The 121,096-nt window shown below is 44.4% G+C and overlaps 4 protein-coding genes across 12 annotated transcripts; 2 read left to right on the top strand and 2 right to left on the bottom strand.

The window, feature by feature from the left end:
- Window positions 1–44,724: 44,724 nt before the first annotated feature.
- Window positions 44,725–91,950, top strand: DET1 (DET1 partner of COP1 E3 ubiquitin ligase). Of its 8 annotated transcripts, none has more exons than XM_074399989.1 (7): window positions 44,730–44,864; window positions 47,199–47,268; window positions 51,834–52,926; window positions 56,029–56,216; window positions 65,646–65,837; window positions 69,913–69,997; window positions 91,611–91,950. In XM_074399989.1, the coding sequence occupies exons 2-6, from the start codon at window positions 47,246–47,248 to the stop codon at window positions 69,992–69,994; spliced, it is 1,578 nt and encodes a 525-aa protein (XP_074256090.1). In that variant the 5' UTR covers window positions 44,730–44,864; window positions 47,199–47,245; the 3' UTR covers window positions 69,995–69,997; window positions 91,611–91,950. The 8 variants fall into 8 exon arrangements, with proteins under 8 accessions (XP_003921692.2, XP_003921691.2, XP_074256090.1 ...); XM_010349923.3 differs by lacking the exons at window positions 69,913–69,997; window positions 91,611–91,950 and adding an exon at window positions 69,207–69,867 and having other exon boundaries at window positions 51,834–51,936; window positions 52,076–52,926; XM_074399990.1 differs by lacking the exons at window positions 44,730–44,864; window positions 69,913–69,997; window positions 91,611–91,950 and adding exons at window positions 45,291–45,890; window positions 69,207–69,867 and having other exon boundaries at window positions 51,834–51,936; window positions 52,076–52,926.
- A 9,719-nt stretch (window positions 91,951–101,669) lies between these two features.
- Window positions 101,670–110,926, bottom strand: LOC101047738 (small ribosomal subunit protein uS11m). 2 transcript variants are annotated; one of them, XM_003921645.4, is made up of 6 exons: window positions 110,805–110,926; window positions 110,569–110,685; window positions 106,397–106,495; window positions 104,064–104,193; window positions 102,870–102,935; window positions 101,670–102,065 (listed from the first exon to the last, which is right to left on the bottom strand). In XM_003921645.4, the coding sequence occupies exons 1-6, from the start codon at window positions 110,861–110,863 to the stop codon at window positions 101,958–101,960; spliced, it is 579 nt and encodes a 192-aa protein (XP_003921694.2). In that variant the 5' UTR covers window positions 110,864–110,926; the 3' UTR covers window positions 101,670–101,957. The 2 variants fall into 2 exon arrangements, with proteins under 2 accessions (XP_003921694.2, XP_074256092.1); XM_074399991.1 differs by having other exon boundaries at window positions 110,764–110,846.
- On the bottom strand, window positions 106,504–110,559 carry MRPS11 (mitochondrial ribosomal protein S11). The gene is given in 2 exon segments (XM_074399992.1): window positions 106,504–106,784; window positions 106,787–110,559. Coding segments are annotated over 2 exon segments (168 nt in total). The 5' UTR covers window positions 106,869–110,559; the 3' UTR covers window positions 106,504–106,698.
- Window positions 110,927–111,154: 228 nt separating the features above from the next.
- Window positions 111,155–119,464, top strand: MRPL46 (mitochondrial ribosomal protein L46). Its single transcript, XM_003921644.4, has 4 exons — window positions 111,155–111,458; window positions 112,828–113,014; window positions 113,731–113,904; window positions 119,068–119,464. Exons 1-4 carry the CDS (start codon window positions 111,174–111,176, stop codon window positions 119,316–119,318), a joined length of 897 nt encoding a protein of 298 aa, XP_003921693.3. The 5' UTR covers window positions 111,155–111,173; the 3' UTR covers window positions 119,319–119,464.
- Window positions 119,465–121,096: the final 1,632 nt, after the last annotated feature.

Raw genomic sequence — 121,096 nt, 5'->3', positions numbered from 1 at the left:
GGACACACACCTGCTGAGTGACACCAATTTGCAGACTTCTCAAGTGTAAATGAGATTTCTAATAGGACTGGCTTCCCACTGGCTTCGGGCGTGGGTAGGGGTAAAGGGAAATGTAAAAGGCTGGAAGTGTAGAATAAGAGAGCCAGTTTGGGGGAGGAGAGGGAGCCACAGAAGCGGAGGCAGCCACTACCTTGGGTAGAAGTGAAGGGCTGACTTGATTTAGAGAGGTCAAGTGCCTTACCAAAGGTCACACAGCTAGCAACCGGAAGAGGTAGAATGAGCTCAGCTAATGGTTGCATTTTTAGCGTTCCCTAAAGGAGTACAGTCCCCAACCAAACTTAAGTTTGTAACGTGCTTTAGTGTCCTCTGCTATATGAACGGAGGAGGTTGGGAATAGACTTAGGAATAGGGAGGGCATTTGGATTTGTTGCTTGACAAATTAATCTCCACTGAAACTGTCAACAATGTGACTCCGTGCTCACCTTAAGGCAAACTACCCGCCCCACCTCGCCCCAGGCAGAGGCATCAAAAAAGGCTGGGAGGCCGGTGGAGGCAGCTAGCTGATGCTTGTAATAATCCCAGCACTTCGGGAGGCCAAGGCGAGGTGGGCAGATTACCTGAGGTGGCGAGTTTGAGACCAGCCTGGCCAACATGGAAAAACCCTGTCTCTACTAAAAATACAAAAAATTAGCTGGGCTGGTGGCGTTCATCTGTAATCCCAGCTAGTCGGGAGGCTGAGGCACAAGAATCACTTGAACCCAGTAGGTGGAGGCTGCAGTGAGCTAAGACTGCCCCACTGCACTCAGCCAGGGACAGAGCGAGACTCTGTCTCAAAAAAAAAAAAAAGGCTGGGAAATGTTTCTTGTGATGACTCACTCTAATTGTATTTCTGCCACAGTCGGGGATGGACCCCCAAACACTGAGCTTTTTTTCCCTTGGTGACACCTATGGATGTAGGAGCAGAGAGGTAATAAACTCCATACATGCAAGTCCACTCCCTCAGCTGTGGGGCAGGGACCAGACACGCTCTGAGCTCAGGTGTGCCCTCTTTGCGGCCAGGTACACCAAGCATCCAGGAACCTCCGTCTCCAGAGCACGCCTCTCGGTGCCCACTTACACTGTGGCTCCGGGGCCAGAGACAATGAGACCCTGAGCCCCGGGGTGTGGGGTCACAAGTTGCCTCCATTATAGGTGCCCCAAACTGGTTGTTGAGGGAATGAGTAATTAAGGAGGATTTTTCTCTCCCTGACCTTCAGGCAGTGGTGTGGAAGCAGCCCACTGCTCCCTGAAGACAGAGACCCTGCCCCACTTCCCTGCTCACACCGGACTTTGTCCATGTTTCTGGAAGAAGCGTGTTCAGGGTTGCTACTTGAGGTGTTTTCTAGGAAACACAAAAGACACACAGAGAAAGAACCAGAAAGGGGGGCTCCCCCCATGTCCCGCTCTCCGATGCGATGGCTGGCACCATTCGGGAGACTAGGATTTGTTGTTGAGCGCAGTAAGACAACAACAAAATCACAAGTCTTCCAGATGGGGCAGCCGGTCCACTCTGTATCCAGGCCAGTTCCGCGAGGCGTTGGGCGCCCACCTCCCCTCCCCTCGACACCCGGTCAGGGTCTGCATGCTGCTGCCGGCCAGCGTTGTCTCTGCTCCCATTACCAAGTTCAGCTTGTCCCAGCACCCCTCCCCACCTCAGAATTCCTGGAGAAATTTCTTTTTCCTTTTCTTTTTTTTTCTGGCGTGTTCCACTTTCTGTAATAAATATAGTTGTTTTGTTTGGCTTTGTTTTGTTGAGAGGGGGGCTTGCTCTGTCACCCAGGCTGTAGTGCAGTGGTGCAATCACGGCTGGCTGCAGCTTTGACCTTCCAGATTCAAGTGATTCTTCCACCTCAGCCTCCCTGGTAGCTGGGACTACAGCTGATTTGTTTTGTTTGTTTTGTTTTAGTAGAGACAAGGTCTCGCTATATCGTCCAGGCTGATCTCGAACTCCTGGGCTCAAGTGATCTTCCTGCCTCAGTCTCTCAAAGTGCTGGGATGATAGGCACCCAATTTGAACATACTTTTTTTAAAAATAGGGAAATTTTATCTTTAAAGGGAAGCAGGCAGGTAGCTCATTTCTCTCTTTACTAATCTTAAAGCGCCGAACTGCCACGGAGAAGGGAAAGAAAAGCTCAGAAACGGCGACCCCTCTCTACCTGTGCCTCTGCTTTCTGGAAGTCTGTGGGCATGGCCCATGGTGAAAATTCTTAGTGTTTATTGAGTGCTGGGAGCACTGGAAGCACAGCTCAGAATGAAGTCAGAGTGGTGGTGCTGGGGAAAGCAGAGCAGAAAGAAAGGAAAAGGGGAAATGGTTGTGGACAGGAGGCTGGTGGAATCCTGGCCCAGTCACCCCCTCCCCACAGGCACAACCTAGGCTCCCTGGTTAATTTCCCTTGCAGCGTGGCACTGGTGGAGGAGAGCCAAGCCCCTGCTGCCTGGACCAGCCTCTAATTGCACTGGCAGGGCACATCCGATCCTTAATTAGCAAAAGCCACAATATCCTGGTGGCTCAGAGAGCTCGGCCCTAATTGTATTTCTGCAGCAACTGAAGGATAATTACTCTTCCCTATTGGCGCTGCTTTTAATTCTCTCTCTTTTTAATTGTGACTGCTGCTTCTTTAGCCCACCCTTCCATCCTTGAATTTATTCCGTGTATCCAGAATAGGAGAGGGCTTGCCTGGTGATGGAGATGCTCAGGAGCAGTGCGGGAGGGCATGGAGAAGACTGGCAGTGCCCAGCTCTGAGTCCCAGCCCCTTCCAACTGCCAGCCTGAGACAGGGCACAGTTCTGCCATGGCGCTGAGGAAACCCAAGATGTTATTTTGTGGAAGATGTAAGAGAGAGGTGTGTCTTCCCCAGAGGCTGTTAAGACCCTCTTCCATCCACCCCCCCAGTCAGGTGATGGCTCTGCAATTCCCAGCTGCAGAAAACTGAGACCTCCCTTCCCCATCCTTTAATCTATCAAGAAACAGAGATGGATTTGTGGTCTTTAATTTCTTTTAAAATAATAATTTAAAAAATAGCCCCGTGTCTCTTTGCCACTGTTGAGAGTTAGTCCTTCATCCTTGTCTTGGTTCAGAGGCAAGGACCTGAGTGTCCCATTAGAGAACAGTGCTAACTAAGGTAACCCATTGGCTGATTGGTTGACGGGAGAGCTTAGCACTCTAGGTGTTTCTAGGAAAAACAGGCCTTTCTTAGGGAGCTGGCTAATAAGCTTCAAGTAGTAATAGACGAGATAAAATGCACCACAAAGAGAGTTTGGAGAGAACCACAGCGTCTCTCTGAACGTCGCCTTGCAGGACTGACTGATGTAGCTTACATGAGCAACCTGGCTGTAAAAAGCCACCACCCAGTCACTCCCCTACTAGAAGCTCACGATCAGAGCAGGGACTCTCGCTCATTTTTCTTCCCAGTGCTCGCATGCAGCCTGGCCCATGATAGATGAAACTGGTTGGCAAACAAGCAAAGTTCAGAGACGGAGTAGGATTGTGAGCTATGAACAGGGTCAATCCATTTTCATTGGCTTTTTCCTTTCAGATCCATTGAAGATGGACTTGAGCTGACTGTGGCCCTAGTTTTCAAAATTCTTTAATTCTGAGCTCTATCTGAATTGGGAGAAGAGGCAAGCAACAAAAGAGACTGCTATAGTCTCAAAGAAATAGATCTTGAAAAAATGACCTGCCCTTGAGCCCACTAACTTCCACTCCCCACTTCTAATTTCTTCTCTGAATTTAGAGCTGTTCCCTTAGCAACGCTTGTTTCCATGGTTTCTTCCATGACAATGATCCCCGAACCCCTCCTCTCTTTTACCTCATGACAGTAATGGGTGATGGGGATCCTCAGTGTGGCCACTCCATGTTACCATGGTAACAATTAACTGAGTCTTAATTTATCTTTTGTGAAGAGGGCTAGGGAATATGAAGCTTTTGATTTGGAGGGGGAGGGTCCAGGTCTAGAGCTACCATTCTCATAAAGAAGTTAAGGGATTTGTCCTAATACAAGCCAGTAGGATTTAGTTCAAACATTTGTTCAGCCCTACTTTAAGCACAACTGAGTTTGAGGGAATCAAAGGGGTACAAGAGATAGCTCCTAATATTGAAGGGCTTATAGTTTAGCCCTAGGGCTTATGGTACCTCTGAACTCTGGCACAGATGGGGCCAATAAAGTGTATGGCTCTTGATAGCACCGTCATGATCAGACACCAATCCACTCCCAGCATCCCCTCCAGCCAAAAGCCAAAAAAAAAGACGGACCGAAGCGGTCTGTACTCACAGTAAGGCTTCTTCCAGGCTGCTGTCAGAGAGTTTCTGTCCTGAAAGGGAAAGAACTTTGACTCCCCCTCTTTTTAGGAAAGTGGGGACCAATGCCAGCATCCCTGAGTAGGACTATTTGGTGCAGGGATAAAGAGAAAAAAAAACCAGACCTGCCCAACACCAATGCTATGGACTGGGATGATCCCCAGTTCCAGGATCACCATCACCTACCTGCAACAAGTCTTCCTGGGAAGCGATGAATCAGCTCTTACACTGAATTAGAGAGTCATTGTCTCCATCCATTCAGCTTTTCTGTTTGTCACTGAAAATTCAGGTGAAAGGCACAGCTCTGAAGAATGAAAGTAGAAAAACAAACAAATAAAACATCAAAGTGGAGAAGAGGACACCAAATATCAAAGCTGAAAGCTGAGCAGAGTGAATCCAAAAGCTGAGCTATCCATTCTGCGTCACAGGCAATGCGGCTTTTCCAAATTCTAGCTTTCCATCTTCATCCCCAAAAGTTTTCACCACATCTCTAATAATGAGGACCAGTTCTCTACTTTTAGGGAAAATAACAACATTTTCTGGACCCTGGTAACAATAACCTGCACTGACTTTGAAAGATAATCACAGTATCTCCCAAAATGAAGGGGAAAAAAGCTATAGGACAGTGTATTAGGCAGGTGTGTTGAAGTAAGCTATGAATAGATAGGTAGAAAAGGTCATCCTTGCAAGTCAGTGCAATCTGGATTAGCCAAAGTCAATTCCAGATCCTGAGTCCGGGACTCTGTCTTCTGTCCTTTGCTACTGGATGGCACTAAGGCAGATTCAATCCTTCTGGGTACCCTGCTCACTCAGCTAGTCAGAAAAGGATAAATGGCATCCTCTTATTGGTTGACAAGGCAATGCACACCAACCAATGAAAGTATGCTTCTTCCTTTGGAGCCAATAAGAGCTCACTTATCTTCTTGAAAGGAAAGTAGACCCTTTGTCCATAAAGAAAATAAGCAGAAAGTGAATAAAAAATTTTTTAAAAAGCAACAACTGTTGCTATGGGACATTCTAGATATGATCAATGATAGCTGCCCCAGAGAATTCATAAAGAAAAGCACTGCTTTGGGAAGAAAAGTACAAAAAGCAGACCAGCTGTCTGGTGTGGTCTGAAGGGAAGTTTCTATAGTAACATGTGAGAGAAAAGCATTTTAATGTGAATACTCCCAAAACTATCAAATCCATTCATTGAGGGAATTTTTGACCTTTTAAACTTATGCTGAAATTATAATGATTAAACATTTTTATATTAAGAATAGATGAAGGAAACGAGAAGAGAATAAGAGGAGAAGAGACATGTATGTTTACTGGTGCAGGCATCACAGATAAAGATATGATAGTTATCTTGAAACATGGAGATTTTCTCCATCCCTGCATTGTCAACTAATATCTCAGTTTAAAACAGAGTTCTTTCAGTTGGTGGTGATTTTTGTTTCTTTTGTTTTGTTTTGGAAAGAGAAAGTTAATGGCTCTTGAACAGACATATTTGAGATAAAATAGTGGACAGAGCACAGACTGTTCTGGTAACTTGCTAGCAATTTCCTCCCAAATCATTCTGAGCATGTTACAGCTTCCTTTGGAAAATTATAAGTAAAATAATTTGCTACCCAGATGTTTCAGGGTAAGGAAAGGAAAGGCAAGGTTGATAGGTGAAAGTGGAGTCAATGTTTCTCAATCAAGGGAAACAGAAAAAAATCAGAAGATTACAAGCTTTAGGTGCTGTATTTGCTAAATTATGAAGGCAAGGCTGGGGAGCAATAAAAGGGAAGAGAATCTTGAGAAATCAAATGAGAGTGATGCTAGTGTCCATTTACTAAGGGAGACGCGTTTTCCTCTATCTGTGCTTTCTGTGTGGTCTGTGGGGAAAGGTGAGAAGTGGGGTTAATCCAAAATTCATCCTCGTCTCCTCTGAAGGGAGTGGTTTAGTTAGTGGAGGAGGGATGACTATCACACCGGGGAGAAAGCTTCTCTGTGCAGTAGACACCCTTGGACAATTTCCTTGTCTTCCTCCTGTTCATGCATGAAGAGCAAATGTGTTTTTCTCATTTTAAGGGGGAAAAAGAGGGGGGATAAGAAATCAGCTCTTCCAGTATAAAGGACTAAATGAAAAATATAAAAGCCAAAATTGTAAATCCTGGAGAAATGAAACCAGGGGGGTGGAGTAGGGGAGGGGAGGACTGTAGTGGTGGAAAGGTAAGTCGCTTTGCTATGCGCCTCGACTTAAAAAAAAAAAAAAATTCCAGGATATCCCTGGACCCGGCCTTATGCAGGATCGGTGTGACTCTCACCTAGCCCGGAAAAGGCAGGGGCTCCCCAGGAGATATTTTAAATAATTAAAGTGCTCACGGATAATCAGTGGCCAAAGCCTCTCCACCCACCGTAACCAAGGCAACAGGAGGCTGGGGCTGCGACTGGTTGCCTGGTAACCATGCTGCTGCCCAAGTCCCGTCGGTTCCCTTCCTCCTCCACCTCCGTTAGCCCTTTTGTGATAGGGTCTCTCCCTCCGTCTTTCCCCTTCCTGGCCAAACAATCATTTTTACTCCTCACACAAAGGCTCCTTTGGGCTCCTTTGGGTAAAAAAATGCGTACCTTGATGTTCTTTTTGGACAAATTTCATCCACGCTCGAGCATTGAGACCTAGATAAAATCTTACCTCGGCTTCAATATATTCCCCCTCCTCCCCACGCTTTCCCTTTCACTCCCTCCTATTAAGGTGTACAGAGAGTGTGGGAAGGAAGGGAAGAAGGAAAGGAGAGAGAGAGGAAGCGCAGGATTTAGATGCGACCATTTTTCACGGAACACCTGGGCTCGCAGTAGATCCTCCGTCCCGCAAGCCCCTTTGCTCACCGCCTGCAAACGTATCTCTGCTCCCCGCACCACCGCCTTCATTTGGCGCCAAGTTTTCCACTGGTCGTGGCCAGGGCAAGATAGAATGCTCTCCCAGAATCCCACACCTAAATCCCTGGAGAAATGAGGAAGGTGAGTCCCGCCTTCTTCCGTGAACCTGTGTCACCTCCTGACCTCCTCCGCGTGGCGTCTGAGGGGCCGCGAGCGCAAGTGGCCTGGGGCTGGGAAGCCGAGCAGGCACCGACCATTGGCACCCTAAGGCCGGGGCGCTGTCCAGCCTCTGGTGCTGAAGCTGGAGGCTCGGATTCGCTGGGGTGGGGGCTCCAGGGACCTTCAGCAGACTGATTCTGAAGCCACTCCAGTCGGGTAGCGACTCGAAGTAGAGGCGCTGGGTCCGCCGAGTCGAAAGGCTACACTGGGAAGTAACCGCATTAGACTCGCTCTTTCAGCAGATAGGGCGCTCCCCCAGGGCGCAATCCCCTGCTCCTCTCATTCCCCTCCCTGGAATTATTTGCGGTAATTGTGGTGGGTAGGGAGAAAGGCCCTTTGCACTGGGGCGATTACCCAGTTGTCTCCTGGTACTTGTCACACTTTTTCCTGTGGCTCTGGGCCCTCTGGGTACTTGCAGACAGAGTCCCCGGACTCCTGGCGCTCAGATCTGGTGGCGGGCAAAGCAGCGAGGAGAGGCTTGGAACGCGGAGCGCAACTGCTGTTCTGCATGCAACAGGTCAGCTGCATCTAGAATCAGGGGAGAGAAGCGCGGGAGGAGCGGCGGCGGATTTGGGACGGCTGGGTTGCGAGAAGCGGCTCTGGCGAGGCTGTGGGGCCGTCTTTTTCCTGCGGGGCACAGGACCCAGCGAAACAAACTGCAAGCTGGGTTTCCGTGTCATCCCGGGCAGGTATTGGAACCAGACGCCCCCACACCTCTAGCCTGCCCAGCACCCCGTAGGAGCGCTCACCTGCTGGGCTCCGGAGTCGCTTTCCCTCCTCTTCATTGCACCTTTGGCAGGTGCCAAGCCAAGCCTGGCCGCCCCGGTCTCCGGCCCTCCAGAGCAGCCTCAGGCTCAGCTTCCCTAATATCAGCTCCAGGCGGCTGCTCCTCCAGGCACGAGCCCTGGACCTGGAGGAGGGAACTGGACGGGGGACCTTAGCTGAGATTTACCTGGCATGGGTCGCCACGGCTGGGGAGGAAGACCACTTGCTCTGCGCTTCTTTCTGGAAGAAAGCCCCTCACCACCCAGCTGCCGGCACTTTGAGTTCCCGAAGAGCCGCAGTGCAAGCTGCAGCGCAGTGGGGCGGGGAGGGTTGGGGTTTGAGGAAGCTGTTTGTAAAGTGCCCCTGGAATACTCGCCTCTCTGGGGCCATCAGTCCTGTCACGGTCCGTAGTCCTGGAGTGGCCCTCCGGGTGCAAAAGGTCGCCGCGTCTGCTGGGCCAGGGAAGAACAGCTGCTTTAAAGCTGAGACCAACCCATGGGTGGCCTGTCAGGGCCACGGATGTTCATGACGTCATCCTGAAGGCTAGCGGAGAAAGCGAGCGAGGGGGGGGCGGCGCGCTTCTCATCAAATGTCCCCTGTGGCCATGGCAACGGCTTGTGGGGAGGGGTTGCTGGTCCGCGGGCCAGCAGCGGGCAGCCTGCTACTCCTGCCGCGATCCGGCGCTCCACTGGGGTAGGGTCGGGCATTAGTGCTGAATCCAGATGTGCCTGGACCAGACGAGGCACCAGAGCCAGTCCCGTCCCCTACCGGGGCTGGTCACAGCGGGCGGGCGGCTGCTTGGTCCCAGGGAAGAGACGGGGGAGACTACAGGCTTCCGGAGGGCAATTAGCAGAAACCTTCATTTTCACAGGGCCATTTCCTATTCTTCCACCACCCCACCTGGGTTGGTCAGACCTGGTTAACCTGGCCGCTCTTAGACGTGTTCTCACCCACTATCGACCCACGCGTGCTGGAGCAGAGCACACCCAGGCAGCGCCCGCGCAGGACCCACCCACCTGCTCTGGTCCTCGCCTGCATACACGACAAACTGAGCTTGAAAACTGACGTTAGAGCTTCAGAAAATGACAAACCCACCACGTATCCAGCGCGCATCTAGGCGGCGCAAACTGGTGACCAGCAAAGCAGACGGAACACAAAAATGTTTGTGAGGCTCCCACACACAGTATTTTAAAACGTTGAAGTATTTGTCAAAAAGACTGGAAGAGTTCACACAGGACTCTGGGTTTTCCATCTCTCCTCTCCTCTCTCTAAAGCAATATCCCTGTCATGGCATTACCATGTCTCTTGAATAGGCGCTTGCTGGCATTCTGCATGTAGGCAGGAGCTCTGACTAGTGTACATGCGGCTGGAGTCCAGGCAAAAGTAGGCCCTCTTCTCCTTTTTGTCAGTATTCACCAAGCCTATTTGTCATCAGTCTTATCCTTTTACTTCTTTTTTTTCCTACAGTGTAAAGTGTGGAAGAGCAGTAGTTCACACCTGTAATCCCAGCACTTTGGGAGGTGGAGGTGGGAGGATCACTTGAGCCCAGGAGTTTGAGACTAGCCTAGGCAACACAGTAAAACCCTGTCTCAGAAACAAAAAAGAAAAGAGGAAAGCAAAATTCTTTTTTGTCGCCACCTGACCTGCTCACTTCATCAGTGTTACCTGTGAGGTCCTGTAAGCATGTGAGTTTGCTGCCCCTTGCTCTGTTGAGTGGAAGCTGGCAATGGCTTCACTCAGCCTGCAATGCTGCTGCTTTTCCGGCTGGTGCCCTGCAGGTCCAACCCTGGAGACTCACAAATATCTGTGCTGCTCACATCCAGTCAACATAGGCAGCAGGGCATTTCCTCCCAGTAAGGCTGGAGGATTGTTGTTTTTGTTTGTTTTTTGTTTTTCATTTTCACATTTCAAAATATGCAGGTATTTGGGAAACAGTTTTAAAAATCATATATTTCATTTATCACTCAGATATTTGATCACAGGAAATATTCTTTACATTGTTTAATGTAAGGAATAATATCTTAATCATAAATACATGGAAAAATAGAAGAAAACATTTTAATTACTCTCATACTTACCCATTGTTATGTAAAGTAACGCTGTTTTACATTTTCTGATTGGCAGTCTGAAAACAGCTGTAAATAGACTGTGGACACCAGGAGCCAATCAACATACAAGTAAAAAGCACCACCAACTGCGTCTAGTTGTATCTTATGCACACTCTCTCACACAGTCACACTTACCAGGACAGTCACTAGACGTGCATTTTGAATATCCTACATGCAACAATATGGAAGGGGGCTTATCTTCTTTCTCCATTACCAGTAGACGTCGCTCTAAGGAAAAACAGGCTCTTGCTCATATACACTTGCTCTCTTAGCCAAATGTCTGAAAAATTTTTATTGAAAGCAAAGGTAACTTTGTACTAGATCAACCTCAAATCTTGGCCAACATGGATTGTTTTTGGCCTATTGAGAAAAATTAGTGCAGAGAAAAGATTCTGCATTTATCTCTTGGTGAAAAAGCTGTTTGGTCTTTGGCCTGACTGGCCCCTTAACACAGGACATTTTTCTTGCAACCACTTCATTTGTGAGTCTTAGAGCTCTAGGCTGTAGAGGGAGTGTAAGTAATACTATTAATGCTCCATTCATTATCTTTGTAAAGCACTTTTAATTTTTCACTGATTTTTTTTTTTTTTTTTTTTTTTGAGACGGAGTTTCGCTCTTGTTACCCAGGCTGGAGTGCAATGGCGCGATCTCGGCTCACCGCAACCTCCGCCTCCTGGGTTCAGGCAATTCTCCTGCCTCAGCTCCTGAGTAGCTGGGATTACAGACACGCGCCACCATGCCCAGCTAATGTTTTGCACCTTTAGTAGAGACGGGGTTTCACCATGTTGACCAGGATGGTCTCGATCTCTCGACCTCGTGATCCACCCGCCTCGGCCTCCCAAAGTGCTGGGATTACAGGCTTGAGCCACCGCGCCCGGCCTTCACTGATTATTTTACGTGATGTATCTTGCTTGATTCTAGAAGCTGCCCATTTTATAGATAAAGAAGCAGAGCTCAGACTGTTTAATTCACCTTGAGTTACCAGTGCTCCTTCTGCTAGAAAGACTCACCGTCTCCCTTATATGAGTCATCAAAATTATGTGTTAAATGGTTAAGAGAGCTAGTTGGATGTGGTAGTACGCACCTGTAGTCTCAGCTCCTCAGGAGGCTGAGGTGGGAGGATCACTTGGGCCCAGAAGTTCAAGGCTGTAGTGAGCTATGATTGCGCCACTGCACTCCAGCATGGGCGACAAAGAACTTCTTTCAAAAAGAAAAAAATTTCACAACAACAAATAAATAAATAAACAGAAAATTTATAAAAGTGAAAAAGCAACATTCACAAACATGCAGAATTTTTCTGTTTTATTTAAAATATAAATGTAAATTACCGAATTCACAAAAAAAATTTAAAAACCTACTTCCTGGCCAGGTGCGGTGGCTCATACCTGTAATCCAGCATTTTGGGAGGCCGAGGCAGGCAGATCATGAGGTCAGGAGTTGGAGACCAGCCTGACCAACATGATAAAACCCTGTCTCTACTAAAAATACAAAATTAGCTGGGCATGGTGGCACATACCTGTACTCCTAGCTACTCAAGAAGCTGAGGCAGGAGAATTGCTTCAACCTGGGAGACAGAGGTTGTGGTGAACTGAGATTGTGCCATTGCACTCCAGCCTGGGCAACAAGTGTGAAACTCCATCACACACACACACACACACACACACACACACACACACACACACAAAGACCTACTTCCCAATGCTGGAGATACAGTGAAATAAGTGCTCATACATGTGGAAGTTGGCTAAATTCATTGGAATTCATTGTTGCAAGTTGGTTAAATTCATTGGAAAGCAATGTTGCCAAGTATATCAAGGGTCATAGTGAGCAGTCTGGGCAATATAGCAAGACCCTGTCTCTACCAAAAAAAAAGTCATAAACACAAACATGTTCACACCCTTTGGACCAGTTCTTCTTTAGGGTATCTTTTTTTGTTTGTTTGTTTTGTTTTGTTTTTGTGATGGAGTTTTGCTCTTGTTACCCAGGCTGGAGTGCAATGGTGCAATCTCGGCTAACTGCAACCTCCACCTCCTGGGTTCAAGCAATTTTCCTGCCTCAACCTCCCGAGTAGCTGAGACTACAGGTGCATGCCGCCATGCCCAGCTAATGTTTTGTATTTTTAGTAGAGACGGGGTTTCACCATGTTGACCAGGATGGTCTCGATCTCTTGACCTCGTGATCCACCCGTCTTAGCCTCCCAAAGTGCTGGGATTATAGGCGTGAGCCACCGCACCCGGCCCTTTAGGGTATCTTAATAAAATAATCTTAAATACAGAAAATGCTAGATGCATTAAAGTGTCTGTTGCCACGTTGTTTAATATTTTTAAAAATGGAGGTATACTCTGGTTTCTCTTCAGATCGCATAAATCTTTCATCTTTTACTAAAAAATGGAAGCAACATAATGTCCAACAATATGAGACTGGCATATCATCTATTGAATGGATAGAATATTCTACCAACTCTAAAATTAATGTTTATGCTGAAACATGCACCAAGAGAATACTCATTCTATATTAAGGAAGGAATTTAGCAGAACATAGAACTGCCTTTACAGATACCATTGAAGCAAGGGCTTTAAAAAGCATACATATTAAAAAAAAAAAAAAAGTACATCAAGTTATGATAAAGTTTCTGTTAAACTTTATGCCAAAATGTTTAAATGTTTTCTTTTTATCATATTTTCCAAATTGTCTGAAATGTGATTACGGTCATTTCTGTAATTAAAATATAGTATGATACAAGTATGGGGGGAGATAGCATTTATTAGGCATCTATCCCTTATCCGGCGCTGCTCTGGATGGGCATAATTGGGGCAGGTGTGGAGCCTGGGTCTCAGACCTGTGCAGATTGCTGCAGATCTTGTCTGGGGTATTCAGTGACCGAGAGAGAGTCTGACCTTGTCAGTAAAGAGCTGATAAGAGGCATTTGGTTTTTACTCAACTCAGATGCATAATCAGCCCAGCCGCCCTTGTCCTCCTCCCCAGTAAGCTTGCTTCTGAGCCTGGAATCTACTTCCGGACCACTTCTTCCACACTTCATTAATAAAGAAAACAATAATAATATAATATTTCTTTTACATTTTTAATAGTACTTCACATTTTTCAATGCTCTCCCACACAATGTTTTACATAACTTTATAGTAACTACTACCAAAACAAAAAAAACAAACAAACAAACAAAAAAACTTAAATTTAATGATCACAACTCTGTGAGGTAGATGTTATTTTCTCCAGGTTTGTTTAATCTCTGTTTAGGTGCTCTGCCAGAAGCCACACAGCTGGCAAATGGTGGATCCATCTGGAATTTCTCTTTTTTTTTTTGAAATGGAATTTCGCTCTTGTTGCCTAAGCTGGAGTGCAATGGCGCAATCTCGACTCTGCCTTCAGGGTTCAAGTGATTCTTCGATTCTTCTGCCTCAGCCTCCAGAGTAGTTGGGATTACAGTTTCAAAATGGAAATTTTAAAATAGTCCAAACTAAAAACAAATGAAAACCCTATTTACCCAGACACATAGAGTATGGCAAAAATAGTACTTTGAGATAAATTTGTATTGTTAAATGTATATATTAGAAAAGAAAAAAGACTTTAAATAAGTACAAAGCTAACCATTCAGTTAATTTCTAAAAAGACAAATTCCAAGAAAGTAGAAAAAAGATGTAATAATGTTAGAATAAAAATTAACAAAATAGAAAACAGAGTCAACAAAGGCCAGAGGTGCAGTGGCTCATGCCTGTAATCCTAGCACTTCGGAAGGCCAAGAAGGGAGGACCACTTGAGGTCAGGAGTTCAAGGCCACAGTGAGAACTCCCCATCTCTGAAAGAAGGAAGGAAGGAAGGAGGAACAGGAAGAGGGGAGGGGAGGGAAGTGAAAGGAGAGAGAGAAAAAAAAAGAGTTGGAGGCCGGGTGTAGTGGCTCACGCCTGTAATCCCAGCACTTTGGGAGGCCGAGGCGGGTGGATCATGAGGTCAAGAGATCGAGACCATCTGGTCAGCATGGTGAAACCCCGTCTCTACTAAAAATGTAAAAATTAGCTGGGCATGGTGGTGCATGCCTGTAGTCCCAGCTACTCGGGAGGCTAAGGCAGGAGAATTGCTTGAACCCAGGAGGTGGAGGTTGCGATGAGCCGAGATCGCGCCATTGCACTCCAGCCTGGGTAACAAGAGCGAAACTCCATCTCAAAAAAAAAGAAAAAAAAAAAAAGTTGGACTGTCTCTGCCAACAGCAACCTCTGCCTCCCCAGGTTCAAGAGATCCTTCTACTTTAGCCTCCCAAGTTGCTGGGACTGCAGGTGTGGGCCACCACACTGGGCTAAATTTTAACAGAGATCGGGTTTCTCCATGTTGTCCAGGCTCATCTTGAAATCCTGGGCTCAAGCAATCTGTCTGCCTCAGCTTTTGACAATATCAGTGTTCAAAAATTAATAGCACAATTGAGAAAAATCAATGAAACCAAAATTAAGTCTTCTAGTTAGATTGATCAGAGAGAGAAAGAGAGAGAGAGAGAGAGAGAGAGAGAGAGAGAGAAGATTCAAATGACTTAAAATCAGGAGTGAAAAAGGAAACATGAATACCAGTCTTACAAAGTAAATAACACTATAGGAGAGTATTAATATGAATAATCATACACTGACAGATAACCTACATAAAATTGGCAGATTCCTTGAAACACAAGAATTACTGAAACTGACTCAAGAAGAAATAGAAAATCTAAACAGACCATAACAAGTAAAAAGACTGAATCAGTAATTAAAAAACTTTCCACAAAGAAAAGCACAGGGCCAGCTGGTTTCGCTGTTGAATTGTACCAAACATGTCAAAAAGAATTAACAACAATCCTTCATAAACCCTTTCAAAAAATAAAAGAATAGGAAATATTTCCAAACTCTTTCTCTGAGTTGAGCATTACCCTGATATCGAAACCAGGCAAAGATATCACAAGAGGAGAATACTACAGACGAACAACCCCTATGGATAGAAATGCAAAAGTCCTTGCTGAAATACTAGAAAACTAAATCCAGAAATATATCAAAAGGATTATACATTACGACAAAAAGCAATTTATCCCAGGAATGAAAGGTTGTTTTAGAATCTGGAAATCAATTCAAATCACACTTCATATTAATAGAACAAATGACAAAACCCAGACAATCAACTCAATAGACAAGAAACGGCTTTTGATAAAATCTAACACCTTTTCATGATTAAAAAAAAAATACTCAATAGGTGGGAACAGGTGACTCATAGCTGTAATCCTAACACTTTGGGAGGGTGAGATGGGAATATTGCTTGAGCCCAGGAGTTAAGGACCAGCCTTAAATTTTTTTTTTTTTTTTTTTTTTTTTTTTTAATTAGGCATGTGTAGTGGCACATACCTCTGGTTCCAGCTACTCTGGAAGCTGAAGCAGGAGGACTTTTTGAGCCCAGGAAGTCCAGGCTGCAATAAACTATGCTTATATCATTGTACTCCAGCCTGGGTGCCAGAGCTAGACTCTGTCTCAAAAAAAAGAAAGAGAGAGAGAAAGAGAAAAAAAAAAAAAAACTCAACAAAGTAGGAATAGAAAGGTATTTCCTCACTTTCTTAACCTGGTAAAAGGCATCTACAAAAATCCATAACTACCAACGTATTTCAAATGGTGAAAGACAGAAAGTTTCGCTTTTTGATCAGGAACAAGGAGAGAATGTACATCCTCATCACTCCTACTCAGTATTGTAGTGGAGGTTCTATCCAGGATTGTTAGTCAAAGAAAAAAAAAAAAAAGGATTTGAAAGGAAGAAGTAAAACTTCTCTACTTGCAGATGACATAGTTTCGAATATAGAAAATACTAAGGAATCCACAAAAGAAACTATTAGAGCTAACAAATTTATCAAGTTTGCAGGACATATAAAATATACAAATCAGTTCTAGTTCTATACATTAGCAATGAATAATATGATCGTGATATGATAAAACAATTCCATTTGTAATAACATCAAAAAGAATACAATATTAGGAATAAATTTAATGAAAGTGCATGCAAGAACTGTACATTGAAAACTACAAAGCATTGCTGAAATCAATGCTTTTTTTCTTTTTAGATGTCATTAGTATCTCAGCAAAAGATCTAAATAAATAGAAAGATATCTCATGTTCGGGCCGGGCGCGGTGGCTCAAGCCTGTAATCCCAGCACTTTGGGAGGCCGAGGCGGGTGGATCACGAGGTCAAGAGATCGAGACCATCCTGGTCAACATGGTGAAACCCCGTCTCTACTAAAAATACAAAAAATTATCTGGGCATGGTGGCACGTGCCTGTAATTCCAGCTACTCAGGAGGCTGAGGCAGGAGAATTGCCTGAGCCCACGAGGCCGAGGTTGCGGTGAGCCGAGATCGCGCCATTGCACTCCAGCCTGGGTAACAAGAGCGAAACTCCGTCTCAAAAAAACAAAAAAAAAAACAAAAAAAAAAAAAAAGAAAGATATCTCATGTTCATGTACTCGAAAACTTATTGTTACGATGACAATACTCCCTAGATTGACCTATAGACTGGATAAAATCCTAAATCCCAACACAATATCAAAATTCCAGCTGCTTCTTGTTTAGTTGTTGCAGAAATTCACACACTGATCCTAAAATTCACATAGAAATGCAAGAGACCCAGAGTAGCCAAAACACTGTCTAAAATGAAAAACAAAGTTGAAGGACTCATACTTCATAATTTCAAAACTACAGTCATCAACACTGTGTGATACTGGCAGGAGGGCAAACATATAGATCAACAGAATAAAACTGAGGGTCCTGAGATAAACTCATACCTCTATAGTCAATTGATTTTTCAACAAAGGTACCAAGACAATCTGGTGGGAGAAGTAGAGCCTCTTCAATAAATAGTGCTGGACAACTGGATATTCATATGCAAAAGAGTAGACTTGGACCCGTAGTTTACAAATATACATATATTTACTGAAAATGGATCGAAGACCTGAATATAAGAGCTAAAACCACAGAATTCTTAGAATAAAACTTATGTGTAAGTCCTTGTAAACTCAGGTTATACCATGGTTTCTTTTTTTTTTGAGACGGAGTTTCGCTCTTGTTACCCAGGCTGGAGTGCAATGGCCCGATCTCAGCTCATCGCAACCTCTGCCTCCTGGGTTCAGGCAATTCTCCTGCCTGAGCCTCCTGAGTAGCTGGGATTATAGGCGTGTGCCACCATGCCCAGCTAATTTTTTGTATTTTTTGTAGAGACAGGGTTTCACCATGTTGACCAGGATGGTCTCGATCTCTTGACCTCGTGATCCACCCGCCTCGGCCTCCCAAAGTGCTAGGATTATAGGCTTGAGCCACCGCGCCCGGCCCCATGGTTTCTTAAATATGACTTTTACAGCTCATGCAACCAAAGAAAATATTGGACTTAATAAGAAGTAAAAACCTTTGTGTTTTGAGGACACTACCAAGAAAAATGAAAAGACAACTTATAGAATGGGGGAAAATATTTGAAAATCATATATCCGATGAAGGTCTAGGATCTAGAACTAACAAAGCACTCTTACCACTCAATAATAAAAAGACAAGCAAATTAAAATGGGCAAAGGATTTGAATATACAGTTCTTCAAATGAGATACGCAAATGGCCAAAAAGCCAAAAAGCGCATAAGAAGATGGTCACCATCACTGTTCATTAGGGAATGCAAATCAAATCTACAATTAGATAAACCCGTTAGAATGGCTGTGATTTTTAAAAGAACAGTAAGAAGAGTGGGTGACGTTGTGGAGAAACTGGAACCCTCAGATATTGCTGGTGAGAATGTAAAACGATGTGGCCACTTTGGAAATGTTAACTGGGGTTGCGCATGACCCAACAATTCCACCCATAGGTACACACCCAAGATAACTGAAAACATATGTTTATACAAAAATTTGTACACAAATGTTCATAGCAATATTATTTATAATAGCCCAAAATGGAAACAATTCAGATGTCCATAAACTAATACATGGACAAGCAACTATTTATCCAGATAATGAAATATTAGCCATGAAAAGGAATGGAGTATTGATACATGTTTCAACATGGATGAACCTTGAAAGCATTATACTAAGTGAAAGAAGCCAGATGCAAAAGGCCATATTCTGTATGGTTTCATTTATGTGAAACTATATCCAGAATGGGCAAATCTATAGGAAGAAGATAAGTGGTTTTCAGGAAGTAGGATGAAGGGGACATGGGGAGTGATGGCTCAAGATTGCAGGATTTCTTTTCAGGATGATAAAAAACATACTGGAATTAGTAGTGGTGGTTGGGCAACCTTGTGAATATATTAAAAAACCACTAAATTGTATACTTTAAAAGGGTGAATTTTATACTATGTGAATTATTTCTCAATTTGAAAAAATTAATATCGTTCCTGAGCAACACCTTATTAAAAAGATAAAAAATAAACTTACCATATCAAGAAAAAGGCCAAGGGTAGTGGCTCACGCCTGTAATTCCAGCTCTTTGGGAGGTGCTGAGGTGGGCAGATTGCTTGACCCCAAGAGTTTACGATTTGCCTAGGAGTTTATGACTAACCTGGGCAACATGGTGAGACATCGTTTCTATGAAAAACAAGCCTGGGAGACTGAGGCAGGAGAATCTCTTGAACCCAGGAGGTAGAGGTTTCAGTGAGCCGAGATCACGCCACTGCACTCCACCCTGGTGACAGAGCAAGACTCCGTCTCAATAAAATCAAGTTTAAGATTGGGAAAAGATATTTACAAGCATATGATCAACAAGGAATTAATATCTAGAATACCTAAAGCACTTATATAAATCAATAAGAAAAATACAAAAAAGAAAATCGAAAATTGAAAGATTGTGACCAAGAAATTCACAGAAAAGGACACCCAAGTGGCCAATAAACAAATGAGAGAAGCTTAATCTGACTAGTTGTGAGGATAATGCAAATTATTATCTTTTGACTTTTTTTCCCCATAGGTGTGGTGTTTGGTTACGTAAGTTCTTTCGTGGTGATTTGTGAGATTTTGGTGGACCTATCAACCAATCAGGATCCACTGCACCCTATTTGTAGTCTTTTATCCCTTACCTTCCTGTCACCCTCCCCCGGCAAGTCCCCAGAGTCCATGTATCATTCTCATGCCTTTGCATGCTCATAGCTTGGCTCCCACATAGCAGCGAGAACATATGATGATTCGGTTTCCATTCCTGAGTTACTTCACTTAGAATAATCGTTTCCAATCTCATTCAGGTCGCTGCAAATGCTGTTAATTCATTCCTTTTTATGGGTGAGTAGTATTCCATCATATATATATATATCTCACAGTTTCTTTATCCATTTGTTGATTGATGGGCCTATTTGGGTGGGTTCCATGATTTTGCAGCTGTGAATTGTGCTGCTATAAACATGTGTGTACAAGTATCTTTTTCGTATAAAGACTTCTTTTCCTCTGAGTAGTGGTATTGCTGGATAAAATGGTAGTTCTACTTCTGCTTCTTTAAGGAATCTCCATGCTGTTTTCCATAGTGGCTGTACTAATTTGCAGTCCCACTAGCAGTGTAGACGTGTTCCCTGATGACCACACTCATGCCAACATCTTCTGTTTTTTTTTTGTTTGTTTGTTTTGTTTTTAATTATGGCGATTCTGGATGATGCAAATTATTATTATTATTATTATTATTTTTTTTTTTTTTTGAGACGGAGTTTCGCTCTTGTTACCCAGGCTGGAGTGCAATGGCGCGATCTCGGCTCACCGCAACCTCCGCCTCCTGGGTTCAGGCAATTCTCCTGCCTCAGCCTCCTGAGTAGCTGGGATTACAGGCACGCGCCACCATGCCCAGCTAATTTTTTGTATTTTTAGTAGAGACGGGGTTTCACCATATTGACCAGGTTGGTCTCGATCTCTCGACCTTGTGATCCACCCACCTCGGCCTCCCAAAGTGCTGGGATTACAGGCTTGAGCCACCGCGCCCGGCTAGATGATGCAAATTATAACAACCAATCACACTCATCAAGTTGAGAAAATTAACAGGACTAATAATTCACCAAATGGTTGACTTTCCACCAAGTATAGCTGAAAAAGGAATTCTTTTTTTTTTTTTTTTTTTTTTTTTTGGTGAGAGAGAGTTTTGCTCTTGTTACCCAGGCTGGAGTGCAATGGTGCAATCTCGGCTCACCGCAACCTCCGCCTCCTAGGTTCAGGCAATTCTCCTGCCTCCGCCTCCTGAGTAGCTGGGACTACAGGCACGAGCCACCATGCCCAGCTAATGTTTTGTATTTTTAGTAGAGACGGGGTTTCACCATGTTGACCAGAATGGTCTCGATCTCTTGACCTCGTAATCCACCCGCCTCGGCCTCCCAAAGTGCTGGGATTACAGGTTTGAGCCTCTGCGCCCGGCTCAAGCGATTCTTCTGTCTCAGCCTCTAGAATAGCTGGGATTACAGGCATTTACCAAAACACCTGGCTAATTTTTGTATTTTTAGTAGAGACAGGGTTTCCCCATGTTGGCCAGGCTGGTCTTGAATTCCTAGCCTCAAGTGATCCGCGCACCTCGGCCTCCCAAAGTGCTGGGATTACAGGTGTGAACTACTGCGCCTGGCCCAACAGCGGTATTTTTATTGTTTTATTTTTTGCTAAAAAGCATCTGAAGCAGGCCGGGTGCGGTGGCTCACGCCTGTAATCCCAGCACTTTGGGAGGCCGAGGCGGGTGGATCACGAGGTCAAGAGATCGAGACCATCCTGGTCAACATGGTGAAACCCCGTCTCTACTAAAAATACAAAAAATTATCTGGGCATGGTGGCACGTGCCTGTAATTCCAGCTACTCAGGAGGCTGAGGCAGGAGAATTGCCTGAGCCCACGAGGCCGAGGTTGCGGTGAGCCGAGATCGCGCCATTGCACTCCAGCCTGGGTAACAAGAGCGAAACTCCGTCTCAAAAAAAAAAAAAAAAAAAAAAAAAAAGCATCTGAAGCAAATACGTTAATCGTGGTTAAAACTGGGAGATAGACATGTGGCTCTCTTTTCATATTTTCTGTATTTTGTTTACCTTTGAAATATTTAATAATTTACTATAAAAAGTAAATACAATCTTTGTTTTGTTTGATGGTAGAAATTGATGTTTGATATGGGAGAGTCCTTTAACCTCTGTCTCATAGGTTCTCTTTGCTCAGAGGGGAATGGTAACCCCTCTTTTTCTATCTGCTAGGGTTTTGGTGAGAATCAAATAAATTAATACACAAGAGAGCACTTTACAAACTATAAATTCTTCTTAATGCGTGATACTTTTGTTATCACATAAAATGAAATGGCATAAAAGAAATAATGAGCTAAGAACAGGTCAATCTGAGATTTACAACTACAGCTCACACTAATTTTGAATTAGGTTATAGATAAAGAGAAGGTACTCAATTTCCCCTTCATATTTCCCCAGGGTGTTCTAAACTCTGCAGATAAAGGCTGCTTGCCCAGGAAGGGGAGCCAGAAGCTCCTGGTTTCACCGTGAACATAAATCACTGTGTTGGCAGTCTACCATGCTATCCATCAGACTAGCCTTTCAGAGAAAAATGCCAGAGGCAGCAATCGAAAGCAGCTTGTAGGAGTCATCCGTTAGTCACTGAGGCAAATCATTTGAGAGACGGTAAAGGCGAGCTCTTAACATTCCTGGGACAGGAAGACCTGCCCTGGGAGATTCCTCTGTGAGCGACTCAGCTTCTCCTACCCTGGGGAAGGTAATTGATGAGTTAATTAATATGCACAGGAGATGCGGCACTGTCAAAAGAAGACGGGCTGCTTCTGGTCGTCACCCACTATCATTACTAAGATGATCTCAGCCTTTCAACTGGATTGGGAGAAACCGGTTTCCTGGGGGAAATCTCAATAAAATGGTTTTCCTATCATCAGGTGGAAATCTTGTTAAGTGCTCCAAGGACCCCTGATTTTATGGGTTTGTTTTTCACAGCCCCTAGCAGTCTTGGCTAGGATTTCATTCTAAAATAACATTTTCTCTCTGTAAAAAATGTCTTGTTGCTCCAGGCTCTGGGGCTCAGTGACCCTCATGAGATTTTGACTGCATGAGACTGAGGGGTGACTGGGGGTTTGCAGCTTATGTCAGATAGGCGCACAGGGACACGCAGTTTGATCTGTCCCCTATGCTTCCTCTTTTTTCCTGTGTTATTCTCTTAGAAGATGAGGTGATGATGCCTGCTGTGACTACCCTGACAGTGCCCCCATTCAACAGTTCAGAATTAGCAGTAGATGTACAGGAAGTTTGTTTTTTTTTTTTTCCTTTTAAATAGATTTTAGGTTTTTTTTTTTTTTAGAACAGTTTTAGGTTCACAGCAAATTTGAGCAGAAAGTAGAGTTACCATATACTCCTTACCCCAACACATGCACAGCCTTCCCCCGTCGTCAACATCCTACACCACAGTGGTACATTTATTACATTGATGAACCTGCACTGACACATCATTATCACCCAAAGTCTGTAGTTTATGTTAGGGTTCACTCTGAACATTGTACGTTCTATGAATTAGGACAAATGTATAATGACATGTGTCCATCATCATAGTGTCCTACAGAGTAGTTTCTTGGCCTTAAAAATCTGTACTCCACCTACTCATCCCTCCCTCCCCTACTAACTCCTGGCCACCACTGATCTTTTTGCTGTCTTCCTATTTTTGCTTTTTCCAGAATGTCATACAGTTAGAATCTTACAATAGGCTACATACAAAGGCTACAGCCTTTCCAGATCGGCTTCTTTCACTTAGTAAAACACATTGAAGGTTCCTCTGTGTCTTTTCACAGCTTGATATCTGACGTCTTAGCACCTGATTATTTTGTGCAAAATAATATATCCTTGTCTGGATCTGCCACCGTTTATTTATCCTTTCACTTTCTGAAGGACATCTTGGTTGCTTCCAAGTTTTGTCAATTATGAATAAAGCTGCTATAAACATCTGTGTGCAGGTTTTTGTCTGGACATTAGTTTTCAACTCCTTTGGGTAAATAGTAAGGAAAATGATTGCTGGATATATGGTGTGAATATGTTTGGTTTTGTGAAAAAACTGCCAAACTGTATTCCAAAGTGGCTGTACCATTTGTTTGTTTGTTTCAGAGACGGAGTCTCTTTCTGTTGCCAGGCTGGAGTGCAATGGTGCGATCTCGGCTCACTGCAACCTCTGCCTCTTGAGTTCAAGCAATTCTCCTGCCTCAGCCTCCCAAGTAGCTGGGACTACACTACAGGCATGTGCTACCATGCCCAGCTAATTTTCTTGTATTTTTAGTAGAGACAAAGTTTCACCATGTTGGCCAGGATGTTCTCAATCGCTTGACGTAGTGATTGGTCCGCCTTGGCCTCCCAAAGTGCTGGGATTATAGTCGTGAGCCACCAAGCCTGGCTGGCTGTACCATGTGTATTACCACCAGCCGGGGGCAGTGGCTCACGCCTATAATCCCATCACTTTGGTAGGCCAAGGCGGGTGACTCACTAGATCAAGCGATTGAGAACATCCTGGCCCACATGGTGAAACCTTGTCTCTCTGGTGCCACGCCATCTTGACTATTGTAACGTTAGAGAAAGTCTTGAAGTTGGGCAGTGTCCGTCCTCCAATTTTGTTCTTCTTTAAGATTGTGTTGGTCATTCTGGTTTTTTTGCCTCTCCATGTAGTGTGACAGGTTCCCTGCTATGGCCAGGTTCCTTAAGGGTGTACGTCTGCTGCCTGAATCCTAAAGACCAGGTGATAAGCCAAGGCCATGGTGCCCAGCTGAGGAGAAGGTATGCCTGAGAACTCAAACATCTTGGAGAGTGTTTAAGAGCCTATCAAGGAAAACAGTCCCATCCCACATACACAGTAGGAAAAGAGGCAGAAAATTCACTTAGAAACAGCTTAGGGATGGGAGCTTGGCACAAATCTCTGAAGCTGCCCTGTTGCTAGCCAGGAGCGTTTCACATGAAAGTCCTAATAAACTCACCTGCTCACCAAGCTGAACTTTCCCAGCCCATTCTTTGTCTCTTGGCTCTCTACCATTTAAGGGAAGCTTTTGAAAAATATGACTTTGAGTTTTTCTTATAATACTTCATATACATATATATTTTTTGAGATGGGATTTTGCTCTTGTCACCCGGGCTGGAGTGAAATGGCACAATCTCGGCTCACTGCAACCTCCATCTCCTGGGTTTAAGCAATGCTGCCTCAGCCTGTTGAGTAGCTGGGATTACAGGTGCCTGCAAACCACGCCCAGCTAATTTTTGTGTTTTTAGTAGAGATGAGATTTCGCCATGTTGGCCAGGCTGGTCTTGAACTCCTGACCTCAATGATCCCCTCGGCCTCCCAAGCTGCTGGGATTACAGGTGCGAGCTTCATATAAATTTTAGAACCAGTTTATCGATATGCACAAAATAACTCGCTGTGATTTTGATTGGTATTGCACTGAATTTATAGATCTACTTGGAAAGAACTAAAATCTTGGTAATACTGAGTCTTCCTATCCATAAATATGGAATATCTTTCCATTAATTTAATCGTTTTGTTCTGTTTTGTCTGTTTGTTTTGAGCCAGGATCTGGCTCTGTTCGTCAGACTGCAGTGCGCTGGTGCAATCTTGGCTCACTGCAACGGTTGCCTCCCAGGCTCAAGCCAACCTCCCACGTCAGCCTTCCAAGTAGATGAGGCTATAGGCATATTGCACCATGCCCGGCAAATTTTAGTATTTTTTGTACAGATGGGGTTTTGTCATTTTGCCCAGGCTGGCCTTGAACTCCTGAGCTCAAGCCTGCCTGCCTCAGCCTACCAGAGTGCTGGGATTAGAGGCATGACCTACTTTGCCTGGCCTCCATTAATTTAGTGTTTAAAAAATTAGTCTTCTCAGAGTTTTGTATTTTTCCTCACGTAGATTATATATCCTTGACATCCTTGCCTTGCTCCTGATGTTAGTGGGAAAGTTTCCGGTTTCTTATCATTAAGTAGAATGTCAGCTGTAGTTTTTTTTTTTTTTTTTTTTTTTTTTTTTTTTTTTTTGTAGGTGTTCTTTACCAGTTGAGTTAGTTTCTCCTCTGTTCCTAGTATTCTGAGAGTTTTTACCAAGTATTTTATTAAAATGTTTTACCAAAATACTTCATTTTGGGGGTGCTAATGCAAATAGTTGTTGGACTTTGCCAAATGTGTTTTCTGTATCTGTTGATATGGTTGTGTGATTTTTCTTCTTTAGCCTGTTAAGTGGATTATATTAATTGATTTTTGAATTGAACTAGCCTGACATACCTGATATAAATCCCATTTGGTCTTGGTATATATATAATTCTTATATACATTGTTGGATTCAATTTGCTAACGATTTGTTGAGGATTTTTGCATCTATGTTTATAAGAGATATTAGCATGTAGTTTTCTTTCTTATAATGTCCGGTTTTGATATTAGCATAATGTTGGCCACATAGATCGAGTTAGAAAGTACTCCTGCTGATTGCATTTTCTGAGAGAGATTTTAGAGAATTTATGTAAGTTCTTCCTTAAATGTCTGGTAGAATTCATCACTGAACCCATCTTGGCTATTAATTTTTTTATTAATTTATTTTTAATTCATTTTGGCCAATATCATTGCTACCAGCTCTGTTTAATAGTAATAGTCCCTTACAACTTTATAAAGTAATAGTTGTTTATAACTCACTGTCAGAGTGGTTATGGGAAAAACAGGCTACATGATTTTTGGGGCCTGGTATAAAATGAAAATGGGGCTCTTTGTTTAAAAATTATTAAGAATTTCAAGATGGCAATATTGGAGCATTATATCAAATGCAGGACCCTTCCAAGCATGGGCCCTGTATAACTAGAAAAGTCAAATGCCTTGAAGACAACCTGACCGTAGGGCCCAGAAAGTGAAGCCTAACAGTTATGGGAAGTCCTTTTGAATTTAGGAAGGAACCAGCATTTATTGAGCGTTGACTGTGCCTGGCACATTGTCATAATAGGCATTTAATGAATGATTACTAAATAAATCCCAGTGAATCCTCACAACCTCTCTATGAGGTGAATACTATTTTCCCACTGTTACTGATCTAGCATCTGAAGCTTGGAGAAGCAAGGAAACATGTCTAAAGCACAAGGCTAGGTATAGCAGCGTGACAATTCAAACCAGAATTTTCTGAGTTTTAAGCTCATACCCAGGCCAATGCCACATGCTGAAGATTTGTGCCTGCCAAAGCTCAGGGGAACTTCTGCCTGTGGAAGATGCACTGAAAGCAGTGCTACGTCCCAAAATTTTGGGACTAATATAGAGGTAGGTGCTGTAGAAGGAGGGAAAGACCAAAGCAGGTCAGTTAAGAGGTGGAGGACAGTGCTTAGAGGTGTAGTGGAGGAAAACAGTAATCAATCTGGAAACCATGGGACATGCTCTGTTACCCACCGTCCCCTTCAATTTCTTCTTGGTAGAGGTGAATTGTATATTCCCTACTCATAAAGCCTCGTACCATTACAGTCTCTATTGGACCAGCCTCCAGACAGCCAGTCTGCCCTGACATCATGTCTGCTCCAACGAGAAAAATTCTTGGATCTAACTCTCCAGAGGAAAGTGCTTCGGGCCTTACATCTCACAAAAATATGGCTTCTTTATTTCTTTCCCAAGCTCCATTCCCTTTTCCCACCCTTGGAATGGAAAACTGTTGAAGCTCAAATGGAAAGGCCTTTGGTGGGATGGTTTTGCCCTCCCTCACCTCTGTGTCCGAGTTCAGTCTTCCTGTCATATATTTCCAAAGCACTGTGGGATTTTCCCTAACATGGGTCACATGGTGCTTCATTTCCCTGTTTACTTGTCTGTGTTCCTAGCTGGCCTGAAGCCACATGACATCAGGGATTTATGTTTTGTTCAATGTCATGTTGTCAGCACATAGTGCCTGGCACACAGGATGCACTGATACATGTTTGCTGGATACCGAATGAATTTATTTTTTATTTTTACTTCTTGAGATGAAGTTGCCCCGGAGGGAGTGCAGTGGATTGATCTTGGCTCACTGCAACCTCTGCCTCCTGGGTTCAAGTGATTCTCCTGTCTCAGTCTCCCTAGTCACTGGGTTTATAGGCACCTGCCACCATGCCTGGCTAGGTTTTGTATTTTTAGTATAAACAGGATTTAACCATGTTGGCCAGACTAGTCTTGAACTCCTGACCTCAGGTGATCTGCCTGCCTTGGCATGCCACAGTGCTGGGATTACAGGTATGAGCTACCATGTCCAATCTCTTTCGCTTTTTATTTTTAAATAATGTTAGACTTACAGAAAAGTTGCAAAAATAGTAGAAAGAATTGTATGTTTCTCAGTTTCCCCTAATGCCAACTCTTTACATAACAACAGGTCAATTTTTTTTTTTTTTTTTTTTTTAGAAGTAGTGGCAGGGTCTCACTATATTGCTCAGGCTGGTCTTGAACTCCTGGGCTCAAGCAATCCTCCCACCTTGGCCTCCTAAAGTGCTGGGATTAATTACAGGCATGAGCCACTGCACTCACTATTTAATTAGTCCCCGGTTGATAGATATTTAATTAGCTTTCCATTGTTTTGTCTCTCAATGACATGGCAATGCATTATGCCATCATAAAGGTGCAAGTATTATTGTAGGGTAAGTTCCTGGAGGTGAAAGTGTGACCAGAGGGTATGTGCCTTAGTAATTTCCACAGATGTTAATGTCTCCTTATAGAGGCTTTATTAATCTGCACTCTCATCAGTAATACATGAAGAAAGCCTTTTCCCCTTATCAACATAATGCACCATCAAATGATTTGCTCTTTGCCAACCTAATCAGTGAAAAATGATATCTCAGTGTAGCATATTCAAGTAATTTTTATTGACATATGACATAAAGAGATATGGACCAATAAGTGTACAGCTCCATTCATTTTCACAAAGTGAATTAATCTGTGTAACAGCACCCAGGTCAAGAAATAGAATTTACCAGAATCCGGAAGTCTTCCGTTATCCTCCCACTGCCTGCCCCTCAAGAAAACCACTCACCTAACCTTTAACTCCTTCAATTAATTTGGATTATTTCCAAACTTTATATGACTATAATCATCCATGTGTCCTCTTCTTTCACTCAATATCTCAGTGAGTTTTATTTTACAATTAATTTTATTATAAGTGCAATAGAATATCATGTCATATGTTTTAAGAGCCATTTCTTTTTTTGAGAGACAGGTTCTTGCTCTGTCCCCCAAGCTGGAGTGCAGTGGTGAGATCACAGCTCACTGTAGTCTCAAACTCCTGAGATCAAGACATTCTCCTGTCTCAGTCTCCTGGGTAGCTGGGACTCCAGGGATGTGCCACTGTGGTTTTGGTTATGGTTGTTTTACAGAGATGGGGTTTCATCATATGGCCCAGATTGTTCTCAGACTCCTGGGCTCAAGGGATCCTCTCATGTTGGCCTCACAGTGTGCTGGGATTATAGGAATAAGCGACCACACTCAGCCAACAGCCATATCCATAAATTCTCTTTTCTGTGTACTCTCTATTCATATCCTTTGGCCATTTATCTCTCGGGCTGGTAGTCGATATTCTTATTGATTTATAGGAGCTGTTATATATTAGGAAGTTAGTCTATTGTCTGTGATACAAGTTGTGAATATTTTTTTCTAGTTTATCTTTTTTTTTGAGATGGAGTCCTGCTCTGTTACCCAGGTTGGAGTGTAGTGACGATATGTCAGCTCACTGCAACCCTCTGCCTCCTGGGTTCAAGCGAGTTTCCTGTCTCAGCCTCCCAAGTAGCTGGGATTACATTTGCCTGCCACCACGCCCAGCTAATTGTTCTGTTTTTAGTAGAGACGGGGTTTCACCATGTTGATCAGGCTGGTCTTGAACTCCTGACCTCAGGTGATCTTCCTGCCTCAACCTCCGAAAGTGCTGGGATTACAGGTGTGAGCCACTGTGCCTCGGCCTTTCCTAGTTTACCATTTGCCTTTACCCATGGTGGTTTTTGCCACATTAAAAAAAAAAAAATTCCTACATGGTTGAATATATTAGTTGTTTGATGTTTTTGAGGTTTGTGTCATATTTAGTAAGGCTTTTCCTATGTCAAGATTATTTTTTAACTACCTATCATTTACCTAGGTTTTGGTTTACATTCAAATCTTCAAACCAATTGATTGTCTTTCATTTCTTTCTTTTTTCCTCCAGGAAAACCAGCAAAGATGACTGTCTTTCATTTCTAAATAATTGTATTTTTATCTTTAAATTTTCTCTTAACCTAATAGTTATTTAGGAGAATATTTTATTTTTCTAAGCAGATAATAATTTGGTTATCCTTTTAAAATAATTACTAATCCTAGATATTATTTCACTGCATTCAGAGATTGGAGCTCTTTATGACTTTTGATTTTTATAATTTTTTTTTTTTTTTTTTTTTTTTTGAGACGGAGTTTCACTCTTGTTACCCAGGCTGGAGTGCAATGGCACGATCTCGGCTCACCGCAACCTCCGCCTCCTGGGTTCAGGCAATTCTCCTGCCTCAGCCTCCTGAGTAGCTGGGATTACAGACACGTGCCACCATGCCCAGCTAATTTTTTGTATTTTTAGTAGAGACGGGGTTTCACCTTGTTGACCAGGATGGTCTCGATCTCTTGACCTCGTGATCCACCCGCCTCGGCCTCCCAAAGTGCTGGGATTACAGGCTTGAGCCACCGTGCCCGGCACTGATTTTTATAATTTATCAAGTTTTTCTTCGTCGCCTATGGCAGAATGAACTTTTTCAGAGTGTTCTGTGTATATTGTTCGTGTGTATTCATGTAGTTTTCATGAATCTCTGTGTGGTTTTGTGTGTTTATGTCTTAGCCCATTTAGGCTGCTATTAATCAAAAATATCATAAACTAGGTAGCTTATAAACAACAGAAATCTATTTCTCATAGTTCTAGAAGCTGAAAGTCCAAAATCAAGGTGCTGACAAAATCAGAGTCTGGTGAAGGCCCTTTTCCTCGTGAATAGATGGTGCCTTCTCACTGTGTCTTCATATGGTGGAAGGAGCAAGGGAGCTTTTGGGGGCCTCTTTTTATGAACACCAGTCCTGGAAATGAGTACTCTACCTTCCAGAAGACTTCACCTCCTAATATCATCACATTGGGGGTTAGTGTTTCAACAATTAAGTTTGGGGCTGATGCAAACATTCACACTATAGCCATATATATGTATATGTGTGTCTATATGTATATGTTGTGTGTGTATACATACATGTATTTATATGTGTGTGTACACATATAATGCAATTGCAATATATAGTTGTATATGATTAGGTTTAATTGTGTTATCCAATGTTTACTTATTTTTGCGTACTTGATTGATGTACATGGTAAAAAAAAGTCTTCTACTATGTGAATTTATTAATTGCACTTTTTCTATTGATTTTCGCTTTACATGTTTCAAAGCCATATTCTTAAGCCATATGGATCCATTATTTTGATATACTTTACTTTTACATAGAAGTTAATACATGAATTCATTCTCATTGTTAAAATGCAAATGATACAGAAATGCATGTGAAAAATTATTGCTCTGTGCTATGTACATTAAAAGAACAATGAGATGCCGTTTCTCACAACAGTTGATTGGCCACATTTTTAAAGATTGAAAATAGTCTGTGGCTGGGCGCGGTGGCTCATGCCTATAATCCCAGCACTTTGGGAGGCCGAGGTGGGCGGATCACGAGGTCAGGAGTTCGAGACCAGCCTGATCAACATGGTGAAACCCCGTCTCCACTAAAAATACAAAAATTAGCTAGGCGTGGTGGTGGATGCCTGTAATCCCAGCAACTCAGGAGGCTGAGGCAGGAGAATTGCTTGAACCCAGGAGGCAGAGGTTGCAGTGAGCCGAGATCCATCCATTGCACTCCAGCCTGGGCAACAGATTTCAGACTCTGTCTCAAAAAAAAAAAAAGAACCAAAAAAAAAAAAAAAATCTGTGATGGTAAGTGTGCAGGAGAAGCAGATATTCTCCTGTGTTGTTAGAGTATAATTTCAAGTTCCTAGGACACTGTGGCACATGGTAAGTGCAATCAATGTTACCTCTTAACACAAATGAAACTATTGGGAGGTGACATTGCAAGTTTGGTAGAGACTAGCAAAGTGTCCACCTAAAAAGCTTAAGTTGCTCTATACCAAAACCACTGTACTCTATGTCCCTGTTTTGCCTCCATGTGAAGGAAGTGCTATCTAAGTCATTGTTCCCTCTCCCAGCCATCAGGGCTGTGCAAAGATTCTGGGTTGTGAAACCACCCATGTGAAAGATGCCAACCTACCGGGCTGGCCCCTCTCTCGCTCCCCAGTTTCACAGGCTTTCCTGGACTGAGCACTCCGCCATCTGCATAGTTCCTTCTCGTCAGGGTACTCTGAGTCACATGTGGGATAAGGAACACTTGGTGAGGTTGGGAGCCTGGGTGCCTAGACCCATCTGACATCTCACCATCCCCTTAGGAGCATTGATGGGCATAGTGCCCAGCTCTTTGAGCAGTGGAGACCCACAGACCTCTGTCTCTTTCCCAGGCCCCAAAAAAACCCTGCTTCTCCAACTTCACAATTCTTTGCTCCACCTTCCGAGACTCCTCACGTAATTCCTTGTTCTGTGGCTTAACATTTTGCAAAAGAGGGGGAGGGCCTTGCCTACTGACTGCTTCTGCTTTCTGTCCTGTTCCAAGGTGAGGAGGGGCAAATTCTGTCCCCAGTGACTAGAATTGAGGGGGCAGGAGGGAAAACTACAGGCGAACAGATAAAATAGAATATTTCAATATATTTTCCAGCCACAGCATGTGTTATTATTATTCTACCAGAAAGAATAACACTACTTTATTCTTTCTCAGCTCCCTTTGAGTATGCTCCTTTAACACATACACACACACACACACACACAGACACACACACACGAATGCACACACACACGAATGCACACACACGCGCACTCTCTTTAAAAGGATGGCTGACTAGAACTTTCTGGCACCTCTCCGCGCAGCAGAGATCATATTCAATAGCTGCTAACTAGGCTCCCTGGCCCTGTCAGTCTCAAGTTTGTCTCTCCTGTAGGATCATCAAGGTTGCCTGGCAACCACCAGCAGGTCAGCCTTTCACATGGTTTCCTTAAAGAAAATGGCAAAGCTCTTGTTCCTGCTACAGTCTAAGCAAGGCCTAATTAGTGTGAACCAGGAATCGATCAGAGAGGGGAGTGGGGATTGGTAAAAGGGTGTGAAGCATACAGAGGAGGGCCTGTTATGGGCACTTGGGAGCCCGTGTGATAAGAGCCATGCTTTCCCAAGGGTCTGTGTCTGAAAATCGCCCACTGACAAAATCGTCATTTCATCTCTTCCTGTCTTCATGATGAAAATGGTGCAGGGCCCACAGCAGGGGGGTGCGGTTTAGGCTGATGTCTGAGCTACTGTTGAAAGAACAGGGGATCTTTCACCTGCATGAATCTCCCTTCAAGGATGAGGGACATGATTATCTTCAAATATTTGGAGTCTGAGAGTACAGAAAAGGGATTAGACTGCTTCTAGTTGGCATGAGAAGGAAGCAAACGTGGGCTCATCAGGGAGTGGTTTTGAAAATACACGTGGTTCATAAAGTAAAGTAAATTCACTGCAGTACAAGCATGTGTGCTGGAAAAGGGTGTGCAGGGGTGAGTCTAATGCCTTTGATGTGTCCACCCAGCACAGACAGGCTCGCCTTGGATTGGTCTGCATTCCTGAGTGGACACAAATGGCACTGGGTCTGCCCCACTGTCTTAGTTTAGGCTGCCATAACAAAATACCGGAAGCTGGGTAGCGTATAAATAACAGAAACTGATTTCTCACAGTTCTGAAGGCTGGAAGTCCAAAGTCAAGGTGTTGGCAAATCCAGTGTCTGGTGAGGGCTCAATTTCTGGTTCATAAATGGCGCCTTCTAGCTGTGTCCTCGAGTGGTGGCTCTCTGAGGCCTCCGTTGTAAGGGCACTAATCTCATTCATGTGGGCTCCACCTCCATGACCTAATCACCCCCTAAAGGCTTTCACCTCCTAATGCCATCACATTGGGAATTACATTTCAGCATATGCGTTTTGAAGAGGACACAAACATTCAGACCATAGCACCCACCCATACCCTGTGCTCCAAGGAACTACCACTCCCTGGCCCTCGTTGGCAAGTTCAGTGTTATTCAATTGTGCATTTTGTTTTTAAAGAATAGATTTTTCTTTTTTCTTCTTTTCTTTTCTTAAAAATAGAAGGATAAAGAAGAGAAAGCGGGCCGGGCGCGGTGGCTCAAGCCTGTAATCCCAGCACTTTGGGAGGCCGAGGCGGGTGGATCACGAGGTCGAGAGATCGAGACCATCCTGGTCAACATGGTGAAACCCCGTCTCTACTAAAAATACAAAAAAATTAGGTGGGCATGGTGGCACGTGCCTGTAATCCCCGCTACTCAGGAGGCTGAGGCAGGAGAATTGCGTGAACCCGGGAGGCAGAGGTTGCGGTGAGCGGAGATCGCGCCATTGCACTCCAGCCTGGGTAACAAGAGCGAAACTCCGTCTCAAAAAAAAAAAAAAAAAAAAAAAGAGAAAGCAAGAGAGCAAGCGAGAGAGAACGTGGACAAAGGGCACTTAAGTGTAGAGCTCGATGCTGTTTTATAAATGCATAACCATCATCCAGGTCAGGATATAGAACATTTCCAGCAGCCCCAACTGTGTTTTTCTTAACACAAATCAGAACTCATTTGGAACAGCTCAACATATACATTAATGGGTCACGTGCTGCTAGATAGCGCCTAACAAGATCTGCTAACATAGGTACTGTGTTGTCTCCTCAAATGCTATGGTTTCCAGAGCCCAGATGAGGGGATGAGGTGATTGTACTGGAGATAAGATTCTGAAGCCCAGCATTTGAGATGATTAATGATCCCTGGGCTGCTGCTCCAATTTAGTCTGATAGGAAGAGAAGGAAAAACTGTGGTTAAACTTTCTCTGTTCCAGCCTCACCACTACGTTGCTCCGTTATCTCAGCCAGGTGAGAATCAAACTCCAGGGAGCCTTAGCGGGGGTCCCCACCCCTGCTACACTGCTGCTAGAGAACCATCTCTCATAAAGTAAAGAAGGATTTCTGAAGTGTTACCTGGGGACCCAGAATGCTGCCTGGAAGACCCGGGGCTTGGGGTCGGGGTGAGGGCGCCACTCATTCTCCCTAGCAGGTGTTCTGGGACCTCTGCAGCCCACTGCCTTTGAGGAGGTGGGCAAAGAGGCCTGGGTGGCCCGGTTAGGAGGATAAAAGTGCCAGATGGCCAGGCAGGTGTTCTGGCTGACTTAACAACCTTATCAGATGCACCGTGGGGCCCGGCCTCCAGCAGACAGTAATGATTTGTGAAGTTGGCAGGGGAAGGCATCCCACTGCTCTTTTCCCTCCTCCCTCCTCTTCAACATGCCCCATGTTGGTGAGAGGGCATCAAGTGGTTCGCAGCAGCTGACTATCCCTCTGCCCCATCATGCCAGCTTTCTGGCAGAGGCCGCTGGCCAGGTCCCTAGCAGGACCTTGGGTGCCTGTCTCCCAAGCTTGCCATACATAGACTGGCAGGGGAATGGACTCTGGCCACCCCACTGGCTGGCCATGTGGACAGATTCCTGGGAGTTGCCGGGTGATTGATCTTACTGCGATCACACTGAATGGCACTGGCATTCCCAGGCACCCGCACTCGGACTGCTCTGGCCTCATGTGCGGGACCCCGGCCTCCGGGATTTTAGTTTTGTCTCATCGGAGATGCTCAGTGGGGCGGAAGAAAGACAAGAGTAAATCTGGGCGGCCTCACCCGTAGGACAGGTGGTCAGACTCCATGCCTAATCCCAGCATAGAGGCTCTCCCAAGAGTCCCACATTTTTCTTTCTAACCTGATTCCCTTCCTCATCCCTATACTCCAGTCAAACTGAAGACAAGGCTCCCCCTGTTCTTGCTTGCATCTCCTCCCCTCACTCCGCAGCTCCAGCACCCAGCCAGGTGACCTTTGCACGGAAGATATTCATATAAAGGACTTGCTGAGCTGGACTGAGTTTAGCAGAACACAATGTCTCTGAGCTGCAGAATGAAGGAAACATAATTTGTCCTCACTGAGACAATGTCCATGAATGACCTTGTTTTGAGGGAGAAATAGCAAGCAGCTTGAAAACATTTTTCTAAACCTACCATTTTTTGCTGTTATTCGTGTTTTAAATTTTACATTAAAATTTTTTTTTTTTTTTTTTGAGACAGAGTCTCGCTATGTCGCCCAGGCTGGAGTGCAATGGTGCAATCTCAGCTTTCTGCAACCTCCGCTTCTTGGGTTCAAGAGATTCTCCTACCTCAGTCTCCTGAGTAGTTGGGATTACAGGCGTGTGCCACCATGCCCAAGTTATTTTATTTATTTATTTATTTATTTTTTGAGACAGAGTTTCGCTCTTGTTACCCAGGCTGGAGTGCAATGGCGCGATCTCGGCTCACCGCAACCTCCACCTCCCGGGTTCAGGCAATTCTCCTGCCTGAGCCACCTGAGTAGCTGGGATTACAGGCACGTGCCACCGTACCCAGCTAATTTTTTGTATTTTTAGCAGAGACGGGGTTTCACCATATTGACCAGGATGGTCTCGATCTCTCGACCTCGTGATCCACCCGCCTCAGCCTCCCAAAGTGCTGGGATTACAGGCTTGAGCCACCGCGCCCGGCCGCCCAAGTTATTTTTGTATTTTTTCAGTAGAGATGGGGTATTACCACGTTGGTCAGGTTGGTCTCAAAACTCCTGACCTCATGATCCACCCACCTCAGCCTCCCAAAATGCTGGGATTATAGGTGTGAGCCACCGTGCCCTGCCACTTTTAACATTTTTAATATTTATTGATTTATTCTGGGGACGGAGTCTCGCTCTGTTGCCCAGGCTGGAGTGCAGTGGCACAGTCTCGGCTCACTGCAACCTCTGCCTCCCGGGTTCAGGCAATTCTCCTGCCTCAGTCTCCTGAGTAGCTGGGACTACAGGTGTGCGCCACCACACCTGGCTAATTTTGCTTGAACCCAGGAGGCAGAGGTTGCAGTGAGACCTTGCCACTGCACTCCAGCCTGGGCGACAGAGTGAGACTGTCTCAAAAAAAAAAAAAAAAAAAAGAAAAAGAAAAAGAAAAAGAAAAAGAAAAAGAAAAAGAAAAAGAAAAGAAAAGAAAGAAAGAACAAAAGAAAGAAAGAAGTAAAGAAAGAAGCAATTTGTTTAAACAAGCTATGAAAGAAACATCAGCCACAGTCCCTTATCCAAGCACGACCATTTTGTACTTTTGGGCATGGCTCTTCCCATATGTTCTTGTTGACACATTTTATTGATTGATTGCTTTTTATTTTTGTTTTAAACTGTTCTTTTGCCAGGCGCAGTGGCTCAAGCCTGTAATCCCAGCACTTTGGGAGGCCGAGGCGGGTGGATCACGAGATCAAGAGATCGAGACCATCCTGGTCAACATGGTGAAACCCCATCTCTACTAAAAATACAAAAAATTAGCTGGCATGGTGGCACGTGCCTGTAATCCCAGCTACTCAGGAGGCTGAAGCAGGAGAATTGCCTGAACCCAGGAGGTGGAGGTTGCAGTGAGCCGAGATCGCGCCATTGCACTCCGTCTCAAAAAAAAAAAAAAAAAAAAAAAAAAAACTGTTCCTTTAGGTTCAGGGATACATGTGCAGGTTTGTTATATAGGTGAACTCGCATCACAGGGGTTTATTGTATAGACTATTCCGTCTCCCAGGCACTAAGCATAGTATCTGATAGTATTTTTCCTGATCCCCTCCCTCCTCCCACTCTGCGCCCTCCAGTAGACCCAAGTGTCTGCTGTTTTCCTCTTTGTGCCCATCGGCTCTCGTTATTTAGCTCCCACTTATAAAAGTAAATGAGAACATGCAGTTGTTTCTCTGTTCCTGCGTCAGTTTGCTGAAGATAACGGCCTCTAGCTCCATCCATGTTCCTGCAAATGACACAGTTCTGTTCTTTTGGTACCTGTCCAGTTTGGGTTCTACTCTGGCACTTATTTCATCATAAACATAAAATAGCACACCTTTGTTTTCGTCACCACTGACTTTGGCTTAATGTCCCCTGAGGGTCTTCGTGGAGATTCTGAGCTATTCCAGGCTGTGGGACATACTGGTTGTGATGGCATTTTGGTATGGATGGTTTTATTCCCATAAGCATTTTCACTAAAATTCCTGTCAGGGTAACAGTCCTTCCCCCACGTTGCTTTTTTTTTTTTTTTTTTTTTTTTTTTTTTGAGATGGAGTTTCAGGCTGGAGTGCAGGGGTGTGATCTTGGCTCACTGCAACCTCCGCCTCCCGAGTTCAAGTGATTCTCCTGCTTCAGCCTCCCGAGTGGCTGGGATTACAGGTGCGTGCCACCATGCCCGGCTAATTTTGTATTTTTTTAGTAGAGATGCGGTTTCACCATGTTGGCCAGGCTGGTCTCATATTCCTGACCTCCAGTGATCCACCCACCTTGGTCCCACAAAGCGCTGGGATTAAAGGCATGAGCCACCGTGCCCGGTCTTTTTTGTTTTCTTCTCCCTCTCTCTTTTATTAGAAAATAAACTTGCTCTTTAATGGGGAACGGGAGGGAGGGCTGTCTGGGTAGGAATGAAGGTAGGATGTTTTCGGGGGTAAGTCAGCTCCAGGCTCCGGTTCTGATTCTGCAGCTCATGTATGGTGTCCTCGCAATCATGCCATGTGGCTATGGCATAGCCCACAGTGCCCAAGACATAGCTGCTGGAGGAAACCAGCAAGTAGGCAGGCAGTGGCCACAGGACCTCCCAGCAGGACAAGGGCAGCTCCAGGCCCAGGGCTCCCCTGGTCAAGGCCAACCAGGTGGAGCCAAGGATCAGGCCCCACCCAAGACCCCTTCTTCTTAAAGACTTCCCCTAACTGAGGAACAGCTGGGCTGTCGCCTGCTGTATGCATCCACGTGGCCCTGTGCTTCCTAACCAGCACTTTCCACAATTCATTCTGTTTCATGGTGAAAGGGAGGACACGGGGGACAGGGAAGGAAGGAATGCCCTAGCTCCTCCCAGGGCCTCTGGTGGCCTGTGGCCTGCAGGTGAAAGGGAGGTCAGTCCTACAGCAGCCACCCCCATTAGCTTCCTTCCCTTACAGCGGGTCCAAGCTTCACCATTCTTGGGCTTCCAGACCCCAGGCGTAGGGTGTCGTCTGCGGGGAAAGCTTAGGTCTTGTTTGTGGTCAGGCTACCCCTACTCCTCTGGCTGCTCCAGCTGCCCCCATTACAGGACAGTGCCATTTGGGGCCAGGAAGGACTGTTTGTTCAATTCCCACAACACAGGGGCTATTACCAGCGGCGCTAGAGGGGAGGACCAGCTGTTCCATCTCCTGAGCCAGTCCCAGCCCCCCTTACCTGATTGCCTCCCTAGGTTTTATCAAATCTCTGTGTCTCACAATTACCTCTAATTTCATTGCCTTCATTGCAAAGAAGAGCGCTTTCCCCTGCAGCTAAGATTTTCTTACGTTCCCTCAGCTCTGCCTCTTCAGTCCCCAGCCTCTTCCTTGCACTCCCAGTGAGCGACATGAGCAGCCATTTCCTGGGACTGGAGCTCTGCCTGCACCCCCACCCTGGCCACTCACACCTCAGCCATGCTCCCCTATCCTGCCCCGGAGAGCAGAAAGCAGAGTGGAAGCCCGAAGGCAACCCAGAGGCCCCCAGTTTAAGGAAGATGCTGCACAGGGCTTTGCTCTATGGTCCAAGCAGCTGCTCCCTCTGGAAAGAAGGTTTTGATGTGCTTTCTCCTTTTTGCTCCTCTCCAAAGACCCTCCTCCAACCCTATATCTCAGGCAGGCTGAGGAGAGGAGGACCAGGCTTCAGGAATGGCTTGTTTCATTCATTCAACAAATACTTATTAGATCTCTAATATGTGCCAGCACTAGACAATCAGAAACTACTTATTGAACACAAGCGTTATGCTCAGCACAGTGTCTGATACTCATCCCCTTCCCTGAGCATGAACAGGTGCCAGAGAGAGTGCAAAGAGAGTATCTGAAAAAGACTGAAGGCTGCGGGGTCACCAAAGATAAAGAAAAGATCCTCCTGGGGCAGTGAGCATTTAGTCCAGGGCATGAGGGAAAGGTATGTCTGCAGACAGTGTGCTATTAGGGTTATAGCTGTAGACATGGTACCTGCCTTTGAGAAGTTTCAAACTAGGGCCAGGTGCAGTGGCTCACTTCTGTAATCCCAGCATTTCAGAGGCCGAGGCAGGTGATTGTCTAAGCTCAGAAGTTTGAGATCAGCCTGGGCAACATGGTGAAATCCCATCTCTACTGAAAAATATCCAAAAATTAGCCAGGCATGGTGGTACACACCTGTGGTCCCAGCTACTCCGGAGGCTAAGGCAGGAGAGTTGCCTGAGCCCAGGAGGCAAAAGCTGCAGTGAGCTAAGGTCACGCCATTGCACTCCAGCTTGGGCAACAGAGTTTCAAAACTACCTGGGCACAGAAGCAATGATGCATTGAATTCAGGTCCAGCACGATGGAGGTAATAGTCATCCTTGATTTAGAGATAAGAAAAATGAGTCTCAGAGGCACTCACCCTTCCTCCCGCTGTGCCCACCTGACCCTCTGTGCTTCAGAATTCCTAACTGTGCTTTGTTCTCCGCAGATACTATGCTGTTTTGCATCTCACTGCCTTTTCCTGTGCGGTTCCTGCTGCCTGGAACACCGTTCCCACCATTCCTTCAGCATCGTCTATAGCTTGCATTCTGGGAGTGCTAGGTGAAGTGTCCATCCAACTGTTGGTGCGTATCTCTCAACTAGACTACAGGCTTCTCTAAGGCAGGAGTCGTGACTTTGTCACACTGGTCCTGCCATACTTGGCAGAGTGCCTGCAGCAGAGTCAGGGTTCTCATATTATTGGCTGAAGAAATAAATATATACAGTCACCTATCTAAAGTAGTATTATGAGCATGAGGCAAAATGGGCTTTCAATCATGGTTGCCCCTCACATAAAGCACCTTTGTGTTCATTAGGGAAAGACTCCCCCTCTGAGTGGGTGCACTGTAAAAAGGCAAGTCTTTCGGGCAGACCAGCTGGGAAAAGGCACTCCCTCCCTGGCTAACGCAGCCCTGGGCCAGTTCTCAGTGCTTGGCTGAACCAGCGAGTAGATTTTAGCCCTGACTCATGCTTCTTGGGCATGGTGACCCAGCTCAAGTACAGCCTGTTTGAACCGAAGTCAGCTTGATACTGAAACCCACACCTTTCTTTGCCAGGTGAACAGAACAACGTGCCCTCAAAACATTTTCAAGCCAAGAGAAAGCTGTGTGTGTTTGGGAGTGGGTGGATGTGTGTGTGTGAGGGAGAGAGAGAGAAGAGAGATTTTTTGGCAAGGAATAGATAAAATAGCAAAAGCCCCAGACAGCTGCTGCCATGTTCCTCTGAGCTCAAATCCACAAGGTATTCTTTCCCCCCAAATCAAGCAGAACAATCCTCATCCCCTTGCCTGAGCACAAACAGGTGCCAGAGGCAGTGGGAAGAGAATATCTGAGAAAGACGGGAGGCTTCAGGGGCACCAAAGATAAAGAAAGGCCCCTCCTGGGGCAGTGAGCATTTAGTCGAGGGCATGAGGGGAAGGTGTCTTCAAGCGGTGGAGTTCAGGGCTGCAGCGTGCTATGGTCATGCCTGTGAAGAGCCACTGCACTCCAGCCCGAGCCCTGCAGTGAGACCATGCCTGACTCTAAAATAATTTAGATCTGAAATCTGAAGGCTGAGGAACTGCAGGCAGAAACTGAGCATGTTTTGCAAACAGCAATAAAGGATTTCGTATGCGGAAGTGAAACAAAAGTAGCGTAGGGGATCTATAAAAGGGTCAAGTGAAACCATCTCAGTTTGTGTATCTGTAAAATGGGGATGATAATACCTACCTCCCAGAGTCCTTGCAGGTGAAATTCATTAATTCCTCACAGATGAAATTCAATCATATAGGTGAAATGAGTAGCATGTGGCACACGGTAAACATTGAGTGAATGGTGATGGCGATTGTTCTGATTAACAGATTAGTGATGACGGATGATGATGGGGGCGGTGGTGGTGGTGGTGTAATATTTAGGCTAATGAATGTCTGCTGCTGAATGTCAAGGTGAGAAGAGCTCTGCTAGCCTCTTCTACAAAGGGAGAAAGAACAAGAGCCTCTCATCCTGCTTTCGTTCCCATCTGCTCCTCTTGTGGCTAATGCAGATAGCAAGCAGAGTTGCTAAAAGCCTTGGCACAAGAACCACAGGACTGAACTGAGTGGAGAGAAAGCTCTCAAGCCCTTCAGGCCGCCCCCCCCCACCCCCCGCCGCCTGTCACTCCATCTTCCTGCTCCCTGAGAAGGACGAAGGAGGAGGAAGCATGGGGATACAGCGGGGAACCTGGTGCTCTTGGTAGGGTGAGAGGACAATGGAAGGGAGTGGAGAGAAATGAGAGGTTGGGACAGCTGAGAGGGGTGCCGAAGGGTGTGGAAATACATTGTGTCCTCTGCTGTGCTTGAAGCCTATGCTACTGACGCCACCCATGTGTACAAGAGACTGTTATTTAGCAATCCACGAATATTTACTGAGTGCCTATGTACCTGGCACTGTGGTCGGTCTTAGGGGTCAGCAGTCACAAAACAGAGATGGTCTCTGGATTTGTGGAGCCGACTTAAATTTTAGCCCAATTTAAATACTTGATTACTTTTTGAGCAAAAGTAGCCACAGTTACATAGGGCCAAATACCTTGGGACATTCTTGTCTCTCGCCTTTCTCTCACACTGCCGCTCTAATCCACTGGCAAGTCCTATTGGCTCCATCTTCAATGTGCACCCCAAGTCTGACCACATCTCACCACCTCCACCTCTATCACCCCAATCCAAGCCACTGCCATCTCTAGCCTAGACAATTGCCTTAGCTACACCTCTGCTCAGTGCCCTGCCTGTGGCTCCTTATCTTACTCAGAATTGAAGGCCAAGTCCTTGCATTGACTCACAACCCAGTCATCATCTTGCCTCTGATTGCCCCCTTAACACCATCGTGCTGTGGTACCGATAAGAGCTGGAAGGGCTGGGCACCGTGGCTCATGTCTGTAATCCCAGCACTTTGGGAGGCCAAGGCAGGAGGATCATGAGGCCAGGAGTTCAAGACCAGCCTGGCCAACATAGTGAAACCAGTCCCTACTCAAAATACAAAAATTAGTCAGGTGCGGTGGCAGGCACCTGTAATCCCGGCTACTTGGGAGGCTGAGTCAGGAGAATCACTTGAACCCAGGAGGCAGAGGTTGCAGTGAGCTGGGACTGCACCATTGAACTCCAGCCTGGGTGACATAGGGAGACTCCACCTCAAAATAATAATAATAATAATAATAATAATAATAAAGAGCTGGAAGAATGAAATGAAATCCACTTTCTGGAACAGGCAAGGAGGCAAGACAAGCTGGGGCCTCCTTTGCCACCAGCAGATTTTTCAGGAAGTCCGGTGTAATGGGCTCTTACACTAGACCCGGCCTTAAATGAACAAGTAGCAAGAACAGTAATGGAAGGTCAGAGCATTTTAAAGATATCACCAGAAATATGGTTAAAAATTAAAGATAAGCCTCACACAGGGAAAAAAATGTTTGCAGTTCCAACAAAAGGTCAATATCCAGAATATATGAATAGCTCCTATAAATCAATAAGAAAAATAATCCCAGTGGAAAAATGGGCAAAGGATATGCAAAGGCAACTCACTTGCCTTTAAAACACAAAAATAAAAAAGGAATAGTCTCTTGGGAAAAACGGATAAGCCAAGGATCATTAGAGAAGAGAAGGCATAGGCTCTATTCTATTATCCTGTTATCACCAAGCTGGGAAAAGGGCAGTGTGGGTCTATATTCCAGGAGAGGGAATTCTTATTCACGTAGGTCAAGCATGAGTGTAAATTTACCTACGAAGATATACACAAGCTGCTTGGGTGCCGGGCAGGCTGGAGGGGAGAGTCCTTTTTGCTGTTTTTATGGAAAGTTTCAAATGTATACAAAGGTAGAAAGAAAAGTCTGATGAACTCAATGTACCAGAATGCTTTTGGCTTAAACCACTACACTTCTCAAGGAAAGGCTCCCCTGCAAGAAATCAGAGGAAAGTCCCACCTTCCCCAAGGTGGGCAGGGGTGGGCAAGGGTGGGCTGTGGGGGGTGAGAGAGTGTTGGGCTGAACCTTGCAGAGAGGCAGCATCTGACAGGCTGAACGGAGAAGTGGGAGGATTGCAGCCCCTCAGGGCTGGCTCCGCAGACCATCGCAGCCACAAAGCTGGGGACAATCTGAAAACTAGGGCTGTTCCTTTTTTTTGTTTTTAATTGAGACGTAATCCACATACTACACAATTCACCATTTAAAAATGTACAATTCAGAAGGTTTAAGTATGTTAACAGACATGTGTAACCATTGCCATGATCTATTTCTGTATGTTTTCATCACCCTAAAAAGAAACCCCATACCCACAAGCAATAACTCTTTATTCCCCTTTTCACTTACCCCCAGCAACTACTCATCTCCTTTCTGTCTCTACAGATTTGCCTATCCTGGATGTTTCATGTAAGTGGAGTAATACAACATGTGACCTCTTGTGCCTGGCTTCTTTCACTTAGCAGAATGTTTTCAAGGTTCATCATGCCGTGACAAGTATCAGTACTTCATCCTCTTTTAATGCTGTATAATATTCTATTATATGAATATACTGCCTTTTGTTTATCCATTCATCTACTGATGGACACTCAGGTTGTCTACATATTTTATCTATTATAAATAATACCGCTATGAACATTTGTATCCAAGTTTTTGTGTGGACACGTTTTAATTTCCCTTGGTTATATACCTAGAGGTATTTCTGTGTCAAATAGTAACTTCATGTTTAACTTTGAGAAACCGCTAAACTGTTTTTTACAGTACCTGCACCCTTCCCAGAAGCAGCATATGAGGCTTTTGATTTCCCTACATCCTTATCAGTATGCGATGTTTTTCTTTTAAAGGTATTCTAGCCATCCTAAGGGGTATGAAGTAGTATCTCACTGTGGTTTTGATTTGCATTTTTCTGATAACTAATGATGTCGAAGATCTATTTGTTATGGAAACAGGAGCCTAGGAGGGCCTGAGTGACACCATTTAAAAATCCACTCCATCTGAAAACTAGCAAGGCACATTCCTTGCTACTCAGAGATGATCAATACAATCTCAGTCTTCAAGGGGTTCACTATCTAGAAGATAACATAGTAGGTAGTTTCTCAGCATCTAATCAAAAGGTGAAAGATTAATTCTATTCATATTTTTCAAATGTGCCCTGCAGGTGCAGAGACACTGCCATTGGAAGCGACAGAGATGCCCAGGTTAGGTGCCACGTTAATTTTTCCTCCACGGCCGCTGAGCCTCTACGGCTTCGACCCCTCCTCCGGGCACCAGGGTGCGCTGTACACGTCTCTTAGCGTTGGCTGAACAGTGCCGCGCTCTCCCCTACTTCCCTCCTTGCTGGGCCGTACTTCCGGTGCCTGGCGGAAACGGGAACCTGCAGCCGCGGGCGCCGGGGTCCTGAGGCATGGCGGGGGCGGGGCAGGGGGAGGCGCGCACGGAACAGGCTGGGGCTTCCATCTCCTTGGCTCTTTGAGCCTGGACCAGACAGGTGAGGACTTACCATTTTTGGCCCAGCCTCCACGCCCGTCAGACCCTCCCCGGCAGGCTCCTCCCCGCATGACGCCGATGCCCGGAGGCTCCGCGGCCCCCGCCCTCCCTCAGAATTCTCTTCCCATTGAGGCCCCGCCCAGGGCTTTTCTTTCCGGGGGCGCCCCTTTGGGCAGAGACGCCCGCCCCTTGGCATCCCCTTCTCGTTTTAGAGGCCGTCGCTAGGAATTGAGGGACATACACACCTTCCCCCATAGGGAAACTGAGACCCAGCAGAGGAAATGGACTTAGTACCGCACAGTGAGTTAGTGTCCCGGTTCAGTCAGGCTTTCTGAACTTCTTTCATTCCGTAAGGTACCAAACGCCTACGGTGTGCCAGCCCTAGTGCTGGGCTCTGAGGATACCGGGTGACCAAGGTAGACCTGGTTACTTCCTATCTGTAGAGTACAGGTTAGCAAGGGAATCAGATTAAACACAATCATGCAAATGAAAGTATAACTACAACTTGCGACGATTGCTTTGGAGAAGACAAAATATAATAATAATGGGGAGTCCTGAAGGAGACCCCACTTAAGCTGCAACTTGAGAAGTTAGGGGAAGAGCCAGGGGAAATGCATTCCAGGCAGAGGGAACAGTCCCTGTGGATGCCTGAGTTGGCACAGAACTTCCTGTTTACATAGGTCCAGTGTTCAAGAAGGAAGGCTTACCACGTGTCACACGTGATGAGCATACAGAATGTAGTGTTCCTCTACTGGTCCTTGGGACCTCACCATCTAATGAGGGCCTTAAACATAAGTAAAATCTTCATCTCAGCTGCTCAACTCTACTTACGTAGGGTAAGAGCAGTACGTAAGTGATTGGATATGGCAGGGTTCCAGTGAAACTTTACTTACGAAAACTGGGAGTTGGGGGTCAGGCGTGGTAGCTCATGCCTGTAATCCTAGCGCTTTGGGAGGCCAAGGGAGAAGGATCACTTGAGCCACGGAAGTCCACGGTGGTGCCACTGCACTCCAGCCTGGGCAAGAGAGTAAGACCCCCCCAAAAACTGGGAGGTGGGCTAGATTGGGGCCGACCGAAGTAGTTTGCAGACCCTTGCTCTAGTCTAGATCAGAATATATTTTATGTCCTTACTCAGTGCATGTAACTCCAGTGCAATTGAAACAAACGTTTTACGAAACAATACTTACCATTACAATATATGACAGCTTGGTATTTTCTATTTTCTATGTCAGTAAAACTATTCACTAAATTCAAGGCCCGATTAATGAGATTTGACTAGCAGTTTGAGAAACTTGCTCAGTCATGGAGGTATGGACATTTTTAACTTGACTGGGTATTATACTTAAAGGTATTTGGAACCTTTTCAGAAGGGGACAGAATATGAATAAATACCTCATTTGTGTGTGTGTGTTTTGTTGTTGTTTTTTTTTTTTTTGAGAGGGAGTTTTGCTGTTGTTGCCCAGGCTGGAGTGCAATGGCTTGATCTCGGCTCCCGGAAGCCTCCACCTCCCGGGTTCAAGTGATTCTCCTGCCTCAGGCTCCCAAGTAGCTGGGATTACGGGAATGTGGCACCATGCCCGGCGAATTTTGTATTTTTAGTAGAGACGGGGTTTCTCTATGTTGTTCAGGCTGGTCTTGAACTCCTCACCTCAGGTGATCCGCCCGCCTTGGCCTCCCAAAGTGCTGAGATTACAGCTGTGAGCCACTGTGTCTGGCCCATTGTGTGTATGTTTTAAAGTGCAGATTGGTTCCAGTCACGCCCCTGCTTTTCAGTCTTTTTCTAGGCCTCTCTTACTACTCTGTGCTTCCTGTACTCTAACGACCTGGAATTACTGTGTTTCCCAAATGTGCCATGTCGTGCTTTTTTTTTTTTTTTTTTTTTTTTTTTTTTTTTTTTTAGACAGAGTTTCGCTCTTGTTACCCAGGCTGGAGTGCAATGGCACGATCTCGGCTCACTGCAACCTCCGCCTCCTGGGTTCAGGCAATTCTCCTGCCTCAGCCTCCTGAGTAGCTGGGATTACAGGCACGCGCCACCATGCCCAGCTAATGTTTTGTATTTTTAGTAGAGACGGGGTTTCACCATGTTGACCAGGATGGTCTCGATCTCTCGACCTCGTGATCCACCCGCCTCGTCCTCCCAAAGTGCTGGGATTACAGGCTTGAGCCACCGCGCCTGGCCGTGCTTTTTTGAAGTATGTCTTTTAGGTACCTATTTTCTGTTTTGTTCTTCTTTTACTTTGTCTAGTGTATTCTTATCCTTCAAGGCCCATGCCAATTGTTGCTCCATTAATTCATTTAAAAATATTTATGAGCACTTAACTGTCCCTTCTCCTAGGTGCTGGGAGTACAGCAAGGAATTAGACCAGTTCCCTGCTCTCTGGTATGGGGGGATGGATACTAAAAAGGTAAACAAATAATTTAACTTCAGAAAGAGATAAAGGCTATTAATACAGTAGGATATATCAGTAGATTCATGTGGGCGGAAGTAAGGCGTCTGGGGAAGATTTCTGAGGAGGTGCTATTTTAGCTGAGACTTGAGTGAGGAAACAGGCAGATATTTCAGCACTTAAAAGATGTTCCACTTCTTTCTGCCTCCATGGTTTCTGATGAGCAGTCTACAGACATTTGAGTTGTTGTTCCTCTAGAGGTGATACATGGTTCTATCTGGTTACTTTAGAGATTTTTACTGTATATCTTTTAGTTTTTTCCACTTTAGCTATGATGTGTCTGGGCATGGATTTCTTTGAATTTATCATATTCGGGGGTCTCTGAACTTCTTGAATTTGGGGTTTATATCTTCAGCCAAATTTGGGAAGTTTCCTTCCTTTCTTCCTCCCTTCCTATGTTCCTTCCTTCCTTCCTTCCTCTCTCCCTTCCTTCGATCCTTCCGTCTTTCTTTCTCTCTTTTTTTCCTTTCCTTCCTTTCTTTGTTTTCTTTTCTTTCTGTCGACGAGGTCTCACTCTGTTGCCCAGGCTGGAGTTTAGTGGTGTGATCTTAGCTCACTTCACCCTCTGCCTCCCAGGCTGACGTGATCCCACCCACCTCAGCCTCTTGAGTTAGCCGTGACTGCAGGTGCATACCACTGTGCTCAGCAACTCTGTATTTTTAGCAGAGGTGGGGTTTTGCCGTGTTGCCCAGGCTGGTTTTGAACTCCTGGGCTCAAGCAATTTGCTTGCCTCAGCCTCCCAAACTTCTGGGATTACAGGTGTGAACCACCACAGCCAGCCATTACAGCCATTATTTCTTAAATTTATTTTTGTTTTTGGGTTGTACATTCTCATGATCAGGGTGTTAGACCTTTTGATATTTTCCTTAGGGCCCTGAGGCTTTATTGATTTTGTTCAGTCCTTTTTGTTCCCCCTCTCTCTTGTTCACATTGGGTAATGTATACTAAAATCTATCTTCAGGGTGACTGACTCATTTCTCTGTTGACTTCATTCTGCCCTCTTGAGCCCATCAGTGAGTTTTTCATTCTTTTTCAGATTTTTTTTTTTTTAACTAGATTTTATGGAAGCTAGAAGAGTTTTCTGTGCTGGTTATTGCTTTACAGCTTCAAACTTCTTATCTGGATCTTTAAGAAATATCTTCTGTTTTTTAGCCGAGACTTTGTTTTTCCATTATTTCAAGAGTGTTTGTGATTGCTTGTTGGAACATTTTTATAATAGCTACCTCAAAATCTTTGTCAGAGAATTCCAACTTCTGTAGCATTTTAACATTGGTGTCTGTTAATTGTTTTTTTTTTTTGGATTGAGTTTATTCCTAGTACTTCAAATGCTGAATAATTTTGGATTGTATCCTGGACATTTTGAATATTATAAGTTGATAGGGCTTGTTTAAATCCTAAGAGGAATACTGGTAATTTTTGGCTTGGTAGGCAATCTTCCTAATTAGCTTTAGGAAATTTGCAATTTGCAACTCTCTTTCCTTAGGCTATGATTCTAATGGCAGGTGAATTTTTGAAAAGTCTTTGCTGTGTTATTAGGATCTGTCCCATGTGTGTGACACTCAGAGGCCAGTCTGAGATCTAGATGGTGGTGATTTTAGTTCTCAAAGCCTTTAGTATGATTTGGACCAGATCCACACGTGTGTAGCTTGGGAGCCAGCTTGGGAGTTGATAAAAACTTGTGATGTTAACTTTTCTGGCTTTTCTCCCTCTGAGATTACCCCAGTACCTTCTGGTTCTATTGGGTTTTCTTTCCCTTTTGATCATCTGATGACAAAACTGGGGCTTTAATTATCCTTCCTTGCAAGACACTTAATCTCCAAGCAGCAGGAGGACCAGGGGAGACAGTGTTAACCTCACTGTCCATTCAGTGGTACCTTCTTTTGAGCCTGTTGGTTTTTCTCATATGCCTGTCTTATGCATTCTCTCTAGGTTTTATAGCTGCCTTTTTAGTGGGAGAGAGAAGGTGGCGTTTGCTTATTCTGTCTTATCTGGCAACAGCTTTATAACTTAAATTTTTCACTAAATGCCATTGACTTTCATGGCCTGTGATTTAACTTTGATTTGAATCAGGTATAATAAAACATTTAGAAGACTATGCCGTATAACAGATGCTCCATAAATATTAAAACTTATTTTTATTGTGATTTTAAAATAGCACAACATTTACCATTTAACCATTTGTAAGTGTACAATTCAGCAGTATTAAGTATATTCACATTGTTGTGAAATAGATCTCAAGAACTTTTTTGTCTTGAAAATCTGAAAGTCTAACCCATTAAGCAGCACCTTCCTTTTTCCCCTCCTGCTAGTCCCTGGTAACCACCATTCTTCTTTCCGTTTCTGTGAATTTGATTCCTTTTTCTTTTTTTAATGATAAGCACTTTGAATTTAAAAAATTTTGTTTTAGAAGTTGGGTCTTGCTCTGTTGCCCAAGCTAGACTCAAAACTCCTGGGCTCAAGTGATCCACCTCAGCCTCCCAAGCAGCTGGGATTATAGGTATGCGCTATTGCACCTGGCTGATTACTTTTGATACTTCATTTAAATGGAATCATACAGTATTTGTCTTTTTGTGATTGGCTTATTTGACTTCACATAATGTCCTCAAGGTTCAACGATGTAGTGTATGTCAGAATTTCCTTCCTTTTTAGGGCTGAATAACATTCCATTTTATGTGTATACTACGTTTGGTTTATTCTCTCATCCATCAATGAACTTTGGGTTGCTTTCATCTCTTGACTACTGTGAATAGTGCTGATATGAACATGGGTGTGCAAATATCTCTTAGAAATCCTGCTCTCAGTTATTTTGGATTTATACCCAGAAGTGGAATCACTGGATAATATGGTAGTTCTCATTTTTTTCAAGGAAACTTCATAGTTTTCCTTAGTAGCTGTACTGTTTTTCAGTTCCACCAACAGTGCACAAGGGTTCACCTTTCTCTTCATCCACGATACTTGTTATTTTCTTTTTTTAAAAAAGTCATTCTAATGGGTGTGAGGTGATATCCCATTGTAGTTCTGATTTGCATTTCTCTGATGATTAGTGATGTTGAACATCTTATCTTTTCATATGCTTCTTGGCCATTTGTATAGGAGAAATGTCTATTCAAGTACTTTGACCATTTTAAAATTGGGTATATGATTTTTTATTGTTGAGTTATAGGAGTTCTTTGTATGTTCTAGATATTAACCCTTTATCCAGTATATGCTTTGCAGATACTTTCTTCCGTTCTATAGAAAGCCTTTTCACTCTATTGATTGTGTCCTTTAATCACAAAAGTTTTAAGTTTGATATTTTCTCATTTGTCTCTTTTTGTCTTGGTTGCCTGTGCCTTTTGTGTCTTATCCAAGAAATCACTGCCAAGTCTGATGTCATGAAGCTTTCCTTATATTTTCTTCTAGTAGTTTTATAGTTATGGGTCTTAATCTATTTTGGGTTAATTTTTGTATAGGGTGAAAGATAGGGTCCAATTTCATTCTTTTGCTTTGCATGTTGCTATTCAGTTTTCCCAATACCATTTGTTGAAGTGACTGTCCTTTTTCTATTGAGTAGTATTAGTACCTTATCAAAGATTGTTTAACCATATATGCCAGAGTTTATTTGTGGGCTGTTTATTTCACTGGTCTGTGTTTGTCTTTATGCTGGTACCACAATTTTTTGATTACTGTGGTTTTGTAATATATTTTGAAATCAGGAAGCTTGAGTCTTCTTTGTTCTTTGTCAAAATTATTTTGGGTATTTGGAGACCCTTGAGATACCATATGAATTTTAGGATGAATTTTTTATCTTTGCAAAAAGTGATATTAGGATTTTGATAGGGTTTGTATTGAATCTGTAGATTATTTCAGGTAATATGGACATTGTAACAGCCCAGTCAATATTTTTTTTGTTGGAATTAATGCACAGTGAATATGATTTGTTGTTGTTGTCTGAGATAGAGTCTCACTCTGTTGCCCAGGCTGGAGTGCAGTGTTGTGATCATGGCTTACTACAGCTTTGATGTCCTGAGCTTAAGGAATCCTTCCACCTCAGCCTCTCAAGCAGCTGGAACTACAGGCACGTGCCACCATGCATGGCAATTTTTTTTTTTTTTTTTTGTAGAGAAAGGCTTTTGCCATGTTGTGCAGGCTGGCCTTGAACTACTGGAGCTCAAGCGATCCACTTGCCTCCGCCTCCCAGAGTGCTGGGATTACAGGCGTGAGCCACTGTGCCTGGCAGAATGCATCTCATACTGTTTAAATTCGCACTTGCAGGTTTTTTGCTGTTGAACATTCCCAACAGCTGAGCATACTTGGAAGGGATCCTAGTGAACACTAGATCCTTCCCTTAAATCTGTTTCTAGGCTTAGAAATGTTAGCATCACTTACTCACTGTAATCTGCGAAGCAGTAATGCCAGTCACTGCTATCTTGGGAGCTCCTAGTTTCAGGATATAAGAAGGGAAATCTGTTTGACTTGCATATATTTATGTTTTGGTAAATTTTGTTTCATTTTCTTGACTTCTACTTTACTTTTCCATGTAGAGATGTGATAATGGATCATCATGTTTCCACCATCAAACCTCGAAGAATCCAAAACCAAAATGTCATTCACCGCTTGGAACGGCGGCGGATCAGTTCAGGCAAGGCAGGTACCCACTGGCACCAAGTCCGAGTGTTCCATCAGAATGTCTTCCCCAACTTCACAGTTGTCAACGTTGAAAAGCCTCCTTGTTTCTTGCGTAAATTCTCACCTGATGGACGCTACTTTATTGCTTTTTCTTCAGACCAGACATCTCTTGAAATCTATGAGTACCAGGGCTGCCAGGCAGCAGAGGACCTACTGCAGGGATACGAAGGAGAAATCCTGTCCAATGGCAATGACCAGCGGTCAGTCAATATCCGGGGCCGGCTCTTTGAACGCTTTTTTGTCCTGCTACACATTACCAATGTTGCAGCCAATGGTGAGCACCTGAATCGGGAGTGCAGTCTCTTCACTGATGACTGCCGGTGTGTCATCGTGGGCTCAGCTGCTTACCTCCCAGATGAGCCTCACCCTCCATTTTTTGAGGTATATCGGAACAGTGAATCAGTGACCCCCAACCCACGGTCCCCTCTAGAAGACTATTCCCTGCACATCATTGACCTTCACACTGGCCGCTTATGTGATACACGCACATTCAAGTGTGACAAGGTGGTCTTGTCACACAACCAAGGGCTATACTTGTACAAAAATATCCTGGCCATCTTGTCTGTGCAACAACAGACCATCCATGTCTTCCAGGTGACTCCTGAAGGCACTTTCATTGATGTGCGGACCATTGGTCGCTTTTGCTATGAGGATGACCTGCTCACTGTGTCAGCTGTTTTCCCTGAGGTACAGCGGGACAGTCAGACAGGCATGGCCAATCCCTTTAGGGATCCTTTCATCAACTCCCTCAAACACCGTTTGCTGGTGTATTTGTGGCGCCGGGCAGAACAGGATGGTAGTGCAATGGCCAAGAGGCGCTTCTTCCAGTATTTTGACCAACTGCGGCAGCTGCGCATGTGGAAAATGCAGCTTCTGGATGAAAACCATCTGTTTATCAAGTACACTAGCGAGGATGTAGTAACACTGCGAGTCACAGACCCATCACAGGTATGAGGTGCACTCCTACCTTTTACTTGTCCAATTTCCTTGTCAAAATGGCAAGGTTTCTCTGTTTGCTTATAGCCCACCCCTCAGAAGTAGACATTTCATGGCAGGGCATGGTGGCCCATGCCTGCAATCCCAGCACTTTGGAGGTCGTGGTGGGTGGATCACAAGGTCAGGAGTTTGAGACCAGCCTGTCTAACATGGTGAAACCCCGTCTCTACTAAAAATAGAAAAATTAGCCAGGCGCAGTAGTACATACCTGTAATCCCAGCTACTTGGGAGGCTGAGACAGAAGAATTACTTGAATCCAGGAGGCGGAGGTTGCAGTGAGCCAAGATCGCGCCACTGCACTCCAGCCTGAGTGACAGAGCAAGATTCTGTCTCAAAAAAAAAAAAAAAGAAATATACATTTCACATAGTCTGAGTTGACATCCTAGGGCTCAAGCTTAAAATCAGCTCCATTTTTCCCTGGTCGTATGTATTTATCTGGACAAATGGAAGCTAAAGTTCAAGTCATTGACAGGAGCTTAGTCAACTGATTACTGCCCTAACTCTTCTGCAGAGCATTTTCAGTACTCATAAAATGGAAGCCCAAATGGCACAAGGTCAAGGTTTGGACTACTTACGGATAACCTGCCTTAATTTTGTAAGATTGTGCTTATTGGTATGGCTGTTTTAGTTCTGGCAATGAGAATGAGTACACCATACAAAAAGAAAATTCTCTAAGTAACCCTACTTTCCTCCTTAAGTGGTTAATGTCTATTTACTTCTCAGTGAAGTCCTATTTGTAAGGTAACTAATAGGTGCATTCATGTGGCAGAATTCAGTTTTGTGACTTTACCCTGACCTTGCCCTCATGCTGGGACATAGGTTGTAGAGCAGTGGTGAGATCATAAGGAAGCTGAAATTTATGATCCATGAAGAGAGTCATCAGGACAGCAAGTTTTAAAGGTTTTCCAGTTTCGGAGAAGAATGCCTTTCTTTCTGTAGAGGGAAGAAGCATTTCCTGAAAACTAATAAGGTGATATAAGGAGCACAAAACTGCTAAGATTTAGGGGTTGAAACACTGTGTTGAAATTTGGGGTAATTTGGGCATTTGTCTTTGAAAAGCTCTCTACTTCAGTGTTGACCAAGTTACAGAACTACCTTTCTACACCTTTGTCCCCTACTTCTCCTATTTGCAGATTGTCTCCGTAGAAACTAGTTTGGAAATTCAGAACAGCCAGCAAATAGTAAGCCACAAAGTCAGCTGAGTTTGGTATTTCTTATTGACCTGTAGCCGATTCTACTATTAACAGATTCTGTGCAGGGCATCGTGTCCTAAAACCTCACACCAGCTACCTGTGGTAAAATATCTTCTAACATTTTCCTTCTGAATTGTAGTTTATGTGTTCTAAAAAATAAAAGTAGGGGAGTAATATGGTTAGAGATCATTTTTTGTGGGTTTTTCTTCTTCCCTATCAGTGATGACGTCACCCATTGAGCAATCACGGGTGAGCATCTGGTTCATCTTATGTATCATGGGATATTGCAGTGAAGTCCTTGACTTTTCTACCCTCCTGTTACTTTATTTCCCAGTCTGCCTTGGAGGGAAGGCTAATAAATGTTAGTGTAATTCCATATCCATATAATTATGAGAGATTCTGGTGAAGCCCTGATAGGATCAAAGTATTGTCCAGGGCTATAGAAAGGACAGGAATCAATCTTTTATTTAGGTTTGAGCTATAATTACCTTTTTATTTTGGAAGGAATAAGTTGTCTGTGACTGCTGCCTTTGAGATTATCCTTTTCTTCTTTGCTAAAAGGTGACCTAGTTTTTTCTGGTAACTACAATAAGTTGTAGCTGGAGACATAACTAGGGCTCTATGTTTTGCTTACAGGGTTTGTAACTCTAAACCTAATCTTTCTGCCCTAGTTGTCCTCCACACTCCTCCCCCAGTTTGATAGGTTCCAGTAAGATTAATAAGTAAAAAGTACATCCAAAAACAGGCCCTCGGTAATATTATGAGTATTATTCTCAGGTTACCCTCTGGCCTCTTTAATTTACACCCAAATTTAATTTGCAGGTGACTGCAAAAGCCATGTAATATAAGCTCTGAGAAGGATTACTTGCTAGTAAAACAGGTGGGTCGAATGGCTCCAGAAATTGGTAATAGAGATTTAAACTCAATCATAGGAGGCTGAAGTACTAATCCTAGTGGTCTGAGAACTTCTAGAGTCCTGTTAGAAGTTTGTAGTTAATTAACACGTCTACATTCACTGTAACAAAAATTAGGAGTTCTTGGAGCTTCCTTGTTTAAAGGAAGACAGCTAGCCACCGAGGGGCCCAGTTAGAAAAAGCAGTACTCTGCCACCTATGGCATTTGAATGCTTTCATATTCCCCCTCTGATCTTAATTGCTACCACTCTCAAATGTATTTTACAAATGCTCTTGGTCGAAAGAACATTTATGAAGAAAAAAGTGGAAAATACCTATCTGATTTTTCATTTGTTCAGCAGTACCCTGCCTGTATACAACTTGCCTGAGCAGTTTAGAACGTGATGTCCTTAAGGTGCCTCTCTGTATGTTAGAAATATTAAGAGGGGAAATAAGTGCCCCTAAATTGAACTTTGAACTGTACACATACAAGAGAAAATAATTTGCCAACAGGCAGCCCCAGGCTGCAAATCACTTGCTCAGCAGGAAAGAAAATTAAATCTGGCATTTTAAAAAATGTTTTTATCTCAGGATGGGTTGGGGAGCAAGTAGGGGATAAACACTTGGAAAGAAAAATACTGAATTTGCACAGTTTGAAATGAAAATTTAAAAGCTTTTTATACTTATATGCTGGCCATCTCAGTGATTCTAGCAGCACAGATACAGTGGGAAACCTGGCAACATTGAGGCTCTCAATTGATAAATCCCACTGTTGCTTCCGCTTTTCCCAGAACCACTTGGAGCCATGTTTCCACCTTAGTGGTAAAGCTGAGGTGTTTGCTTGTTGTTGTTGTTGTTGTTGTTGTTTTGTTTTGGAAAATTCATGCCTTGAATTTTAGCCAAGTGATAAGTTTCCTAGGCATGGCATTATACTCAGCTGTCCCATAGCTCTCTTCCTTCTTTTGCAGGCATCTTTCTTCGTGGTATACAATATGGTGACAACAGAGGTGATTGCTGTGTTTGAGAATACGTCAGATGAGCTTTTGGAGCTCTTTGAGAACTTCTGTGACCTTTTTCGTAATGCTACCCTGCACAGTGAAGTCCAGTTTCCCTGCTCAGCTTCCAGCAACAATTTTGCAAGGCAGATCCAGCGCCGGTAAGCTGTTCCACCAGACTCAACAGTCTTAATTTTTCTTTAGAAAAATTGGTGTTAGGCCAGTAGCTGTTTTCTCCAGGAAACCTCTTATTCTGTCTGTCTGCATAGCTTTAGTTAGTCTGCCTGTCTCATCCCCTGTTTCTTCCTGAACTTCTTTCTATCTCAGCACCTATGGAGTTATTTGTGCATTGTCTGTGATTCTTCCTAGTCTGTATGTAAACTGCAGAAATTAGAGACTGTGTCATCATTTATGGCTTTGTCCTCAGTGGTACACTGTCAAGCACTTATGTTTATTAAATGACTAAGGAAATCATTTTAGAACTCTTCATTAAACATGATTTGTTGAACACATGTATTTATCTTTTCTCCATCCCTAAATCCCACTAAAATGACAATAAAGGAATAAGAGGTATAAACCTGTAAGAACAAAGAGAATAAGAGAGGACATGATGGGAGACAGGACATACTAACCAAGTTTTAAAAGCTGAAAAGCCAATGAATGAGTGAGAACTGACTTAGCATACCTCAGAGAGCAGAAACGCAAGGCTGCAGAGCTTAGTCATCAAGAAACAAGCTGCCTCACACCAGAGAACTCTGGAAAGGGCCAGGAAGTTAGAGGTCCTAGGTGCCCCTGAAGGTACCTCTGAAGGTATCTGTGAGGTAGGCTGAAATGAGGAGGATTGGTAAAGTTCTTTTCTTCTTCTTTTTTTTTATACATAGTCTCACCCTGTTTCCAGGCTGGAATGCAATGGCACGATCTCAGCTTACTGTAACCTCCACCTCCTGTGTTTGAGCAGTTCTCCTGCCTCAGCCACCTTAGTAGCTGGGACTACAGGTGTGCACCACCATGCCTGGCTAATTTTTGTACTTTCTAGTAGAAACAGGTTTTCACCCTATTTGACAGGCTGGTCTTCAAACTCCTGACCTCGTGATCCACCCACCTCAGCATCCCAAAATGCTGGGATTACAACTGTGAGTGGTAAAGTTTTTAAAAGGAGCAGTCAGACCCTCTAGATCCATTTTCTAGGTCTGCATAGCCAAGTGACTATCTCTTCTACCTCTGCAAAAGGCTGGAAGTTTATTCTCTGGACAGATTGAACCAGATGGGCTCTGGTCTCAGGTTCATGAGGTATATCTAAAAGTAAGGATAAGACATGTTATGCCAAAAACAAGAATTAGGAGAAAGTTGACGTGCTGAAGGGTAAGACTCCTATCCCTCTTCCTAGATATGGCATCCGGGCTTATACTCTCCAGGCAGGAGATTAGAGATTTTTCCCTAGGGAAACTGACCAACACAAAGAGGAGACTTCCAGATATTGACACTTGGAGTCCCTTTACAAATTACTTAGGTCCCCCTAAATATATGCGCACCAGTCAGCAAGGCTCTTCTATAAGCCAGAGCTTCTAATAAGTGCCATGGTGCATTACTGTGAAACACATACTTAGTTTGGGCCAAGGGCCTAAACTGAATCCTACTTTAGTTAGGCAGTGCTTTATCATATTTCACGTACTTAAATTGTTTCCCTTACTTTAGACAGTAATGTTAATGGAAAATACCTGTTTTTAGGTCCAAAGATAGATCAGACCATAGTGAGTGGATGAATCAGAATAAGCATTACTGCCATTGGGAAAAACAAATAATTCAGTGGCATCATACTTTCATAAAAAGATAGTACTCAATTACAGATAGATGGCTATTGATTGCAGACAACTGACTTGCATTTTCCTTTTACTTTGGTTCACACAAATCTTCTGCCTTACTAGTATCTCTTCAGTATAGAAAAATTTTTAGATGCAGAACATGGGACAGATTTTGCTTTTTTCATTTTGGGATGAATTTTCTTTTAAAATTTCTTCAAAATGAAGCAGATAATTAACAAGTAACAGTCTGAGTGTGGTGGCCTGTGCGTGTAATCACAATACGTTGGAAGGTCAAGGCAGGTGGATCACTTGAGCCCAGGTTTCAAGACCAGCCTAGGCAACATGGCAAGACCCTGTCTTTACAAAAAATAAAAAAAAATTAGCCGAGCATGGTGGCACATGGCTGTAGTCCCAGCTACTAGGGACTAGGCTAAGGTGGGAGGATCACTTGAGCCTGGGAGACAGAGGTTGCAGTGAGCCGTGAGTGTGCCACTGCACTCCAACCTGAGCGACAGAGCAGGACCCTGTCTCAAAAACAAAAAATAGAAGCAACAAAAGATAGGTACACTCAGTCAACACATCAAAGAAGTCACTAGATGATAAGCTCTATGAGGGCAGGGATTTTGTCTATTATGTCTACTGCCATATCCACAACACCAAGGGCAGTGTCTGTCCAAGTGGGAGGAGCTCAGTTGTTATTTGCTGAAAGAATGAAGTTATCTAGAATTAAGGGAAACTATTTTCCAAAAATTCCTTCGGAATACATCTGGAATTAAACAAAATTACAGAAAGCTCCAGAAAAAAACTGAGGAGAAAGGTCATATATTCCAGCTCAGTGATCTTCAGAGTTTTCCTTTACTATCAAAAGATTTTGAAAAGCTGTGGGTACCCTGACATATTTTTAAGTTGATTTTTAATTTCTTTTCCTGTTACTACTAAATTTAAGTAGTTGTAGAGGATGCTATTTTCAGTGTATATTAAACACTGACATTTAAAATAAAGTTATTCCAACACTTTAAAATATAGCAAAAGGGTGCTAATTACCATAGTAATTTGGTATTCAAGTATTTTATATGAAAAGTTCATAGCAAAGTATACCCAAAATTGGGAATTTTACATTGTTTCTTCTAATTCTCAAATTTATATATCTATTCTATCTCCCCAACAGAATTGTATGCTAATATATTTTGTTGACCACTAATCATACTTTGCTACATTGAAAATATAATGTATATATAAAGTGAAATTTTTTTTTTTTTACTTCTTGTGAACACAAGGTTCTAAGTGCTAAATTTTATAGCAATCTTTTCCTGGTAATATTCTGATAAAAATCAATGAAATTGGGAATTTTATAGGTCAAAATAAATGTTCAGGAATAAAAATGGACACCAGGGATCATGAATCATTTAAGGAAAGCCTTTATCCTAAAAGAGACCGACACAAAACAAACAGAATAAGGAATAAAGAGTAAGCAAACAGGCCTGGCATGGTGGCTTATGCCTCTAATCCTAGCTCTTTGGGAGGTCGGTGTGGACCGATTGCTTAAGCTCAGGAGTTTGAGACCAGCCTGGGTACCATGGCGAAACCTTGTCTCTACAAAAAACAAAAAACATTATCTGGGTGTGGTGGCATGCAACTGTGGTACCAGCTACTTGGAGGGGCTGAGGCAAGAAGATTGCTTGAGCCTGGGAGGTGGAAGTTGCAGTGAACTGAGATCAAGCTGCTGCACTCCAGCACTCCAATGTGGGTGACAAAGTGAGACCCTATCTCAAAAAAAAAAAAAAAAGGAAACAGTGTTACACTCACCAAGACAATTGAAGTTCTAAAAATAGGAACATTCCTAGAACAATGAGAAATTTTTGAAAATTTAAAACTTGTTAGATATAGTGGAGGAACCCTCCAACAAAGTAGAGTAAATACGTAAGAGACGGGACACAGAAGAGAAATATTAAAAAAAGAAAAGGAGTATATGCCTAGGAGGTCAGATATCTGGCTAATTCCTGAAGGAGCAGTAGAGAAACAAAGTGGAGAAATAATGAGGTAGCTTCACAGAACTGAAGAACATACATTTTTAGATTGGCAGGACCATCCATTGTTGGAGCTGGCTTGTACTGGCTCATGAGACCTGACTATTAAACTTTCAGGAATTTTTGCAAGCTGATTGTTAAACAAAGTTGTTATTAAATGTTATTTCCGATTTATTTCTTATTTTACTGTTACTTAGGCTCTTGTGGTTATTTGCATCTGTTTTATCTATATGGTGTAAATACTATATAATGATGTGCTACTGCTCATTTTTTGACAACTGCACATTCAGTAATGTCACATTGTACCTTGGTCATAGCAGGAAGATTTACTCCACATAAATCGGCAAGCACTACAAACCATGGCTTTTTTTCCCTGAAAAAAATTAAACCTTTACCCGTGCACCAATGGATTCACCTAGTACCCAGTACAGTCAATGAAAAAGACCTGCACCGAGAGGCATATCGTTGGAAAATTTTGGAACATTGTAGATAAAGAGAACATTGTAAAAACTTTGAGAAAGAACATGCATTTCGCAAGTAAAAACAATAAGTCATCATAATTGCATTAAACTTATCAATAATACTGAAAGCTTTAAGTCATTAAAATCATGCCCTCAGAATTCTATGAAAAGAGTGGTTTGCAATTTAGAATTCTATATCCATGTAATAGGGTGGAATGGAGAAATTTTCAAACTTGTAAAGTCTGGAAAGATTACCTCTCATGTACCTTTTCTAAGGAAGCCTATGGAGGTGTACTTCAGTAAACCACAAAAGAATGGTATGTAGAAAATAGTCTGACACTGGAGAGAGGCAAAGAGAGGATAATGGTAAAGGGAATTTGCAGAATGACTGTCCACTAGTCAGACCAGATGGAAGCAGGAGAGTGGAGGAGCCTAAGAGGAGTGTGTCCAAGGGAAAAATAAAATGGTTAGAATACTGGTAGGTACGAGTATATGAAGAAGAGATTGTCAGTTCTTTCCTAGTAGAGTTGGCAGCCTTCACTGAGAAGGTGATAGATGAGCAAAGCTTTTGAAGGAAGTCAGGGAGCAAGCCATGTGGGTAGCAGGAGGAAGAATATACCCAGCAAAAGGAATAGCATATCTAAAGGCCCTGGGTTGGATCTGATGCATTTGAGGGACACCAAGAAGGCCAGGGTGGCTGGATTGGGGCGAGCAAGGGGTAGAGCAGTTGGAAATTGGCAGGGAACATAGGCACATACACAGGGCCACTCTGTGGCTTTGGCTTTAACTAGATGAGGTAGATTGTGCCATGTTTCAGCAGAGAAGTGACATAGTCTCACTTATGTTTTAACAGGGTCACCTACTCTGTTAAGAGTAGAATGTAGGCAGGAAGGGTGGCAACAGGGATACCAGTTAAGAGACTGTTGCAGTGATCCAGTGATGGCATTCTGTTTCCTGCCACTAGGATTTAAGTTCTTTACTGTTCATTGATGTATCCTAAGCACTTAGAGACTGGCACATACCAGCTCCTCTATATTTGTTGCTTAACAGTGGTGGCTTGGATCAGGGTGGTAGCATTGGGAATAGTAAATAATTATATTCTCAATGTATTTTGAAGGTAGAGCCCAATAGATTAATGGAGGATGGTCTATGGGCTGTGAAAGAACAAAGTCAAAGGTAATTCTAACATTGTTGGATTGAACAGCTTGCAAGAGAGTTGCCATTAAACGGTGAACCTATGGGTGGAGCAGGGTTAGGGGAGAAGATCAGAAGTTCCGGAAGTGGAGATGTCCCATAGTTTCTCAAAGGAGTGTTAGCTGTGTCACAGCCACTTGACAAGTACAATAGGTACTGGAAATTAACTATTGGAGTTAGCAACATGGAGATCATTAGTAACCTTGACAAGAGTAGTTTGGGTGAGATGGTGGGGTGAAAGCCTCTTTAGGGTGGGTTTAAGAAAGAATGGGAGGAGAAAAGTTGCACAGTATGGAAAAGTGTTTTGAGGAGTTTTATTACAATGGGAGCTGAAAAGTGGTGCTTTAGCTAGAGGAGTAGGTAGTGTTAGATTTTGTTTTTGTTATTTTTTAAATGGGAGGAAAAAAATGGCATGTTTGTATACGGATGGGATTGACCCTGTAGATAGGGGGAAACAGTTGAGGAAAGTGGAAGAACTGCTTAAGTGTATGGGAGGAGTTGGGCGCCAGCGCACAGGTGGAGGGATTTGTCTTGCATGGGAGCACAGATGATTATGTATCTACAAATGTTGGGTAGATGTGCTGATGGGAGCTTTAAAAACGTTATCTTCTGCTAACTTCTGTTTGTCAGTGGCAAAGTAAGCAATGCCATTAGCTGAGTGAGCATGGAGGAGGGGAGATGAAATAATCATGGAAGAGAATGGGAGTCTGGAAAGACTATGGAAATGTAGCATTAAGTGCCCTGCAGCATTAAGGGCACACATAAACGTCATGGCCACAGGTTTAAAGTGAGCATTGTATGATTTTCTACAGCCGTGGAAAAAAATGAGTGGTACAGGCCTGGAATAGGTAGAGTTAAGCCTAACTAGAGGTTATAGTTTTTCCAAGCAAGTACCACAAAACAAGAGAATTCAAGATTGTTGAGGATGTATGCAATAGAGTGATTTAGTGATTTCATCTTATGTGGAAGGAAGGAAGAGAGGACATGATGAGAGTGTCAGATGTCAAGAAATTGGTAGAATGCATGGATTATAGGTCCTGTGGGGGTTGAAGGATTGCCAAAGTTGGGATGAATAGAGGGATTGAGTGGGAAAGATGGGAGAGAAGTTGGTTGGAGAGCGTGATGGTCTGCCCTGTGACTAGAGAGGGGTTGTAGTTGTTGGTAATGGTAAGGTTGAGGGTGTGACTGTGAAATAAGTAGTTGAGGTTGAGAGGAGGTTAGGGAACTAGTAGGAAGCTATGATGCTGTAAAGGACATCTCTAAGGATTTTGAAATTTCCGAGAATTAGGAGAGGTGTAATTGGACAACAGTGACACTGAGGCAGGAGCTAAAGTGTGAAGACATCAAAGGGAGTGACTGCTTTTAATCAGTGGGGAGCCTGGAGCGCGGAGGTGGGAGATGCTGCAGAGGAAGAGGAACTGCTTCAAGCTGTAGATTAACGTAGATGCTTTGATTTGTGGTCATCACAAAGCTGTGAGTTAATGCCCATCACTTTACCTCTGAAAGCCAGGGAGTCTCCGGGCGCGGTGGCTCAAGCTTGTAATCCCAGCACTTTGGGAGGCCGAGGCGGGTGGATCACGAGGTCAAGAGATCGAGACTATCCTGGTCAACATGGTGAAACACCGTCTCTACAAAAAATACAAAAAATTAGTTGGGCATGGTGGCGCATGCCTGTAATCCCAGCTACTCAGGAGGCTGAGGCAGGAGAACTGCCTGAACCCAGGAGGCGGAGGTTGTGGTGAGCTGAGATCGTGCCATTGCACTCCAGCCTGGGTAACAAGAGTGAAACTCCATCTCAAAAAAAAAAAAAAAAGCCAGGGAGTCAGTGAGTCAGGCAAGGCTAGAATCTAGATTATGAGATGGTGCTAGATTGTTGCTGAAAACCAGAGTGCCCAGGATTTTTTATTGCAGCTCAAACTAAAGGGAAAAAATAAGCTCTATTTGGCCCAAGGTTTATTTTTATGTTTTGTACTGAGGCTGTGAAAATTACTGTCAGGAGGCGTAATGGAAAAGTGGTGTTGCTTGCTAGACTTTCTTTGTGGGGAGCAGAAAAGTGTTCACGTCCATCTAATACCATAGGTTAATAGAGAAAATAAAAATCACCCTCAACTAATTAATCTCTCTGGTCTCACGAAAGTCAAGAACATTGAAGTTTTTTATTCCATTTATTTCACGGATGAGACGTTATATTTTTCCCCCAGACTAAAAAAAATTATATACCCTTGATTGTTGAACCATATGATATGTTTGAATATAGAGGTTTAAAAAATATCTACTGATAGACAATTGACATTCTTTCTGAGAAGCTGTAGGAAAGTGAAAAATAAAAAAATTAAAAATGTCATTCTACAACTATTAACATTTTAATGTATTTCCGCCAGTCTTTGCTTTAAGTGTAAGTTTTTATTTTCTTTGTGTTTTTCGCCATATTATATAGATAGTATTCTATCCTTGTTTTACTTACATGTTAAACATTTTACCTGTTTCTGTATAATCTTTGAAAATGGTAGTTTTCCGTTAGCTTTTTAGTTTTTTCTTCCTCTATAAACAATACTGTATGAATGTACACAGATTTTTCTGCATGTAGGAGTGAGTCCTTAGGGTAAGTTTCCAGAAGAATAGAAGTACTTGTCAAAGAATATTAAATTTAGTTTTGTGGCTGGGCACGGTGGCACACACCTGTAATCCCAGCACTTTGGATGGCTGAGGCGGGTGGATTGCTTGAGGCCAGGAGTTGAAGACCAGTCTGGGCAACATGACGAGACCCTGTCTCTACAAAAAAATAAAAAAAATTTAGCTGGACGTGGTGGCATGTACTTAGCTGAGGTGGAAGGATTGCTTGAGCCCAGGGGAGGCAGAGTTTTCAGTAAGCTGAGATTGTGCCATTGCCCTCCAGCCTGGGTAACACAGTGAGACCCTTGTCTGAAAAATAAATAAATACAATTTAGTATTCTTTACAGTTAGGAGAAGTAACTGTTCTGTCATTATTTTCATAGATAAGTCAGATATATGACTTGGTCTGTTACTGTTCTTCTAGATCAGGCGTTCCCAAATTATGGCCCGCGGGCCGCATGCGGCCCCCTGAGGCCATTTATCCGGCCCCCCACCGCACTTCAGGAAGGGGCACCTCTTTCGTTGGTGGTCAGTGAGAGGAGCACAGTATGTGGCAGCCCTCCAACGGTCTGAGGGACAGTGAACTGGCCCCCTGTGTAAAAAGTTTTGGGATGCCTGTTCTAGATACTGGTGTTTCTGCAGGAGTATAGGTAGCTAGTTTCCAAATTTTATTTAAACCAAAAAAAAATGGGTAATTTATTTGTGAAAAGGCTTGCTGGAAGTTGGTGATCCCAAGAAGAGTCAGAGAGAGGCTGACCTGTTCAGGGTTCTCTGTTCTCTATAACTCCCCCCTAATTCAGTCTAATGCACTTATTTGGGGAAAGTTAAGTTGTTGACCTTTTTCCCCAGTTGAGCTGTTATTAGAAAACAGTAAAAATACTTGTCATAAACTAGTTATACTCATTTTAAACTTGTTTGTAGAGTCTTTGTTGACCTTTTCTAAAGTGGGGGCAGGTTTGGTGGCTCATGTCTGTAATCCTAGCATTTTGGGAGGCCAAGGCAGACAGATCAGTTGAACTCAGGAGTTCGAGACCAGCCCAAGCAACATGGTGAAATCTCATCTCTATAAAAAATACAAAAATTAGCTGGGTGTGGTGGCATGTGCCTGTAGTCCCATCTACTCCAGGGGCTGAGGTGTGAGGAACGCTTGAGCCCGGGAGGTCGAGGCTGCAGTGATCTGAGATCATGCCATTGTATTCCAGCCTAGGCAACAAACCAAGACCCGGTCTCAAAAAAATCTCCCCCAAAGCCCAAACATGTTTCTAAAGTAATTTGTTGTTTTCCATTTTTAGTTTTATGTTTTGCTTTTTAAAAGTATTTGTAGCTGGCCAGTCTTGTAGTGTGTGAGAGAGAGTTCTGTCTCGATTCATTACCTAGGTTTTAATGTGTATGTGAAGAATGAGTTGTTCTTAGACATGTATTTGTCAATTTAAAATCCAAGACAGCTTTGCGTACCCACTAACAAAGCCTTCTTCACTGGCTCTTTCATTTAGATTCAAAGACACTATTATAAATGCCAAGTATGGAGGGCACACAGAGGCGGTACGCCGGCTGCTGGGTCAGCTCCCCATCAGTGCTCAGTCTTACAGCGGTAGCCCCTATCTGGATTTGTCTCTCTTCAGTTATGATGACAAGTGGGTATCTGTCATGGAGCGGCCCAAGACTTGTGGAGATCACCCAATCAGGTACAGTGTCTCTACTATAGCTACAAACTGCTCAAGGGCTACAGATGGCCTGCTTTCTTCTTCTGGACATCATTTCATTGTGACTGTCTCCACTTGTACTCATGGGTAGGACTGAAAAGCCAGGCTACTTCTATAATGCAGTGAGTGCTTTGATCATTTAGGTACTATTCTCATAAATTATTCCTACTCCCTGCTTCTCATCAGAACATCTAATTCAGATAAGTGTTGTCCTCTTTTAATGGTTTCCAGGGAAGGAAGCTGTGCTTTCCCATTTAATAATCTAATACCATTCCATAATAGTTTTTGGTTATTGAGACCTTATAATTATGCATCTAACATGCATTATTTTATCCTACCATGTTACCTAATAGAAAAAATATCAGAGACAATTTGGGGAACTGCTGGCAGGTTTAGGAGAAATTCATACTTCCTCTCTTGGAGGAATTTTGGAGTGTAGATTAGTGTGTTATTGTTGGAACTTTGAAACTGACCTCTTACAAGAAATTCCTTCCTCACAGAAGTCCAGTTCACAGACCTATCTGTCTCTCCATGTATGGACCTGTGTGCTGTTATAGTACTAGGGGGAGGAGCTGGAATTACTGTCACTAGTGGAGTTACCCCAAGGTGGGTGTGTTCCTGGAGCTCTGAGCTGGAGCTTGGAAGGTCTTTTTGACGTAGAAACAGTGGTAGTTAGAGCTTTATCACAGAATATTTCATCATCAAGCCTCATTGTGTATTAAATGGGGCTGTATGACATATCCTGTATAATTAATCATTTATAATATTTTTTTGGGAAATTAGTCAAGTTCCAAAAACTAGTTAATTTTTTTTAATTATGGAAAGTTTTTAACATATACAAAAAGTAGAAGAGTGTAATAAACCTTCATGTACCCATCACCCACTTCAACAATTATCAGCTCATTGGCACTCTTTTCTCACCTATTTCCATCAACAGCACTACTCCCTCCCCTTCCAACCCCTGTCCTGGGTTATTTTAAAGGAAATCCAAGTTATCCTAGTAAAACAAGTAACACCATTATCCCATCTTAAAAAAATTAACAAAAAATTTTTAGTATCTTTAAATATACAGTCAGTTTTTATATATCCCTGTTGTCTTGTAAAGATTCTTTTTATAGTTTATTTGTTTGCATCAGATCCAAACAAGGTTCACGCATGGCATTCGGTCGTTGTTCCCTTCAGTCATTTTTTTTGTTGTTGTTGTTGTTTTGAGACAGAGTCTCACTGTGTTGCCTAGGCTGGCGTGCAGTGGTGCGATCTCGGCCCACTGCAGTCCTCGCTCCTGGGATCAAGCGATTCTCCTGCCTCAGCCTCCCAAGTAGTTGGGATTACAGTTGCCTGCCACCACACCAGCTAATTTTTGTAATTTTTTACAGAGACGGGGTTTCACCATGTTGGCTAGGCTGATCTCGAACTCTTGATCTCAGGTGATTCACCTGCCCAGCCCCCCAAAGTGGTGGGAGTACAGGCTTGAGCCACCCCTCTTAGCCCAGTCATTTTTGTTTTATAGGTTCTTCTTCCCTCTTTTATTTTCTTTGCAATGAAATTGTTGAAGAAACCAAGTTGTTTGCCCTCTAGCATTCTCCAAATTCTAGATTTTGCTCATTGCATCCCTGGGGTAGTATTTACTATATTTCTAATTTACCCGTATGTCCTGTAAACCGGGAGTGAGATTTAGAAGCTCAAACAACTCACTTTAAATTATAATCCCTTTGTGTTTGGGGATTGTGGGAGTAAGGCCATATGCTTTTTACACATAAAAAAGATGGGCGTCATCTGGTGTAAGTCAAGTACCATGAGGTACATTTCTCTCTCCTTTCTGACTTTCCTACCTTTCTAATTGGAGAAGATTAATCTAAAATCTGGAAATGCCATTGTTCCTGAATAAAGAGGTTTCTCTTATAATTCTTCTTTATATTTTTAATCTAAAATGAGAAATGTAAGGCTATTAAGGGCATTTGAAGAGAGAATACCATTACGCCAATATCTTTGTTGTATAATCTAGTCTAGCCTTTGTCAATATTTATATTTATATTTATATTTAAATGATGTTAACCGTGATTACAGCTGTGTAAATATAAATATAATTTTACACAGTTGTAATCACGGTTAACATCATTTTTTGTAGTCTGTCTTTATTTTATAAACATTATTTCATGTTGTAATTATGCACAGTCCTTACAATTACAGTCCTGATGGCGGTGTATTATTCTGTCAAGTAGATGTACCATGATTTATTTAACCATTCCCCCATTACTGAGGATGTATTCTCTTTCTGCATTTTTACATTAAAACAAATGCCATAGCAGTCCTCTTTATTCATGTACTAGTTATTTCATTTAAATCAAATTCTGAAGATATAAATTCTTGGATATGGGATTGTAGAGTTAAAAGGTATAGATATCTTTAGGTCTGCTTATATATTGGATTTCCAAAAGGAGATTATAGGTCTCTTTAATTCAAGGCTTTTTATTTTTTAGAATCCTCCCTGCCCCTCTGCCCCCACCTGCCTCTGCTGTTCAGCCTCCACTCACTCATCATCTGTAGTTCCCCAAACCACAGGGCATTTATTTTGCATATGGTAAAGACATTTAAGTACCGGGATGGATGGAAGCATCTTTAGTCTCACGTATTAGAAGAAAAGTTAAACACTATTTAGTATTTTGTTTCTATGCATGAAAAAGAACCTTTTAAAAGAATTTATTCTTAAAAATGAAAAACGCAAAAGGTGAGCCTAGATCCACACTGTCTAATATGATAGCCATTAGCCACATGTGACTATTGAGGACTTAAAATGTGGCTAGTTCAAGTTGAGGTGTGCTTAAGTGTCAAATACACACTAGATTTCCAAAATAAAGAGAAATATCTCACTAATATTTTGATATTGATTATAGATTGAAATTATATTTTAGATATATTGGAGTAAACAAAATGTATTATTAAAATTAATTTCCCCTTTTTATTTTTACTTTTTTTAGTATGGCTACATGAAAAATTAAAATTACACATGTGGCTTGCATTTTGTTTCTAGCCTTGGCCTAGACAATCTTCAGGCAGGAGCATCTGGAAGCGGAAAGGCTGTAATTCAGGCTAAAACTGAGTCATCTCAGGAAAGAGAAATGACCAGTGACTCAGTACAACATAGTTAGATTTATAATTACTCTTCACTAAATGAGCTGACCATACCCAGGTGATTTTATAGTTCTGATAACCTGGGGCTATTATAAAAGGAGATTTCATTAATAAGATAGAATAATGAGTTGCCATATTCCCCTGCTGTCTACATTTCAGTTTGATGTTGAATATCAATACTGTCCCTTCTTTCTCTGTCTCTTTCCTTGTTCTTTTTAGGTTCTATGCCCGGGACTCCGGCCTGCTCAAATTTGAGATCCAGGCAGGGTTACTGGGCCGCCCCATCAACCACACAGTGCGACGCCTTGTTGCCTTCACCTTTCACCCTTTTGAGCCTTTTGCTATTTCTGTGCAGAGGACTAATGCTGAATACGTTGTCAACTTCCATATGCGACACTGCTGCACGTAGGTGCCTCACCAGAGCCAGGTTTTTTGGTCTTCCAAGACTTTGTCACCCTCTTATCTCAGTGGACTCCAAAACAAAAGCTCCTGACTGCTAGCTTTGTTAGTTCCAGGCTGGTGTACCTCAGATGGGAGAGAGCCAGAGAGAGGAGTGAGGGTGGCTCAACCTAATGGAATTTTTAAATTGTATACAATACTTTTATTGATTGATATAATATCCTCTTGCCTTTTCCCTGTGGGAATGCCCAGCATTAATTAAGTCCATTTCATGTTTGCTTTACTTTGCATTTTATTGCCGTGAAGATGAAAGCATTACGCTTTTAGCCCCTTCTTGTCACTTCTTTGGCATTATGGTTTGCATCTGAAAACAGTTAAATCATGTTTACTCATGAGAACTATGTACATCCTTCCCATTTAGCCAATAAGCACGGCTATCTTTATAAGAGAAAAATAAAGCCATGATATTTTCATACTTAAATATATGTGGTTCAATGACTGCTTTATGTTCCTATCATACCCAAAGCTCTTCAAGTACTTGGGTTCCAGGAAGGACTGTGAAAGAGATGAGAGGCCACGGATGCAGCAGCTGTTCCTGGAAGAACTAAGTGGTAAGTGCCAGCAGGGAAGACAGTTGTCTGCCAGGATTGTTTCCTTCCCTCGGGTTTTCTCTTGGTAATTGTCACAGCTGGAGGAACTGGGTGGGTAATTGCACATCCTCGTGTGGAAGCATGCTCCCATCTGTACCATCTGTGTCATGCAGGTGGAAGAGTGAGCAGCTCTCCTTGGCCATAGCAGAAACAAATACTGTGTAGCACGTACTATAATTTGGGTAGTGGAGCTGGCAAGCCGCAGGTGTCCCTACAGAGACCAGACTGGCTGTTCTTGGATGGCTGAGCCATCACAGCCGCCCCATAAACACCTGCTGGCCCCAGCCACATCCTCTGTCACATTCTCAACTCTTGCCAGCCTGTTTATGTTTTATCTGCATAATGCCAATAGTGTAATAGGCTTGTTTAGTAACATCTTACTTGAAGGTAGCTTTGAAATGTTGGGTTCCAGAGCAGACTGTGAAAGGAGGCATGGATGCAAACAGCTGGACCTTGTATTTCCTCTGCCATCCAGACTGACTTTCTTTGGGAAAATAATACATGTGGTATAAAATGCTGAGCCCCATCGAACACAGTTCATCTAATTTCAGTGTGATCAAAATGGAGCAGCCAAATGCAGTCTCATTCAGCATTCAGTGTAGGATGTGAGCACCTACTATGAATCAAGTAGAAACTCTGTCAGGATGCCAAGAAAGGATGAGGAGACAAATAGAGATTATTATAATACAGTACAATAATAGCTTTAATTGTGTCTCTCTAGGGAGAGTGGAGGGAGATGAAGGAAGGGCAGAGAAGGACAAGTATACTGGGGAAGAGCACTGGAGTTGGATAAAGGGCGGTGTGTTGTGTGACCAAGGGTTGAGGACGTTTCAAGGAGAGGCCCAGCATATGCAAAGGTAGGGGAGTATGAAAATGGTAAATAAGTGAATACAGCTGCAGCACACGCTGGGCAAGGGAGACAGGGAAAATGCGACTGAACAGGTAGACTGAGGGGATATCGGGAAGAGAAGTCTTGTGCAAGTTGCTAGGGTTTTATGTGGTGGAAGGCATAGTACGAATTTCACAAGGTAACTTACTTACGTATTAATGATACAGATGCTCCTCGACTTCTTAGGGAGTTATGTCCAGAGAAACCCATTGTAAGTCGAAGGTATCTGATGATGGGTTTATCTAGGCATAACTCCATCTTAAGGACTTTTCTGAATGTGTATTGTGTTTGCACTCTTGTAAAGTAAAAAAAATCCTGAGTTGAGCCATTGTTAAGTCAGGTACAGGCTGTAATTGTGTTCTTGTAGTGTACTACCCATTGCTCCAGGAGAAGTTGTATTACATGTTCGTGGGGCTGAACTAACCTTTATTCATAGAAACACTTTACCTGCAGCCTTTTCTTTGAACCAGGTGGTTTGATTGTATCTGAGGACCTGGCAGAGTGGAAAGAGCGTGAAGTGTGAAGTCACTCGGGTCTCAGTGGGAATCCTGGCCCTTCTGCTCATTCATGTGTGATCCTGGACCAGTCTCCTATATTTTCTGAAAGTTAATTTGTACTTTCCTCCACCTTAGCCACATATTCCATTGGTCCTATCTTAGATTTTTTTTTATCACCTCTAACTGCTCACCTCTGAAGTTTCCATTTCATAACCCATACACTCCACTCTGACCACTCGCTTTTAGCCTTTCACCTCACTCACTTTACTGCCTCTACTATAGAGGATCTTAGGCCCCAGTGAAGCCTCCAGTCCCTGACCCAAGTTAGGGTGAGGTTAAACTGCTATAGCTAAAAGACACTACAATGCAGTGATCAGATAAGACAGGATTTTTTTTTTTCTCTCTCTCTCAGGTCACAGTACAGGCAAATGTTAAAAGTCAGTGAGTGGTTCTGCTACACACAGCCTGAAGGACCCAAATATCTTTTATCTTGTTTCTTTGCCATTCACTGTGCCATTGTCCCGGATTGAGATAGGGAGAGGGTGAGTGTGGAGAAGACTCTCCATTAGGAGCACACATCACTACCCCTCATGTTGCATTGGAGAGGTCCTCACCATATGGCTACATAACGAGCAAGGGAGCTTGGGAAATGTAGTGTGCCTGGCCAGCTGTGTGCTGGGTAGTCTTGCATTCAGAAGAAGAGATAATGGGTTTTGCTGGAACACTAGCCTTTGCTGGGATACCAGCATCTTCACTAGCTGTCACCTACCCTCAGATCTCCCTTCTTTCCTTACTCAACCTAGGTTGCATGATCTAACACCATAATCACTCACTTAACTTCCTTATTATTCTGCCTCCTTCATGTAAATTCTGAAAACTCTCAACTCTGTACATGTCTCTCTGAACAGTTGAATATAGCTGCAGAAAAATCATGTCTCGTCTTAAATTCATGACCGCAGGCCTAAAATGGGCACTCAAGACTACTGAGCAATCCTTTCAACCTTCTAAACTCTCCTTATTTGTTTACTTTTCAACTCTCTGAAATTGCTGTTTGGTACCTTTGCTTCTCCCTTCAAAACCCCTTCTTCAGTAGGCCAGGCTTGGTGGCTCAAGCCTGTAATCCCAGTGCTTTGGGAGGCCAAGCTGGGAGGATTGCTTACAGCAAGGAATTCAAGGTTACAGTGAACCTCACTGTACTCCAGCCTGGGCTACAGCGACACCCTGTTTATTAAAAACATATTAAAAAACTCCTCCAATATCTCAGCTGGTCACCTTTCCACTTCTTCTTGGCAGAAATAGAAACAATCAGGTGGGAACTCCGTAAGTTTACCACGTTAATCATATGACTTGCATCTCTACTTGTTCCCTGCCCTTTCCTCCTATTGCAGCAAATGAAATCCCTGCTTCTCTAAAGGCAAGACCTTCTGTCTATCCAGTGAATCCTGTCACCTTGTGGCTTTTCAAAAGACCTTGGTCTTTGTTCCTGCAATTATTTTTCTCTCTCTTGCATTATCTGTCTTTTGATAAATCATTTCTATTGCTCGAAGATCTTTGGTCTTTAAAAAGTCCTGCCTTGACCCCTTATTCTCCTTTAGTTACTGTTCATTTCTCTGCTACCCTTCATAGCAAAACTTCTCAGAAGTTGAAATTAAATGATTTCACTTCCCTGTGGCCGATTTCCTCAACTTACTCCAGAGAAGGTTCTGTCTCTATCACTCCTCTGAAACTGCAGTTTTCCAGGTTACCATGTTGCCAATACAGTGGTCACCTCTTGTCCTTCTTTTACTGAACTTCCCAATATTGGATGTAGTTGATTTTTCTCTGTACCAAGAAATACTTGGCTCTCTTGTTTCTAAGACAGTGTATGGTTTGCCTTACTGATTGTTGCTTCTTGGTTCCCTTTGTTGGCTTCCCCTTTTTGGATTTATTAAGTAGCTTTCAACTGCAAAAACAGAAAATCCAAAATTTCTGGCTTAAACCATAAGGAAATTTATTGTCTTACAGAATTGGAAGTCCAGATGTAGAGTGAGTTTCAGAATTGTGTGCTCTAGGTCGGCAGTCCCCAACATTTTTGGCACAAGGAACTGGTTTTATGGAAGACAGTTTTTCCACAGGTTGGTGGGTGAGGTAGGGTGGGGTGAGGGCAAGGGGAATGGTGTGGAATGATTCAAGCTCATTACATTTATTGTGCAATTGTTTCTGTTATTACACTGCAATATGTAATGAAATAATTATACAACTCACCATAATGTAGAATCAGTGGGAACTCTGAGCTTGTTTTCTTGCAACTAGACAGTCCCATCTGAGGATGTTGGGAAACAGTGACAGATCATCAGACATTAGATTCTCAAAAGGAGCATGCTACCTGGATCCTTTGCATGTGCAGGTCACAACAGGGTTTGTACTTTTATGAGAATCTAATGCCACCGCTATGACAGGAGGTGGAGCTGAGGTAGTAATGGGAGCGGCTATAAATACAGATGAAGCTTCACTCACTTGCCCACCACTCACCTCCTGCTGTGTGGCCTGGTTCCTAACAGTCCATGGACAGGTATTAGTGTATGACCCAGGGGTCAGGGACCCTTGCTGCAGGTAATCAGTCGTGTCATCTATGAGTCATGTTCTTTTCTCCTCTTCCTTCTGCTATCCAGAAAATCAGCTTCATCCTAAGGCAGATTCTTTTTGAGTATGCGCATAGAGTTGATAATGGTAATGTGGGCTACGTGTTTCTTCACTGATATCCTCAAAAAAGAAATGTTCCCAAAAATCTTTACCTCATTGTACCATTGACTTGAATTCAGACACATGACATTCCTAAACTCTGACCCCTTTTATGCAGACTGATTTTGGCCTAGGATCCTGGTCATTAGCAAGGAGTATAGACTATTGTGATTGGTTTACACTGCTCAGGGCACATCCCTAGAGTGAAGTCGGATGTGTGGGAGATGGACAGAACAGAGGGGGATGGAAAAAAGAGAAATTGAGAATAATTTCTAAGTTTTGGGCTCAAATAATGGATATATATTGAAGCTATATGAGAAATCCTGGAGAAAAGACAGGTTGGCAGGGGCGGGTAGTAGAATCAGTGTTTTAGACATGCTAGTTTTGAAATGCCTATTACATATCCAAATGAGGATGTCCCTTTAAGTTATGGAATGAATGAATTTGGAGTTCAAGAGAGGAGTCAGGTCTTGACTTATAATGTTAAAAGGCATCAGCATATAGCTAGAATTTAAAACCATGGGAATGGATGAAATGAACTAAAGAAAGAATATACAGAGTAAAAGGTGAGGAATGGCACTGGGACTCTCCAGTAGCTCTAGGGAGAGCAGAAGGGAAGCACTCACCTCATTGAGTACTTGGCCCATGTTAAGTTATCAGTGCCTTTTTTTTTTTTTTTGTATATTAGTTTTATTCCTAAAGGATTTAAGGCAGCTCTCAGTAAATTCCAGTGTCATCTCTCCACAAATGTCTGATAGATCTCAAGAATCCAGAGAAACAAGTTCTTTGGAACCAAAATGTTGAGAAAAGCAGAGACAGACTTTCAGATGCAAATTCTTCCCTGAACCTCTCTCTTCCTATCCCTGCTTGGCAGAGAGCTGACAAGTCAGCTATCAGTGCCACGCTGCTCTGGACCTTGAGAGAAGTGCTCCATTTGAAGATAGCAAAACATTTTTCATTTGGAGCCCTTGCAGAAAAGCACAGTATAAATGAGTGACAAACCTAAATTAGATAATTTTTAAAAGAATGGTAGCTTCATTATTTTCAAGTACACAGAGTAACTTAAACTCAGTCATGAGGTGTTCCTTTGTAGAAGCCCTTAGAGACTTTCCTTAATGAGTAGATTATAATATTGGTAATCAGCATAACGGTTCTCTGCAATGCGTGCTTTGAAGGCAATTGAGCATATTAAGTGATTTTGATGTTCCACAGGGCAATTTTGTTTATAGCATTTATCTGCCCAGTATATACCCTTTATAACTATAACCCTCTGTTTGAAACAAAAAGAGTTCTGAAGTCTGCCCTTCAGGCAACGTTTGATTACTAGTATAGGAGGCAGGGAGATACTTAGTAGGACTTGGATTTTTTGGCCATGGTGCCTGATAGAATTATGGGAATAAGTTCTATGAGAGGACTGTTGCAGACACTGGCTCTGTCACCTACGATGTACCTCTGAGCTTGATGGTAAGAATTTTAGTGAGTCTGTTTCTCCTCTGTAAAATGGGGATGATTTCTACTTTGCAGGGTTGATGTGAGCACTAAATGAGTACTAATTAGAGCTCCTAATATAGTAAGTGCTCAGTAAATGCACACTGACTGCCTTCTCCCTTCTCTGTAAATCACCTGCCACTTTAGTGTCACAGTCTGCTTCCAGCCCAGGTTGTACCTCTTCATTTCCTAGTGACCAGCTGACATAAGCTTGCTTCTTCTCTAGACCCAACCCCTGCCCACCCATTGTGGTTGAGGTGGTGCCATTCTGTAGCCATGCATCGCTTTTGCCCCTGCATACCCAATTCTGAGAAGACCAGAACATCTTTAACCTGCTTTGCTACCAAACGCATTGTTTAAAGGGAGCTTTGTTTGCTGAACGTTTGTTATTGGTGTGTTGCTGATGGCTAACATTTATTGAAATTTTACTTACTGTGGGCCAGATGCTATGCCAAGCACCTTACATAGGAAAGTACTTACTGGATTTTATCAATTTTGAGATGCATTTTTTGAAATTGGAATGTCTTAAAGTTGGTGTTTTATCAGCATCGGCCAGGCAGCAGTTGTAGTGTTATTGTCATTGCCTGTGCATGTGCAAATTGGGTATGCTCTTCCCGTTGTCATCATTTTTGTTGAGTAAATGTGCATTGTTGATACCACATGTGCTCAATGTAAGAGCTTTTTAAGATGCCTTCAAAAAGATGACACTATGATTTGGTATTATAATGAAAAGGTTGTTTTGTACTCAGAAAGGCAGAACAATAGGGTTAATTTGATATTAGTGAAGCACAGATTTGCCACTGGAGGGATGAACATGATTTTTTACAAAGCAGGATGTGTTTTTTGAAACTAAGAAGGAAAGATACCCACTAGTAAATGAAGTTTTATTGACGTGCTGAGATTCATGCAAAAGGATTGCCTATTGGACAGCATACAAGGCAACTGAAGGAGAAACTGACCCATCCTTTGGAATAAATGGAAGACGTTTTAATGTAGTGAGAGGTCTAGTGTAACCAATTCATGCAAAGCACAGGGCTCATCATTGAGGTGTGAATTGATTTGTTAGATGCTTCCTGCTGACTTTGAACAGGAGCTAATTAACTTCCAGGGACATGTGATTCAATGTAGAAAAAGTGAAACTAGATTTTAAGTCAAATAAGAAACAAAATCCAAAAGGCCAAAAGGCTTTTTGAGTAAGTATGCCTTAAGGGTACTGGCATTTGTCTTAATCAGCTATGGGAAGGCACATAGAGAAATGACTGTCATGAAGAAAGACGTTTATTATAAGCATAGGTCCCTAGAAATTGTATGCCATGCAGGGCCAAGGGGAAGCCCCTGGATAGGTCAGGAGGCAGAGGGAGCAGGCGAAAACATGGATAAGGGCCTTTGTTGTGGTTTCTGCAGAAAGGAATGGGCCAAGCAGCAGGTGAGCAGGTTTGGGATTGACTAATTTAAATTTTGGTGGACCCTGGGGTCTAGCTAGGTGCTACCTGACCTTGGGGTGATTAGGTCTGAATGTGAGAGCCCTATAAAGAGGTGGTTGGGGGTGTGGGCTCTGGATTGGTTGGTTTGCATATGAAGGACATGTTCCCAGGTAAGTCGTTTGCTATCTCCAGGAATTAGCAAACTCTGGGAGGGGCAGTCCAGGGTCAGGATGGCCCCAAGAGGTCCAAGCATCAGAAAACACAGGCAAGCTTCTGGAGAGACCTCCTTGCTGAGGAACTGAGGCTTCTTGCCAATAGCCATGTGAATGAAATATCTCAAAATCCAGTCCTCCCGCTTCATTCAAGCCTGTAGATGACAGCAACCTTATCAGAAACCCTGAGCCAGAACTGCCTAGCTAAGCTGCTCCCAGATTCTTGACTCTCAGAAAAAGATAATTGTTTTTTTTTTGTTTTTTTTTTTTTTTTTTCCACACACAGGGTCTCCTTCTGTTGCCCAGGCTGGAGTGCAGTGGCACGTTCATGACTCACTGTAGCTTCTTTTTTAATGTTTTGTAGTAAAAGAGCCTTCCTGTGTTGTCCAGGCTGGTCTCAAACTCCTAGGTTGAAGCGATTCTTCTACCTTAGCCTCCCAAAGTGCTGAGATTACAAGTGTAAATCAGTTTATAGTGTGTAAATCACAGCTCTAACCTTACCTTTCTAGTCTGGTAATGTCTCTGAATGCCAATCTCTCTCTCTCTTAGAAAGAAAAAGGTCCCTTGTCCTCTCTCTCAATTGTCTCACCATCAGTAAGGGAACCAGGTAACCAGTCTTTGAGTATGGAGTTAACAAGAAGGAGCTGAGTGTTGGGCTGCTTTTTTGGAGATACTCCCTGCTTAGCCATGTAACATTTCATTAATTCTTTAATGCTGAAGTTTCACCTCCTGCAGGGAGCATTTGTAGCACCCCAGGAGAGTTGTCAGCAGTTGCTGCCTGGCAGTAGCACACATTAACTAAAGAGCAGAAGTGGGGCTTGAAGGCTCCCCACACTGCTGCACCTTCAGCTGCTCTTCCTGGGCCAGCCCATTCTGCCTCCTAGGACCCAAGATCTCCTGGTCTGCAACTCTTGTTTCTCTTCTAAGTGTAGTCATTAACGTCCCAGGGAGAAGAAGAGACTAAGAAAAAAGAGAGAGAGAGAGAGAGACTGTCTCTTACTTTTAATTAATTGTTGAAAGAATAGAGAGGGACCTATATTTCTACTGAAAGAAAGGAGAAGTTGGGAAATGGGAATATTCTCAATAGTAATGAAAAAGTGAATGAAAGGTAATTTTTAGACTCGGTCTCTTTGCCCTAGTCTTTAAATGTTTCTGTTGAGGGCTACAAAGTTTGAAATCTGACTTAAGGAGGGATGTATTACCCAAAATAAATTGCCTCTATCATACAGTGTGATACAATGGATTGTGGAGACTCAGAAGGGTTAGAATGGAAGGAGGTGAGGGATAAAAATGTACATACTGGGTACAGTATACACTACTCAAGTGATAGATGCACTAAAATCTCAGACTTCACCCCTATACAGTTCATGCATGTAATCAGAAACCACTGGTACCCCAAAAGCTACTGAAATAAGCAACAACAACAAATGGGACTCTAGCTTGTTTTCCTTTTAAGTCCTTTTTAAAATGTCATTCTGGCTAAAACAAATTTTTTAAATGCTTATCTGAAAAGTGATTGTCAACCCTCAGGATAGGTTAGGGGTTAGATTGCTGTAGCAGCCATGTCAGAATCCTGAGAGGAATTTCCTTTGCTGGGGGCAGTGGAGGGGACGGGGAGGGGAAACACCTCAGTACATTCTTATTGGGAAAATGCAAAATGCATACATTTTCATATTACAGACCTCAGAGAGTTTGACAAACAATCTTGTCTGATGCAGAAGGCACAGTGATTTATAACTGGGGTACATTCCCTCGAAATCTTAGAGGAACATGAGATTTACCTAGTTATCAAGCAAGGGGAGAAGTTTCAGAAGGTTAAGAAACATGTTGGAAAAACATTGAGTTTCCTAAAAACGCAGAATGGAGAAAGCTGGAGCCAGATGCAGGAACATTTCTGTGCCTCTCCTGATGGGAGGGTACAGAGAGGGGCAAGCAACAAGGGCCAAGTTTAGAGAAACACAAGGATGCGAAATGGACCTGTGCTGGCCCAGGTGCCATTGTTCTTCTGGGTTTCTGTTTATAATTTTGCAGTGAGAAATCCCCTTCTAGGGGGAAAAAATCCCATAAAATTGAATACATACAAATAAAAACATATGCATGGCAAAAAAAAACCAAAAAAACAAAAAAACAACCAAGAACCAAAAAAGTCAAATGACAACACCTTTAGCAAAGGATTGATTTCCTTAGTACAAAACATCCTATAAATATATAATAAAAATATGAACACAACAAAGGAAAAGTGGACAATGTTATTAGCAGTGTTCCCAGAAAAAAAAACAAACAAACATGGTCAACAAGCAGATGAAAATTGCTTATAATATTTATTTTCACCCATCAGATTAGCAAAGGTTAAAGATGTGTGATGACCCAGTATTGACAGGGATACAGGGTGCTCTCACCCACTGTTGTTGGGAGAGTAAGTTGGTTCAGATTTCTTGAAAGACACAAAAGTTGTATGTTAAAAAATGCACATAACTTTTAACCCAGTTAAATTCTAACTCTAAATAGGTGTCAATACCAAAGGTATCAGAAGAAAAAAATAACAAATGTGTCAGGGCAAAACATTTCTATATGTGAGCAAGACGTGTTCATTGCAACTTTTTATGAAAACGTGGGAACTGTTAAATGTGCATCAGTAGAAAACAGGCTAAATAGATCATGAAACAGCCATACAATGGGATCTGATAGAACTGTTAGAAGTAATGAGGCGAATCTGTATAGATTGATTTGGAAAGCTCTCTGAGACATTAGTTGAACTGTGTGTTTAGCATGATGCTATTTTTCATTTGAAGAAAAAACTGTGCTGAATGCGAAGTCAGTATACATATAAATACATGCTTTTAGAGTCAAAGAATGCTTTTAAAAGGACATAGGAAGGCTTTTAACGATGGTTACCTCTGGAAAGTAGACATGGAAGTGAGGGAAGATAGACATTTCCCTTTATAATTTTTTTTTTTAACTATGAACATGCATTTAGAAAATTTTTTCATTGTAGTAAAAACCATAAAATTTATCATCTTACCTATTTCTAAATGTAACACCACTGCGAGTGCAGTAGTGCTAAGTACATTCACGTGGCTGTGCAACCAGTCTCCAGAACTTTCATCTTGCAAAGATGAAACTCCATACCCATTTAACAACAACTCCCCATTCTCCCTCCCCACAGACCCTGGCAGCCACCATTCTACTTTCTATCTCTATGAATTTGATTACTCTAGTGCCTCATATAAGTGGAATACTACTATTTATCCTTTTGTGACTGGCTTATTTCACTTAGGTTGATGTCTTCAGAGTTCATGCATGTTATAGTGTGCGTCAGAATTTCCTTCCTTTTTAAGGCTGAATAATATTCCATTGCGGGTAGATACCACATTTTCTTTATCCATTCATCCATCAGTAGACACTGGGTTGTTCCTCCTCTAGGCTATTGTGAATAGTGCTGTTATGAACAATAGATGTATAAATATCTCTTGGAGAGTCTGCTTTCAATTATTTGGGTCATATACCCAGAAGTGGAATTTAATGAGATTTTCTTAAAAGTATTTAACACATGAATTCACCTGCAGCAGTAGAGGTGGTATTAGGTGGACACTCTGTGGAGTAGTTGAACTCAGTAGTCTCAGGCCAGATTTTCTTTACCAGCCTCCCAGGGGTTTAGCAATTTCATTCCTGCCCCCTGAGCCTTTCCTTTGCGCAGAGACAGGAGGAGGCTTAGCAGGTTTGTGAACCAGCTGCTCCCATCTGCATTAATTCAGCACATTTCTATAGCTCCCCGAAGGAGGAGATGCTGCAGCAGCATTTAATTAGTGGCCAGGAACATGCTTTCCCAAGGACACGACTTATTTCTCAGCCACCTGCTGCCTGTTGCTCCCTAGCAACATGAAATACTCACATCTGATTGCTCTAAAGCCCTTTCTCTCCAGATGAGGGGGTGGCCAGTTCACCTGCTGTCATAGCCTGGGGTGGAGGCGGCGGTGTCCTTGGGTCTGGGGCTAATTCTTGAGAAGAGAGTGGTCTGAATATGTTATTCCTGCCAGTTGTGGAACTAACCCTCTTGATCCTTGAACTGGTGGTTCAGGTGCTCCACCACTCCTCTCCTTCAGGTTTAAGATTAGAGCAGACAGAATGTGACACAAACAGAGCAACATAGTCTAGAAAAGTCCACTTGGATTTTAAAGTACAGCTGAGAGACTTAGAGGAAGAGGGAATGATCTCACCCTCAATTGGGAGCCCTGCCTTTCAGGATGGACTAGGTATTGGAGGCCCTGGCACCACACCACTGTGTGCAAGAGGAGCAAGGGGAGCTTCTGCCTCATCCTAGGTGGCTGGCTAACTGCTCCTGGATTCTAGGGCCCTTGGGAAGAGAGAGTGGGGTGGCAGATATCCGAAGGCGCCACCGCTATGAGTCTGAACTTGCCTTCCTCACCAGGTTTGAGAGATGGCTGCTCAGAGACTAGACTTCAGACCAGGCTGGTTCCTCCCCAGTGCTTCTGCAGATGTTGCAGACTAGAGCCCTGAGATGAGGTGCCGCTCACTGACATGCTTTATTTGGTATGTTTGCAGTCTTGAAGTTTTTAAGAATATCCTGCTTTTTCATGTTGCTGTCAGGAGGCCCAACTGTCCCACATACCAATAATCAGGCTCCCTTTTAGACTGAGCATGTATGCTCTCCAGCTTGCACAATCCCCTCATTACTCCTTCAGCCCTGTTTGAGTGTGAGACTCCTGTGTTCTCTAGCCACAATGGTGAACATGGCTGTGTCTGCAGGGGCCACCTCGTATTTACTCATTCATTCATTCCACAACATTTATTGGGTTTCTTTTGAGTATCTGACCTTGGGCTAGGCACTGGGCTAAGAAGATCAATACAGTGTGGTCTTTGGACTCCCTGAGCTCATGGACCAGGTTCAGAGACAGATAAGTAAATGGGCTGGGGGGATTCACTGAAATCAGGTGACAAAGAGGTGCACAAGGGTTGGGATAGCACAGGGACCTTGGGTATGTGACCTAGACTGGGGGGGCTGGGGAAGTCTTCTGGCAAAGATGTCACCTGAGTTGAAAATTCTGAAGGACGAGAGGAGTTAGCTTGATGACAAAAGGGGAGAGGTGGAGGAATGGAAGAGAAGGGTATTCCAGAGGCAGTGAGGTGCAGATGCATGGGGGCACCAGAGAGTTTGGCATGCTTGGGGACCAGCAAACAAGAGCTTGCCTAAAGCTGTGGCCAGGGAGGCAATGGGGAGCAGATCCTGAAGAGCCTTGTCAGCCTCCTGAACATTAGCCTTTAGAGAGCCCTTGAAGAGTTTAATTAGCGAAGCCACTTGTCAGATTTATGTTTTCAGATTACCCTAGCTACAGAATGGATTTGATGCAGGAAGCAGGGAAGTCTAGAAAAGAGGCCTTTGCAGTCACATAGGAAAGAAATCATCTCTGCATAGGAGACTCCTAAACTCCTTCCTCCTGCCCTGTAGGAGATCTGATGAAAGGGAGGAGCAGACTTTCAGAGGTACAGAAACTGCCCCAGGTTTGGCCCCTGCTGTTTGCATTCAGCCCGCACTCTTACTGCTTCCTCTGCCCACTTTGTTCCTGCTTCTCCCACCCTGACTAGCTTCTTATAACGGCAGTTGGACTTGATAATATCAGCAGAGACGTGGCACAGTGCTGGCACTGTCAGTGCTCAGTCAGGGACAGCTATTGTGGAACAACCTGGCTGGCAGAGATCTGATCTCAGCCTCTGTCCAAGCTGCTGCCTCTCAGACGGAGCTCTCGGTATGCTGGACACTATCTCATGTGGCCTGTCCCAGCCCAGGGCACTGTCCCCTCTATATCTGACCAGGCCTCAGTGCTCTGTGACCCAGGGAGGATGTAGAGGAGTGCTGGTGGGTTGGCAGTGGCCAAGAGATGGGGAGGATGGGATGGATTGGCATGATGTGGAGGAGTGTGCAGTTGCACATGGGTGAACGAAGGAAGGACAGAGTCGGGTGAGTCAGCAAGTGGGGGAAGATGGTGCCCAACCAAGACTGGGGAGCCACGAAGAGGCCAGTTGGGAAGGGAAGACACTGGACATGGTTGGTGGGGCTTGTGAGAAGATAACCAGTGGGGACATGCACAGAAGAGGCAGGTAATGAACTTGGAATGCCAGACCTTGAGACTGGAGGTCAAGCTTGAGGACCCAGAGGTAGAGCATGCCACTGGTATCATGAGAGCCACCAAGTCACCCAGAGGAGTTTTTGAGCAGTGACTGTGTGCCAAGCATGGTGTTATCACTCTATTAACTGCTTAAATCCTCAAAACAACCCCATGAATTGTACTAGGAGGCGTTTCTGGACTGCTCAGTTACTAGCCCTCAGTTACTGAGTGGAAGAATCAGGATTTGAGCTTGAGTGATCTCTGCTTCCAAAGCTTCTGTCGAGAACTGTCACGTGCCTGCATTGCTGCCTTCTCTGGGCGCCTGTCCTAGGAAGTTGTCACACTTTTCCACCGATCTAAATGACAGCTCTGTGAAGGAGGCAATAATATTCCTGTTTTCAGATGTGAACATTGAGGCTCAGAGACTTGCCCTAAATAACACACACGGTGGCTGTAAAATCAAATCGGGATTTGAGTTGAGTCTCTGATTCTGAAGCCTGAGCTGTTGTCATGAGCGCATGCTGTCTTTAGGGCCAGTTTGGATAGTGAAGGAGGTGAGGACAGGGTAGGCGTGAGAGAGGGAGGGTGCTGGAGGCACAGAATTCATCACACTCACCAAGGGAGGGAGGCTGGTGAGTTGCATAAGGTTTGATCTCTAGAATACTGACTCCATGCTCCCTCCGCTATCTGACCCTGCTGTATTGTCTCAGCCTCAGTTTCTTCATCTATAAATAGGCATAATACTGACTTCTGAGTGTTGTGTTGAGGATGAAATGAGAGATTGCATGTCTGGCCAGGGTCTAACATGTAGTGAGCCATCCATAACAGAACGCACTTGTCAAGTGCCAGGCTAGGCTGCCCTCTCCAGAGCCTCTTCTTCAGTTAGCATGGGCATAAGTGCATGTTTGAAGGGTTAATTTGGCATTTTCAAGTCATTCCACCCATGGTGAGAAAGAACTAGCTTTTTCCATTTCTAGGGAGACTATAGGAGATGACAACCCTTGGTTCTGGTGTCCCTTCCAGCTGCTGCTTATTGATGAAGTGAAAATAGGAAGCTACCACCTCTCAGTTCTCCTGCTGTGCAGGCAACTCCGGCCTGTATTAGCCTGCAGACACTTTCTAGGTGTGTATATTCTATATTGTGTGAGCCACAGGACAACAGGAGTCTGCCTTTGGGGTGGAAGTGCAGAGGAAGACTGTGGAGGGCTGTGTCCTTTCCACACTTTCCTCAGAAAATACAAAGGAGTGGCTGGGCTGTGGCCACTCAGTGCTGCAGGCAGTCTTAACATTGCAGCCTCACACTGAAGTGGTGCTTGTGGGGTCACCGAGGCCACCTAATTCAGAGGATCCCAACAGTTTCTAGTCCAGGGCCTCAGTTCACCCATACAGTGACTTCAGTGGGAGCACCCCTATGGTTCTACTTTTCATAGCCTTCGAGTGACGTGGTCATTTAATTGGTTCCCGTAGCATTCGAGCCTCTTTCTGGGTTTGTAAGGTTCTATACTTTCTGAGTTCTAACTGGAAGCAAAGGCCAGCCTCCCTCACAGGGGCACTGCCACTGAGGCTCTGCCAGTCAGCCCACCTGTGCCAGACTTCCGGAGCCAGCTGTGCGACACAGCCTGGGGGAGTTCCCTTTCTAGGGCAGCAGCCCCCAGATACTAGTATTTCAGTACCAAAGTTGAGTTTTCCAGATCACATCTGGAAACAGCATAAAAAATTGTTTTACTGCTGGAATGATGAGAGTTAGGCAAGATGATTTCTGCTGTATAGACCGGAAAACCAGTAAGAGAACAAGGACAGGGAGTCACTGACAGGGTCACAATTAGCGTGCAGGCCTTCCGTTTTACAGTCTTTCCACTAGATTCTTAAGGTCCATTCATAGGTTTCTGGATACTTTCTGAAGAGGGTTCTAAAGCTATTCCTTAGGGCATCCTTACAGTCCAAACAGATGAGCTGAAGGCCCTGACTGAGTTCAAGCAGGGGTCTACAAGCCCCAGAGGGAGTGCAGGGAAGCTTAGAACAGTGAGTACTTCTTGGGCACTTGAACCAGACACTGTGCTAAAATTCTTTGTGTATGTCAATTAGGTTTCTGCTCAACTCCCTGAAGTGCCTACTATTACCATCTTCATCTTACAGACAAGGAACTCAGGCACAGAGAAACTAAGTAACCTTCTGGAAGTCACAAAGCTGAAGCCAGAATTCAAACTTAGACTTTGAGTCTGCGGCCCAGTCATCTTTACCTTGCGACATGAGGCACTGGGGAAGGGCACGGGGTAGGGGAGGACAGACCGTTTATCTGGAACTCACACTGTATGCAGGTGGCCAGCCATGTGGGAAGGATGGAAAATCCCCATCTGAGCCACAGTTCCAAACCAGAAGGAACTGAATGAGATGCTCTGAGGGATAAGGCCTGTCTTAGAGACATCCTCGCATCTAGGAGTGGGTGGCAGATGGACAGCCATGGAGCCCAGCCCCGACCAGCTGCTGTTTGCAGGGGGGAGCTACCCTTGTGCCCCTGTGGTGAGTGTGTGGTGACAGTGGGATTAAGTGTACCCAGCAATCTCAGTGACCATTGGGTGGAGTGGCACAGTGGGCCCTTCTGGCTGGCCCTTCCAGCAACTCTGAGTCCTGGGTGCTTAGTGCTTGCTAATCTCCATTCCCATGGCAGCAGGATGTGTCACAACAATTACTGAGGCCGTGGAATCTCCCACCTCTCAATGGCCAGGCGGTTCACCCAGCAAATGTCTCCTAATCTGAAGAGCTGGGAGAGCAAAAGATTTTATACATTGTCAGAGAACCCCCTTTAACCTCCCTTTTAGAAAGGAAGATGTAAACCAGGACAGTGGGCCTGGAGTTGGTAACTGAAGTGAGAGAGATCTCTCCTCTCTTCCTCTCAATTCTCCTTCTTTCATGTTTTCTACATCCCCTGTAATTTGGGTCTGCTGATTTCATTTGTGAGGTCCGCCTTCTGTTTCCTGCCTCATTTCACAAAGAATTTGAAGCCGCTCTCAACTACACATTCAAAATAATAGGACAATACAGTAAATGTTTGAGTAATTCGGAGCCAGAGGAATATATGATAAACTCCTGAGATGGATGGAATGCCAGGATTTCTTAGTGACCCCTTTTTAGAATACCGCATCTGGAACCATTCTAGCGGGACATATTTTCTTTTTTTATATTATATAAGCAGTTTATTTAATGCATATTTATTAACATCTATTTTATAAAAAGAAAAAATATCCCTCATTTTGACTTCTAAATTCTTTTGTCACATTTTGGAGACTTCACTATGGTGTTCTTTCTGAATCAGACCCTGGTTAATGTTTTGGGTTCTAGATAACACTGTAGAATCCACCCCGTATATCATTTTAGTCATTCATCTTGTTAATCCAGAGTTCATTTATTGTTTTGAAACGTTTCTCCAGAAACATTCTAGAAAACCATCTTAAAAATCACATTTTGTAATGCATGCTGGTGTTCCCATGGCGTTTTCTGGAACGTGGCTGAACCTGGAGCTGGGAGTTTGCTTCTCTGCATTGTGAGGAAGGTCAGGGGAGCTCTGGGCAGCTAACATGGTTAGACGTGAGGCCCCGCTCCAGCCACTGACATAGGCTCTTCTGTTCCGTGAGGCCCTTAGCATGCACTTACTGAACAGCTACCCAGCACTTGCCTAGGCCCCAGCTATGGCAAAGCCACAAATCCTGCCTTCATAGAGTTATATTCTAGCCCAAGATACAGAACATAAACAAGAAAACTAATCAACGAGTGACATGATCTGACTTGTGCTTTAAAAATAACACTCTGTGAGGCGGGCAGATCACTTGAGTCAGGAGTTGGAGACCAGCCTGGCCAACATGGTGAAACCTTGTCTCTACTAAAAATACAAAAAAGCCTAGCCAGGCACGGTGGCATGTGCCTGTAATCCCAGCTACTCAGGAGGCTGAAGAGGAGAATGTCTTGAACCCGGGAGACAGAGGTTTCAGTGAGCTGAGATCATGCCACTGCACTCCAGCCTGGGTGACAGAGGGAGACTGTCTTGGGGAAAGAATCACTCTGGATGTTGGGGACAAAATGGGGCTGTGGTTGGAGGGTAAGGTGGTAAAAACAGCCAATTAGGAGTCCGAGGCAAAGGGCCAGGCAAGAGTAGGCTGATGGCAGGAGAAATGGTGAGAAATGGTCAGATTGGGACATATTTTATAGGTAGGGCCAACTGGACCAGTGGATAAGCTCGGCACAGGGGTAAGGACAATAAGTCAATGACTCCAAAGTCTGTTGGCCTGAACTGAGTAAGTGGCTCCCTTAGGTAGGACTGGGTGAGAGGAAGGATTTTCTGGGGATGGGATGAAAACCAAGAGTTGCAACTTAGCCATGTTGGGTTAAGCTGTTTATTAGACATTCAATAAGAAGATCTATATATTTCTAGTGATCAGTGACCACTTTGCTAAACCTGGCCTGGGTGTGTGGGAGTAGAGAGGATGGTCCCAGAGGAACAGGCTGCCAACCTCACAGCCTATGACCAGGGCAACCCTGGACTCCCCTGGAAGACCTCTGCCCACGGCAGCTTGCTCTAGTTTTACAAGTTCATTCATTCAGTTGCCACATTCAACACATATATTTTCTTTTTTTTTTTTTGAGACAGAGTTTCACTCTTGTTACCCAGGCTGTAGTGCCATGGCGCAATCTTGGCTCACCGCAACCTCCGCCTCCTGGGTTCAGGCAATTCTCCTGTCTCAGCCTCCTGAGTAGCTGGGATTCCAGGCACGCGCCACCATGCCCAGCTATTTTTTTGTATTTTTAGTAGAGACGGGGTTTCACCATGTTGACCAGGATCATCTCGATCTCTTGACCTCGTGATCCACCCACCTCAGCCTCCCAAAGTGCTGGGATTACAGGCGTGAGCCACCGCGCCCGGCCAACACGTATATTTTCAATGTGCCCTGCAAAGGCACAAGTTTATGGTACCATCTAAATGGATGGACAACATACTCTTTTCTGTTGCCCTATTTAGTGCCCTAACTTTTGAAGAAACACAAAAGCCAGCTGAGTGAATGGATCTGTTTGTAAAATACAGTTAATAAGGCCCATGAGGCCTGGCTCCTATTCCTCTGCCTATAGGAGGACGCGTGAACACAGAGCCCTTTTATTCTGTGCCTCTGTCCCTCAGGCCAATCTTTCCTGGCCACCATCTCCTCACTGCTGTCCACTCTCCATTCTCCAAGTGTTTCCATGCCTCTGATCACAGCCCTGCTCAGGACCTTTAGGCATGTCCCAGCCTCCTCTGCGGGCCCTTCACTGCCTGGCCTCAGCCCTGTTTCCAGTCCTTCCTCTCAGCCTGCACCTGCACTGACTCCACCCCATTCTGTCCACATCACTCAGGAGGGCTGTTTCCTGGATCCTGAAACACAGGTGTGTTTCTTTGCCTTCTCCACATCATTCACACCGTGGCTTCTGCCTGCTGGTTGCCACAGAAGGCCCAGCCCAGCAGCTGCCACCCTCAGAGGACTTCCTTCCCTGATCCCTGCCCATCCCCACACCCAGCACAATGACTGCCATGCTCCTCAGTGCTCCTGAGGTGCTGGTCCTTCGAGGAATCACAGGTCCACCCAGGAAGTACTGCTGCCCTGTGCCTGGGAGGCTGGACTTCGCCTTAGTCACAAGGCGCAGACAAGGCAGGTGGCCTGTGTTCTCACTGCCCAGCTGGCTCTGTGTGCAGTTAGGAGCCAACTCACTGTGCGCTCCTGGAGGCTGAGACAGGGTCGACAGTCTAAAGCTGTGCTTTTCAGCAGGTGCAGGGTGGGATTACTGCAAAGGCCTTTCCTGGAACTTGCCAGAGGTGGAGACTTTCAGAGCCCACCCAGGGCCCACTGAATCAGCACCTGTATTTTCATAAGGGTCACTGGGGATGCACGTGAACAGCCGAGGATGAGAAGGGCTGGTAAGAGAAGGGCTAGTCACCTCCCGGGAGGACTTAATAAAGGACAGCAAAGTGAATCCAACAGTGGCCAACCATTCCAGGCCAAGTAAGAGATTAGGAATTTGAAAAGGGGTATTGTGCCAGTCAGGCTCTTAGTTACAGGAAACAGAAACCACCCTGGCAATTTCAGGCTGAAATGGATTTGTTACTGGACCATTAGGTGTTTACATATCCTTAGACAGGCCCAGAGTGTCCCTGCAGATGCCCTAGGTTGCTGCTGCCTTGGTCCCCATCAGGGAGGCAGGGCTTCTGGAGGGATTGTGGGGGTGGGTGACCTTCAGCTCCTTGACCCCAGTGGAGAGGCTGTCATGGCCACTGTCACAGCCACCCCTCAACACTCACAAAGCTGCTGTGGAAAAATCCATCTACCCAACCAAAGGGTGGAGAGCAAGCAAATGCTTTCCTAAAAAGTAAAAAAACCCAAAACAACCAAGGGCAGGGGGTGGGGGTGGGGCACGAGGATGGTCTCTGCTGCTCTTCTTCCGATCTTGTGCAGGCACAACTAGTGAGAGATCATATACAGTCACAGCTGCTGTCCCCTGCTTGGAAGTCAAGCAATGGGCGGCTGGCTGGCTTGTAGAGTGTGGAGCCTATCACAAGCACAGGGCAGTGTCTCCTGCTCTGGCTGGAGGTTTGCTGAGCTGCAGAAAACCTGTGAGCCTACGCCATGCCTACTCTAAAGTAGACTTTGATGAGAGAGTTCTTGGGAGCATAGCATTGATGGTACCTCATGTGACTTGGCTAGGAAATAACCATGCAGGTCGAAAATGGAGTGTGCTTCTTCCAGGAGAAGCCTAGAAATGGAAGGCTGGAGGAGCAGCCTGTATAACAAGGCAAGGAGAGAGGGGCAATGACTGGGTAAGTTATGCTGCTGGAAACTGGTGGCCCCCGAGGCTCCTGCAGCTCAGTGGGCACTGTGAAGGGAGCTTGGCTTGAGCCAACATTGCTGGTACCCCTCTCACTTGATGTGGCTCAGAGGTGCCCACAGTAGGAGGCTGGATAGGGTGGGCTACAGGGCGGGAGCTGAGACAGGTGAGGAGAGGCAGCGCGGAGTGCTCAGGCTTGTCAGGGAAGGGGCTGTGTTTGGGTTCTCCAGGAAGTTGACTTGGAGACAGTTCTGTGTTGGAGATTAGGGGAGTACCCCAGGATCAATGCCTGGAGGAGGAAGGAGGATCCGGCAGAGAGGAAGAAGGTGAGCTGTGCTGCAGGCCCCTGGGGGTTCAGTTGGAGCTGAAAGTGTCTGTCAGAGATGCCCCCTATTGGTGAACATGCCCTTGGAAGGGTGTGGCTGGGCTGTCCCTGGTGCTGACAGTATTCCCAGTAGCTGGGCGATAGGCCCTTCCATGAGGAGGTCTGGGCAGTACAACTCCATATATCCCCTGTCAGAAAGGCCTGGGGCAGAGGTCTCTGCAGGCATGGATGAGTAGGGCAAGCTTCCAGAAAGCTCACTGTAGGGCCCATTAAAGAATTCCCCTGGAGTAAAGGAGGTGTGGCCGCCAGGGCTGGCCGAGAGCCCCACATATATTGCCTGCTGAGCAAAACAACCTGACTCTCCCCCAGTTCCATCTTCACGATCCCAGACCTGGGAGAGTCTGGGGGAGGGGAAGCCGTGTGTGGGCTGTGAGGTTGAGGTTTTATTATAGACTTGACTGGACTTTTAGGTCCCTGGAGAAGAGTCGTAACTATCAAATGGAATTTATTCTTGCAATTAAAAGTAACCCGGCCAGGTGTGGTGGCTCACTTAGGCAGATCACTTGAGGTTAGGAGTTCCAGACCAGCCTGGTCAACATGGAAAAACCCTATCTCTACTTAAAGAAAAAAAAAAAAAAGTAACCAGAAAGCCATGGCGTCTATCTAAGATGGAGCTGCAGGAGTCTAGAAAGGGAGATGTGAGGAAGCTAACTGGGGGCAGTGATGGGAGAAAAAGAAATCCTGTCAGCACTCAAGTTCAGCCCACTACTGAGTGTGTACTCCCCTCAGTGAGGGGCTGGGGGTATGGTGGTTATGACCTTGGGTGGCCGGGAGCAGAGGAGGTGGTGGACACTGTACTTTTTGCTTGTCGCATCCTAGGAGGCTTTGGAGTCCACGTGTGACCCAGTTTTCTGCCTCTGTCTGAGCAAAGTGAGCTCTGATTAGAGGAGGTGTGAGAGCTCTAAATGACTGCAAAGTTCTTTTCAATCAGACAGAAAATAGGTGAGAAATGCATTTCCGTTAATGCCCCAATTATCCCAATCCCAACAGGACAAAAAATGTGCTTTTGCCTGCTCCCAGGGACAAGACCACCAGGATCTTCTGAGTGTCCTCTCCCAGAGGCAGTCCGGCTAGCACAGCAGAGGGGGCTGGAGAGGGGTCCTTGCAGTGCACCAAGGCTCCCCTGCCCTTTCAGAGAGCCCGGGATCAGGCCCAGGTGAGTCCGCGCCTGAGACAGGGTCCACACAGGCTCTGCTGGTGGCGCCCCTGCACCCGCTCCTGCACTTCGCACCCCTCCTCCACCCGGAAATGACACCTTTGCCTCTGCTGTGGTTTGGATGTCCCCTCCAAAACTCACGTTGAGAGTTAATTGTCATTGTGATAGTATTAAGAGGTGATTAGGTCACAGAGTGGATTGTTAGAAAATCCAACTTGGCCTTTGGATTCTTTTTCTTGTGCACACACACTCTCTCTCACACACACATACATGCCCTTTCTCTCTCATACACACACACTCTCTCTCTCTCTCTCTCTTACATCCCCTTTCTTGCCCTTCTGCTTTCCTCCATGGGATGACACAGCACAAATGCCCTCATCAGATTTGGTCCCTCAACCTTGAATTTTCAGCCTTTAGAACTGTGAGAAATAAGTTACCCAGTCTGTGGTATTCCATTACAGCAGCACAAAACGGACTGAGACAGCCTCCTAAACTTCCCTAGAATTCACTCTGCCTGGAATCTTGCCTGCGGCTGTTTTCTGCCAGACTCATCTCTCACCTAGATTCCAGCCATGACCTCCTATGGGCCTCCCTGTCTCCAGGTGCCTTTAGTTCCTCCATCCAGTGCCCCAGACTCTAGCCTGCTCTTTCTAAAACCCATCTCTGACCATGGCAGGGCCCTGTTAAAACCTTTCAGGGGCTCCTGCTGCTGACAGCCAGCAGAGGACTCTCCTGGTGCCCCAGTAGTATGGGGCCCTTCTGATGTTACCAGGCCACCAGATGTCAGGCTGTCCCTCCCTCCCTCTTACTCCACCTGTAGTCCACCCCAGCCTTGCCCATTTTTCTCTTCTGTATTCACCCTCCCCCAGCTTCTCTCCATCCCCACTGACTTCTCTAGCATTCTTTCCTACCCCTCTCTACTAGATTCCTGTGGCTGCTGTGACAAATGACCAAATACTAGATGCCTAAAACCACAGACATTTGTTCTGACACAGTTCTGGAGGCCAGAAGTCCCAAATCAGCATTACTGGGTCAAAATCAAGGTGGCAGCAGGGCTACACTTCCTTTAGAGGCTTTAGGAAGGAAACCATCTTCACATGGGTTGACAAGAATTGCATGCCCAGTTCTGGACAGAAATAGAGTTAGAATGAAGCATGGATCAGGCAGCGCTTTGGCCCTGTTCCTTGTTGCTACAAGTCACGTGCACTGGTTACTGACCATTTGCATCCCCATCATTCCTACAGATAGGATTTCTGACTTTAGGATCCTGAGACTATTTAAGAATTGATTTGCATCCATGTTGTTCCTGTAGACGGGACCTCTGACATTAGAATCACAGAGCTTTTGTGTACAGATGGCTTAAGATATTTTCCAGGCCCCGCATTCCAGGAACCAGTTTGAAGACCCCAGAATGGGATCGGCATGAGAGTATAGTTGTTTCATATCCTTGTCCCGTGACTTTACTCTGTACTCTTCCACCCACCAATCAATGCTCTCCACACTTTGGCCCACTCAAAAACTCTTAACCCTAACCCCAAACTCCTTGGGGAGATGGATTTAAGGTTTCCTCCATCTCCTCATTCAGTGACCCTACGATTAAACTCCTTTCTGTACTGCAAACTGGTGTCTCGGCATATTGACTTGCTGTGCACATCGGGCAATAAACCTGTCACAGTTTCAGGAACAATCTGTTGTTGCTTCTTCCAGCTTCTGGTGGGTTTTGGCATTTCTTGGCCTATGGCTGAATCTCTCCAGCCTCTGCATCTGTGGTCACAGGGCCTTTCCTCTTCTGTCTGTGTAGTCAAATCTTCTGGCTCCGTTTTATAAGGATACCTCTGACTGTATTTAGGATCCACCAGATAATCCAGAGAACCTCCCCATTTCAAGATCCCTAATTTTTTTTTTTTAAGAGTTGGGGGTCTTGCTATGTTCCCCATGCTGGACTTGAACTTCTGGACTCAAGTGATTCTCTTGCCTTGGCCTCCTGAGCAGTTGGGACTACAGGCATGTACCACTGGGCCTGGCTTTCAAGATCTTTAAGGCTGGGCATGGTGGCTAACGCCTGTAGATCTCAGTACTTTGGGAGGTCGAGGCAGGATTGCTTGCACTCTACCCTTTGTTCTTGCCAACTTCTTTGCTGGACATTGCCCCGATCACCCATCATCACCCATAGTTGCCTCCTAACTCTTACTCTGATTTTGAGCTTGTGTCTCCTCCTCTAGGAAGTATTTCTTGATTCATCTTCTCATCACCAGCATCACACACACACACACACACACACACACACACACACACACGTGCCCCCATCCCGTGGTAGCACCCTGTGGTGTCACAATGGACTTTTTCTGAATTTGTCTCCCCAGCTAGCCTCCTAGGCTGCTCAGGCCAGTTACCAGGGCCTACCTCTTGAATCTGAGTATTGATAGATGCTTAAGGATGGAGAGAGGGAAGAAAGACTCAGAGGGATAGGCTTTCCAATCATTTGGCATTTTCATTTCATTTTTGGCTACAGTTTTTTAATAAAAACAATCTGGCTTCATCTACAGTTAGATGAATTTAAAGATGGGTGATTGGCTCCCACAGAACATTTTCTTTTTTTTTTTTTGAGACGGAGTTTCGCTCTTGTTACCCAGGCTGGAGTGCAATGGCACGATCTCAGCTCACCGCAACCTCCGCCTCCTGGGTTCAGGCAATTCTCCTGCCTCAGCCTCCTGAGTAGCTGGGATTACAGGCACGCGCCACCATGCCCAGCTAATGTTTTGTATTTTTAGTAGAGATGGGGTTTCACCATGTTGACCAGGATAGTCTCGATCTCTTGACCTCATGATCCACCCGCCTCGGCCTCCCAAAGTGCTGGGATTACAGGCTTGAGCCACCGCGCCCGGCTCACAGAACATTTTCTGATTAAAATTACAGGAAAAATATTGGAGAAAAATTAATAATCATAACAGCAGCAACAAGATGGATGTGCATCTGGATTCACCATGGTGCTCCCCGCCAGGGCCCCACAGAACCAGCCAAGGCCCTGCAAGGATGGAAGCTGCCATCTTAGCAGAGTTAAGATCGGGAGGGCAGGGCAGGGGAGTAAGGGCTAGCCGGGATGACACTCGCTGTGCCTGAGCAGAGAACACCGTTGTTTTACAAATCCCCCTGCCAGTCCTGTGGAGGTGGGAGTAGCTGAGGCTCAGAGAGATGCAGCCATTCCTCCAAGGTCACACAGTAGAGCTGAGATTCAAACCCTGGTCTGTGTGACTCCAAAGTCTAGCTCTTTTCAGCCCAGCAAGCTATAAGGAATGGGCAACTGGGCAGGGTGGGCAGCTGGGGGGCATGGGCAGGGAGCAGGCCTGGCCTAGAGTCTAGGGGAGAACTAATTAGATTTCCAGGGGCATCGAATCTGGCTTGTGTAGCATCCCTGAGGCTCTCCCTCAGAGCAGCTTAGTGAGTCAGGATCTACGCTTTCTTCCTAGCCACGAAGGAGCTGTAGGCTCCTCAGATGCTGGAGCTCTGTCCCACCCCACACCCTCATGGTCCTGAGGGAGAAACTGCAGTCCGGGGTTGGGAAGGAGTGTGGCCTGACAGCCTGCATGCTGAGTCTGGGCTCAAGCTGGGTCTAGAGAACAGGTGTCCCACAAGCCAGGCGCCCCTCAGTTGACATTTCTTCTTAGTTCAAGAGGATTACGCAAATCCTAGGTGGTTAAGTTGCCACAGGGCACTATGGAAACAGATCACCCTGCTCTCTCTGCCTCCTCCTCCCAGCCAAGCAATAATGACCCTGAGGCTGACTCCTCTGGTGAGACTTGTTGTTATGCTAATTTGGGACCATGTGCACAGTTTGATTTGAACCTGGGTGGGCCATGGGGAGAAGCCAGATTAGTTACGAGAACAAATTTAAGAACCAAGTCAAATGTCTTCCCCCAAATACTAGACCAACAATGGAGATGGGGAGTGGTACAGGGTCCATGGGTGTCAAAATATATACTAAAAAAATGTTATATGCACATTTCAGCAGATAACTTATGTAATGCCTGACTGCAGCGTCTATACATTTTGGAAAAATCAGTTATTTATTTTTATTTTAATGGGCTCATTCATTAATCTGAATAAGTAACAACAACAATGGAGAGTGGAGTCTGCCTTCCACCTGCCACTCTGTCACCTAGTGTCCCTTCTTGGAGCTGAGCACACTGCCAGTTTGGGGTATATCTTTCCAGATGCTCAGTGCATACACAAACATGTATGTACACATCTTTTCTCCTTTTCTACAAAAAATTAGCAACTATACTTTCACAATGTTCTGCCCCCACTCATTTATTTTTCACTTAGCAAGCATCTTGGCTTGTTTCAGGGCTAACATTCCACTATATAGATGTACTGTATTATAGTTTAACTAGCCCTCTATTGGCGGACATTTAGTTTCCAGCCTTTTACAGTACCTCCAGAAATATCTTTGCATACCTGGTACACATGGGAAAGAATATTCATAGCTGTGGTCCCACACTTACCACATGTAGCTATTTCAAAGTAAATTAATTCAAATTAAATAGAATCGGAAATGCAGTTCCTGGTCACTTTTAAAAAGCCATGTGGGGCTAGTGGCTACCATTCTGGCAGGGAAGCTGTGGGCATTTCTGTTGTTTGAGGGGTTCTGGTGGACAGTGATGCTGTCTCTATGTGATACAGTCCTAGAGGGGAATAATGAAGCCACAGGTCTTTGCATCTTGTGTTGAAAGATATTGCCAGATTTCCCTCTGAAGAGGCTCTAGGTATTTACTTTTTCCCCCAGTAAGAACTGAGAGAGAGAGAGAGAGAAAAAAAAGAGAGAGAGAGCGCATGCGAGAGAGTGAATGCTCTTTTATTTCAGAACAATCGGTATAGAATGTTGGAAAGAACACACAACGTTCCCTGTGTACTGATTGCAAGGACATGTTGTTTCCATTATCAATACCCACGTTGCTCACATCAGATACTGCTGTTCCCAATTTACAATGGGCATGCCTGTCCCTGGGGTCCCACGCTGCTGACTCCCTCAGAGGCCTCCCTGCCACTGAGGTCTGCTTCTCCATAGCTCTCAGCCTCTCCTCGTCTCCCCTGTACACCCTGACTCTTGGCCCATCATGGTGCAGGGGAAGTGCTGATCCCATTTATTCTCCATCACCACAAGACAGCCTTTACTAGAAAACTCAGCACCCTTGGCCCAGACCTCTGTTTCTTCACCTCCTGCTGTCTCTGACCCTCTCTCCTTTTGGTGAATCATGACCTCCATGTGGCTAAACCTAAGGGGCACCTCATCTTGCAGAGCTCTTTCATGCTTTTTGACAGCCTGCACTCTGACTGAGCCTTCTGTCCCACCTCCTTCACAGTCTCTCCTTCTTGCATTTACAGTCTTGGCTGTCTTCTTTTCCTTAATCTGTATGATTTTCCTGGGTTGTCTCGTCCCGTCATGGCGTTGATTGGCATCTGTGCATTTGGGGAATGATGCGAAGGCATTTAGCTTTCATATCCTTGATTACTAGTAAGATTAAACATCACTTAACAGTTTTTGAGCTTTTGAATTTCTTCCATTATAAAGTCAGGTGGAAGCAGAGTAGATGTTGGGTATTAAGAGATTCCAGTAGAGTTCCTGGCTCCTGTGGGGCTCTGGCCCCATGCTTCCGATTTTCCACGCTCTGAGCATCTATGTCCATGGCCGCTGCATTTCCATCACCCTCCATCACCATGGTCCCTACACCTTCAGTCTACTGAGGAGAGACAGCCTCTCGTCACCATCGCTTCCCCAGCACTGTGCCCACCCCCGCTACCTCCCACCCAGTGGACAGGGATAGGTGTCAGCATGCTCACACCTCCTCAGCCCCTCCGGGGATATTGTTCCACCACCCCCACTCAGCCCTTCTCTTTTGAAGTGCATACAATCTAGTACTTCCCCCTTCCTGAACTCCTGGTCTGCTTCCCACCCTCTGGGCCACTCCACTTTGTTTAGGGACTTTGAACCTCCTGGACTTCTTCTCTGTCCCTTTCCCGGACATCCACTTCCAGGCTTCTGGCATCAAGGTAGGTTTCTTTGTCCACATAATTACTTGACTTAAACCTCAGTGACTTATATTTCGACTCTGTTAGACACCCATGTGCCTCACTTCCTCTGCTGTCAATGAGCTCTCTCTTGAATCTCTAACTCTGAAGTTCCTGTTGACCCCAGCTGTCTACTCACCCACCTCCCTTTGTCCAGCCCATCTGTGGAGCCTGCTCTTTATCATTGGTGTGACTGCAAGTTTTATGATCCCTTCCATTCCCTCTAATCCTCTGGTAAGCTGTTCTCTCCATCCAGTCTGAACTCCATGACCCACCATGCAAACTCAGCTGGAACTGGGAACCTGATGACCTCTCTCACTCCTCAGCTTTGCATGTTGTTTTGAGCTTCTGAGGATGCTCATTCTCCCATGTGTTCCTCTCGCATGCCTTCTTCTCCTCAGAGCCTTCCCTTCCGGTCCTGAAGCTGAGGGGATGGCTGTTTCACTCAAACGCCAGTACCATTTGTGCCTCTTTTATGGAACTCCATTCTAACTCAGCCACATACCTGTCCTGCCTCCTCAGAGGGTGAGCTCCAGGGTAGTGACAGCTCCAGCCATGTTTCCCCAGTGCCCTGCCTTCATGTTTGTGGACTAGCCTGTGTTGGCTTTGGTGAATGGAGAATTTCTGCTTTGGCAAGTGACAGCTTCATCCCCTTGGGCTGATAGTACCCAGAGTAATAATGTGTCTTTCCAGAACAGGAGGAAAAAAGTAGAGAAAAAGAATAAAGCCCAGCAGGAAGGTATACATGCATTTTTTAAAGGAACATGTCAGTGCCAGGTTGCGGGCAGATACAGTTGGGAAATGCTTCCTCCCAAGCTGCCAGTGAAATTCTAGCATTCAGGGACTCTAGTGGTAAACAGGCTATTTTGGCAGTGACTGTACGTCTCGGTGGGTGTCAGGTGACAGCCTTGGTAGAAAGATGTGAAAACATCGCGTCTATGCTGAAAGGAGAGAAATTGCATTTGTTTTTTTGCTTGCGTAGGAGGATAGGCTTTCCTTATGTAGCCAGTCTTGTGCAGCCTGCTTTAGAAGCAAAACTGCAGATGTACCCATAGAAATAATCTGAGGCCCTGCTGCCAGAAAACGATGACGTGTGTCACACAAGCTGATGCCAACATCCTGCTTGTGCAAACACCTGGGACCCACATGCTGGGCTTTGCTTCTTTCTGCCTGGGAAGTGCAAGCACATTCTATCTGTTGCTGAGAGGGGCTGTGGCAGCAGGGACAGGGCAGCCCAGCAATTTAGGTAAATAATGACTGCCTAGATCGGTCAGCCTTTGGTGATGGTGCCTTTGTCTCCTCACCGGGGTGGGAGGGTCAGTCTTTGAGAGGCCAAGATAAATGATTAAGAGCCAGCACAGTTTAAGACAGCACCAGCTTTACCAGCCACTCAGAGCCTGGAAACAACACTGTGCACCGAGGGCTCACAATAAAGGAGCATGCATTCTCCAGTGCACAGTGAACAAGGCGGCCTTCCCACAACTAGCTCCAGGGGTTGTGCCAGACATCCATTTCTGGGCCCAAGATCACTGGTCATTAAGGGTCCTCTGTCCTGTCTGCAGATGTAGGCTTTCCTGGGCAGGATCTTCCTTTCTAAAGCCCTCTTGTGAGTAAAATAAGATTTTCTAAACTATGGTATGTGTATCAGCCTCAGTGAGTGGCTCCCGCCTGTAATCTCAGCACTTTGGGAGGCCGAGGTGGGACAACCGCTTGAGGCCAGGAGTTCAAGACCATCCTGGGCGATATGGCAAGACCCTGTCTCTACAAAAAATACAAAAATTATCTGAGCGTGGTGGCATGTGCCTGTAGTTCCAGATGCTGAGGAGGCTGAAGCTGGGGGATCATTTGAGCCCAGGAGTTTGAGGCTGCAGTGAGCCATGGTTGTACCATTGCAATCCAGCCTAGATGACAGAGCGAGCCTCTCACAAACCAAAACCAAAATAAAAATGGTTGGTGTATGGAGAACTTTCAGGAGCCATAGAAGCCTCCTGTGCTTGCCATCCTCCACGTGCCCTGCAGATCCACTCTGCGGCCTGGGAGGCTGAGCTTCCGGTACTGCAACACCGAGTTCTCTTCCTTTCTGCTTCCTTTTGGGATCAGCCAAGGGGGACCCAGCAAGGGACTATAGAGCATTCTTCCCTCTCCCTAGGCCATGGTTTTGGCAGCACGCCTTTGCTGTGGCAGCTCCTGCCAGGTTCTAGGAACGTTCCTTCCCCTGCCTCTTCTAGCCTAGGGTGGCTGCTTTGTAGTCCACCTTCTTTGTCTATTCCCATAACCCTGCCCCACCTCTGAAGAGTTTTCAGTGAGCTTTTCACTGAAACCTTGGGAGCTGTTTCCTGCTCAGGCTCTGATCAACTGTCCGACTGCTATGGGCCCTTTGTCCACCAAACCATATCAGATCACAAAGTACGATTCTCAAGAGCACCATGTTTTTACACATCGTGTTTATATGTAGTTTTGTGGTGAAACCGTCTAATTCCTTCCGACAGTGGCTTTGATCCAAGAAGCCTCCAGCTGCGCTTCACTGGTCACAAGATGGTCTTCATAGGTCCTGCTAAGGATTAAAGAGAAGGCAGTAGGGAGGCATTTTTCCTTCTAAATTCACATCTTGGTTCATGATCTTCCTCTTTTCTTTGCCCTAACACAGTCTCTTGCCTATTTAAGGGGCTTTTCCTATACTGAGTTCAGGCAGATCACAGTGCTTTGCTGGCTGGGCACAGAAGTAAAGCTCCACAGTGCCTTTCCCTTCTGGTCAGCAGGCCCTTCCTGCACTCGTCTGGGAGGAACAGGGCTTTTGTGTACTTGACCACTCCTTCTCAGCTTCTGGTGATACTCTCACCCTTGGTCTTTTCTGCCTGTGGAAGAGGGGCTTCTCTGGTCGTCTGTAGAGCTCCCACCTTTGGATTCTGTGCCGTATCCAAGAACCCCAGAGCCCCAACTGAGGAGCAGTCAGCCCTGCCTGTGGGTCCTGAGTTGCATACCCCTGCCAACACTACCCAGGTTCCATATCAACTTGCTTTCTGCACTTCTAGATTTGGGCTCTACTCAAGCCCATCCTGCCATCCACCCTATTTTCTAGGAATCATAAGGGTTTTTTTGGTTTGTTTGAGATAGAGTCATGCTGTCACCTGGGCTGGAGTGCAGTGGCAGTCTCAGCTCACTGCAGTCTCTGCCTCCTGGGTTTAAGTGATTTTCATGACTCAGCCTCCAGAGTAGCTGGGATTACAGGCGCGCGCCACTATGCCTGGCTAATTTTTGTATTTTTAGTAGAGATGGGGTTTTGCCATGTTGCCCAGGCTGGTCTCAAACTTGACTCAAGTGATCCACCTGCCTTGGCCTCCCAAAGTGCTGGGGTTACAGGTGTGAGCCACAGTGCCTGGCCAAAAATCATCAGTTTTATACAATGCTACCCTCCCTGCTTTTAGGGCCACTCCCTCTTTAGTGCTGAGACTGCTGAAGCCCATGGAGTGTAAACGATGCCTGCCACTTCAGTGTGGGGAGTCTGACTGTCCACTTGTGGAAAATCCTGTGCTGTTAGGACTAACTTAAAACATGCCCATAATGGTGAAATCTATCAGAATCCAGAGGTAGGTGGCAAAAAGCTTTCAATTTGGGGCCAAATTACAAGTCATTATTAAGATAAGTTACTAGGATTAGGTCTGGAAATCTTGAGTAAGGGGCTAGAAAAGAAGTACCTGAAACCAAAGGTTTCTGGTAAATAGCAACTCACATTTACATTTTAACTCTATCATTTAAGGTCTCACACTCTTTTTCAGGAAGAAGTAGGAATTATGTAACTCTGAAAGCAACAATCTCAAACTTACAACAACAGATGGCACAGATATTTTATTTTCTCAGAGCAGACATTGGGCCTAGGCTACGGCTGCGCCCATAGCTCCCCTCTTGTCACAAAATGCAAAGCTCACTTCTGGGGCACACCTGTCTCCAGCTGGAGGTATAAGCAAAGGCCACTGTGTAAGGAGGCAAAGCTCACCCTTACTGTCTGAAGGATCTCCAACAAGCCTATTCTGGATAGAGCTCTGACAGGGAGCTTTCTACAAGGTCTCACTGGAGCTGAGGCTTGATGCCAGGTCCAAGTGCAGGCTTTCTTCCCATCACAGCCTCCGAGCCTTCCTGGGACGGCAGCCGTTGTGCGGGATGGGGGTGTTGTCTGTGATTGAGATCACTTCCAGGCCCCCCATGGTCAGTCCAGTGATGGCAGACTGGAAGGAGCAGAGGAAAAGTAGAATGACATGGTCTAAAATGATGATCCAATATCTCCAGACAGGGTTCACAGAGGGACAGAGTGGGGTGGGGAAAGGAGGTGCCCACTGGTTTTGATACCTATAGTCCCAATCCTGTTCTACTCTCACAAAGGTCTCCCCCCAAGCCCCTTAACCAGGTTCTCAACACTGTCCCCCTCTAAAATCATACCCACCACTTTCCACCTTGTGCTTTACAATCTGAGAACAAAGACTTCTTGTAGACCTTGGCACACCTTGGCTATCACACTTCTGTAGCTTACTTAGGCAGTTTTCTCTGCCTGCAATGTCCCCTACCACCTGCTGGGCCTCCACCTCCCTAATACCTCATTATTCCCGCAGTTGGAGATGTCACCTCTTTGAGGAAGCTACAGATTATCTGTGCTAATGATCCTCAGGAAGGATTATCCCTGCTAGGTTCAGGATCCCCTGATGGGCTCCCAGCACTCTGGGGACATGCTTTACCACTGCATTCACCAGTCTGTCCAGAGGGATTTGTTTGTGACAGTTCCCCGAGGAACCACCTTCCCATTCCCAGTGCCTGGCACACAGCAGACACTCAATAAGTGTCTGATGAATTATACTAAGTGATCTAAGCTTGCTCTGAAGGGCTTAGTCGATTACAGAAACAACAGACGGGAACTTCAGGCAATCATGAAAATCTACTAAAAGGGTGTGTTCTCCTCTCTCTGTACTCTTCTCTCAGGCCCCAAATTCTCTCAGTAACTGGGAGGCACATACACTATGGAAATCATTGTGACTTACCAGGCGTCCTGGCCCCAAGCCTTTCACCACAACTCGGATGTGGGTCACACCCTTTTGTATAGCTTTCTGGAGAGAAGCAGTGAGTGGTTAGTGCCCCGGAGAGAGAACTACTGCATCCACATCTCTTGCTACTGCCTCCTAGAGCAGGAGGGGTACGAGCTCAGGGAAAGGGCACCCAGAGAAGTAAACAGGGAGGCAAAGGGCAGATGGTCACAGTGGAGTACAGGTACCAGCAGAGACCACAGAACTTGGCAGGTTACAGAATTTGTGTGACTGTGATCTGTTAGCCTAGGGACAGCACCGCCACCTAATGGAGATTTCTAAATATTGCTCAGGTTTTTCTCAGGTGGGTAAAGGCAGAATTTCAGACCAAGAGGTGCCACCCTAGGCTTCAAGGCTGAACCTAAATACCCACTTCAAAAGTGTTAGATCTGTCCATGGTTGGGCATTTACAGTGTTTTGATTTTTGATTGTAGTACGTGCAGTCAGTATTTTGGGGTGCCTTGCCTTGTTTGAAGGTCAAGGTTTTCCTTCAGGAAATACATCTGAGGGTGTTTTGAACATTCAAGATAATGAAAGTAAAGTGTCTGGCACATTGACATGCTCAATGAATATACCAATAGCAGCATCTTGTCAATTTGCTTCTAAAAAAGGTCTACAGCAGTTCACACTGGAACTGGCATCGTATGAGTCTTCATCATACTACATCCTCTCCAAATAGACTATCACATCTGCCCCCAACCCCAAACCATGGGTCTTTATTTTTATTTTTGGAGACAGGGTCTCTGTTGCCCAGGCTTCAGCGCAGTGGTGAGATCATAGCTCACTGCAGCCTCAAACTCCTGGGCTCAAGCCATCCAGCTTCAGCCTCCCAAGTTGCTGGAACTACAGGCATGTGCCTGGCTAATGGTTTTTAAATTGAGGGGTCTTTGGTTCTCAAACCTTTGGTACCCTGGCTCTTACATCCTAGATTGAACCAACAGGGGCTTTGCTGCTAATGAAGCTAAGAGAAAAAAACCAGAGGAGCCTTTCACATAAACCTTTTCAAACCAATGCTCCAATGTCAGGGCATCTAAACTGCCATGACAAACCCTTGCTTCTGAATGGGTAGTATAATGAGATTCTCCACTAAGGGATGAGCCGTGCGGAAAGCAGAACACAATACAGAGGGAAGGCTAAGGAACACACACTCACCGCCGCTGCGGCTATGCCTGCTGTCTGTGCTGCGATGCCTGTGCCCTTCCTGGCATTCCGAAATCCCTCTGTGCCACAGGAAGCATGGGCAAGGGGCTGGTTACTGGCAGAGACTACTTGGATCTGTGTGCTGAGAAAAGTAGAAGCAGCATATAGGATATAACTCTTCTGCAGAGAAATAAGTGAGAGCTTATCTAAGCTCCTAGAAACCTGGGAAAAAGGAATTCATTTGCTTCCCCTTTGAGCTTATCAGATGAACATGTTTTGAGTTCCTACGGGAAGTGTCGGGAAAGGTCAGAATTCTCCCCAAGCCTAATTGAAAACTGGTAAGTCACATAATCTAAAAAGTGCTCTATAATCCAAGAGTAGTTAGTTAAGTATCATCCAGAGGAAGGGTGGCATGCATTTCTCCTAGGGTTCTCCAAGTACCCAGTAGTTAAATTAGATAAAGGCCTTAGTCTCATTTCCGCCCACCCCCGACCCAGAAATGTGGTATTTCACATCAGGTAATTTTAAAATGACTTTCTTGGGGAAAGTTTTAAATTTACACAAAAGTGAAGAGAATAACATGAAATCTGATGGACCCATCATCCCGCTTCAACAATTATCAACTCATATCCAATTCAGTTTCATCCATAAACCTTGTTCCCACAGCACTCTCCTCACCAAAGGATTATTTTGAAGCAAATCCCAGACCTATCATTTCGTCTGTATATATTTCAGTATATAGCTCTAAAGGACTCTTAAAAAAATTACCAATATTACCATATTGGATACTTTTGATACTTCTGACACCATATTCCATGAGCAAAAGTTATTTTAAATAAGTAAAACTTTTCTTTTTCTCTTTTTTTTTTTTTTTTTGTGAGATAGGGTCTCACTCTGTCGCCCAGACTGGAGTGCAGTGACACAATCACAGCTCACTGAAGCCTCCAACTCCTGGGCTCAAGCCATCCTCCCACCTCAGCCTCCTGAGTAGCTGGAACTACAGGTGTGTGCCACCACGCCCAGCTAATTTTTGTATTTTTGTAGACACTGGGTCTCACTATGTTGCTCAGGCTGGCCTTAAACTGGCCTCAAGTGATCCTCCCAAAGTGCTGGGATTACAGATGTGAGCCACTACACCCACCTACAATTTTTTTCTAATCATCTCTAAAGTTAACTTATTAATACAATTAAGAATGACTTTAAGAAATCCTCAGATATGCTTTGATTTCCCCTTTAGTCATCATCATCCTACTTCTGGTCTGGAGAGTTGAGAGCTCACAGAAGAGGGCAGGAGAAGCGACTGAAGGGGAGGCCTGCTGGAGTCAGCCTAGGCTCCAGCCATCTGCTCGTCAGTGTGGCTGTGGCTCTGCCATGCCCCTTACCAGAGTTTATAGGATTTTCCATACTGAACAGATGCATAAGATAATTGCTTGTCTCTGCGACAGCCTAAACAATGCTGTAGAGTAGACCACTGACACTTAAAAAATGCAGAGTTAGCCTATGTCCTTATTAGCCTGAGAGGGCAAGAAAAAGAAATCCAATTGCTGTCACTTTATGTTTGTTTAACTGACAGATGCTGAAATGAATCCTACAGCACTTCATCTGTGCCACACACTTTAGTTCATGACTGTAGTCTCTTGTGGTGTTCTCTAAATTGCTGGGTGGGTTGGCTGTGACCAAATACTGATCTCGTTTCCAAGTGGGGCCAGCCTGCAAAGCTGTCACTACCAGCAATGCTTCTGCTGCCAGCACAGGATTGGGAATTCCCTTAGGTACTGCCCTTGTCTGTAAGCCACACAAAAACACTAGTCTTGTCACTTTAAACCCCCCATCCACATTTAGCCCTACAAGGTAGAGGCCAGTGCACAGTGGCCCAGAGTGGTGAGTACTTGAAAGGGACATTTATTTAGAGTTTTACATTCTGATTAGTTTACTAAAAAAATCACAGATTAATATTTTGAATCATATCTCTTTTTATTTATGTATCATCCATTCCCTATCGGCAACACTTAATAAGCACCTTCATGGTGGGACCATCTGCCGCTAATATACTTCCTCCAATTCTTGAGCAAAACCAGGAAACACTATTCTCAAGGAAAGCAAATAAATCTTTTAACTGGGATATGCCCACCCTATTTCACATTTTCATGAAACTTGAATAAACTTCGTAAAGACAGCAGGTGGTTCCTCAAGCAAGGAGGAAGATGGTGTTCTACGTCAGCGCCATCATGCAGCACTCAATACCCTCAATTCTACCCCAGGGTATTCAGGGCCAAGCTCAACTTTTCCTGTGAATTGGAAAGAATCTCACGCTACGTCTGCCCTGTGTTCCCCGTCCCACTTACTTGTTGTAGGATGCTTTAATGTGTGCGATTGGGATCTCCTCAAACTTCTTTCCTGCCCACCTCAGAGAGCTCTCCTCTCCTGGAATAGGAGGGTAAATGCTGCAATCAGAAGAAAGATTTTATTTAAAATTGTCTCTACTTTTTAAAAATCAAAGAAATACAACACCTGGTTAAAAAACAACAGCTCTCTGCCCCCAGCTGCTCCTGAAGTGGCTGCCCCCACCATTCCTTTTCTTCCTTCTGGTGCTACCACTGTATCTGTGACTGCTGTGTTTATGAGGCTATTTCTTGACTTGCTGACTTCAGACACATCTAGGGACTTTCTGCTTTGAGAGGAGATTTTCACTCATACTCCCGATCTTCCTTGTCCCTGCGAGTATACCTTTATAATTATTTTGAGGTCCTTTATAGGTTCCTCTTCCCACAACTTAAAAAATACAGTCAAACATCTGTTTCTTGTTTCATCAACCATAGACAATATCTAGACTCTAGTTTATAAAAAAAGAGACAAAAATAATACTCATATCATTACGATTAAAAAAAAAAATACCAAATCCCCTAGAATAAAGGACAGCAAACTTTTTCTGTAAAGGGTCAGATAGCAAATATATTAGGCTTTGCTGGCCAAGAGGTCTGTCTCAGTTACTGTACTTATCCACTATATCTCAAAAACAGGTATAGACAACAGTAAATTAATAGGCTGTGTTCCAAAAAAACCTTTACCTCCAAAACGGGCAACTGGCCAGATTTACACAGTGGACCATAGTTTGCCAACCTCTACCCTAGACCAGTGGTTTTCAACGCAGGATGAACACTGGTCACCTGTGAAGCATACAGATGCTTAAGTTCCACCCTGGTCTTCTGGATGGGATCTGGAAATCAATGTGTCAGATGTCCTAACAAATCAGATGTGAATACATGGTGTTGAGTTCAAGATCTTCCACTGTCTTAGTCTAAGCTACTTTCTGGCTATTTCTAGCTAAGCACTCTATTTTCAGAGGGTGAAAATTAGGTACCAATAGGGGAATAGGGTTAGAAAGAGAAGACAAGTGTTGGACCTAGGAGATCTCAGTCTAGAGCTCTGCTCACCAAACTGTGCTTTTTAAAATTTGAACACACACAATCATCTTTCAGCAATGGAACTGGAAACAAACTTGCTGTTTCACTAGGCCTACACACACAAATCAGATTCATGTTTGTACCCACTACGGCCACTTGAAATACAATGGATTCCATTTTAGAAATTACATTACGATCTGAGGACTACTCTCACCACCCCAGCCCTTCCTGCTTTTCTAGAGATACTTTAAAAAGCAAAGCAAAAACACAATGGTATTCAAAGGATACTTTCCTGTGGGTTTGACCTTAGCAGTGATTAGAACTGCCTGGCAATCGGACAGCATATCCCCAGTTCAATTATCCTTCCATTCCCCTGGATGACTCTTTTATATCTTCTTTTGTCTCCTCTAACCTCCAACTCTCTGTTTCCTCATTGCTGAGCTGATGACCTTTACCGGGGAATAGAAGCAATCAGACTTTATTCCAGCTCCCACTACTGAACATCTGTGCCCACAGCCTTTGTGCTCTCTCATTACAGTGCTCCGCTTGTGTATGGGCCCCTGAAGGACACTGTTCTGCAGTGTTCCCCCTCCAGTGCCACTTGTTCTTTCCCCTCTACACCGCACTACTCCCAACAGCAAAACAGTGTTCCAAACCAAAATAATAACAAGACCCTCCAAAACCTCTTGAACCCACCTCCCGGCAGCTACTGCCCATTTCTCTATTCCCTTAGAGCAGGGACCTCTTAAGGAACTTTAAGGTACTGACTATACTTGTTTCTTCCTGCCCTCTTCTGTTCTCCCTCAATCAGATATTAGCCCCTACCACTCCACCAAAAATGCTCTCATCTGATTCACTCCACATTGCTAAATCCAATAGGCAATTGTTATTGGTCTATCAACCAGTCACATCTGCAGCATTTGACACAGCTGATCTCCCACCTTGAGCCAAATTAAAAAACAAAGGATCTCTCCTGGTGTTCCTATTATCTCTCTGAAGTTCTTTGTCTCTTCTGCTGGTTCTTCCTAGTCTCCCAAATCTCGTAATGTGAGAGTGCTCTAGGGTTCTGGTCCTTGGACCTCTCCATCTACATTTACGCTGTTAATGATTTTGTTCTCTCACGGGTTTAAATATCTCTATGATGTCTTCCATCTGCATATCTAGCTTAAAGTCTGTCCCTCCATTTCTAATGGTCTACATTGTATCTCCACCTGAATGTGTATTAAGCATCTCAAACTTAACAAACCCCAACCAAATGCCTGCAGTCTTCCCCATCTTAATGACAACTCCATCTTTCCAGTTGTTTAGGCCAAAAAACGTTGGGGTCTTCCTTGGCTCTTCTCTTTTTCTCACACTGTGCGTTAACAAATCCTGCTTGTTCTACCTTCAAAATATGTCAGACCATTTATAATACCTCCATGGCAACAACCATGGTCCAAGTCACCATCATTTCTTGTCTGGACTATTTCACCAGTCTTCTAACTGCTTAGAGGACTCTTCTCAGCTTCCATTCTTGCTCTCCTATGGCTTAATATCAACACAGCAGCCAAAGAGATTCCCTCATAAGCAAGATCACGCCAGTCCTTTATTCAACACTTTCCAGTGGCCTCCCATCTCATTCAGAGTAAAAGCTGAAGTCCTCACAGTGGCCCACAAAGTCCTACAGAATGTGGTTATGCAGGCCTGCTGGACCTCCACCTCCCCTTTCCAATTGGTATACTACTACATTTTACTTGTTTTCTATTTACTGTCTTCTACCCACTTGATTTAAGTTCTATGAGGGCAGGGCTTTCTGTCTGTTTGGTTAGGGATATAGCCCAACACCCTGAACAGTGCCTGGCATTTTGAAGAAATGACTACAACAGAATCTTGGTTTAGATCCCCTCAGCAGCTCCTCATTGCCCTCGGTGGGGACAGTGTAAAAGCTTCAGTGTGACAGACAAGACCCTTGGCATTCTGATTCCTTCTTGTCTTGTCGGCCTTACCTCCCATTGCATACACACCTGAAGACACCATAGTTTTTTTATACCACATGCCTTTACACAGACGGGTTACCTCTGTCTCCAGTGACTCACTTCAACTTGTCCAGATGAACTACCATTCACTTCTCAGCTATGTGTTCTTTTCTTCACGGTTCCCTGATTTCCTCAGGAATGAGGCACTTACTTTTTTTTTGAGACAGAATCTCAATCTGTCACCCAGTCTGGAGTGCAGTGGCGTCATCTTGACTCACTGCAAGAACCTCTGCCTCCCAGGTTCATGCGATTCTCCTGCCTCAGCCTCCCGGGTAGCTGGGATTACAGGTGCTGGCCACCATGCCTGGCTAATTTTTGTATTTTTAGTGGAGACCGGATTTTGCCATGCTGGCCAGGCTGACCTCAAACACCTGACCTCAAGTGGTCCGCCTGCCTTGGCCTCCTAAAGTGCTGGGATTAAAGGCACTGCACCCGGCCAGGAGTGAGACACTTATTCTTTCATACTTCCAAGCAATGTTTACCTCCATTCTACTATAGGGCAGATTATGGTGAAAATGTCTGCATGTTTGTCTTCCCTCAAAGACTGTGGACTACTTGTGGGGAGGAATGATCTTTTGTATTTGGATTCACGGCATGTGGCATGGTGTCTGATACATAGTAGATTCTGGGTAAATGTTTGTTAAATGGATGTGAAGTTAGGAGGATGTGTACAGAGCATACAGCGGTGGTGACACTGGTGGGAAGCAAGATGCCAGTTCCTAAGGCTGAGCACAAAAACCCATCCTGGACCATGTGTAAGAAGTGCAGGAGCGTCTGCTCCATCGCTAGCGCCCTCCACCTCCCCATTTTGTGTTGGAGGCAGGGAAGGTTTGACATGATCTCCATCTCAGAAGGAAAGAACGCTGATATATGTTATGCACATCTCACATTCACTCATTCATTTAAGTTCACTGAACATGTATTTACTCTGTGCCATGGCTCATCTAATTCTCACAACCTCTTTCAGCATTCTCCGCATTTTTAGCTGAGAAAGCTGAGGCTCGGAGCATAAGGTCCCATGGACAGTAAGTGACAGAGGGTGTCGGGCAAGAGTCGGGGGTTGCAGGTCTCCCGAAGGCTGGTCCAAGTGGGGCTCACCTGAAGCTGGCGTGCCTGGGAGCTGCCGTCTTCTCTGCAACTTGCTGCTTGGCCGCAGCGTCTTGCAGCTGCCGGGCGCCTGTGTGGATGGTCCGGGCCGGCGTCCTGGCCACGACCCTGCCAGGAAGAAAAGCTCGGTGAGGGACACGGCGTAACGGTCACTGGGGCTCAAGGGACACGAGTACGAGCGTAGACCTGGAGGTGACAGTGGGAACGAGGGGGACAGTCATTGTTACCCAGTCGTCGGGGGCCAAGTCCGCAGGAGCCACGACCCCGCGTTTCTTACAGCCTGCATGACTTGAATTGACCCCGGTCAGTTTCCGTTGGCAGCGTCAGTCATCGCTGCGCCGGCGCCGGTACCAAGAGTGCCTGACGGGGTGGGGACGGAAGGGAAAGTCATCTACTCTTAATCGTAGCCACTGAATACTTTTAATTCCATTTAAGTGCTCAATAAGACTTTCGGTGGTGGTTCACCAGGGAATTATCTCCCTTTTTTAATGTTCTGAAATGTTGACCCACCCCTCCATATGCGAATGGTTCGTTCTAGTAGTTCCGGGACTGAGCTCTCCCCATAGTCGGCCGCTCCCGCGCTGCCTTGTGGGAACATGGGGTTGGCTGAGGTTTCCCTGGGAGCCGCGGTACATTGTGGGAGAACAGAAAAGATGGCGGCGCCCGTACGGCTGTCTCTGTTAGGGGTAGCGGGGGGCTGGCGGCGGTTCGAGAGGCTCTGGGCCAGTAGCCTAGGCTCTCGCAGCCTGGCCCTTGCTGCTGCACCTTCAAGCAGCGGATCCCCATGGCGCCTGTTGGGCGCGTTGTGCCTGCAGAGGCCGCCTCTAGTCTCCAAGCCGTTGACCCCATTGCAGGAAGAGATGGCGTCTCTACTACAGCAGGTAGGACTGAGATGTAGGGTTCAGAGTGACGTTTATTCTGTGTGACCTTGAGCAAGTAATTTCACCTCCCTGAACTTCAGTATATGGTACTTATCCGCAGAATGGGCACCTTACTGACTTGGTTTGGTGCATAGATGTTCAACAAAAAGGGATTTCTTTTCATTGGTCGTCTTTATTATCACTTCAGGCAACTTTTTGGAGAGGCTCTACTTACTCGTTCAACACAGTAGGGATCCTGTGGTGAACAAGAATCGGTCCCTGTCACTAGGAGCGTACAAATTTGGAGGGACAAAGTCTTTGTGATGGGGTGAGGGTTAAGGAAATACAAGAGGCAGCGAGCACATCTGTAAGATGCCTATGATAGGCCTACTCTGTTTAACCTCATGGGGCTATTTGTGTGAAGGGCAAGCGAGGAAACATGGGCAAAAACAGTATAGTGGCTGTGAGGGTGTGAAGTCGCTACAGGAAGTGATTGAGGGGTGATATGTTTCTCAGAATCCGAGATTTTTTTCTTGTCTTGGTCAATTGAGAGCTATAAATTTCTCTTCTGTGCTTTTTGCTTGATTTATTCATTTACTCGCTCACTTGACAGATACTCATTACTCACCCTACGGATGTTCATTGTGCCCATACTAGGCATCAGAGCAGATGTTAAGTGCTAGAGATGCTGTAATGAGTAAGGCAGAAGTACCTGTGATTCTCAGAGTACTTCAGTCTAGTTAAGTGGAGGGGATCAGTCAGTAACCAAATAATTATACAACTATTGCAGATCCTGTTAAGTGTTAAGTAAAACACAGGACACTATAAGAGTGTTTAACAAATACATCAAAATTTGATTTTATGGTAAGTGTCAAGGAATGTCTCAGGCTTTCTGAATGCAGGTTTTTTCTCTATATGAGAACTGTCTCTCTGAGACAGGCATATTTAAGTTGAAATCAGAAGGATGAGTAGGAATCTCCCAGAATAAAGAATGCGAGCAAAGACATAGGAAGAAGGAACAGCCTCCTGAAAGTCTCTGAACAGGGAAGTCCTTGGTGGGTGAGATTCTGATCAAAGACTGACATGACTGGATTGTGGTAAGTAAGCAGGCATTGCCCAACCCAGTTCTCTGTTTTTGTAGCAGTCTTGACCTCCAATGACATTCTAACATTTTTGGCAAATGTAACTCAAGCCCAAAGTTCAGAGGACCATTTTTTTTTCTCTGTTTCCTTTCCTCATGATGTTTTGATTTTATGTCTGGTTATGTTGGGTGATAAACTTCTGAGCCTGTCAAGTGTGCCATATCTCTTATTTTATTCTTCCTGGTTTTTCTCCCCCTTTTAATTTTTGCCAGATTAAGGTAGTTTTTTTCCCCTTTTAATTTCCCCAGATTGAGATAGAGAAAAGCCTGTATTCAGACCATGAGCTTCGTGCTCTGGATGAAAGCAGGCGACTGGAAAAGAAGAAAGCTGACCTCTATGATGATGAAGATGAACAGGATATATTGCTGGTGCAAGATCTGGAAGATATGTGGGAACAGAGATTTGTACAGTTCAAACCTGGAGCTCGAGTAACAGGTTTGTGATCCTTTTAGGCCAGCAAGAAGGAAGGGAAAGGGGTATTTGGGTTTCCAAATAAAGGACAGATGCTTAGCCTCCTGCTTTGTGTTTTAAGTAGGAAGTAATTTCAAATTCTTTTCTCTGTTGCACACATCTACCATAATGTGACTTTTAAAAAGTCTGTCTTGTTTCTGAGTGAGAGGTAAGGGTATTGGAATGCCTTTTCACTCAGTTAAACTTTGTGAATGTTATCTTGTGTTTAATTCCAAGTTTGAGACTGAGAGTGGAGCAAATGAAGCCTTTTCCCATTAATTCCTGTGTTTTATGTGAAATCCCTCTTAAAGCGGGAGATTGAGTTCTGTTTTCCTTGTTTCACAGATGAAGACTGAAGAACAGAGAAAGTAGGGTCTAGTTAAGTCAGTAATCATATCAAAAACAATGAAGTAGTTGTATTTGAATTAGTATGGTCATTGTTTTTTTTTTTTGAAGACTCAAAATATGATTTGCTATTCAAAGAAGTTTACCTCTTGATTTCTTACATTGTAGTTTTCTCAGGATTGTGAGACTCTTCCCTGGAAGAGGTCAGAGTTAGAAAGATGGGGCAGAGGTGTAATTTGGTTCTAAGCTCTTTGAGGTTAAGGATTGTGGATCTTAGAGGAAGATTGTAAAACTCCAGGCTTCTTGGTTCTGGTAAATCACTGTCTTCTTACCTCTTCTGACTCCCTTTTCTGTAGAAGCTGACGAAAAGAATGACCGAACATCCCTGAACCGGAAGCTAGACAGGAACCTTGTTCTGTTAGTCAGAGAGAAGCTTGGAGATGAGGACGTTTGGATGCTGCCCCAGGCGGAATGGCAGCCTGGGGAGACCCTTCGAGGAACAGCTGAACGAACCCTAGCCACACTCTCAGGTGAGTTCTCTGCCTTCCTCTAAATCCCACAAAATTCACTTCAGATTCAGCCAGAGGATTTACAGGCTGACTGTGGGGAATTGAATTAAGGGTAGGAGTGGGAAGGTTAATGGAAACTTTGATGTTTATAAAAATTTCAGCTAGAAAAATCCAGGTAAGGATTTCTTTTTTTTTAAGGTCAGGTGAGAATCTGTCATTGTTCCACTGAGATTTTAAAATTTAGTACATTGAAAAATGATATTTTTGCCATTTTCTCAGCCGCTTGTCTTCTTGTCTTTGCAGCATTGCTTATTGGGATCTTACTGCTTATCTATTCACTCAACTAGAAACCTCAGAATTGTACTTGACCTCATTCCTACATCCATAAGTCCTTGAGTCCCTCATGATCTGTTCTAAATAGTCCCCTTTTTGTTCTAACAGCTTTAGCTGTGACCCTCTTCACTTCTCACTAGACTAGGGTTTCTCATCTTTGGCATTATTGATGTTTGGGGTCAGATAATTGTGGGGAGCTATTCTGTACATTGTAGGATGTTTGGCTCAGGCCTCTTCCTGCTAGATGCCAGCAGCACTACCTCATCCCCCGACCCCACCCCCATGCAACAACCAAGAGTATCTCTAGACATGGCCAGATATTACCCAGGGAGCAAATTACAATAGTTGAGAAGCACTACACTGAGCTGTTGAATTAGATGCCAAGTAAGGTTAACCTTGCTTTTGTGGAGTGCCCTTCAGTGCTGCCTAAATGAGCTTTCTGAAGCACAAATCCCTTGTCTCTTCTCTGCATAGAATTCTTTTTTTTTTTTTGAGACGGAATTTCGCTCTTGTTACCCAGGCTGGAGTGCAATGGCACGATCTCGGCTCACTGCAACCTCCGCCTCCTGGGTTCAAGCAATTCTCCTGCCTCAGCCTCCTGAGTAGCTGGGATTACAGGCACGCGTCACCATGCCCAGCTAATTTTTTGTATTTTTAGTAGAGACGGGGTTTCACCATGTTGACCAGGATGGTCTCGATCTCTTGACCTCGTGATCCACCCGCCTCGGCCTCCCAAAGTGCTGGGATTACAGGCTTGAGCCACCGCGCCCGGCTGCATAGAATTCTTAAAAGGTTTCCCATAAAAATTCTGTCAAGCATGGCCTGCAAATCTTACTTGCCCTGATCCCAGTCTCATCAGTCTTCTGTCTTGCTGCTCATTAGTGTATAATTCAAGTTCTAACTTAACAAACCTTTTGCATTCCTTGAATAATGTGGTCTTTCATGTGTCTCTGCTTTGGGGTCTGCTGGTCTGTGATGAAATGCTTTACTCCTTCCTGGCCTGAGTGCTCAGTTTTTAAGACAGCTTCAGGAAGACAGTGCTACTAGAAGCTTCTTAGCACTTTTATGTATCCTTGTTCCATTTATGCAATAAACATCTAGGCTCTCAGTGAACCCTGCTCCCTAGGAGCTTATGTTCTAGTGGAGAATACATTCTTTCATTTAGGCCATTGCACTGTAATTGTTTACTGATACATTTTTCTCCCTAGTCAGAATTTTGACTTCCGTGAACATATGGGCAGTATCTATTCCTCTCTATGATCCTAGCTTTCAGTAAAGTACCTGGCACATAGACATTTGTTGAATGTTGACTAAATGGATTTGGTGGTGCACAGCCACTTTACCTGCCTGCCCCCCAGCACAAGTACCTGCTAATGAAATGGCAGCAGCCAGTGTGTTCCCTGGATTCTCCCTGTGTGGCCTGCAGGAGAGACATCAAGACAGAATGGAATATGGTGGGAGGGGAGGTTGCTTCCTTCTCAGTTTCCTCAGCCATCACGCAGCAGTGGCAGTTGAGTTTCTTGCAAGGATCATTGTGTTCAGGTGCTCAACCTCTCTTAATGTCAAACATTCACGACTGATTCTTGCTCAGCTCCCACTTTCTTTGCAATGTGGGGAGGGGTTCCAGCCCAGCACTGTGTTTTCCTTTAAACATTGCCATTGTAATAAGTAAATGGAAATAGATCAAATATATTAAAAGGGATTTATGTTTAATAGATGCATATAAAATAGTATTTTGACTTATTACAAATTTACTAAACTGACAAATATAAAATGGCAAAGAAAAGCTCAAGCAATATGAGTATATACTGTATTTTTAAAAAGTGAAAGTGCACTCCTTTCCTTCCCACTGGCTCCACACTTGTATTATTGCTGTAAGATGGAATTGCTGCAGGTAGAATTAATGGGTCAAAGGTGGACACACTTCAGATCTGGTAAGTTGCCCTCCAGAATGTATATAACAATTAATGTTTTTCAGGAGTGGCATATGAGAGTGCCTCTTTGTCTAGAGCTCACCAACAAATGAAATAATCCCTTTTAAAATTTTACCCATCTAGTCAGTCAAAACGATCTCTTTCGGATTCGCATTTTCCTGTTTGCTGGTGAGATTCACTGTCTTTTCCTATGTGTATTGCTATTTGTACTTCTTTTGCGAACTGCCTGTTTAGATTGTTTGCTTATCTTTGTAATAAGCTGTATTTTCTTTTTAATTTGTTTGTTTTTAATCCATCTTTTCCAGATTATAGAAAAGTAGTGTGCATTTATGGAATTAAGTATAGAAAATTCAAGAAACTGTAAAGAAATACACCAATACAATTCCACCACTCACAGAGACCCACTGCTAATGTTTTTTATTGTACATGAGCTCACACTGTATATAAATTTTTCATCTAATGCTAGTAGTGTTTTTTTGTTGTTGTTGTTTGTTTGTTTGTTTTTTGAGATGGCATTTTGCTCTTGTTGCCCAGGCTGGAGTGCAATGGCATGATCTCAGCTCACCACAACCTCTGCCTCCCGGGTTCAAGCGATTCTCCTGCCTCAGCCTCCCGAGTGGCTGGGACTGCAGGCATGCACCACCATGCCCAGCTAATGTTTTGTATTTTTAGTAGAGACGAGGTTTCACTGTGTTAACCAGGATGGTCTTGATCTCTTGACCTCATGATCCGCCTGCCTTGGTCTCCCAAAGTGCTGGGATTATAGGCGTGAGCCACCGTACCTGGCCTAGTGGTGTATTTTTTTAAATATGAGAAAAGCAATTCATGTATGTGGTAAAAAAAAAAAAAAATTATTGGTGTCTGGTAAATGTAGGGTAAGATGTAATTCTCCCTTTTCAGAGGCAGCCTCTATTAGTAGTGCTTTCCTGTATCTCTTTAGAAATTCTCGATGCATATATAAATGCATAATTGTTTTCTTTTTTCCATTTAATGGAAACATGTATATACACTGTTATGTGCCTTCCTTTCTTCTCGTATACAGCTTTTAAACATCTTTTCAGATCAGCCTGTGAAGACCTATCATACTGTTTTGTAATATGTGTGTGCTGCAGTTTGTTCAGCCAGTCTGTTTTCACAAACAAAGCTGCAGTGACTATCCTTTTGTGCTCATTTCGCTGACATGGGCAAATTATTATATCTGATATGATAAAATTCTGAAGTGGAGTTGCTGGGTCAAAGACATGTGCAACGAAATTGATACCCCTTGCCAATTAATAGCAGTTATACTAATTCATAATACCACGCAAAAAATATGGATTTTTTCCTTAGCCTTCATAAGCAGTGTACAGCTCAGTTTTTGAACTTCACTAATAATGATATATTGTTTTAACTTTATTTCTTTAAATTATTAATAAGACTGAATACCTTTTAATGTATTTATAGGCCAGTGATATTTATTTTCATGTGAGCTTACTGTTCATGTGCTTGGTTCATTTTTCTTTTTAATTTGTGGCTTTTTCCCCCCCCTTCATTGATTTCTTTCTTTTAGAGATGGAATCTTACTATCTTGCCCAGGCTGGCCTAAAACTCGAATACTCCTGCCTCAGCTTCCTGAGTATCTGCATTGATTTTTAAGTTCTTCTTATACCTTAAGATATTCCTTTGTAGAATGTGTTGAAAGCATTTTTCCTAGTTTGTCATTTTGTCTTTGACTTTTCCTGTACTTCATTTTTCCTTGCAGAAAGAGTTAATTTTTATGTAGACAAATATAAATCTTTTCTTTTTTGGGCTTAAAAATTTTATTTCTTGCTTAGAAAGGCCTTGCCCTTTCAAATAATATTTTAAGGTAAAAATAAGTATCCCTCATTTTCTTTTAATGCTCATGTTTTTATTTTAATTAGAAAATACACCCAGCACTCGGGAAGGCTGAGGCAGGCAGATCGCTTGAGGCCAGGAGTTCAAGACCAGCCTGACCAACATGGCAAAACCCTGTCTGCACTAAAAATACAGAGAAAAATATTAGCTGGGTGTGGTGGCACATGCCTGTAATTATAGCTACTCAGGAGGCTAAGGCCTGAGAATCCTTTGAACCCCGGAGGCGGAGGTTGTAGTGATGCAAGATTGTACCACTGCACTCCAGCCTGGGTGACAAAGTGAGACTGTCTCAGAAAACAAAAATGCAGAAGAGATTGGAAAATATTAAATGTTCACGAAACAACCATCTAGAATGAACACGTTTTTAATGAGAAGTTAAAATGTCTGTTGAATCTTTGATCTGTATGTTAACAGTTTGAATGTGAGGACTGAGCATGGGATCCAGCTTAGTCTCTCCTGTCTGGCAGCCACTTCTTCAGATGCCAGGTAGTAATTAGTCCATCATTTCCCCATCCTTTGAAATGCTGCATTGGGGTTATTAACTCTTAGTTTTGGATTGCAGATATTGTCTACTCATCTGTCTTGTCTTTAACCTTGTTTATGACTTTTTCATTCCGTAGGAGTCAAATCGGGTCCTTTTTAATGCTTTCCACGTGACACCCTTTTTAAAGGTGGATGAACTTGGTGGATGAACAGCCCAAATGTCCTGGTCCTTCACCAACAGATAGGGACTGGGCTGAACATAGGAACTAGGTGCTCTGATTCCCAGGTGTGATTGTAACTGTGTTGCTGACTTCCAGTCTAAAAACAGTAGCTTGGCACATGGGAGTGAGCCCAGTGAACCTGGACTCATGGGCAAGGAAGCATTTGGACTGAGAGGGGAGGAGGCGCTTTTCAGGAATGGCTCTAGTCCTGTTTTTACAGATTGATTTTACCTCAGGGCCGGATCTTGCAGAGACCCCCTATAGTTTTGGTAGCCAGAGTAAACAGATGGCTGTATCCTTACCTTCCAATTGTGATTTTTCTTTTCCTCCCTCTTCAGAAAACAATATGGAAGCCAAGTTCCTGGGAAACGCACCCTGTGGGCACTACAAATTCAAGTTCCCCCAGGCACTGCGGACAGAGAGTAACCTCGGGGCCAAGGTGTTCTTCTTCAAAGCACTGCTGCTAACTGGAGACTTTTCCCAGGCCGGGAAGAAGGGCCAGCATGTGTGGGTCACTAAGGATGAGCTGCGTGACTATTTGAAACCAAAATACCTGGCCCAAGTTAGGAGGTTTCTTTTGGACCTCTGATGGGCCGAGCTGCCTATGGACGGTGCTCAGATAAGTCTGAGATTAGGGCCTCAAGGACATTGTGTGGTTGCCTCACATTTGGAGGTAATATCTAGCAGTAAGCTAAATTCTGAGAAATAAATGAGTCTATTATTCTGTTGGTCTCAGCTGATTTGCCCTTTGATGGCTCAGTGAAGAGAGAGCCCTCTCTTAGGGTGTCTTTCTATTTGTTCCCAAGGTGACAGTTGAGGGCTGCATGATATTAGAGGGCATCACTGGCTTACTGGGCCCAGGAAGAAAGAACAGAAGGAAAGGAATTGACTTCCCGAAAGCTTTGAGTTCTGTGAAAGCTTCTCTAGGCCCCTGGGAAGAAACTAGTTCTACTTAGTTTCTTAGCCATTCCCAGTTTGTTTTTTCCCCTCCCTCTCCACTTAATATGAAGGTGTTTTAATCTAGCCTGGGAAATAATCCCTCCTCCTTTCCCCCCACTTCCTAAAAGCATTTTGTTTTAAAAAGAATTTAGTCATGTCTTACCTTTTTTAAAAATAGTCACGTGAAATATCCAAGGTTAGTTCATCTCCATTTTAGAGATGGAGGAATCATGGCCAGGCTGTGACTTGGCCCAGAGTCATCCTGCATGTCCCTGTTGGAGCTAGAGGGGACTGCTGACCCCCTGCCCCTCGCCTCTTTGGGGCTCTTGGCTCTTCAGTGTGTTGCTCTGGTCCTCATTGGTCCCCAGTGCCTGGCACAAACAAGGCCCTCGGTAAACATTGGTTAAGTGAGTGGAAGAGCACGGGGAACTCAGGCATACCTTTGTCTGCCCAGAAGAGTGATTTTAGTCTGCAGTCCTGGATTCTGTCAGATGCTTCCTGGTTTCCTCTCAGATGGCCTGGGTTAAACAGGCTGTGAGCACGTGAAATGGGATTTCTGTTTCTGCATCGGCCGCAGCCCTGTGTTCTTGCCCAGGGTCAGGGAAATTGCTTTCTGTGATCAAAATGGAGGGGCCTAGTCCTGGTATTGCTCTCCTCACCTTTTTCCTCCTCCATGTGTTCTCTCCCCCACATTACTGAGGGGAGATGCCCCCTGGCATGGGCTTGCTGATTCGAGTTGTAGTGGCACCTTTAGAGTGAAGCCTGGGTGTAGCCACAGGGCCAGGATGCACTTTCTGGGTTTTGGAGTGAGTTCTGTGTGAACTGTATTGCATATTCTGAGGGCCGCGGGCTCTTCTGACCTCCAGGGGAAGGAATCACCGGAGTGAAGTGGCGACTCTTCGTGACCATGCGTGTCTGTAATGACGTTGTTTTCTTTGGTGGGAAATAGCAAATATGCAGCTGGGAAATAGAGAAATGGTGTCAGAATGACCCAAATTATGTTAGATTTTCCTCAGAACATTCATGCTTTAAAATGATCAGGACAAGATTGAATAGCTTAAGAAAAAAGCTGAAAATTTTGTAGAGCGCCTTCCTTTATTGCAAGTGGGGGCTGGTTTAGTAGCTTCTAGAAGTACTGCAAGCCTTTCCATGATGTTCAGCTATCGGGGAAGCTGTGAGTGGAATCGAAGAAGCTGTGAAGACACCTCACCCACCTTGTTTTAAAAAATTGATGAAGAAGGCCCTGTCCTGGATCACAGTTTTAATTCTGATCGAACGCATCTCTGCTAATACTACATCTCAAAGGCCCTACGTGTCAGGAAGCAGGATGAGCCCAAGGGTTTAAGGCTGCTAGGGACTGGCATACAGGTGGTGGGGATACTGCATTTGCATCATTAGGCTTCATTCTCTTGTTACTGCTCTGGCTAC

The sequence above is a fragment of the Saimiri boliviensis genome, chromosome 5 (genome assembly GCF_048565385.1).
Source record: "Saimiri boliviensis isolate mSaiBol1 chromosome 5, mSaiBol1.pri, whole genome shotgun sequence".
Classification (NCBI taxonomy): domain Eukaryota; kingdom Metazoa; phylum Chordata; class Mammalia; order Primates; family Cebidae; genus Saimiri; species Saimiri boliviensis.
This window is presented reverse-complemented; position numbering and strand designations above follow the sequence as displayed.

Bases quoted from the DNA above. Each gene is read 5' to 3' on its own strand.
- MRPL46 (XM_003921644.4), top strand. From the start codon at position 111,174: ATGGGGTTGGCTGAGGTTTCCCTGGGAGCCGCGGTACATTGTGGGAGA. The intron at 111,459-112,827 runs GTAGGACTGAGA...TAATTTCCCCAG, and splicing joins TGGCGTCTCTACTACAGCAG to ATTGAGATAGAGAAAAGCCT. The intron at 113,905-119,067 runs GTGAGTTCTCTG...CTCCCTCTTCAG, and splicing joins AACCCTAGCCACACTCTCAG to AAAACAATATGGAAGCCAAG.
- DET1 (XM_003921643.4), top strand. From the start codon at position 47,246: ATGGGGGGATGGATACTAAAAAG. The intron at 56,217-65,645 runs GTAAGCTGTTCC...TCTTTCATTTAG, and splicing joins GCAAGGCAGATCCAGCGCCG to ATTCAAAGACACTATTATAA. The intron at 65,838-69,206 runs GTACAGTGTCTC...TGTTCTTTTTAG, and splicing joins TGTGGAGATCACCCAATCAG to GTTCTATGCCCGGGACTCCG.
- LOC101047738 (XM_003921645.4), bottom strand. From the start codon at position 110,863: ATGCAGGCTGTAAGAAACGCGGGGTCGTGGCTCCTGCGGACTTGGCCC. The intron at 110,686-110,804 runs GTAACAATGACT...TCTTCCTGGCAG, and splicing joins ACTTGGCCCCCGACGACTGG to GGTCGTGGCCAGGACGCCGG. The intron at 104,194-106,396 runs GTAAGTGGGACG...TACTTTTCTCAG, and splicing joins ATTAAAGCATCCTACAACAA to CACACAGATCCAAGTAGTCT.